The 122,845-nt window shown below is 29.1% G+C and overlaps 11 protein-coding genes and 4 pseudogenes across 25 annotated transcripts; 10 read left to right on the top strand and 5 right to left on the bottom strand.

Annotated features, from left to right (window-relative positions):
• The first annotated feature begins 24,407 nt into the window (after nucleotides 1-24,407).
• LOC149890050 (uncharacterized) lies at nucleotides 24,408-31,385 on the top strand. 8 transcript variants are annotated; one of them, XM_090086072.1, is made up of 4 exons: nucleotides 24,410-24,827; nucleotides 25,952-26,248; nucleotides 27,954-28,466; nucleotides 30,894-31,385. In XM_090086072.1, the coding sequence occupies exons 1-3, from the start codon at nucleotides 24,492-24,494 to the stop codon at nucleotides 28,458-28,460; spliced, it is 1,140 nt and encodes a 379-aa protein (XP_089942198.1). In that variant the 5' UTR covers nucleotides 24,410-24,491; the 3' UTR covers nucleotides 28,461-28,466; nucleotides 30,894-31,385. The 8 variants fall into 8 exon arrangements, 7 of the variants coding, with proteins under 7 accessions (XP_089942202.1, XP_089942198.1, XP_089942200.1 ...); XM_090086074.1 differs by having other exon boundaries at nucleotides 27,954-28,427; XM_090086073.1 differs by lacking the exon at nucleotides 30,894-31,385 and adding an exon at nucleotides 28,827-28,948 and having other exon boundaries at nucleotides 27,954-28,427.
• On the top strand, nucleotides 28,827-31,385 carry LOC145184945 (uncharacterized). The gene is made up of 3 exons (XM_090086078.1): nucleotides 28,827-29,042; nucleotides 29,128-29,456; nucleotides 29,631-31,385. The coding sequence occupies exons 2-3, from the start codon at nucleotides 29,225-29,227 to the stop codon at nucleotides 30,110-30,112; spliced, it is 714 nt and encodes a 237-aa protein (XP_089942204.1). The 5' UTR covers nucleotides 28,827-29,042; nucleotides 29,128-29,224; the 3' UTR covers nucleotides 30,113-31,385.
• A 1,479-nt stretch (nucleotides 31,386-32,864) lies between these two features.
• Nucleotides 32,865-33,230, top strand: LOC149890051 (uncharacterized). Its single transcript, XM_090085219.1, has one exon. The coding sequence runs from the start codon at nucleotides 32,880-32,882 to the stop codon at nucleotides 33,228-33,230; it is 351 nt and encodes a 116-aa protein (XP_089941345.1). The 5' UTR covers nucleotides 32,865-32,879.
• Nucleotides 33,231-36,423: 3,193 nt separating this feature from the next.
• On the bottom strand, nucleotides 36,424-38,907 carry LOC149890052 (uncharacterized; annotated as a pseudogene). The gene is made up of 4 exons (XR_016451807.1): nucleotides 38,883-38,907; nucleotides 38,338-38,493; nucleotides 37,288-38,052; nucleotides 36,424-37,145 (listed from the first exon to the last, which is right to left on the bottom strand). The product of XR_016451807.1 is annotated as an uncharacterized LOC149890052 (transcript).
• Nucleotides 38,908-39,760: 853 nt separating this feature from the next.
• LOC149890053 (uncharacterized) lies at nucleotides 39,761-42,860 on the top strand (annotated as a pseudogene).
• Nucleotides 42,861-45,415: 2,555 nt separating this feature from the next.
• Nucleotides 45,416-49,690, top strand: LOC149890054 (uncharacterized). Its single transcript, XM_090085784.1, has 3 exons — nucleotides 45,416-45,816; nucleotides 46,687-46,983; nucleotides 49,028-49,690. Exons 1-3 carry the CDS (start codon nucleotides 45,448-45,450, stop codon nucleotides 49,517-49,519), a joined length of 1,158 nt encoding a protein of 385 aa, XP_089941910.1. The 5' UTR covers nucleotides 45,416-45,447; the 3' UTR covers nucleotides 49,520-49,690.
• A 9,608-nt stretch (nucleotides 49,691-59,298) lies between these two features.
• Nucleotides 59,299-62,181, top strand: LOC145183574 (retinol dehydrogenase 14-like). The gene is made up of 2 exons (XM_080058966.2): nucleotides 59,299-60,308; nucleotides 60,628-62,181. Exons 1-2 carry the CDS (start codon nucleotides 59,606-59,608, stop codon nucleotides 60,942-60,944), a joined length of 1,020 nt encoding a protein of 339 aa, XP_079915092.2. The 5' UTR covers nucleotides 59,299-59,605; the 3' UTR covers nucleotides 60,945-62,181.
• On the top strand, nucleotides 61,372-62,181 carry LOC145183448 (peptide deformylase, mitochondrial pseudogene; annotated as a pseudogene).
• Nucleotides 62,046-66,564, top strand: LOC145183447 (uncharacterized). The gene is made up of 10 exons (XM_090084081.1): nucleotides 62,046-62,228; nucleotides 62,419-62,568; nucleotides 62,763-62,864; nucleotides 63,752-63,781; nucleotides 63,868-63,963; nucleotides 65,034-65,054; nucleotides 65,251-65,354; nucleotides 65,459-65,489; nucleotides 65,884-65,957; nucleotides 66,248-66,564. Exons 1-10 carry the CDS (start codon nucleotides 62,105-62,107, stop codon nucleotides 66,329-66,331), a joined length of 816 nt encoding a protein of 271 aa, XP_089940207.1. The 5' UTR covers nucleotides 62,046-62,104; the 3' UTR covers nucleotides 66,332-66,564.
• Nucleotides 66,565-66,844: 280 nt separating this feature from the next.
• LOC145183113 (vacuolar protein sorting-associated protein 54-like) lies at nucleotides 66,845-86,279 on the bottom strand. Of its 2 annotated transcripts, XM_090084080.1 has the most exons (26): nucleotides 86,111-86,279; nucleotides 85,572-85,838; nucleotides 85,121-85,425; nucleotides 84,790-84,868; nucleotides 84,514-84,545; nucleotides 84,293-84,421; nucleotides 83,878-84,020; nucleotides 77,439-77,538; nucleotides 77,045-77,187; nucleotides 76,826-76,949; nucleotides 76,579-76,686; nucleotides 76,455-76,504; nucleotides 75,966-76,068; nucleotides 75,735-75,811; nucleotides 75,367-75,493; nucleotides 75,076-75,257; nucleotides 71,646-71,725; nucleotides 71,512-71,547; nucleotides 71,285-71,336; nucleotides 71,091-71,196; nucleotides 70,780-70,989; nucleotides 70,576-70,656; nucleotides 69,267-69,374; nucleotides 69,071-69,165; nucleotides 67,304-67,487; nucleotides 66,845-67,213 (listed from the first exon to the last, which is right to left on the bottom strand). In XM_090084080.1, the coding sequence occupies exons 2-25, from the start codon at nucleotides 85,825-85,827 to the stop codon at nucleotides 67,304-67,306; spliced, it is 2,910 nt and encodes a 969-aa protein (XP_089940206.1). In that variant the 5' UTR covers nucleotides 85,828-85,838; nucleotides 86,111-86,279; the 3' UTR covers nucleotides 66,845-67,213. The 2 variants fall into 2 exon arrangements, with proteins under 2 accessions (XP_089940206.1, XP_089940205.1); XM_090084079.1 differs by having other exon boundaries at nucleotides 66,845-67,487; nucleotides 86,000-86,275.
• Nucleotides 86,280-86,294: 15 nt separating this feature from the next.
• On the top strand, nucleotides 86,295-93,253 carry LOC145183336 (uncharacterized). Of its 3 annotated transcripts, XR_016451517.1 has the most exons (5): nucleotides 86,295-86,398; nucleotides 86,684-86,800; nucleotides 88,391-88,474; nucleotides 89,264-90,127; nucleotides 93,154-93,253. XR_016451517.1 is itself a non-coding variant. In XM_090084082.1 (4 exons), exons 1-4 carry the CDS (start codon nucleotides 86,384-86,386, stop codon nucleotides 90,059-90,061), a joined length of 1,014 nt encoding a protein of 337 aa, XP_089940208.1. In that variant the 5' UTR covers nucleotides 86,295-86,383; the 3' UTR covers nucleotides 90,062-90,282. The 3 variants fall into 3 exon arrangements, 2 of the variants coding, with proteins under 2 accessions (XP_089940208.1, XP_089940209.1); XM_090084082.1 differs by lacking the exon at nucleotides 93,154-93,253 and having other exon boundaries at nucleotides 89,264-90,282; XM_090084083.1 differs by lacking the exons at nucleotides 86,295-86,398; nucleotides 93,154-93,253 and adding an exon at nucleotides 87,373-87,479 and having other exon boundaries at nucleotides 86,682-86,800; nucleotides 89,264-90,287.
• Nucleotides 93,254-93,931: 678 nt separating this feature from the next.
• Nucleotides 93,932-95,235, bottom strand: LOC149890055 (uncharacterized; annotated as a pseudogene).
• A 2,732-nt stretch (nucleotides 95,236-97,967) lies between these two features.
• LOC145183517 (exosome complex component RRP46-like) lies at nucleotides 97,968-104,242 on the top strand. The gene is made up of 7 exons (XM_090085826.1): nucleotides 97,968-98,399; nucleotides 99,542-99,655; nucleotides 100,173-100,294; nucleotides 102,713-102,853; nucleotides 103,471-103,560; nucleotides 103,829-103,918; nucleotides 104,007-104,242. The coding sequence occupies exons 1-7, from the start codon at nucleotides 98,333-98,335 to the stop codon at nucleotides 104,046-104,048; spliced, it is 666 nt and encodes a 221-aa protein (XP_089941952.1). The 5' UTR covers nucleotides 97,968-98,332; the 3' UTR covers nucleotides 104,049-104,242.
• Nucleotides 104,243-105,149: 907 nt separating this feature from the next.
• Nucleotides 105,150-105,969, bottom strand: LOC145183691 (uncharacterized; the record flags this gene model as incomplete). Its single annotated transcript, XM_090085220.1, has 3 exons — nucleotides 105,150-105,491; nucleotides 105,660-105,716; nucleotides 105,804-105,969. Coding segments are annotated over 3 exons (390 nt in total), but the record flags the coding sequence as incomplete, so codon positions are not given.
• A 5,286-nt stretch (nucleotides 105,970-111,255) lies between these two features.
• On the bottom strand, nucleotides 111,256-120,817 carry LOC145183692 (protein NDRG3-like). 4 transcript variants are annotated; one of them, XR_016451872.1, is made up of 5 exons: nucleotides 120,617-120,817; nucleotides 119,542-119,741; nucleotides 116,276-116,599; nucleotides 111,651-114,557; nucleotides 111,256-111,566 (listed from the first exon to the last, which is right to left on the bottom strand). XR_016451872.1 is itself a non-coding variant. In XM_090085487.1 (5 exons), the coding sequence occupies exons 1-5, from the start codon at nucleotides 120,651-120,653 to the stop codon at nucleotides 111,439-111,441; spliced, it is 1,011 nt and encodes a 336-aa protein (XP_089941613.1). In that variant the 5' UTR covers nucleotides 120,654-120,816; the 3' UTR covers nucleotides 111,256-111,438. The 4 variants fall into 4 exon arrangements, 3 of the variants coding, with proteins under 3 accessions (XP_089941613.1, XP_089941614.1, XP_089941616.1); XM_090085487.1 differs by having other exon boundaries at nucleotides 111,651-112,083; nucleotides 116,387-116,599; nucleotides 120,617-120,816; XM_090085488.1 differs by lacking the exon at nucleotides 120,617-120,817 and adding an exon at nucleotides 120,479-120,596 and having other exon boundaries at nucleotides 111,651-112,083; nucleotides 116,387-116,599.
• Nucleotides 120,818-122,845: the final 2,028 nt, after the last annotated feature.

The raw sequence follows: 122,845 nt of genomic DNA on the forward strand, positions 1-122,845 counted from the left end.
TAATTTTGAATGGTTGAAAATAATTGTTAAACTACAATTAGATGGTAATTTTAGATGGTTTTTTTCTTCATGTTTATCATTCCCATATGGATATAGGTGCTAAATGAACACAAATTTATAATTAAACTCATGTTTTATTGGTGTTTTTCATTAAAATCTTAAAAATATGTTAACTTTCTCGAATGAAATTAAAAGATTTTGAGGTTTCGCATAGTTGTTCTACCATATGTGAGTATTCATACCTCCAAAAGGTTTTCTTAGGAATTGCTGTAAACATTAAACCTTTTACATTCATATAAATTATCTTGGAACAAAAGCTTTTAAAGTCTACAATAAAAATTGAAATAAAAATAAATTGTAAAAAGGAATTGCATTACTATACTATTATATTCCATTATCATATATTATTATGTTGTATTATATCATCTTAGAAACACAGAAACAATTTTTCTTTTAACATTCAAAATAAACATATTATAAAAGTATACTACTGCCATTTGCTATCCATATTGTGATTAGGGAAAACGAAAGAAATTTTAAACATCACCTTCAAGTTTTACTTTATTTAAACATATAGCATACTAAACAGGAAGAAAAGTGCGAGACAATCGAAACACCAAGTGGGCACATACATGTACAATTGTATGAAAAACAAATCAGTCACACCATTAAAGTTTAAAACTGTTTTTGCAATAACGACCAGAAATTCATTGTAACTGCACTGATAAATAATAATAGTTTAATTAGTAAAGCACGTGACAATTCTGTAATTATTTTTTGATTTTTACAAACAAGTCGAGACCAGAGACAAATGCTAATCAAAAGAAAATCACAATAGAACCTGTTTCAGAGAGCCATGACTAAGAGATTGAAACAAAAACAAGTTTGAAAATAAAATTCATTGTTTATTCTAGGATTTTTACACTTGATTTAAGAAACACCTGCGAATATAAAAAGACCGATTGAGAAAACCTAACAAACGTTTTGAGATTTTTTAAAGATTTTTTTAGAAAGAGTTTTTATGGGGGAGATCTTTTGAGAAAATCAAACATTATTTTTTTGGAGAAGATTTTATGAGAATATCAAAAGGAGAACTATTTTATGAAGGAGAATTTTTGGAAGATTTTTAACAAGAGATTTTTGGGAAAAAGAGAAAAGAAGTTTTTGAACGAAGTAATCAAGTAAAGGGATATTTTTTAAAGAAAAAGTGAAGATTATAATGTGAGAATAGTTTCAATCTAGAAAGGCAATTTGTATATGAGTCCAAAGGTAGTAAGAGAATGCTTTTGTGTGGCTTTTGATTGCATATTATTTTACATACGAGTTAAATATTTGAGACTGTTTATTAAGAGAAACGAGAAGCACCATTAACAAGTATCATTATCATTTCATTTATATTTCGATTGATGTAGTTTATTATATTGTTAACAAAACTTAAAACTTTTGAATCACACTAAAAATCACTAAAAAAGTTTTAAAACACATTTTCCCTAACAAACTAGATTTTTCTTTGGACAAAACAAGGTGGACATTCAAAAAATCAACTGAAAATTCAAAAACATTCAAAAATTAACTTAATATTTGGTAGGACCTCCTTTACTTTTAATTACTGCTTTCATTCTTTGAGGCATAGACTCAATTAGTGAGTCTACAATTCTCATATCAATCTCTCGCCAGGCCTTCTTGATTTGTTCAAGTGGTCTTCACATTTACACGCTCAACCTTATTGTCAATTATTTCCCACAAATTTTCTATGGGTTTCAAGTCAGGGTTTTGTGCAGGCCACTCCCTTATGGTGATATTCTTGTCCTCGAACCATTTTTTTACAATTTTTGACGTATGTTTGGGATCATTGTCCTGATGAAAAATCCATTTTAGGGGCATCTCCCATTCAGCACACAGTGAAGCGAAATGATCAAAAAGCGGCCAAAACTCAAAATTTTTTAAAGTAATAAACGCTTTTGTAAAATTATTGTTCCAATTCTTTGACTAGGATAGTAGACATGAGAGAACCAAAATATATATTTTTCTTATCATTTAATATTTTTTCTAATAAGTTGTAAAAAAAAAAATTAATGAAAATGGTGTATTAAAAAAATTCCACTTATGGCCACTTTTTGAGCTTTACGCTTCATAGTGCAGCATGTGTTAACATAACATCTTCCATTATATCTTTGTAAACAAAGCGGTCCATTAATTTTGTGAATAGGACCAGTTCCTAGTGCTGAGAAACATCCCCAAACCATAGCAGACGTTCCATGCTTAACACTCTTCTTGGTATATTTAGTATTGAATCTGGTGTTCTTTGGTCTCCAGACTCGCTTCTTGCCGTCGCTTCCAAAAAGGTTATATTTTGATTCATCACTAAAAAGTATGTTTTTCTACTGGTCTACAGTACAACTTTGGTGTGCTTTGGCAAACGCAAGTCTTAGCTTTCTATCTTTAAAAGAAGTTAGTGGTTTCTTGAAAACAATTTTGCTTCGTTAGCTCTTCGTCGCACAGTGTGATTAGAGATTTGTAGTTCAAGCTTTTCGGTTAATTTTGTGGATGACAAAAAATGGATCTTTTTTAAGCTCTTTAACAATTATTCCATCTAGTCTTTGTGATGTTTTTCTTGGACGTCCGCCCTGTTTTATAGCAGTCACGAGATCCAAATGATTTGACATTTTTGCTTACAGTCAATTTAGCTATAATATATTTTCTAAAAATTTCAGCTTGACGTTTTCCGCTTTTAAATTCTTTAATAATATTTTGCGGAATGAATCTTAATACATGGTTTCTTTTTTAGTTCTTTTTTAACAAATGATCATATATCTCATTCGTGATTTCATTTATATTATGTCACAATGACCCAATTATTATAATCTGTGGTAGGATTAATCTTAATACAATTTTTGTGTGCTTAATCCCTAAGGAATATGGATTTATTTCAAATTCAGTGTTGTGTGATTATAAAATTCATGAATATGCGAAACATCAAACATAAATTTTTGTCAAAGGTAACTTAATCTGCGTCCAAAATTGTAAGAATTATGTGTTTTTGACAGTGCTTAAACTTCTTTTCTCAAAAAATCCAAACTCTGTTTTCTGCAATGCAAGGTTGTTATGATGTTTGGGAATGCACTTATCATCAGGCATCCATTTTGGTAGGGAACGAAATAAATATCCATAATAAATCTAAAGCAATCAGAAGTGGAGCGTAGCCTCTAAAGTAAACTTTATTAGTGAAAGGTTTACGTGTCAACACATAAACCTTTAACGAATAAAGCTATACTTCATCACTTCATAATTTTCTTTTTTATTACACAAAATCAACAGTTATAGTAATCAGATGTGGAATCTCTACACAGTGCGATATACTTGTTTACTCGTTTACTGGTTTGTTGGCGAGTTGATTGCTTTTTTCAATCCTTTTCGTGTGCCCAACTGAAACCAATCTTCATCAAAGTTTTCTCACTACGTAATACACTCATTTTTGTTTTCAGTTGTTTCAAACAAACGGCATATTTGTCTGTTTTTTCAATTTAGTTAATAGAAAACGATTAAGTTAATCACAATCGACTCACATTTTCAAGAATAAGTTGCTCAGCATACGGAAAGGATGTGATTTTCTTGATCTAATATTAATTTCATTTTGAAAAAAATTTGGAATAAGAGATAAAACATGCAAAACATCGGTTGCGGATTTGGTATCAGAATTGGAAGTTAGAGATATTTTAGATGAGGTTGCTATGGTAGAAGATGTTGTAATAGTAACCTTAGTGTTGAAGGTAACAGTTGTAGCGGTTATTAGGCGTTGGTTTAGAGGTTTTTTGATGACTCATTAATTGCAGGTGGCTCAAATTCCATTAAAATATCTGTTAACATAGATGGTAAATAATCAAGGATAGAAAATAGGCTTCGATTTCTTGGAAATGTGCTAGTGCATTTAAATTTACTTTGGGCTATTTTCAATTGTGCAACTTCTGCAAATGCACAGGACACTTAAACCAAATAATTTTGATTCTAGGGTTCATCCGTATCTATTTAGCCGATGCTTCACTAAAAGCAACCTTGAAGGCATCCATATAAGATCTATCTAGTTGTTGTGATTTTTAGTTTTTATTGGGAGGACAGCTTAGCGTATGAATGTAATTGTTTCTAGCGCACCTAATAACTGGTAACTCTTTCAAAGTTCTAAAGACTCTCGGAATATGGGATTTAGAAAAGTTAATGGGGATTTTCATTATGCCTACAATCTTGAGTTCTTTCCCCAAATAGCCATATACTGAGTTTTTAGGCTTCCCATCCTTGCTAATAATTTACAAGAAGAGGAGGATTTGAGTTGCGCCGCAAAAAGTTATTGTTGCGTAATATCGTGCAATATACTCGTTTGTTGGCTTTTTTTACTCGTAAGTTGCTTTTTTTAAAATCCCTGGAGCGTCTGTTACAACAATTAGGTGTTTATTGATATCAACTAGTTCAGACAGACGCTCCAGCTCAATATTGCAGCCTTTTTAATAGTGACCTTTGCTTTTAGCAAATCCCATACACGACAGCGACAACACCAGCTCTCTTTTTTTAGTGTCTCAGACATCCTTGAAACGTTTTTTGTGTTTTAGCCTCAATACTGCCAAAATTTCTATAAAAACTGCGCATCTTTGGTAGTCCTTTGGTTGATTAGAGAGATTTGCGTCGCTGCGGATGATGATGCTTGCTAGGCCTTGCTTGTTGGTCTCTTCCTGGATATGTTAATAGTATGACGTCACAGGTGTAGTGTTATAGAGGGCAAAGCTCAACACAGTGAGAATTTCTACTCTAAAGATGGTCGGGTAATTATTATCAGCAGGTACTCTCACATTGTTTTTAATTGGCTTACAAAAAACGTGAGAAACTTTGAGCGAGTATTGAAAAAAAAGACTTGGGGTTAGTCATATCTCAATAATCACCCACAGGTGTATTCACAGCGACCACTTGATGTTAGCGCTGAATAGGCTTATGCACTTACTTCATATCAATAGTGATATGCTTTCCAAGGACCCACAAGTCAACAATATGTTTGTATTTATCACATATCCAACACCTACGCGTCACCAAATCATAGGTAGTCAGCTCAATATTAATGCTCGCTGAATAATGTTGTCAGCATTTACTCGCATTCTGCTAGCCATTCATGGCTTCTTCTTAATGAACTCGTTAGCTCAAAGTGTAAACGTCAGAGAATTTTCTAACACTAATATCTCATTCTCAACTTTTTTAAAATCTTTTTACCTTTTGCACATGGTTGACGGTAACCTTTGGTAATCCTTGGTTTCTCTAAAGAAAAATGATTTATTATTTCATCCAATATCACACTTCGGTGCAATTTTTCTACTTCTATTCAAATAGTCAAGAGTGGCGCAGAACTAATCAACATACCTCAGTCGACAAATTGTTTTGCACAAGCTTTTGACAATTTATTTTCTGTTTCTATGTTCTAACGAGTAACTGAAAGCTCGTCTTATAATTTATATTTATTAAATAACTATTTTAAACTGTAAAAAGTAAATTTCAAATGAGCGTCTGCACGCCGATATCAGCGCTTTCTTGAGCATTTTTCGCTAGCTTGATACCAACGCCCGCTCGGAATTAACGAGAAAAAGTTTATTTGCTCCTGAATTTATATGAAAAAGTAAAAAATAATAATAATAATAATAAAAAGCATACCACTTAAACCATAACCGTAACTAAGAGACGGATAGTTGGTTAAGCCTTTCAAGTACCGTTACTAAGAGCGGATAATTGGTTAAGCCTTTCAAGTAGAATGTGTTAGAGCATGTTTTTTTGCTTGTGAACAGAACTTTTATTTTCTGTTGCTGTCACTTATTGATATATTATGTACTAAACTTATTTTCTTTTTTTATTTTATCTTAAGAAGAACCTTTTGACATTTTATAATTTTATTTTTGGAAGAATATTAATTTATTATTCCTTCATTAAATATAGATAACTAAAAAGTAAAACTTTTTTACTTAAGATACAATACTTGTTATTTACTGTTTTCCTACACGTATTATTACTTCTACCAAACAAATTTTATTGGCACGTGTTTTGAACTCCCACAGGAAATCCAAAATCACGTTCATAAATATCACTAATCAAGACGTTTAGACGTTCCAATCAACTGTCTAAAATCTTTATAATTTGAAAATAACAAAGCTTGAAATATTTCATTTTTCATTTACTTTTTATATTTAAAAGAAATATACTTAAAAAAACATTTACCTGGCTTATTTTAAAATTTATTTAAAGGAATTTTCACAAGCACATTACTTTAAAACTCATTTATGTAGCTTATTTTCCATGGTTAAAGTTTTCTTGCTTATCTTAACAGTTAGCTGAAAAAATGAATGGATTTAGAAAAGGACATTTTTTTCAAACATTTTGCAATAATAAAGAAGCATATTATGCAATCACTATCGCAACAAGACTTTTTAAACTGTTTAATGTTTGGAGTATGAACTGGCACTAGCCAATTCATAGTTTTCCCGGCTTTTTTTTTTTTTTTTCATTCATTAATTAAGCACCTTTAGGGAATAAAAAAAATAAAACTTCCTTCAATGAGATTTCCATTGAGAATTAATACTAGATATTAACGAGCTTGAACGTTTATCGACGCTAATAATTCAAATCATAATAATGGATTCCTGGATAATAGCAGCATTGGTTATTGATATTCTTATAATAATTGGAAATATCATCGAAATTGGTATCTTGCTTAATAAATGGAATAGTCTAGACCGCATTGAGCATTTATTGTTTAGTCTTTCAGTTTCTGATTTATTATCAGGCGCAACAATGGTTTGTCAAGATCTTTTATTTTTAAAGCAGGTTTTAATTGGTGAATATCCGACTGAAGTAGTGGTAACGATCTTAGAATGTTTATTTCTTTTCTCTGTGCTTGCATCAAATCTCCATGTGCTTGCAATAGCTGTTGAAAGATTTTTTGCTGTTGTTTTTCCCATGAAACACCAAATATTTACTACAATCAAATGCAAAATGTTTACCATTTCTTTTGTATGGGTAACAGCTACAACATTGTCACCTAGCATTTGGTTTCTAATAAAAAGTTTTGGCTATTACGTATATGCTGGTGTTTTATTGTTCGCTTGCGTTTCTGTGTTTACCATTTATTTAGCATTAGCAGGCGCTTTAGTTATTCGAAAATGGCTGATATCTGGAATGTTACCTACCCAAAAAAACCGAGATCGCAAAACTACTTGGTTTTGCTTGCTTATAGGTTTTTCATTCGTTATTTGCTTTCTTCCAATGTCACTCGGACAATTATTTGAAGAGTTAGCACACCCGATTGCCTCATTGCTTTTAGGCCTAAATCATTTTTTAAATCCTTTTATATACTTCGCAAAATACTTCCACATGCGTAGAAGAAGACACCGTCTAGAAAACAGAAACAGGTACATCTCGAGAGTGAGATTATTGTCACGTGGCGACTCTGTCCTAAAAGAAGAAAAAAGAATTAATAGAACTCTAACGAACTGACGGAACATTTCTTTTATAAAAATATAGCTATGTAAAATGTTTACGTGTAGCAACGATTCATTTTAAATAGCAGGAGTTTTAAAATTTTTAAAAATATTTTAAAATAATTTTTGTAAAAGTATTCAGAAAATTGTTAAAAGAAGTTTTTCCCTTTAAAATTTGATATTTTTTTAAGAAAAACGTTTTATGCTACCTGAAAAAAAGTTGTATTTAGTTTTTGTTCATTATTGCGAGTTGATTTTACGGATGATAATTTGGGTTTTCGATACTAAAACCAATGTTAACATTAATCACTTATACTTCAATTTATTTATGATGAGAAATAAATGCAAAACGAAAATGCGATTTGGGCACATCGCTAAGGAAAAGTGCTTGTAAAGCTTTTGAAAATGAAAATTAAATCAAATGTCGCTATTAGAAACTTGCAATTAATGTGAAGCCATCCCGATTGGTTAAAAATACTGTTTTGTTGCTATGTTTACGATGATATCTCGGAAAAAAGAGTGCGATAGCTCAATTCTCTACGAAAGAGATTTCCAAGTTAACTCGGAAATACTAGTTTTTTTCTTATAAAATGAAAGCGCCAAATTATTTTGTAAAACTTTTTTCTGAACTTATCGAGTCATTGAGTAGCTACAAATCATAAAACATCTTATTTGAAATTGCTACCATTTCCTTTCCAGATTGAGCGAAGTCGGATAGGACAGCCATCGATAGCAGCACGCACCTCATGCATGGGAAAATTGTCCACTGCTCGGACAATATGCGCATAGCAGCCGAGAGAAATTTCGGGCCCCGGGGAAGTTTTCTTAAGAGGCCCACATTATGATCAATTATATACCCAGGACCAAAAGAAGCTTGTTCTGGTCATTGAAAATTAAAAATAAAAGTTAATCAAACCTTTTAAAAGTCAAAACTATCTTTTAAAAATTACTTTAAAAAATTATTTGTAGACACACGAGGCCCCGGGAATCTTCCCCGTCCAAACCCCCTTCTCGGCGGCCATGAATATGCGCTAAGGTTTTAGCCATTGAAAATCATTCACAGCTTACTCAAGTTATATAGCTCAATTTTCTCTCCTGCTTCTCTAAGTTGTAAAAAAAAATTTTTTTTAAGATACGGTAGCGAGCCAAAGTTTGTCAACAACTAAATCTTTCAAGTTTTTTTGTCATGACTTTTTGCATTTTCACTAAAAATGAACGAAACTTTTAACAGTTGTTATGTGTACATGGTATAATTTACTCAAAAAAAAAAAAAAAAAAAGATAACTTGTGACGGAGGAAGAAATTCAAATTTGATTGAAAACACAATTGTACCAAAGTTTTGAAAAAAGTTAAAAAAATTCAAAAAAGAGGTATTATTTCCTTCACATATTTTCATCAAAGCACATAAACAAGAAAAAGTAAAGTTATCGAGATCAGTTTGATCATTATTTTGCCTGTCTTTAAAATTGTAGGGACCAAAATTGCTGCTTTTCTGCTAGGTATCCCAGTTTTGTTTAGCATAGCTGTGCTATTAGGGTCACCTATGAAGTTCTTAGAGAACTCCAGCACTAAAGTTTCAAATTTTGGTGGTTTCTTTGTTCTTTCCAGGTAATTCATATCATTCTCAACTTCGTTTTTTTTGAAAGCTAACGAACTTTATTAGATAACAGCCTGGCTTGATAGCATCTTGAATTCTTAAAATTTGGGAAAAGTATTATTTTAAGTAATTAACACTTGATCTTTATTATGCAACATTAAAGGGGCTGAAAAAGGCAGTTCTTCACGGACTTTAGTGCCCATCTCATATTGAATCTACTGTGTAAATTCTTGCTTTAAAATTGAATAAATTGATCCAATAATTGGTGTAATATTATCTTACTTTGTTGTTGTAGACTTTTTAAAGAGCTTTCCACATTTTTTTATTTATTTGTTTTTTTTTTTTCAAGTAAAATAAGAGCAAGTGTACCCAATAAGAACTTATTATCATTTAGTGTTCACTTTACACAAGAAAAAACACAAAATTTATCAAGTTTATAAATTATTTAGAGCCGATTTTCTAATTTCGAACTTTTAGACAGGTAGTAGAGGGGTATCACGTAGTTGTGTGTAGTGGCGTCAATGATGTAAGGGCCTTTGAGTTGCGTACGAAAGAGTGTGAAGTAACAATAATAGTAATGTTAAAGCGAAATATACACAAAATAATAATACTTCACACTGGTTTTTCTTTTCGTACTTATATTGCTCAATAAAGCGAAATATACACAAAATAATAATACTTGTACGAAATATACACAAAATAATAATACTAAATAATAATAATATTCTCAACTATTAATATTAACAAATAAAGTTGTAAACTAATACTTTTTTTTTTTATATAGAAATATTTTAATTTAAAAAAATTACTTTTAATTTATACAAATAACTTTTTAATACCGATAATAAAACGTAATCAGTCTTTCAAATATTTTTCTCTTACCATTTTTTTGGAGTCGTGGCCAAAATTTCTTTCTACACTTGAACAATTCTCACTTTAAAATCTTCTTTTTCTCTTTTTCCAAACATCTCTTTTTAAAATCTTGCTTAAAAATTCTCTTTTTGATTTTCTCATAAAAGCTTCTCATAAAACTCTCTTATAAATCTCCAAAAAATTCTTCTCATAAAATTCTCCCGATTGGGAAAATTCTTTAAAATCTCCTTAAACTCCTTCCTAAAAAAAAAATCAAACAAAAAAATGATTTAAAACTTCTCTTAATAAACTTCGTAATGTTTTCTCAGCCGTTCATTTTCAGGCTGCAGACGTTTCTTGAATTCTAGTATAGACAATTGACTTTGTTTTCAAGTTCATTTAGTACCTTTATTTCAACTTCTGAGTCATGGTTCTCTAAAACATATTTTTCTAGTTTTCTTTTGATTAGTGTTTATTTCAAAATGGCTACAGAATTTTCATGAACTTTACTACTCAAACTGATATCCTTTTATTAGTGAAGTTACAGTTGTATTTCTGGTCGTACTTGAGAAAAAAGTATTAAAGATTAATAGATTGATTGATTTTCCTTCATCTAATTGCACATGTGTCCACCTGGTGTTTTGGTTGACTCCACCTGGTGACTTGGTTGACTCTTTTCTTCGATCGAATGTTATATTTTTGAGTCGGGTAAAGCTTAAAGATAATGTTTATAATTTTTTTCATTTTCCATCCTCACATAAAAACGATTGTAAAAAGATATTAGGAATTAAAGTTGGTTCAACAAAAGAAATCTACACGTGCTTGCTATTCGTCGTAAAATTAACCTGTCAAGTGCTTCTATTTCGGCATCCAAACCAGATAAAGAATTAACAAAAAAAAAAGAAAAATTTTTTCTATTTTCCGATGACAGGGGGGCGAGACGATAAATCATATCTTGCTCCTGCTACACCTACCCTATTGACAGCTTTTGATAAAATTTTGTTCAACGTTTTGTGCTGTTCAATTGATTTACCAGCTGGTCTGACAGCTGCAGGATTGAAATGTTTACCCACAACAGTCAACGCAATGCGTAAAATGGTTGCAGTTTATAGCCAAAAAATAACAAATTTTTTAATCACTGTAAAGAGCTAACGAAAAAAAATCTGAATTTGGTATAAGAGATAGATTTTCTTTATTTTTTGATTAACGGACATCATACTTGATCTGGAACCAGATCAATGTTTGCAGATATGTATATCGAGTTATAAGAACAAAAGCTTGCAGAATATAGACTTAACTTGCAAAAAGATACTTCGGTGTTATGACTGATGGAGCAAGTGTTAAAAAGTAAAAGGGAGACTAATACCTGCAAATCAACAGTTATGTTTTTCCCATCGTCTCCAACTGGCTGTCATTGAAGTAATACATCAAAAGCATAATGTAGAAAAACAAATGGATCAGCAACTTTATGAAGATGAATAATAATAAGAAGAACACTACTTTCACAGAGTAACTCTTGCAAGGATGGGGATTTTTATGAAAACAAAGAGTAGCTTGATCTTGAAGCTAGACATCGAGGAATCCAATGTGACGTTTTAAAGGTTAACGAACTACTATCCAGTTATTAAGAAGCTATGGAAATTGATAATAATGTTCAAACAATCGCCAAAAAAAAAATGATGTTTTACAGAAGTATGTTGTGGCTCAGTTGGAAAAGCAGATATCTCAAACAAAAGAGTTCAAGACTAGATGGTACAGCCTTTTTGTAAAGCTTGAACGTGTCTGTTTGATAAAATTTTTTACAAATTTTGTACAAACTTTGTACCTAAGTTGGTAGAGGTTTACCTGATGAATTGTTTTCTTTTTCTATAAATGAAATTAAAATATCAGCCATTATAAAAGCTCTTGTCGCAATAAAAGCAGCTGTTTAGGCCCTTTGTCTTTGTTATGCATGTTTGTTTACCGTCAACGTTATCTAAGCTTTTTTTAAAAAAAGCTGGTAGATTTAATCACTTTATCAGTCATAAACAACATTTAGTTCTCAGTCTTCAAATGCAACAAAGGAAAACAAATATGAGTGGGGTCATTTCAGTATCTGGATAATGGCAGAACCAAATTTGAGCCAGAAGAAAAAATCGATTCCAAAATGCAGCAGAAATTTATGAAATTTTCTTATTAATTTACTTTTCAGAAAACTTTCTTAAGAATTTTTTTTGACAGTGTTGAAGCTTGAAACAAACGGAACGCAGTTGTTTTGCCCCTTACAAATGCACTTTTTTAACTCTAAGTATATCTTTGGCGCAAGCAATCTTTAGAGTTGAAAAAAAACCTTCAACTTTACACAAGTTAAACTTTGTCGCGAACGACTTAAACGGTCTCCCAGAATTTCGAAATCGGATTGTAACAATCAATGAGATTATATATTTTTTTGCAAATCTGTTTAACGACGTTAAGTTATTAATTACATCTCTAAACTGAATGAAGTGTCAGAAAAGTAAAAAGTGAGTGTGTTTTTTAGGATCATTTTTTTAAATAATTAAGATGCATAAGAGACATTAAGCTTTGACAGAAATGCAATACCGAGAAAAGGCGAAATTTAAATGCATGGAGTGGCAAACTGTGCTATGCTTTAATAATAAAAAAGAAAAGAGACAAATAACCAGAAAACTGTTCAACATTTTAAAGTGATTTTTTCACTAGATGTCAGTTATGAGGTTGTTTACCCGGTTTTAAAAATACCGTTTTCATTCTTTTTTTTTTTTTTTTTTTTTTTTTTTTGCTATTTCATCTAAACTAGTTATTAATAAAAAACTGAACAATTTCCTATTTTAGTAATATAAAATTGTAGCGGAGACCGAGGCAAGTTGGCTACAGTCTTAGTTGAGCTTTGTGCAATTCTGGGTGAACTTTTATGAAGATATTAAACCGTAGTTCAAAAGAATATGAATTTAGCAAGCATGACTAAGAGTCAAACATTATAGAAAAAGAAAAAATTGGTAGCCCAAAAAAGGCCTCCAAAAATTATGTGCCAACTTACTTCAACCCAGGGTAAGTTGCCGATACTCTCAGGGTAAGTTGGCTCACAATATAAAAAGAAACAAGTTTAGCAACGTTAAGCATCTATTTAAAGTGCATCTTTTTTATGAAAACTCTTCAAAATTTTTATTTTAATGTTCTTCGTTATTTTGCATTTCAATGTTGTTTTAATGTGGAGTAACAAAACTCAAAGTTGTTGAAAAAATAACGAACCAAAGTTAATTTTTTATAAGCTTTTTTTACTTTTCGTCAAACTAAAGTTAGAGCAGTTTGCGTAGGTATGGTTTTTAGTTGAACTTGCATCAAACCATCAAATGAAATCTATAAATTTCATTTTTAAAAACTTTTTAGCATGACCTAGCCTACTGCTTACTTGCATCAACAACTTTACTGAAGAAATTGAGAAATAAAACTTGAATTGGAACGAATCACAACGATCATTTTACATTACGAGTTTCGTAAATTGCGGATTGTCTTAACGAACGTCGGCATGTTCTTTAAATTAAAACAAAATCCAAATAACGAAACTTTGATTAGTAAATGTTTTAATTCCTAAATTTTTGCAATTTAAAGAATTTTTCCTTTGACAAAGTGCCTTTTTCTTGCATAAACACTTACAAAACGAGAGAAAAAATACGTGATGATTATCTGTCAATACTTCACTTTTCCTTGAATGCCTCTACTATCAACGAAAGTTTTTCAATTAGTCACCAATAATAATACGTATCAGTATAACATCGAGTAGGAAACAGAGCTTTATGATAAAAGTTGAAGAAATTAATGTGGTGTTGCAATTAAGTGTGTGCCGATTCATAAGTTTTTTGGCTAAAAGTGCAAAAGAATTTTTATATATTTTTACATTGGAAATCGCTATTCATTCGTTATTTTGTTATTTTGTATCATTCACAGGTTATTTCTTATCTAGATATCCAAAATATTTACATTTACTCGTTTTGTTTGGTCATAATTAATGTTGCATTATTTTTTCTCATAGCCGTTTCTAATAAACGTTTTGAACTACCTTTGATTTTCCTTTTGCTATAAAGGTGCAGATTCACTGCTTAACAAATAAGACACAAGATTTATAAATTATACTTTAAATAAAAACAGCTTGCTTTAACCTCGGTAATGAGTGCACGGGGCAAGTGAGACTGATGACGGGTGATGGAGACTCCAATAATTTCGTATGACAAGGTGATATGAATCAGATTTGTCGAAAACCATTTGAATTTTGTGAAAACAGTGTCATTCATAACTCTGCCACCAACGTTTACATTCCAACTAAATCCTCGTCAGGTTTGGTCATAAATAAATGGTGTCTAAAAGTTTGTGTTTCAGAATGAAAGTATTTTGATCCTTTTTTTCAGCAAAAAAAAATTTTAGAGATTGATATTTTTAAAATTTTCATCTTTTTTTCTTTTTACTTTGCAGCTTAACTTTTTTAATTTGTTGCATTTGATAACTGTCCTGACTTATCACTCCACTGCAAATCAATCGAGGAGTATTGGCAAACATTTGCAGACATTTTCATTGTAACAAAACTTGCAACTTATGAATTGCTGGTATTGCATTAACAGTTAGTAGCTTTACGCAAAAAAAAGAGCAAAAACATTAAATTAACAACAAGCAACTGAACTTAGGTTGTCATTATGTAAGTCATCCAATTATATTTGATATTCCAAATCTACTTTTAAGATAAAAATATGATTCTCCCATAAATTCATCTTCTGCCATCCACTCAAAACCATCTGTAGGTAAAGGATTACGCTTTACACTTGAGTAGAGACCATTAGCATCCAGGTTGGTGACAATTTTGCGAATCCAGCAAAATAAATCTAGGTATCACACTGTCTCGTTCTGTAAGCAATAGGTTATTTTGGACTCTATTGTTTTTAAAAGTTTATACTTCTCTTCCAACGAGGGTGTTATTTACTCAGAGTTTTATATAATGTTTATGTAAGTTTTTACTTTTCTTAGGTGATATATATGTGTGGTGTAAGTGTACGGCGCAGTTATGACAAAGCGCGGTAGGAACATCAGACTTTTTAATAACAATTGTTAACGCATAAAGCAATAATAAAAATACTAATAATGATATTGCCTTACTCAAAATGCAAACAAAAATAAAAATACTTACGACAGGTTTTTCTTCTCTTACTTATTTTCTTAATAAATATCCTCAATCATTTCTCATCAATATATATTCTCTTAATATTAACTTATACATATAACAATACATTGATACATATAATAACGCATATTGAAAGTTACTCAAATGTTTCCTTACCAACTCTTCTCATAAGGTTCTTTTTAAATTCTCCATAAATTCTTTTTGTTAAAATCTCTTTAAAATCTTCAGAAATCCTTTTCTCATAAAATCCTTTTTTAGGATCTCTTAAAATTCTTTTCTCTTAAAATCCTCTCTCAAAATCTCTTAAAATTCTTTTAAATTCCTTTCTCATATAATCTCTTAAAATCTCTTAAAACTTTTCTTTCTCTTAAAATATTTTTAAAAATCTTTCATAACTCTTTCTTAATAAATCTTCAAGCTCTCTTTAAAATAAAAAACACTTCATCAAAATCTTTCCGAAAACATCTCTCCAAAGAGAGGGCCCGAAAAAAAAATCTAAAAGATTTTCTCAACCGTTCCTCTTCTATCTGTCCGCAGGTGTTATTTTGAATTCTCGGCCAGACAAAAGATTTCTTTTTCTTCAAGTTCGTTCTTTTGTTTTAATTTCTGAGTCATGGTATTCTTTAAAACAAGTTTTACTAGTTTTCTTTTTATTAGTCTTTATACCAGGGTGGCTACAGAACTTTCTAGAGCTTTACAAATTAAAATCATATTATTGTGTTTCAAGTCGTGTTTGCGAAAACAGTTTTAGTCATTAATGGTGTGATTTTTTCTTTTTTCATGTCATTAGACATGTATGTCCACCTGGTGTTTTTTGTTGACTCGCTCTTTTCTTCGTTCAAATGTAGTGTGCTTGAGTCGGGTAAAGCTTAAAGATAATGTTCACAATTTTCTCATCTTTCCTCCACACAGTATGCATATCTTGTAACTCAATCTTTTTACGTATACCACCAGGGCTATTTTGGTTTGTAATGTTTACTAGTACATACGATATATATTCAGAAGAGTCAATATTTTCAGTGAAATTTAAAACGCCCACTTTATAATGGAAAATATTTTTTTATTTCTAAATATTTGGAAAAAAAACTTTTTTATTTCAGACTAGCGCTACTCTAGTCAAATCTTTGAAAACGAAGTTTAATAATTCTATATGGCTTCTGTGTTTTAGTCTTTGCATACAGATATACACTATACAATATAGTTGCCTCTTTTAACCCTTGTGATTTGAGATTAAGACTTACCTTTTTCTTTAATCCATTCCTTTTTCTGTTCTAGTACCTTTACAGCTGAAACTAATACCCAGTATCTGTAATTTCTAATTCATAAAATCCTTTAGAACTAATTTTAGCATTTTTTAAAAGTGTTGTTACGACTTGGAAATTATTCGACAGTCGACTAAGTCGAATATTTTATGTACTTTTAAAAGTCTACTAAAATCGACTAAGTCGACTAAAAGTCGATTTAGTTGAAATTAGAGGAATGACTTACAAAGTTTTTGCCAAGATATCGATTGAAGATTAAAATTACGTGCTTTCGTAAAATTAACCGAACGTAACGATTAACGATATCATTTAAATTGTGATATTGAATTTCCGACTAGTAACTGATTCAATTCGTAACTTCGAGTAATTTGCTCGAAAGGTTTGTTATAGCTTTCTAAATCAATTAATTTACTCGAAATTTCCTTTTAAAGTTACGAGAACCATCAATTAATTTATTACGATCCTTTCCCGTTTAATTGTCATAAAATTTCGAAACTAAATATTCTTACGATAACTACTATCGAAGGTTTTTCTACAAACCCATTCGTTAAAATTTTAAACTTGTTTGTACATGTATCTTCTAACAATCACAACTTGTCATTTGACTGCCTTGGGTAATTCATATTTTCTCAGTTGTTTTGTGGCTAGTGTTCTGACATGCTCCTCTATTGCTGAGTACTGAGACTGAACAGTATTTTAAGTAGCAATTGCTCCTTTACTGCTTTCATCATCTATATCTTCTTCTGAATCCAAGATTTCAGTGTTTCTTTTCTCTTACGAGTCATCAATTGGAATCTGAACACCCTCGTTGACTTTACCAAATCATCGCCATTTGGGGGAACTTGACATGTTGATGACACCAGGACTGTAGAAATTTAGTCGAAAAATTTGTAGCCAAATTTCGTCACTGACGAATATTTACGTTTACGAATCGCAAATAACGATTAAAGTAAATAACAAAAAATAAATTTCATTTCACTTTAAAAACTCTTTTTTTTAAATGAGAACTGATCTAATTATGTGGAGCACAATTTTGTAAACCATTAAATTATATAAAAAAAAACACTATTTTTAAAATGACCCATATTGTAATTTACGAACTTTAACCGAGTTATTAACGGAAATTTCGTAACTGACGTAAGATATATTATTATAATTGAGTCTTACAGTTAATTCCGTTAGTTAGAATATGAACGGAAATAACGAATCAAATAATGACGTTTTTTACGAAAAATGCAATTAATTTAATCGATTTTCGGAAGATCATTGGTAAAAATAAATTATAAGTAGATAGGTGGGGGCAGATGGGGCGGCTAAACATTTTTTGGGGCGGCAGATTTAAAACCTTTTCGCATTCTTAACTGAGTGCCATAATACAGTACTTTACATTTTGTTTTAAAGAAGCATCAACTGGTTGCTATGATGAGAAAAAGGAAACATATTAATGAAGTGGTGCTACATATATTAACTAAGAGTTAAGCTTATGTGATACAACAAAAAATCAGGTTCAATGTTCAGATATTTTGGTTGAATTAAAAAAACCGCTATAAATGATCTTCTTACGCATGGCTCAATCTTTATAAATAATTTACTATCTCATCGCTCTACATCATAACTTTCATTCCAGATACGTTTGATCTTTTCGGTCTGTTCAACTTACGTACTAACTTTTCTATATCAATTACTTTCTTCATACCACTTCTGTCCATCAATTAATTAACATCTGTGAAACCAATCTTTGGGTCTACATCTCTTTGCAAAATATAATTTGCTTTTTGTGTCACTCCAGTATATTTTTCAAATAGGGATTGTGACTGTGGTATCAGGATTTTTGCTGCAGTTTTATTACCAAATCTACTACCAGCGATGAGGTGGAACAGTGAGTTGGCGGACTTTATACAGAACTATAGTTTTTTATTGTAAACTTTTATTGTATTTCAGTGTTGCTAAATAAATTTCAACAGCTTGAATCTAACTGTTTCTTTACTTGTGTAATTTTTTAAAGACTTTTTAAACTTAACTCTGTTGACAAAAAGATATCTAAGATGCATTTATTACACATCTAAAAACTGTTGTAAAGGAAGTCTGAATTCACGTCATGAATAAACGCTAAAAAGACGTCTATCTTATTGATGTCTTTAAGATGCATTTTTTTCCATAAAAGGTGCATCAATTTGTATGCATAAAAGATGTGCAATAACATCTATTTTATTAAACTTTAATCGTCTGTAAGATAGATGTCTATTTAGCATTCATTCAGACGTGAATTCAAACATCTTTTAGACCAGTTTTCAGATGTATAGTAGATGAATTTTAGATATCTTTTTTCCTGCTAGGAATGTTCCAGCAGACACTCAAAAGTTTTTTAACTATGCTTACTTGAATCAGAAGAGTATTATCCACCATGAGAAACTAATATAAAGGGTAGACACAAATTACACTTTCTATCTAGATATATAAAATATAATAAATGAAATATCAAGATAAATGAAATATCGAGATAAATGAAATATCGAGATAAATGAAATATCAAGATAAATGAAATATCGAGATAAATGAAATATCGAGATAAATGAAATATCGAGATAAATGAAATATCGAGATAAATGAAATATCGAGATAAATGAAATATCGAGATAAATGAAATATCAAGATAAATGAAATATCAAGATAAATGAAATATCGAGATAAATGAAATATCAAGATAAATGAAATATCAAGATAAATGAAATATCGAGATAAATGAAATATCAAGATAAATGAAATATCAAGATAAATGAAATATCAAGATAAATGAAATATCGAGATAAATGAAATATCGAGATAAATGAAATATCAAGATAAATGAAATATCGAGATAAATGAAATATCGAGATAAATGAAATATCGAGATAAATGAAATATCGAGATAAATGAAATATCGAGATAAATGAAATATCGAGATAAATGAAATATCAAGATAAATGAAATATCAAGATAAATGAAATATCAAGATAAATGAAATATCGACATAAATGAAATATCAAGATAAATGAAATATCGAGATAAATGAAATATCGAGATAAATGAAATATCGAGATAAATGAAATATCGAGATAAATGAAATATCGAGATAAATGAAATATCGAGATAAATGAAATATCGAGATAAATGAAATATCGAGATAAATGAAATATCGAGATAAATGAAATATCGAGATAAATGTGATTACTATGAAACCAACTTATTAAAATGTTATAAAATAATCAAGCTACATAAATCCATTGGAAAATAATTCAAATGCAAAAAATTTAATAACTTGAAGTGATATTTGACTTTTTATGAAATAAAAATTAAGTATTTCTTATAAGAAATATGCTAAAAGAACATTTATTAACTACAATGTAACTCTATCCTAAAATTAGCTGCCTTAAAATGATTAGTTTTTTTAGTATAATTTATTAGTCACACTTTTACAACTTGTTTATATAAGAAAACTCTAGTATTTTGTTTTAGTAAATAACAAACTAAAAGGCGATAGAAGCTTATGTCGAAAATGGTCCAGTCCACTCAGTAAAATAAAAAATTTATCCCCAGAAGTATTTTTTTGAGTGGTTAAAAACTCGACCAACGAATTTTTACACGCAAGTAACAAAAGAAATAATAAAAAATCATTTTTAAGAATGTAAAGGTGCAGGTGTTATGTGAGCATAACAAGTTAAAGATGAACATGTGTAGGATCTGGTGGAGCAAGTCTATGTGAACATGGTGAAGTAAGATGGAGCTGTTGTGAGCGAGTTCCGACCTATATCATTAGTGCTTTGCACAATGACGGTTACAGTGCTAAATCTAAACTAAACTGATATATTGTAATATATTGATAAAACTGTGATAGAAACTGTGATAAAACTTTGATAAAACTGCGATGTATTTTTTACATTGAATAATTTATAATTACTACTTTGAGGTTTGAATAATATCCTCATAATTTCTGAAAATCCATTGCAAAAATCCAAAAGAGAATTACTATTATGAAAGAATACTACGGTCACATAATCTTTAAAAGAGTTTTTGTAAGAAGCATTTAAGATTATTTTAAAACAAGATATCACTAATAAACTTTAATACTAAATCCGGTTCTTTTACCTTCAGTCTTCAAATACATCTAAAGAATAGTCATTAAATTTGTATGCAACAACTTTATTTAGCGGATCTGATATTAATGTATCAACAGGGTTTTCCCATAAAAGAAATACTGAATCAATGCATTCAAGTATGATAAAGATTTGTTTTTCAATGACTTTGTCATTTAGACAGATATTTATTTCTCACAGACACTTTTTTATTTTATATAGAAATTAGATGACAATCAATAAAATATCTTGCACAAAATGTTTTATGATGTACTTGTAATGTGTCCATTGGAATAACCTTTACAAATTGCAAATAGTTATACATCATCATCTAATGGTACAACACCTGTTGGATTTAAGTCACTAAATGTTATGTTCTACAAGTAGATGATTGTGCCGTAAAACTCCAAAACTGTTTTCCATTACACTATACTGAGCCAACTAGAGATTCATCAGAAATATTCCAATGAATAGATAGACATATCCATTGATTTAGAACTCCAGCATTTGCTTTAGTCTGATATCCAACTATTGACACTCCATTACATCCAGGAACACTTCCTATAGATATTGAATATCCAGTAGTTCCTGAAACAACTTCATCTCTTTGTGGACTAAAGCAAACAAATTTATGATATCCAACATCATCACGACCAAATAAAGCTTGCATTCTCACGCATTGTTTGTTTTGTAAAGTTATAGTTTTTTTTGAAAAGTAGCTACAATCCACATTACAATGTCTTCCACGAGTGTAATAAACTTCACACCTATTCTGTTTCTCTAAAAACATATCGTCAAAAACGACAAGAAATTGATTTTCTGATGATAAATCTCAGCCTGACTCAAAAAAATAAATTCAATGTCCCATATTTGCTTATCTTCTTTTGCTCTTACCTCTATAGGTGAAGAAACGGAGTCATCAAGTTGAATTATTGTATCATTGTTTTCGAAAAATCTTGGTAGCGTTTCATTTGGTTACTTTTTTTCAAAGGCTTTTTTTTTACAATTCGATACTCTGGCTGAAAAAGGCTTTTTCCAAAAACCGTAATTCTATTATAATCAAGCCAAGCTTAATTAATGAGTAGATTAAGTGATAATGTTTTCTTGCCACATCCAGATTTACAAACAATTAGACCTCTAATACTTCTGGGTAATATCAGGTTTTTTTGCATTTTATCTGAAGATGTTTCAGGTAAAGATGCTGCTTAACAGATAGGTAAAAAAGCTTTAGACGTTGGTAAAACTCTGGAGTTGATATCTATATATAATAATAACTCATAATTCTATCTTACAGACGATTAAAATTTAATATAATAGATGTTATTGCACATCTTTTATGCATCCAAAATAATGCACCTTTTATGGAAAAAACTTTTGAGTGTCTGCTGGAACATTCCTAGCAGACAAAAAGATATCTAAAATTCATCTACTATACATCTGAAAACTGGTCTAAAAGATGTTTGAATTCACGTCTGAATGAATGCTAAATAGACATCTATCTTACAGACGATTAAAGTTTAATAAAATAGATGTTATTGCACATCTTTTATGCATACAAATTGATGCACCTTTTATGGAAAAAAATGCATCTTAAAGACATCAATAAGATAGACGTCTTTTTAGCGTTTATTCATGACGTGAATTCAGACTTCCTTTACAACAGTTTTTAGATGTGTAATAAATGCATCTTAGATATCTTTTTGTCAACAGAGTTAAGTTTAAAAAGTCTTTAAAAAATTACACAAGTAAAGAAACAGTTAGATTCAAGCTGTTGAAATTTATTTAGCAACACTGAAATACAATAAAAGTTTACAATAAAAAACTATAGTTCTGTATAAAGTCCGCCAACTCACTGTTCCACCTCATCGGTATCTTAAATATGATATAACGTAATAGCATGTAAATAAATACACTAATCCTTTAAAAGGCATGCAGAAATATTAAAAAATTTGTTTATACAAAATATAAAGAAACTTTCACTCGGCTTGTTGCTAAATTGCATAAAAACATCAAAGAAATAAGAAATGCCGAGATTTTCTGCTACAAATTAACGTTATTAACGCTGCTGTTTCCTGCAGCTGCTGTTTCCTATTAACTTCTTCATCTTTAATTATCTAAAGATATATATTGAAAATAAAACTAACTACATTAATAATGAAAATCGTAATAATAATAGTAATAATAGTAATAATAATAGTAATAATAGTAATAATAATAGTAATAATAGTAATAATAGTAATAATAATAGTAATAATAATAGTAATAATAATAGTAATAATAATAGTAATAACAATAGTAATAATAATAGTAATAATAGTAATAGTAATAGTAATAATAATAGTAATAATAATAGTAATAATAATAGTAATAATAATAGTAATAATAATAGTAATAATAATAGTAATAATAATAGTAATAATAATAGTAATAATAATAGTAATAATAATAGTAATAATAATAGTAATAATAATAGTAATAATAATAGTAATAATAATAGTAATAATAATAGTAATAATAATAGTAATAATAATAGTAATAATAATAGTAAAAATAATAATATTAATAGTAATAATAAAAACGACAACAACAACAACAATAATAGCAATGATATTAACAATAATAATGATAACAATAATAATAATAATGATATTAATAATAACGATAGTAATTATAATAAAAGTAATAATAATAATAATAATAATAATAATAATAATAATAATAATAATGAAACAATAATAATAATAATAATAATAATAATAATAATAATAATAATAATAATAATAATAATAATAATAATAATAATAATAATAATAATAATAATAATAATAATAATAATAATAACAGTAATAATAATAATAATAATACTGATGATGATAATAGTAATAATAATAATAATAAAAATAATAATAACAGTAATAATATTAGTAATAATAAAAAAAAGAAGAAGAAGAAAAGCAATAATAGTTAATTTAAAAATATAATCTTGTTGTTTTTTAATAAATGTGACTTAACAAAACTGTATCATCAATGTATCTGTATTTACCTTCCTCTCGCTGTCGTCTTTATTATTTTTCTCAATTGAAAAGTTATGTGCACAGCCAATCACTAAAGCAATTTCTAGTGTTATTATAAAACACCATGCATTATTATAAAAGCACAAGCTTATATTATAATTACATTTTAATCTAAAAATCAAAATATCAATTTAAGAATAATGTTCTTATCTTTCAGATCATGAAGTAATTTTAGTACAATATTATGCACGAAGACCATGAAAATATTTCGTCGTTATAATAGAAAGTAATTTACAATAGCATACAATTTTATTACTTAAAACTCATTAAAAATTGTTATTATTATTATGACTTAATTTATTCAAAGGTCTGTATAAATTTAGCTACGTATAAATTTTTATTCCTTTCTAGAAACAAGTTTCTGCCGTTCTAGACGCACGTTTCTTTAATGGCGGTCATTTATAAAATGGTGGTTTTATAAAAACAATTTTTTTATTATTTTCTTTCAGTTAATATTAATCTATAAAAGACATCTTAAATGCATCTATACTTAACCAAAAAGAAGATCAATGTCTTAATCAGTGATGAAGATCAATGATTTAACATTTATACATCTTATATGCTTCTACAATTCGACATAAATAGAATCTCTGTAGTTAGACGTTGTTTTTTTTATGTCTAACATTCGTATAAATTATACGCGTCTACAAATTAGAATAGTCTTAGATGGTCTAAAAGACGTCATTTCCCTGCTGGGTAAATCATGTCTGAAATAAAAAATTAACCATAGTTATTCAAAATATAAATATTAATCATATTTATAAAAAAAAAAGTCTAAATTTATGGTCCATTCAGTACAACTCTCCCCAACTGTATAGCTTTTTTTGAATAATTAATGAGAGCTTCCAATTTTTACAACTTCTTTTGTCATTGTCATTTGTTAAATTGTAAAATATGAAAAAAAAGTAGATAGAGTTTATAAACTATGTTTTTCAGTATAAAATTTGTTTTTTTCATTGTCATTTTGGTATTATGTTATATTGAACTTTTTTTGGTGATCTTTGATCGGTCAATAATCCTTAATAACGTCTACAAGCGTTGGACTTCCATTAATGAAAGCCACTATGCTTCCAACAGTAACTCACTTGATGAAAACATTCAAAAGCTACTTAACAATCCAATATATTCGTATTTTAATTTGACGGCTCCCATTAAAAGAGAAAAGCTCCAACTTTTAGTTCTGATAACATCTTCTCCCCGGAATTTCGATAGAAGAATGGCAGTTCGTAATTCGTGGATGAAGCGATGCCGATCTTCAAAGGTGAATTTCGTAATTTTATTTTTCATAATGTAACATTTAAAATTTAGGAATTTTTGTGTTATCGGGTTTTTTCCAGTCTCATGCGAGAAAATGTGGCTTCTATGTCTTTGTGGTATATTAAATGCAACAAGCAGTGAAGTATAATAAGTACAATAAACTTGCAATAAAACAAGCATTAAGTAAGCATTCAGTGGCGGTAAAAAGGAACAATGTTTTCATAACAAATTTATTGAATTAAGGTGAGTACTTTTGAAATGGATAAAGACGAAAGTTTTTTAAAGTTTCCTTCCAAAGTGAAACAGGATTTTTTCCCAAAAACTTAACAACTCTTTGCATGGCACAAATTTTTTAGTTACACCAAAAACTAATGGCTTGTCGTAATTCATCAAAAAACCCCCTCCCACGTTCCCATAGATGTGCTAAAAATAAAATAAGCGTCCATTAAGATTAAAGGAAAATCGTTAAAAATTAATCTCAAATTTAAATTTGGGAAAATGGTGTTAATTGTGTTGCAATAGCTCATTCTTGACGTGCATTCCTTTTCACTGATTCAAGTTTCCTTCAAGTAAAAATTATGATGAACAGTTTGGTTTTGCCTTATTTGCAAACTAAACTTTTTATATTTGTGCGATAAATGTTGTTACGGTAAAAAAGCTGCAAATAGCAATACTTTGTAAACCGTGTTCTTCTAAGTTGGTTCCTGTTAACAGATTTTACACAGATGTTTCTGAACGATATTGATGCCGAACCACTTTAATTTTGGAACCTTTAATTTTGGTTAAATTTGTTTTCTTTCTTTTAAATATTTTTAAAAGAAAAGCCATACAAAGTTTTTTGATTATAAATTTATAATAAATAATAATTAGATAATTAAATGATAACTCAGATATATAAAAGTATCACATACAACATGTGAAGAGGTTACACATACTAAAATCTTCTTTCATTAAAACATTTTTCGGTTTCAACTATTTTAAGATTATTTTCAATGTTTAGTTAAACTCAAGCTTTAAGATTAACCCTAGAAGATAAGACTAAATTTATGAAGGTTTTAATTTAGTACGAGTAGCCTCTCTATCTCTTAGTTGTTATTTAGTAAAAAGGTACTACCATTAATTCTTTAGATTTCAATCAAGTGTATGTTTGCCACAGATAAATTAGATCCAGGCCATGCTCTATTTTCTAATCTTCAGGCTGAACAGAAGATGTGCGGTGACTTAGTATTCCATTTATCTATGAGCCCAATGGATTTTGGTGGGAGGCTGCTTTATCAACTTGTATGGAGCTACATAACTTATGATTACAACTTTCTATTGCACTTAGACGATGATTATTATTTATCCTTGGATCGTCTAGTAACAAATCTACCACTTTATCCGAAAATGATCCAATACGGCTATTGTCATTGCTTGGAAAATATTGTAAGACCCACAATAAATTGTAGATATATTTTATAAGATGCTGCAGTAACTAACATAGCTCTTATGAATTTAAAGTCAATTTAAAAGGCTATAACTAGAAATAGGATGGAAATAAATCTTTTTATCTCACTTTATTAGAAAGTTAACCTTTAAAGTTACTCAGCAAGTCTTTAAAGTTTCCCAGCAAGTTCTACTGATGTTGTAAAGTCAGTGAATTTTCGACTGATAATTCTTCTAATTTTCAAGTGAGAATATCAAAACGAATTATGCTTATAATTTAGCTAAAGATAACCAATACCACTCAATAAATAGATGATTTGCACTCTGAAAAAAACAAGCTTCGAACCATAAACTCTGGACTGAGATACTTATCAATGGGCATTAGATATCACAGAAATTTCATATTGAGTTTTATTTCTCTAAATCTGATTGATGTTCGTGGTGTTCGCACAGATAACTACGTTGCCAACGTTGGAATTTTCAAGTTTCATTTAGAGGAATGTAACTTTGTAATGTACATTATAGCAGTACAAATAGATTAATGAGCCGTCATTCGTAACTTTTTTTATTATAAAGGAATGAATTAACCTGGTAATTTTATTTTCAACTACATTTGCAAAAACCTTTAGAAGTTTTGTAGCAATAAATTTATAGGAACTGAAAGAGGAAATAGAATAGTTCCAACTTTTATTCAAATAGTGGACGAACCATTCTTTCTTATTTCCTTGCTGAGTTTACCCAAAATACTTATTGCTCATGACAAGGCTGCAGCTAATAGCAAATTAAAGTAAGTATGTGTCCTTTTTTTAGTAAGAACCAGTTATTCATGAAGTCCTCAAAATTGATGGTGTTCAGAAAGTCCTTTTTCGAAGCTAAAAACTTAGAGCGTTAAAAATTTTCACACATACATCTGATGCAGAATTTCTTTCGCAGAACTCTAAAGATATTGTTTAGAACCAAGAACATAGAGACTGCGGTTTTAGGTTCCATAAAAAAGTACTTTTTACCATTACACGAAAAATTGATACAAACTCTTTAGGAATAGATGAATTGGTTGTATAAAAAGTTATTAGTTTAGAACGTAATTTGGTTCTTTTTGGTATTTACTTCTAATCGAAATTAATTTTTATTGTTATACATGGCTTCATAAATAATTTACACCACAGGCTAAAAAACTATAAATAAATACACCACAGGCTAAAATACTATCTATTCTTGAAACGCTGCATAGTGTAATTTAAGTTTTTCTTAATATTGTCTAAAAAAAACCGGTCTGTAATTTAGAATCCGACATTTACACTATTTAAATGTCTAAACACGAAAAGTTATAAACTTCGATGTAAAAATATGCAATACCAGTTTACCTTGTGTAACCTTGCTTAACCCTGGATTATACTGCACAAAAAGGTTATTCAATTAAACCCGCAATATTTATTCAAAGCAGCAATTTTTTTCAAAATTTTAAGGTTCATAAAGTTTCAGTTTAATTTGAAAAAAATGTTGGTAGGAAGATAAAGTTTATGTTCTATAGGTTAATTCTTTTGACTGCAGCATCATTACATGTTTTTATTCCTTATAAACTATGAGTTCGGTTCATTTTTTTGTCACTGCATTTCAAATGCTCTATATTAGGTTATTTTGAGTTTTGTAAATATTTTATTCAGCTAATATCTATGAGGGAAGTATTAGTTCATTTCAATTTTAGCTCCGTGTTGATGAGGGTTTCGTTTTATTTTCAAAAGATGTCATATTGAAAATGTTAAATCAATCTGAAGACCAAATGGTTTGTCACCAATACGGAGATCAACAAACAAGCCTTTGGAATAATGCTATTCCAATTGCAGAAGAATATAGTTGTTCTACAGTGATTCATCATGATCCTCCGGCACAATTCATCCCAGAGTTTACAAATTTTAAAAACGCAAGTTCTTATTTCATTGCAATTCATGGCTGCTCACCAAATTTAATGATAAATCTTTGGTTTAATGATCTTTCTGCTTTTTCAAAAAATAGCGAACCATTTAAAAACGATGAAAAATACAACATGAAAAACCTGCTCAATGATACATACTCATGTCCGCAAAGTCATTTGATTACAGAGTATTTCAAGGTCCCTGGTTTGCAGAGCCTCATTTGTGCAAAGAACATTTTGTTTGGGGATCTAATCAAAGCTATAAAGGTCGGTTGGGATAAATATTACATTTACAAATAACATGTGGTTTGTCTCATTTTTTTTTTATAAATAAAATAGATCAAGTTAAAATATGGAATTTCATTTTTACAGATTGTTTTTTTTTTTTAACGAAATACTTTAATTCTTTTTTATTTATTTCTTTAGTTTATTTTATTAAAGGCTTATGTCTTATCCCTTAAGAAGCAACCTGTTTAAAACTTATGATTATATATAATTTGTTAGTTAAAACTTGTATTAGTGGGTGTTTCCTCAAAAATGAAGCTATAATAAATTATTAAAAAACGAATATAGATATGTTGTTTTTTTTAATTAAGCATTAGTTTATTTTGCCGGACCAACTTACATTTAACATTTTAAATCATTTCTCTTTTGGTAATCCTTTAGGACGAACTGTAATCGATCTTCTATTAGCCAAGATTTATAACACTGGTCTGCGTCAAAAATGTTCCTAGGGTTCTCTTAGGTGATTCTCAATGAAATTTGCCTTCTAAATCCGAATCTAGGATTCAAATTTGTTAATAAGGTCTAGTTTTTAAGAAACAGACTTAGGGCTCTTTACCGCATATAACAGCTGAGTGTCCAATTTATTGCAATTCCCAGGTGACAGTTGTGTATTAATATATCTAAAAACAGTATCTTAAGTATATTTATAAAGTTTTATTTATCATTGTCAATTTTTTTACAGGCTAATATATGAGATAAATAAAATTTATTTCATAAAAATGAATTGAAAATGTAAAAATAGTCCCGACAGATTCTGCAATGTACCATAACTACCAGCAATGCACTATAACTACGTTAGTAAAGTCCCTTTACAATACATAGTTCGGAATAAGGCTTGGCAATCAAGACAAAAGCTTTCCCTCACATATATATGCTGCAAAGCCTGTGTCGTAGCCTTAAGGCGCTGGATTGAGGGCACAGCAAACTGTATGTCATTTGGTGTACCGATGGTATGGAGAGAAGGCAAGGACCATACTACAGACTGCTATTTTTGTATGACCAATCTTCAAGGTAAGATAATTTTTTAAAAGAACAACATTTAACTAATCCAAACATAGTTTTTTTTTACAGTCTAATGAAGTTTGAATTGTTTATAAAAATTGTGTTAAAATTCAACGAAAAAATTCTTTAAATTGTATAAAAAAGTGGATAAAAGTCTGAAAATAAATATGTAAATTATTTCAGGTGTCAATAAGAAAAACAAACACATGGTGGTCTATCCTGATATTCCTTCTGCCGTTAAGCCAGTACTATATGGTCCAGGAGTTCCAGTTCCTTCTCCACCTGAGAAAGGCGAACTTGAAGAGGATATGGAGGGTGTAAAAGTGGAAGACACTGAAATATCTGTGACATATGAGCCAACGTCTAGCATGACTTTGCCAAGACCACTCACTCAAAGTCAATTAAATAACTTGACCAGAGATCTTGGTCTTTCTAAAGAAAATGCACAACTTCTTGGTTCACGTCTTAGTGAGAGCAATCTCCTCTTCAAAGAATCTACCTTCTATTGGTATAGAAACAGAGAAGAAAAGTTTCAAAGGTTCTTTGAAGTTGATTCTTCTAGCTCGTTGGTATATTGCAATAATGTAAAAGGCTTAATAGAGGCACTTGGCATTCCTTACCAACCAAGAGAAGGGGGGCTCTTAATGGGAAATAAATTTTCTTAGTGGGAAATAGATTTTTTGTTTACAGAATTTGATTACTTCACAAGTTGTTTCTAAGTTTAAAGTTTATAAAGGAGTGAAGTTGAGCCTTTTTTCAGTTCACAATTAATTATTGCAATGTATTACATTACTAGGATGAAAAATGAGAGATTTCTTGAAAATTACGTTTTTCTTAAAAAATCAGGTCTGCAGTGTTTCAATAGCCTGATCTGATTGAGCAAAATGAATATCATATTCGGGTTTAGGAGGCCAATTTCATTAGGAATTACCTAAAAAACCCCCAGGAACAGAAAATTTTTTTTCAAACGCAGCCCTGTGTAATAGATCAAAAACATAAACAAAATAAAGATTAAAAAAAATTTTTTTGTTGAATGAAACTGTAATTATATTTTTTCAATTAACGCACTTGTATAAATGTTTTTTTCTTTTTTTGACACCAATCAACACTATTTTCCATTCATTAATGACTTTTTTTTTCTTTTCCTTTATTAATGAGTAATATTTTAATGTTGCGTGAGTTTGATCTCTTTTTTTCATTTTTCTATACTTTGATAATTCACCTCGAACAATGATACTGATAATGATGCTGTTTTAACCGCACTCAATGATAATTTTGTATCACAAGAACATCAAGCTCTTCTCGAGATACAAAATTATCATTAAGTGCCATTAAAGCAGAATCATTAATAGTAATTAGCTTTGCCTCTGCAATCTTTTTTATCTTTTCATGTTTTTCAACCTTTTTAATCGTATTTTTGTTTATAAACTCACCTAATATGTTTAGAAATCCTAAACCAAAAGCTGCTCTTCAATTGCTATTACAATTGCTGCTGAAACAACAGTGGATAATAGTTAAGTACCAACAACAACTAATCCAATAGATACAGCTGTTAGAGCTGTATCTGTATTGCTAATCCCATTTAAAATTGTAACATATTTTTTACTCAATTTTTCTTTTATTACTTGCTCTGATTCTAACGAATGTTGAACTTCGTTAATCATTTTGTAATCTTGGATCTTTAGATCCATAAACACAATCACTTACCACATCCTGCTTCGGAGCACTTGGCAGTGTTGTATGCAATTTTCATTTTGTCTCCGTCTCTTATAGCACATCTCATCTTCATTGCAAATTTATTCATCTTTAACTTATTCCTTTTTTTGATAAGTCTATATGCGAAAACTTTTAAATTCATTTTTATGTTAGTACTGACGTAGTGCTTCACATATTTTGTATATATTTATGTAAAAAATATTTTTATTGTCTCAAGCTAAACACACTTCTCTTCTCATTGAATCAATAAGAAATAGTTTATCAAGAAGTCTTCCTTCTAAAAAGAGGTTGTGTGCTAAAATTTTTTACCTATAATAAAAACAACTTCTTATCATCTTTTACCCCCTTTTTCTAGTCTTTAACATGATAATCGCAGTTTATCTGTTATTTCTTTATCCTAACCATTACGGTAAAGTTCTGTTCAATTAGAGCCAATTTCGGGCTAGCCCGAATTTAGCCCTAACCCACCCCTTATTAGGATCTGCCCTAAACACACCCTAATTTTAAAAAACCATCAAAAATATACTAATTTTGTGCTGAAAAGAAATGTAAGCTACTATTTTTAAGTTTTGATAAAAAATTGTTTGAGAAAATTCGCTCTTAGAATACCCTGAACCACTAAGGGACCCTTAAGGGGCCTTTAAGTCATTTTAAGGCGGGAAAGAATAAAGTATAATATAAAAAAATTTATATCTTTTATTTAATATTCTTATCAAATAATATATATCCATTAATTACATTCATGTATTAAATAATCCTAGAAGGAACCCATGAGTTGTGTGTACTTAAAGCACTCAGCTAATAGTTCATGCAGGATGTACTTATCGGGTATCTTGCTAAAAAAATTGAAAATATAAAGTTTATCAAAATTGTAAGTAGACACCACTGCCGCTTAACATGCAGTTGTGTAATCAACCTTCTAGTACACTGCATAAATATTAATTTAATCGTAAATTCCACTTAAAAATTAAATTGAATATTTAGAAGTTTGATATTTAAACAATTTCTTTCGTTGTCTAATCATTTTATTTCTTTGAAAATTTTTAAAAATTTATTTCATAGTCTTGTTTTTCTAGCATAAATAGCTCTAATCATTTTTTTTTTTTTTTTTTTTTGTATTTCTGTAAAACTTTGTAAAATGTACATTGATCACCGCTAAGAGCTCTGATCTCCGCCATCTTGAGAGGCCATTTTTAGGGGCAAAAATTTATAAACAGCTAAGTTATGATGTTTTTAAATCAATGTTATGTTTCTTAACAGATCCAAAGAAAAGTTCGATTTCAGTAAAGCTTTTATTTTGGATTCAGTAATACCAATACAATACAATAATATCACAAACTTAATATTTATAGTAAAATAGAAAGTTCCTAGAAAGATACAGAACATTCTGGAACGTTATTATATATCTAGAGGGTTCTATGGAAGATTCTCGAATGTTCTGTTGTATCTAGAAAGTTCTAGAATGGACCGTAACATCTCCTCGCCAGCTTGGTTTTACGGAGAGCAAGCGTTTTGATTATTCTTTGATAGGCATCTACTAGATCGTCTTGTTTTGACTTGTTTTTTTTTTTTTTTTTTTTTATCTTGACCAGTCGGCTCACACGACAACAAATCGGGCTGTACTATTATTGACTCCTCCACCTCCCGGAGTTGTAGCGATGCCTGAGTTGTTCAATATGACGATGCCAGACTAGACCATCAGGCTCTGTCTTCACTATGACATATCGAGGACCGCATACTCAATCAGTGAAATCGACGAAATCCATTGAGGGGAAAACATCAAGTTCTATAAGACCATCAAAATCTGAATCAAATCCTGCTCAATCAATAAAACCTACAAAATCCAGTGCATGGAAAACATCTAGTTCTATTAGACCATCGAAATCTGAATCAAGTCCTGCTCAATCAATTAAACCTTCAAAATCCATTGAGGGGAAACCGTCTAGTTCAGTTAAACCATTGAAATCTGAATCAAATCCCATCTTCGTCGCCAAAAATCTGTTATGTTTCTTAACAGATCCAAAGAAAAGTTCGATTTCAGTAAAGCTTTTATTTTTGATTCAGTAATACCAATACAATACAATAATATCACAAACTTAATATTTATAGTAAAATAGAAAGTTCCTAGAAAGATACAGAACATTCTGGAACGTTATTATATATCTAGAGGGTTCTATGGAAGATTCTCGAATGTTCTGTTGTATCTAGAAAGTTCTAGAATGGACCGTAACATCTCCTCGCCAGCTTGGTTTTACGGAGAGCAAGCGTTTTGATTATTCTTTGATAGGCATCTACTAGATCGTCTTGTTTTGACTTGTTTTTTTTTTTTTTTTTTTTTATCTTGACCAGTCGGCTCACACGACAACAAATCGGGCTGTACTATTATTGACTCCTCCACCTCCCGGAGTTGTAGCGATGCCTGAGTTGTTCAATATGACGATGCCAGACTAGACCATCAGGCTCTGTCTTCACTATGACATATCGAGGACCGCATACTCAATCAGTGAAATCGACGAAATCCATTGAGGGGAAAACATCAAGTTCTATAAGACCATCAAAATCTGAATCAAATCCTGCTCAATCAATAAAACCTACAAAATCCAGTGCATGGAAAACATCTAGTTCTATTAGACCATCGAAATCTGAATCAAGTCCTGCTCAATCAATTAAACCTTCAAAATCCATTGAGGGGAAACCGTCTAGTTCAGTTAAACCATTGAAATCTGAATCAAATCCCATCTTCGTCGCCAAAAATCTGTTATGTTTCTTAACAGATCCAAAGAAAAGTTCGATTTCAGTAAAGCTTTTATTTTTGATTCAGTAATACCAATACAATACAATAATATCACAAACTTAATATTTATAGTAAAATAGAAAGTTCCTAGAAAGATACAGAACATTCTGGAACGTTATTATATATCTAGAGGGTTCTATGGAAGATTCTCGAATGTTCTGTTGTATCTAGAAAGTTCTAGAATGGACCGTAACAATCAAAAACTAGTTTTTAGAATGGATCTAGCATCTTGAAAGGATTTTAAATTAACTATAAAAATTTTGTTTATTTTTTATTTTTTTATTTTCTATTCTTTAATAAAACATCTTCATAATATAAAAATTGCTTGTAAAATGAAAATAGTTTTTATTTTTATTATTATTATTATTATTATTATTATTGTTATTATTGTTATTATTGTTACTATTATTATTATTATCATTATTGTTATTATTATTATTATTATTATTATTATTATTATTATTATTATTATTATTATTATTATTATTATTGTTATTATTATTATTATAATTATTGTTATTATTATTGTTATTATTGTTGTTATTATTATTATTATTATTATTATTATTATTATTATTATTATTATTATTATTATTATTATTATTGTTATTGTTATTATTATTATTATTATTATTATTATTATTATTATTATTATTATTATTATTATTATTATTATTATTATTATTATTATTATTATTATTATTATTATTATTATTATTATTATTATTATTATTATTATTATTATTATTATTGTTATTATTATTATTATTATTATTATTATTATTATTATTATTATTATTATTATTATTATTATTTTTTTCTGCAAAAGCAAAAAGATATCTAAAATGCATCTAATATGCATCTGAGAACTGGTCTAAAAGATGTCTGAAATCATGTTGTGAATGAACGCCAAGTAGACGTCTATCTTATAGACGTCTTTTAGATGAATTTTATTCGTTAAAATGTATCTTCTTAGAAAACCTTTTTTGTAGTGACCAATCATTTTTATACCATCAAACTAAAATAATATGAAAAATTCATGACTTTGACGAAAGGTTCACTTTACCCTAAACCAATCCTCCCATGTTCAGTTTATCAGTGATGTTACTGAAGAGTATTACAAACAAATACAATTAAATGATAATCATGAAATTAGTTAAACAACTTATGCGCTGGATTAAGAAAACCAACTAAATAAAATTATTAGCTTTTAAATTAGAATAAACGGATTGTTGACTTTGATTGACATGGATAGTAATAGAATAAGGTTACGAAGCCATTGTGGCTTTTAAGCACGGTGGAGATTAAAATGAGCTGGCGACACTTTATGTTTATTATAAAATAACACCTAATCAAAATATTTTGACTCAAGTTTAGCACGTAAAGTCATCATAATTTAAAAGCAGTTTCTTTATGGCATGTAATAAAAAATAATCTGTTTCATCGGCCCACATTTATTTAGAGTTGTAATCTTCAGCAAAAAATAAATAACTTTTTTTGAGTTAAATGGATCATTATCAAATTTATTAACTAGACTTAATACGGATCAAATGGTTTAACCCGTTGGGATAAAATTTTATGAGCTTCTTATTACTTTTTTTTTTTTTGAGATTGAGGTTGGTGTTTTTAATCAAAGATTTGGCGAGTTAATTATAGATTTGGCGAGTTACTAAGAATAACAGTTCAACTTTGATTTCTCTTAATACGACATGATAAAAAAATCAAATTCTAAATTGTTTTAGTTATTGATTTAGCTTTTAACAAAAGGTTTTTATTTGCATTTACTTTATATTGATTGGAGAACATAGAGCTTTAAAGTACAAACTGGGCAGGTCTGGGAAAACAAGTTCCTGTTGTTAAAAGTTGAAAAGTATAAAAAAATTTTTTTTTTTTAAATTGTCTCTAAAACTGCTTTTAAGGCATTTTTCTAAAAAAGATTTTGCTTTTTCACAACATGTATAGATATTGGTTAGAAAAATTTTTTTTGGATATATGATAAAAACTTAACACACTTTCGTTAGTGTAACATTATAGAGAACCAAACAGGAATTTTCTTTTTAAAAAATACGTTTTTGTAGTGCTTAGTGTATATACTTGAAATTTTAATATAAAAAATAGTTTTCATTCACAATGGAGATTCTAGCTCCAATGTGCGAGCGCCAATGTCTAGGATATGTAAGTGATGAATGCAGTGACCATTTTAACCAGGATAAATCAGTTGTAAAAAGTGATAGAGATATATATTTTCAAAAAATCTTATATAATTACTACATATATTGCATTAAATAGCAATTAAAAAGTATACATAGGAAAATATATATAATAAAACGCAATAAAAATCTATACATATATTATTCTACTATATATATTTGAATATATTACTATATATATTGAATATTACTATATATATTAATACAGATTGAAATATATATATATTGTGTAATAAATTATGTAAGGTATGCTGGTAGAATAACTATATAAAAACAAACTCTGAAAATAAAATTTCACAGAGTACTGATATGAAAAATAGTTGAAAATGAAAGAAACTTGCTTTTAGTTTTTAATTCGCTAATTACTTTTCATAAGTAAATATTTTATAAAATACAAAACTTATCATTTGTTATATAAGGACTTTCTTATAGCATGAGACTTTGTTACGTCACACCACGGTATTTAGAAAATCAACAACAGGAACAACAACAACAACAACAACAACAACAACAACAACAAAAAAACAACGAAAGAAACATGCACTAAACAACAGATATTTTCTTTACTTGCATCTTTCAAAGTAAAAGTTGAAAGGTGCTTTTTGAATTAATGTTCCACAGGCCGAAATACATTTCTCACTTGACTTAATTTTCATGACTCTCTCTGAAAGAATTTAATAAATCAATATGGTATGCATAATGTATAAAAATTTAATGTTAACATAAATTAATACAAAAAATAAAAAAGTTACAAAATAACTTTCTTTCATGGAGAGAGTTCTCTTTTTTTCATTCATACACAATTCTGGTTCTAAATTGCTGCCAGTTATATTTCGTAAATAGAAAGGAATTTTTTACAAAATCCTCAATTCACTCTTGATTTAACGGTCCACCATTTATAAGATCTTCACAAGTGGAATGCAAGAGTAAGATGTCTTGCTTGTTAAACATTTCTTGTCTTTTTGGTGTAACATTGGTCTAAAGTAAAGTTTAAAAAAATTTCTGTATCTTAAGAAAATTTTAAACATGGAACTTCTCATGACAAGTTAGGGTTATAAAATTTATTTCAGGTGTATTTTTGTTAAAGTTCTGGTTGAACAAATTTAAAAAGTTTACAGACCTTAGCAGGTAAAGATTGTAAGATGGTTCTCAATTTGTCATAAACCTTTTTCGGCGTTGTTTGAATTCCAAGTATTAGCATTTTGTCGACAACATCACTGATTGTGGGATATCATTGACAAACGCATGTCATAAGAGGTCTTCTTCTTACGCAGTCCATTTCTTTCTTTTAGGATTCAAACCACTATCTTCAACTGAATTTGTTTTTGTACTTTTAGTAGGCGTTAAGACTGAAGTAACTTCTCCCCCTTGAAAATAAGATCTAACTGCTTTACAAGCACTTGCAGCTGTATTTATTTTCCGTCGTGTAAAATAATGCTTTTCAGCCGTAGATAGAGAGTGCACCATTAGGTCTGCAATTTTTTGCGAGTCCCGCCAACTTTGACTTGCCGCACACCAATAGAGGCACCTTTACGAAAAAGTGTAGCGCAGATATAACGTTTGCCAGAATCAGCTTTAAAAATTCCAGCTTTCTTCCAGAGCGAGCCTAGTTGCTTACTTATGGCCCCAGAACTCAAGGGCTGTCCTGACCATGATAAAAAAATGTTTTTAAAGTTGCTTGTTATTTGGGATCTTACTTTAGTTATAAAAATATTTAACCATTGAAAAATTTCAGCCTCAAAAGTTACGTGAGCTTGACCATAAGTATTGAAGGTTTTGTGTTTTTCAACAGAAATGATATATAAACTGTCTTCAGTTCTTTTATGGTTTTTAAATTCTTCTACCGTAATATTCGCCGAAACGCCTGAACGATGCGCATTTCCAACTTGAATTTAGACCAATAAATGATCTTTCATAGCTATGTATTCAACTTGAGTTACAGGCCGTTGATTTATTTGAAAAAATTCAAACAATATACGAGCTTCTTTAGCTTTAAGTGAATCAAAGTACATGGAAACCTGAGTTGGGGTTACCAATGAATCATGGTCGCGCTCTTGACGTAGCCAAAAGTTTCGACGGTCAGCTCTGTTTTAGGTTTTTTTCCAGGTATGAAGTTTTAAATTCATATCGGATAAAGCAGCAGTTTGGAAACCAGAAATAGCTCACGCACTTTTGTCGAGAATTAAAAATGTGCAGAAATCAGAAAGAGAAAAAAGATACTTCTTAATGGAACCAGCTTTAAGCTGCTTAACCTGAAGTTTAGCAATATACTTTTCGCGAACATTCTTAATGTTGAAAATCTTAGAAATATCTTCCAAAGATTCAACTAGATGGAAAAATCCTCTAACATCACTTACAGTTCTGTTTGCTGAGTATTCCTCTCAAAGATCGTCTGGACCGACCAAGTATTTTTTTAAATTCTGAAGCAATATTTGTATATTTTTATGGAGAGGTAGAGAAAAACAATCTTCGGGAATAAAGAGATCATTGTTTTCATCGATAGGAAAACAAACAAACAACAGCAACTCAGGTGTACATGTTTTTTTTATTTGTTTACATTAACTTGTTAAGTTTTTCTAACCAATAGCTGAAGTTTAACTTTTGTTATGCTGATATTTTCAACCAGGTTATAACCATGAGCCTATTCATGGTGCTTATTAACTGCTGATACCTTATACAAAAGTTATATTAGCAAATTTTGAATGCCCTGAATACTAATCTGATTAGGAATCAGTGGCATTCAAAATTTTTAAACTTAAAGATAAAAATTTAAAATAAATAATGAAAAATTATAATATAAGTTTTTGTATCATATATAAAAAGCTAGATAAATTTACTAAATGTAAATTAAATAAAAATTACTTAAGTTCCTTATCTCATGATCCAATTACATTACGTAAATTTAATTACTAAAATTAAAATACTTAAGAAAATTATTGTATCTATTTTAACTATAGAATTTTTAAGATTTTTATGAAAATTCTCATCTCTCCTAAAAAAATGAGAGAATTGAGAAATTTTTAAACATTCTTCGGAAAAAATTCTTTAAAGATTTTTCCTAAGTAGAAAATCTTCTTTTACCTGGTTATCAGTAGTTAAGACCTTAAGAAAATCAATTTCATCTTCATCCTAAAGTTAAAAACGATCAATAAATAGTGAATGAACTCAAGAAATTTACATACACACACTCCTATACACAAAAAGATAGAAAGAAAAAAAGGACTGGTAAAAGCAAAATAATTTGGGAAAAGTATAAGATTCAAAATAACCAAAGTGTAATGTTTATAATGAAATAAGTAGAAAACCAATTTCAAGTAACTTAAAAATAAATTTTAATTTTTTGCAAAATTTTGATAAGGAAAGCGCAAACAACTTTGTCAAAAGTCTTTTCCTGATCTGTGGACAAGATGAAACATGGCGTTTGTTTGAGCTCAGTGTATTCTATTAAGTCCCGGACGAGGTGTAGGTTTAAAAAGATATTTCTCCCCGGGATGTTGCACGTTTGGTTTGGCTCTATGATTTTTCCCATTACTCTTGAAAGTCTTAGCGCAAGGGCTTTCGTTATTATTTTGCAGTCTGCGCCTAGGAGGAAAATGGAACGCCAGTTTTTTTGGTCAGAAAGGTCGCCTTGTTTTGGAATCAGAGATATAATGGATTTTCGCATGGACGGAGTAGTCTTTTTTTGTGGTTGGCGAGATCCTCGAATTCGTCTTCAAAATCCTGCCAGTAAAATTTTCCGCTTTCGAGAAGGAACAGTGCAATTTTCAGTTCATCTTTCGTCAGGCGCGCATTGAGTATTGCGTTTTCGTCGCTGCTTAGAGCTTTGTTGATGTGCGACAGTAGTCTTGGCCTACATAGTCTTGGCCGTTTTTTCAAAGTTCTAATTTCGTGAACAGGTTTTGGTAAAAGGTCTTCAGCGAAAGCAAAATATCGCCAGGCTCATTTGTTAACGTTCCATCGTTTTGTCGTATCTCCGTGATGGTTTTGTGTCGTTGCTGAGTTTTTTCGAAGTTAAATAGTATCTTCGACGGTCTTTCGCCTTCTTGTATCAGTTTTTGTTTAGTGCGCACGCATACGCCGGGGAACTGCATTTCCAAAAGCTAATTGCGTATTTCTGAGATTTCTTCGTAGTTCGCCGCTTTGCCTTTTTCGTGATGCCTTAGTTCTCCTTCGAGTTTTTTAATTTTGCGCCTTCTTTTCTCGCCCTCTAGCGCCGCGCTTTTTTGAAAATCCACCGCTACTAGTGTTTTGAAGTCGTCCCACCATTTTAGTAAAGAAGAATATGTGGGTTTCTTAGCGCAGAGGCTGGTGTTTGTTTGACTTCCTCGATTTCGATAAGGGAACAGTTTAGTTTCCAGTATCTCGGTCCTCTCCTTACCGTTTTTAAATGCATAGTCGTCGTTACAAAGTCATGGTCAGAGAGAGTGTTTGTGAAAATGTTTGTCGCTTTTTCGCGTCGTCGCGTGGGTAGTAAATTCTCTCCTGGGGCCAATGCTATAAACAATTTGAAGTTTTATTTAATCTTTATTGCTAGTAGCATTTTAAGTTCTTTACACAGCATTTTATTTTGTTGTGTACTTGTGTATTATTTTGTTGTGTATTTGTGTATTATATGGCATATTTATCGACTATTATACTTTTCTTTTGTCAAACACTATGAAAAATTTGTTTAACCAAAATTACTATCGAAAACCTTCATAAATAAGTATGGAATTTTAAATTCATGCATGCATTGTTAACGAAGCACAACAAGGAACTGAATAATCGATTAAATGCAGATTTTAAGTAATTAGTTTATTATGAAGTTACCAAAATCCTTTTCAGTTTTATCTATAAAATATCTACATAAAAACACAAACAAAGAATGTTCAATGATTTTGAAGCGCTAACGTTGTTCCAACAGTGGCCGCTAAAAATCATGAAGAAAATATCTACAATTGAGATCAAAAATCTATCTGAAGTTTTTTTTCGAAAAAACGCATTTTTTATCTGAAAAGGCGATTCCCTGGTTCGTTTATAGCATTGGATTTAATAGCGAAGTTTTTATCTTAAAAACGGAATTTTTTGAATGTTTATAGCAATGGACTTTTTTTTCCTTCGCTTTTTACGGTAAAAGCTTCGTGTTTTACGGAAAAAACTTCGTTTTTTATATTTATAGCATTGGCCACTGTCTGCATTTAACGTTATTGTTTTTCCAGGTAAAAGCGCGTTCGTCTTTGTGCTTCGTGCGCCACGCGTTTGTTAGATTAAACATTTTTTTGAAGGTTTTAAATTGCGCGATATCATATCGGTACCCAGCTAACAAGAAGTAATTGGCCCAATGTATGAAATAACATTGGCTAAATTTTTGGATTGGGCCAATGCTTCTCCAATGCATAAACTTACGTTTTTTTTACAAATAACTTAGCCGTCGCAACTGTACGAATAGCACAAACAATTTTTGTAATACGCTTTAGTTGACAAAAACAATTTTGTAATAAAGTTTTCACTGTAAGATAGTAGTATCAAAGTTTTTAATGAGATTCTAATCTTTAAATATAAATATTCATTAAACTTATTGTATTTTATTTAACTAAAATCTATCAAAAAATTATGTAAATATTTTTTTACAAAGTGCAGTATAAAAAAAAAAATTATTTTTCATGCACTGAAAAATTTTAAAAATATTTTTGTTATAAAAAGAAAATAAATAAATAAAAGTAAAGTAAATAAAAAAGTATATGCTGATTTTTTTTGTAGTTAATTATTATCTAGAAGATGAATAGCTATACAAAAGATTATTCATACTCCACCATTCGTCGAAAAGCTAAAAAAACAAGCTGAACTTGATTTAAACATACTTCGCGATTAGTCTCTGCGATATGAAATAACCCATGTGACACTTGCATCACTTCTATGCATTCTTAAACCATATTTGCCAGCTTTATCACAACATCCAAGGACATTATTAAAAACACCTACAATGTTTGAAGTTGAAAAACTAAAAAGTGGAGGAGATTATTGTCACATTGGACTTGAGAATGGTTTGAAAAACTGCATTAATAATTTGTTTATACTCGAGAATACAAACATCCTCTTGCAATTTAATGTAGATGGGTTGCCTCTTTTCAAAAGCTCTTGTGTCTCAGTATGACCAATACTTTGTATTGTAAAGAACTTCAGTATGAAAGAACCATTTATCGTAGGAATATAATAGCGGAAAAGTATTCTGTTCAAATTCATTCATTTATCTGTGATGCACCTGCTAGAGCATTTCTCAAAGGTATAAAAAGGTCATTCTGGTTAAAAATCATGTGAAAAATGCACAACAAATGGTGAATATGATGGCAAATTAGTTTATCCTGAAACCAATGCACAACTACAAACAGATTTATCTTTTTTTGATATGATTGACAAAAAACATCATCTCAAGGAGTGTCCTCTAAAACCATTGAATGTTGGTTTTGTAAGTCAGTTTGGTCTAGATTATATGCATCTAGTTTATTTAGGAGTCATGAAGCGATTGATTCTTTATTGGAAAGGCGCAAAAGGTCCTTCGCACATTTAAATTGGTACACGTGCAATGACTTAGTCGTCTAATAATCTAAACTCCTTATCACAAAATATCCGTTCTGAATTTGCAAGAAAGTTTTGTTCTGCTCATGAAGTTTTACATTGGAAAGCTACTGAATTTCATTTTTTTTTTTTACTTTAAGCCCATTAGTGCTCTCAAATGTTTTATCATTGCCTTTATACAATCATTTTATGTTACTAAATGTAGCTATAACTATTTTGATAGATCTAGTGTTTTCTAAGAATTACTCTGAATATGCTCACAAATTACTTGTTTTATTTGTAAATGAAGGTATAAGTCTCTATGGTAAAGGATTTCTTGTTTACAATGTTCACTGCTTTATTCATTTGTCAAAAGATTTTCAACATCAAATAGAGATAACTGTTTTATTACAAATGATGGTGTACCGTATCTCATTCATAATATACTACTTATAAATATTAATACTACATTTGTTTGTGAAAAATTCTTAACTGTTTATGAAAGTTTTATATTTCCAATTTCATCAACAAAATTAGGAATTTGTAAAGTGTCTAGAAACAGTTTATCTAAATTGCAACTTTTATCTGTTTCAATGGTTTTCAAAAAATGTCTTTGTCTCCCTACTAAAATTGATTCATCAGATAATTTTACTGTGCCCCTGTTGCATTAAAATTTTATTTTTTGATTAATAATTATTTTTTTAAATACATTTTTAAAAAATGTTATATTTGCATTTATACTTTTATTTTATACTTTTTATTTTTAATACTTAATTATAGTTATTTTTTTATAATTTATGTCTTAATAAGTCGGACTATTATTAACTCGGACGGAATTTCAATTCCCCTTGAACATTCTCTATCAAATTACTGTAAAATCATCCGCTTAAGTCGTACCCTGGTTAAGTCGGACCATTCGCTAACTCGTACTGTTTTTTGGGGTTCCTTCGGCAAAAAACTTCGCTTAACTAGGAATTTTATTTTGAATTTGCATATAAGTGCGTTAATAACAAAACTTCCAATATTTCAATCAAAATTCCAAACTCTAAACGCTCGAAAATAAAATACTTTTGCGTCAAATATAATTAAACGTAGCTAAACATTTTCACGGAGAGCTTTCGATTTAGTTAAGCTTCGATGAAATTCTATTTGTTAATAACTAATACATTAAAAATTTAAAAATATCAATTAAAATTCAAAACTTAGAATTCATCCTATAAAAATTCTGAAAATGGCTGCATCTATTATCAAAATATGCAAAAATTTTGTCAAATTTTGTATTCAATTTTCTCTGGCATCTCCGAATGCCTGATTGTGGGAGTTACATTTTTGAAGTCAAAGGGTATATCCTATCGGCGTACCAAAGGGTTTTCTCGGATCTGCTAGATTAGGTGTACTCCAATAATAAGGAACAGTGTTCACATTTTTTTGTCATGACATTTTGCATTTTCACTGAAAACGAATGAAACTTGTAACAATTTTTCCTCTAATATGTACATAATATAGTTTACTCAAAAAAATTATAACTTGTAATGGAAAGAAGAAATTCAAGCTTGATTGAGAACACAATCGTGCAAAAGTTTATAAAGAAATTCAAAAAAGAGATATTATTTCTAATTCTTTCACATTTTTTTATTGAGATCAGTTTTATCATTATTTTGCCTGCCTTTCAAACTGTAGTGGCTAAAATTACTGTTTTTCTGATTAGTTTCCCAGTTTTGTCTAGCATAGCTGTAATATTAGGGTCATTCATGAAGTTCTTAGAGAACTCCGAAACTACAGATTCAAATTTTGGTGGTTTCTTTGTTCTCTCCACGTAATTCATATCATTCTCATCTTCTTTCTTCATAATACTTCATTATCGCCATTTGTGTTGTTCAATTCATCCTAAATCTAGTTCAATAATACTTTCGTCTATAATGTTTCTATTTTACGTGGACTTCATAACCCTTTTTTCGAACTTTGTGCCTTTTTTCGAACTTTGTGCCTCTTTTTCCTATAATTAGATTTCTCTCTCCTCTTTCGTCAATTAAAAAATCTAAATCTTGAGTTATTGCATCACTCCCTTATATTATCTACTTCATTATGCACAAATTTGGTTCTATACTTAGCCATACTCCAGTCCTTAAAAAAAAAAAAAATTGAAACCTAACGAACTTTATTACATAACAGTCTGGCTTGATGGCATCTTGAGTTCTTAAAATTTTGAAAAATTATCATTTTAAGTAATTAACACTTGATCTTTATTATGTAATATTAGGAGGGCTGAAAAAGGCAGTTCTTTACAGACTTTAGAGCCCCTGTCATATTGAATCTATTGTATAAATTCCTGCTTTAAAACTGTATAAACTGATCCAATAACTGGTATGATATAATCTTACTTTGTTGTTAGAGGCTTTTTATAGAGCTTTCTACATTGTTATGTTTATTTGTTTTGTTTTGAAATGAAATAAGAGCATGTGTACGCAATAAGAACTTAGTATCATTTAGTTTTCATTTTACACTTAGAAAAATCACAAAGTTGATCAGTTTTATAAATTTTCTAAATTCAGTATTTTGAAATAAAAGATTAGCCATAGTTATTCACAATATAAATACTAATTATATTTATAAAAAAAAGTCTGTATCTATGTTCCATTCAGTACAACTCTCCCCCACAGCTTGAATTTGTGTGAATAATGAATGAGCTTCCTAAAAGTTACAAGTTTTGCAATCTCTTTTGTTATTGTATTTGTTAAATTATAAAATGTTAAAAATATATATATATAGTTTATATGGTATGTTTATCAGTGTAAAATTTGCTTTTTTCATTATCATTTTGGTATTATGTAATATTGAACTTTTTTTGGTGATCTTTGATCGGTCAATAATCCTTAATAACGTCTACAAGCGTTGGACTTCCATTAATGAAAGCCACTATGCTTCCAACAGTAACTTACTCGATGAAAACATTCAAAAGCTGCTTAACAATCCAATATATTCGTATTTTAATTTGACGGCTCCCATTAAAAGAGAAAAGCTCCAACTTTTAATTCTGATAACATCGTCTCCCGGTAATTTTGATAGAAGAATGGCAGTTCGTAATTCGTGGATGAAGCGATGCCGATCTTCAAAGGTGAATTTTGTAATTTTTTTTTTCATAATGTAACATTTAACATTTTCGTTGTTTTATTGAGATTTTCCTGTCTTATGCGAAAAAAAGGGGCACCTATGTCTGGTAAGATATAAAAGTCTTTGATCGTTATAATCATTCTCTTCGTAATTAATTTTCTAAGAATTCGCTATTAGATCGTTTCCATTTCTCATGAAAAAGTTCAATTTAACTCAGTCAGCTAAAGAGGATGTTATGAACATGAAGCGACAAAAGACGGAAGTTTTTTAAAATTTCCTTCCAAATCGAAATAGGATTTATTTCCAAAAAGTAAATAACTCTACGCAGGGCACAAACATTTATGTTGAACTCTTTGGTTTTGCCTTATTTGCAAACTAAACTCTTTTCATATTTGTGCGATAAATGTTGTTACGAAAAAAAAGCCGAAATTAACAAGACTTTGTCAATCATGTTCTTCTAAGATAGTTCCAGCTAATAGATTTTAAACAGCTGTTTCTGAACGATGTGGAAGCCAAACACTTTAATTCTAGAAACTTAACTTTGGTTAAACTTGCTTTCTTGCTTCTATATATTTATAAAAAAAAAAGCCCTACAAAACTTTTGATTTTAAATCCAAAATAGATAACATAACTCAGATATATAAAAGTATCACATACAAAATGTGAAGAGGTCACACATACTAAAATCTTTTTTTATTGAAACATTTTTCGGTTTCGACTATTTTAAGATTATTTTTAATGTTTAGTTAAACTCATGCTTTAAGAGTAACCCTAGAAGATAAGACTAAATTTATGAAGGTTTTAATTTAGTACGAGTAGCTTCTCTATCTCTTAATTGTTATTTAGTAAAAAGGTGCTACCATTATTTCTTTAGATTTCAATCAAGTGTATGTTTGCCACAGATAAATTAGATCCAGGCCATGCTCTATTTTCTAATCTTCAGGCTGAACAGAAGATGTGCGGTGACTTAGTATTCCATTTATCTATGAGCCCAATGGATTTTGGTGGGAGGCTGCTTTATCAACTTGTATGGAGCTACATAACTTATGATTACAACTTTCTATTGCACTTAGACGATGACTATTATTTATCCTTGGATCGTCTAGTAACAAATCTACCCCTTTATCCCAAAATGATCCAATACGGCTATTGTCATTGCTTGGAAAATATTGTAAGACCCACAATAAATTGTTTATATAATTTGTTTAGAAACTTACAGTTATTAATGTTTAATTTAAAGTCAATTTAAAAGAGTGCAACTAGAAATAGATTGAAAATAAATCTTTTTATTGAACTTTAGTAGCATATAAACCTTTAAAGTTATTATCTTCCAGCAAGTGAAAAATTAAAATAATGTATTAACACTAAATAATGCAAGCATGGTAAATCATTTTAAATTATTCACAACCTAAAATGAACTCACAATCTTTTAATTTTTGACAAGAACGCTGATTTGAAAAGACACGTGTTAAACACATCATAAAAAAGAGAGAGCTTAAAAGAGCCGAACTTCTCGTTACAAACTGAAATGGTAAACGCCTGAGGGAGCAGTTTTTAACAAGAAGGTTTATTTGAAAACACTAACTTCACCACAATTGATGTGGTAAAGTTAGTGAATTTTCTGCTTTAAGTAAGGCACTATCAAAAGAAATTATACTTTTGATTTAAGTAAAGATAACCAATATCACTGAGAAGAGAAAATATATGATTTGCACTGTGAAAAAATTTCTTTCGAACCATAAATTCTGCACTGAGATACTTATCAATGGGCATTAGTCATCACAATAAATTTCATATTGCGTTTCATTTCTCTAAATGTAATTGATGCTCGTGGTATTGGCATAGATAGCTATCGTTGCCAACATGGGAATTTTCAAGTTTCACTTAGAGGAATGTAACTTTGTAACGTTTTTTCTAACAGATAATCTAATATCTAACCGATAAAGATTATCTGACAGATAATCAATCTTATAACTAAAACGTTATCTACCTTGACGTCACATAAAGGTGCAATTGATAAAAAAAAAAAAAATACAATTAAAAAATCTAAATATTTATAAACCAATAAACGTTTTTTGTGACATTTAAAGCAGTACATATAGATTTATGCGCCGTCATTCATAACGTTTTTATAATAAAGGAAAGAATTAACCTGTTAATTTTATTTTCAACTACATTAGCAAAAACAATATATTTATGGGAACTGAAAGAGGAAACAGAACAATTCCAACTTTTATTCAAATAGCGGACGAACCATTCATTTTAATTTCCTTGCTGAATGCATTGGTTTTGTTATTCTTCTATCCAAAAAAGTTCACTCAAAATACTTTATGCTCATATACAAAAATATCTCCTGCAGAATTTCTTTTGCAGAACTCTAAAGATGTTGTTTAGTTCCGAGAACATAGAGACTGCGGTTTCAGGTTCCAGAAAAAAAATTATTCTTTACCATTAAACGAAGATTTAACTCAAACTGTTTGGAAATAAATGAAGTAGTTGTTTAAATCTTAGTTTAGAACGAAAACTGGTTCTTTTTGGTTTTTACTTTTAAATGAAATTCATTTATATTGTTATAAATAATTTCATAAACAATTTACATCCCAGGTTTAAAAGTTGTATAGTGTAATTTAAGTGTTTCTCAATATTGTGTCTAAAAAAACTGGTCTGTAGTTTAGAATCCGAATTTTACAATATTTAAATGCTTAAACATGCATAGATATAAATTTCGATACAAAATATCCAATAACCGGTTTACCATGTGTAACCTTGCATAACCCTGAATTATATTGTAAAAAAGAATTATTCAATTAAATTTGCAATATTTAATTATTTCAATACTTATTTATTCATTAAAAGCAGCAATTTTTTTCAGACTGACTTCTCACTCCAAAAAAGATGAAAAAATTGAATTAACCAAAGTACTTTTCGGAAAAAAATTTTCAAAAAAAAAAAAACAACAAAACTTTAAGATTCTTAAAGTTTAAGTTTAATTTTAAACAGATGTTGATTGGAAGATAAAGTTTATGTTCTACAGGTTACTTCTTTTGACTGCATCACCATTATATTTTTTTATTCCTTATAAACTATACTACAAGTTCGGCTTGTTTTTTTTGCGTTATTGCATTTCAAATCCTCTGTATTAGGTTATTTTGAGTTTTGTAAACATCTATTTATTTAATATCTGTGAGGGAAGTATTAGTTCATTTCAATTTTAGCTCCGTGTTGATGAGGGTTTCGTTTTATTTTCAAAAGATGTCATATTGAAAATGTTAAATCAATCTGAAGACCAAATGGTTTGTCACCAATACGGAGATCAACAAACAAGCCTTTGGAATAATGCTATTCCAATTGCAGAAGAATATAGTTGTTCTACAGTGATTCATCATGATCCTCCGGCACAATTCATCCCAGAGTTTACAAATTTTAAAAACGCAAGTTCTTATTTCATTGCAATTCATGGCTGCTCACCAAATTTAATGATAAATCTTTGGTTTAATGATCTTTCTGCTTTTTCAAAAAATAGCGAACCATTTAAAAACGATGAAAAGTACAACATGAAAAACCTGCTCAATGATACATACTCATGTCCGCAAAGTAAGTCATTTGATTACAGAGTATTTCAAGGTCCCTGGTTTGCAGAGCCTCATTTGTGCAAAGAACATTTTGTTTGGGGATCTAATCAAAGCTATAAAGGTCGATTGGGATAAATATTACATTTACAAATAACATGTGATTTGTCTCTATTTTTTTGTATAAATAAAGTTGATCAAATTAAAATATGCAATTTCATTTTTACAGATTGTTTTTTTTTTAAGTAAATACTTTATTTCTTTTTTATTTTTCTGTTATTTATTTCTTTAGTCTATTTTGTTAAGGGCTTCTGTCTTCCCTTAAGGAGTAGCCTGTTTAAAACTTTTGATTTATCTAATGAATAAAAATAATTTGTTATTTAAAAATTGAATTAGTGGGTGTTCCCTTAAAAATAGAGCTACAATAAATTAAAAAAATAATAAATATATTGTCAAATATGTTGTTGTTTTTTCAATCAAACACTAGTTTATTTTGCAGAACTAATGTACATTTTATATTTTTAACTAGTTTTTTTTTAGTAATCCTTTAAGACGAACTGTAATCGATCTTCTTTTAGCCAAGATTTATAATAGATCAAAAAATTATAATATTAAAATATGTAATGTTAAAATTTGCAATATTAAAATTTATAATATAAAAACTTGTAATATTAAAATTCATAATATTAAAATTTATAATATAAAAATTTGTAATATTAAAATTCATAATATTAAAATTTATAATATAAAAATTTGTAATATTAAAATTCATAATATTAAAGTTTATAATATAAAAATTTATAATATTAAAATTTATAATATAAAAATTTATAATATAAGAATTTGTGATATTAAAATTCATGATATTAAAATTTATAATATAAAAATTTGTAATATTAAAATTCATAATATTAAAATTTATAATATAAAAATTTATAATATAAAAATTTATAATATAAAAATTTATAATATTATAAATTTATAATAGATCAAAAACATTTTTTTGTTAAATAAAACAGTAATTAAGTTTTTTCAATTAACACACTTGTATCATTTTTTTATTTTTTTACTTTTTTTTGACACCGACCAACACTCCTTTTCATTTATCAATGGTTTCTCCTGGTCCTTTATTAATAAATGATATTTTTTTATGTTGCGTGTGACCTTATCTCTTTTTTAATTTGTCTATACTTTGATAATTCACTTAAAACAATAGCAAGTTCTTCTTATGATACAAAATTATCATTGAGTGCCATTAAAACAGTGTCATTAATTAGCTTTGCTTCTGCAATCTCCTTTAATCTTTTCATGTTTTTCAACCTTTTTTAATCATCTTTTTTTAAATAAACTCACCTACTGTACATAGAAATCCTAAGCTAAAAGTTGTTCGTCAATAGCTATTACAACTGCTGCTGCAACAATAGTGGATGATAGTAAAATACCAACACCTAGATATAGCTGTTAAAGCTATATCTGTATTGCTAATCCTATTTGAAATTCAAACATATTTTTTACTCAAATTTGTAATATTAAAATTTATAATATTGAAATTTATAATAGATCAAATATGAATACAAATTATATATTTATGAATACAAGTTATATATTCATGAATACAAACTACAATATTGGGGTTTATGTTTCAGCCTTGTTTATTGGTAATACAGCACAAGGATTCAACGTTTTTAATACCCCCTCTCTTCTTCAAGTTTGTAATGTGAAAACTTTGGTTTTTTAAACTCTTTTTTTTGTTAGGGTAAAATATCGATAAATTAAATGGCCGTATTTATTGTTTTCATAAAAATGAACTATATATTCTCTGTGAAAAGTCTATGTGCAGATGAAGTTTAAAACGGCGAAGTTTATTTATTCTCCTTTTTATCCTTTTCATAATCATTTTGACATGAATATATTTCTAAATGGACTGAAGTATATGTTTTTATAAGTCTCACATTTTTACTTGTTTTTTTACTTGTTTTTTGTTATTGGAAAGCACTAAAATTAATACGGTTAAAAAAGGTTTTTTTTAGCATAATCTACGTTTTGTAATCGTGTATTTGAAGAAAATATCAAGATTAGAAGACGTATAAAGTCCAACGTTTTTTAAAATGTAACGGCTGTAATTCAAAAGATTAATTTTATATGTTTACAACCAAAAAATGTATTTATACGGCTAAAAAATAAAGCAGGCAGTAATTAAAATGTTATGAAAACTTTTCTGATTGAAAAAGTGACCATAGCGATTTAATTCATTCTTTACCCTATATTTAAGACGTATTTTCAAATCCTCATTCTTTTCAAAAACAGTTTCCTCAGATATAAAGCATTCAGGTAAATGAAAAAATGACATACTTTTTTTGCTCTTTTAGAATGAAGTTTTGGTGTACTTTCAAATAAACATTCTTGTTGAAAACTGCTCCCTCAGGCGTTTACCATTTCACTTTGTAACGAGAAGTTCGGCTTTTTGAAGCTCTTTTTTTTTTTTTTGATGTGTTTAACACATGCTTTTTCAAATCAGCGTTCTTGTCAAAAACTAAAAGATTGTGAGTTCATTTTAGGCTTTGAATTATATAAATGATTTACCATGCTTGCATTATTTGGTGTTAATATATTTTTTTAGTTTTTTCAAACGTGATTTCTATAAATCTAATTGTAGGTGTGTCGATTTGCACTTATATCAGCAAATGAATTTTATTTAGGTGTCTAATTGCGAAATAGAAATGAAAGATATTTGGGTGTTGTAAAAAGCAATTTCGCTGTTGGGGTTAATGTCTAGGAATTATTATGTTGATTAGATTATTCCAGTTCTTAAAGTGAATCATGATTAAAAATACTTAAATATAAAAATACAAATACATAGTTAAAAATATTGAAATATATATATTGAAAAAACATTAACTAAGAATACACTAAAGATTTAAAAAGAAACTGTTTTTAGTCTTCAATTAATGTAACATTAGGATTATTAATTTATTTAGGTCACTTTTTTTGCTTTTTTGTTAAATCAAAAAATGTTCTTTAAAATTTTACAAATCCTCTCCTCCCCAATATTATGTGAAATAATTTTCATTTAATATACCGTTGTATTAACGCTTTCAAACGTATCCTTTCAAATCCTTCATCAGTAGATGATGCTCTTCGTTGACAGCGTAAACAAATATTTTTGTTAGATAAAGACATTCCAACCAATTCCGTTTTATACTCGGTTTGTAATTCCGTTTTATACCATACTCGGTTTGTAATTCCGTTTTATACTGTATTTACACTATATTGCTCGGTATGTAAAAAGCCATGTGTTCCTCTCTGAAGAAAGTTTGCTCCAAGTTTGTGCTGACAGCAGCATAGTTTAGATATCCCGATATAATGCTGTGTTAGTTTCTGTTGTGTTAACTTCATTTTTCTTGACAGATTTTTTAACTAATTTTTGAATTTCATTCAAGTAGGGGAAAGGTGCCTATGATGGCACAGCGCCTATGATGGCATACTGGTCATATTTCCAAAAATATTGGTTTTGGTGTATAAGTGATTAGACCAACACGTGTATATTAGTAATTCATTACTTCTGGTGAAAATTCGTCCCTCAGACATAAATAATGCTTTTGTAATCAACAAACATAAATTTTCGCATGTTGTAGTTTTAATGCTCTCATATATTTAGGATTACGATTTTATTATACATCATACAGAAGTGAAATTTTCATGCATTTCATCTGCAGGCTTTGTACATTTATTAGAATACTTCTTTTAATGCTATGTGTAGAATAAGGTAGACACAGCTTGTTTGAATAAATATGGTGACTCTTTCCTATGATGCTATACCGAAGAGTTGCCATCATAGGAAAGTCTCCAAAATGAGTTGAAAAAAATGCCTGAAATAAATTTTAATGCGCATAAAAAGGTGATCAGGCTAAGAAAAAAGATGAAATACAAAAGTTTTAGAAACCAACACATTAGGAAATGAGATCTCCCCCATCAGAAGCTTTGGATCTTCTGTTGCTATGCATTGGATCTTCTGTTTCAACAAAAGGATAAGATCTTGTATACAAAAGTTGTGTCCAGTGCCCTTAGCAACCCCTAAAATTGAATTGAAAAGGGCATGAAAACTTGGAAAAACTGGACCTCTGAATACCACACCGGATATCCAAGAATTAAAAGATAAGGCAAAAGAAAAAGATAACAAAGAAAAGGAAAAGTTTGCTGGAAAAACAAAAAGAAAGACGACTGTTGAAGAAAAATACTGCAGTGAGGAGATTAAAGGAAGTGATAATATAATGGATTTCGAATCTGATACAGCATTTTTGCATTGTTATGAACGTTATTTGCTGTCTTGCTCTAAAGAACTATGGATTTGTCGTCAAAAATGCAGATCTTGGTGTCATTGTTTATGTGTAGGCATAAAGAGAAGTAGAAAAAAATTTTTTTGAAAACTATGCTTAGACCAAATATTTATTTTTAATTTTGTTTTTTTGATAAGTTGTGTTTCCATTAATAAAAAACAAAAAAAATTCTTGTTTGTCTAATTTCTTTAAAGTGTGCCATTATAGGAGCAGTTAGTTCCCTATGATGGCATACTTGTATTTTTTTTTTAATGGTATAAACTTATAAAAAAGCAAAATAGCAAAAGTTCTGAAGTTCATTATCATTCTGCATGCTAGAGGGAATACACCCATGTCAAAAATTATTTTTTAAGTTTTCAGGTAATGACTCAGAGAAACGTTAAAGTTAAGTATGCCATCATAGGCATCTTTCCCCTATGATTAATCTGATTTTTAAGTTTCACGTAGAAGTTGTGAAACGCTATACATTTTGGCAAGACTTTATTTTTACTCTCTTTACTCTTTTCAACAAGTGTACCTACTTAAGTGACATCTTGAAGGGGCCTTTTATCTAGTTCTGCAGGAAATTTATCATATAAAGTTTCCTTTTAAAAAGGATCATTATATAATTTGGAAACAGTAACTATCGTAAAAGAGGTTTCTGGATAGTTATCTTCTTTAAGACTGTTTTCAATCACATCCTTTGCAGTCCATTGTTTTTCATAAAAGTCTTCCTAAGCAGCTATTTTCAGTTCTTTTATATCATAACTTTTACGTTATTTGAGACTTTGTTTAAAGACTTTATCTAAACTTATGTGTTATCCAATAAGTTTAACAATACCTTTCTGAAGGTTAATGTCTTGGTTTTCTTTTTTCCTGAAAGTTTTAAGGTTTGATGCAGGTCAATGTAGGTTTCTATACACTTAAATTTCTTTTATTATTATTTTGGCTTCATCAGCATCTCACTAGCAAAAACTACAAGTTAAACTCACATGAAGTTCTGTACTTGTCAAAACTTTATGAAGGACCAAACTGATCTAAAAGTTTTGTAAATAAAAATTGATTTTTTGTTTGTCTAAAGAGGGAAAAAGCTTTAAAATAGTTTCCTTATTGTTTACAACACAGCATAGTATAAAACATTATATAAGTTCTTTATTTAATACAGAAAATACAGTATTTTCAAATCAATTACAGTCACATAGTTGTAAAATATATAAAGTAATGGTGTAATCTTTGTTTTTTCTTAATCATAATTAAAAAAAAAATAATGATTCAAATTACTTAATGATAAATCAGAGAGTGCAATTCCTGTTTCCCTTACTCTAAGGTAGGACTAAATAAATCTGAGATGAGAGCCGCTGCAATAGAAGAGTTGCACAGACAAAAAATGAAAAACAAAAAAACAGAGTTAAAAATAGCTTATTTAAACGTATGCGGCTCATTAAACATGGTTTTACCTTTGTATGGCAGAAAGAGATAGTACTATGTTAAATGCCCAGTGCTAGCGTGTGACCCAATTTAAAAGTCACCCAATATAAAACAGCTCCTCGCGACACAAAAAGAAGGTGATCTTAGATAGAAGCTTCTTTTTTTGGCTTAGCCTTGGTTCGAAAATTCCAACATGCTCAACTTGATAACAAGTCAGGTTATCCTAAGCTGTATCCTTGTTTGGAATGCTTTGCTTATTTTGACCTGCTAGAAATTCACCTGAAGAAAAGCCACAATTTTAATTGCAAAGCGTTAGCTGAAAACTTGATGTATGATTTTAAAAAAAGGGTTAGTTGTGGCCGATACTTAAAGTCAACCCAAAAGCTTTAAAAACTCTGTCCTTGACATTCTTAAATGCTGTGGCCCTACACTAACCTTACACTCAAATGTACTTGTAACTTCCTATGTCTGAAAGGACAACTTTTTCATTTCACACGTGCCAAATATTAAGTTGAACTCAAAGCTAGAAGAACCTGATAAAAAAAGTTATTTTTTAACATTGCTTTTTCCAATCAACTGACCAATATCTGTCTGATACTTCGCTTCAGTGAAGCTCGCAATTTTCACTTTGGATTCTCACGAGAAGCAATTCTTAAAATGAAGTTTACAAACCAATTTCTTCCCAATCCCTCTTAGTGAAAAATAGTCTGTTTCGCTCAGAATACCTTGTTCTACACGTTTTACGCTTTTATAGTGTAACTTAACCCTTTTATTATATTCTAGACTTTTTCATCGATTGCAATTGTGATATAAAATAAAAGAATTTTGTACTAGTAAAAAAACAAATAACAACTGAGTTTAAACTCAATGCAATAGAATTTATTTATTTGAAATATTTTAAAGTGAAAACTCAATAACTTAATTGCGATCACACCAATATCAGTTTGGTTCATCGCAAATTTTGTTTGCTAATTTTGCATTCTTCGAAATCAATTCAAGTTTTTTTATTGGTATGGGTTTATGTTTAGTTTCTTCTTGTGTTTTATGTTTGATGTTGCATCTTTCAGTTATTTTTTTTTTAGTTTTTTTTATTTAGCGCCGAGTTTAAAGTTTCAACTTTAAAGTTCAAGAAAAACTGTGAAGCACTGGGTTTTGTCGATCAACTTGCTGTTTACATAAAGCAGAAAAGAATATTTTAAGTAAGGAAAATGGAGACAATAAAACACGAAATTAACAGGTACGTCATTGCACGTACGTCATCTAGTTTTGTTCTACTTGTGTTACTTGTCACCTAATTCTTCAATAATTTTACTTTCATAAAGAGAAAAGGAGAGAAAAGAATGATTTTGTTGAAATGAATAAATAAGGGAGAATGAAGCGAGAATTCACAAATAATAACAAACTTTGCTGGATATTAGAAATTAAATATAAGAAAATTGATAAATTAAATATTATACTAGATTAAATATAAATACTAGAAACTTATTTATTTTACACAACATTAACAATACACATCAAATTATTTTTGTTGACATCGCTAAAATAAATCTTTAAAAACTTTTGTCATTTTTTAAAAGTTTCTTCAGCCAGGGAATAAAAAGGAAGCATAAGACATCCAGAAAAAAACAGAAGAAACACCATTAAAAAAGCTCCTGTTAAAGGAATAATATCGTTCCTGGAATTTTCTTTGGTTTGTATAATATGTTCAAGTCCAAATTTCCAGAAGTTATTGTTTCCTATAGCTGTAAAAGAAAAATTTTTAAAGAGATTTTACTCGTTCGTGCGGTTAACCTCAGGTTTATTCTTGCTGCATTCGTGAGGAGTCTTGTTGAGGGTCTTTCAACAAGTACATTTTGACTCAAAAACAATTCGACTAAGCCAACTAGGCTTTCAAATATATATTAGACTTTAAAGCTGTTGTTTGACATATTGGTTCATTAATCATTATTTTAAAATAATAATGCAAGTCCTAATTTGAAAAGATCTCAATTATGCAGGCATTGGCGCCCTATCCCTAACCTTAACATTATTCGGAATTGCTAAAGTTTCTTTTAAAATTGTTACTTTAGTAAAGATGAATTACTGGAATTTTTTTTATTCTTAAAATGCAGAAACATCATAAGTCAAGCCGCTTACAAGAAAAAATGTAATTAATTGTAGAGGCCGCTGACCGTTACTGTTTATCAGATTACCGGATTGTGCACCGATCTATCTTTGCAAACCGGTTCAAATTAGTTACGGATTGATTTGATCCGGAAATAATGTATCGGAAATTCATTCGTTTAAATTTTTCCGAAAAATAACTTGGTCTGGTACTTTCGGATAGGAATCCGAACCGATATTGTTTTTGCGGATATATGCCGATTAAGGAATGAATAAGGAATGCTTTTGAAATAAGATTTTTTATATATTTCTAGTATTTAAATATACAATGAAATGAAATAAATTGCATGTTAAGAAATAAAAAAGATGTCAAAATTACACTGAAAGTTTATTTATTTCTAAATTCATTTCCTAGCCACACAATGTCTTAAAATTTTCTGAGTTTTTTAGTTCCTTTCATACATAACAGCATTTTAACTTTTGAGATTGAAAGATTGGTTCTTTTAGAGTTGTATATGTTTGCTACTGTTGAGAAAACCTTTTCAGATGTTGATGATGCAGTAGGTATACAGAGGTTTTTTCTGGCCTGCCTTGATATTATTGGGTAAATATACTGGTTTTGTTTTCAAAATTCCAGTACATTTGTATTTGCTGGAATTGGTTTTGCATTCAAGTACCCTCAATTTCAGCTGAAATGGCTTTCTTGGTGCTTGTTTCACCTCCAGGATTAATATAACCTGCACCAAACACTTTCTTCCTCAGCTGTTCAGTGAAACCAAAGTTGTCATCATCCCCATCATCAAACATTGAAGGGAAGGAGTGCTTTGGCTTCCAAAATTTCTGACAGTTCTTTATAGCTTTCTTTACTGCAGTTTTGACTACTTCAAATTTAGCCCCCAAAATCAAGTTTAAGTGTGTTGATAGATTCATTGAGCTTCTTAGCAATATTTTCCCCAGCATTTTGTTCGGGGAGAAGCAGGACATTTCCACCAAGAAGTGCTTTAATTAGAACTTTGAATCTACATAGTGGAGTGTAAGGGAAAAACAAATTGGGGTGATCGGTGGTACACACGTCGGATGTGAAGGCCACTCCATCAAGATTTGACTTATCTGTATTGAAAATGCTTTTACTTGTTCCTGGATGAATTTAAAAAGGGAGAGGAATGTATTTTGTAGACATGCTCTTTGCTGTAATGGCTTTGAGTTGACCGTTGGTTGCAGTTTTCATCATCCGAATGAATGCCTCAGTTTCTACAATAGAAAAAGGTTGACTGTTCTCAATCACCCATCAAGTAATGTTAACAACAGTTCTTATTTTATTGATGTCAGTGACTTCCAAAAATCTCAGTCCTCAGAAGCAAGCTTATCAAAATATCTGGAATTGTTGATTTTTCTTTGTCTTTCCTCTCTAATTGTTTATGTAAATTCAAATGGACTCTTTTCAAATAAAGAAATTGTGGTGCTTTCATTGAATAAGTATACTTTGCCACAGGCCTTACATTTCGTCTTTTTTTTCCTCGATCTTGTTAAAGAATTCCCAAATATTAGATAGCTTAAGCACCTAAAAAGAAAAAAAAAAAAATTATAAAAATCAAACGAATCAGATTGTTTTTCGAATTTAGTTTGCAAGATCTGATCGGACTAATATTTCGGATTATTTATCGAATTTAAAATCCGCAAAAAAAGGGTTGGATTATTAAAGCGTAAACTCGTAATATTGTGGCATTTCCGATGTATTTATCTATAATTACGAAGGTTTCGCAAAATTACAGCAAAATTTTGCAAGCCACTACAAACCACCGGAAAATATCGGAAAATAAAAAGATTAAAACACATCGGAGTCACCTTTATAAACTATTTCTCAGATCGGAATTTACGCATTTACGCATTTTCCGATGGCGGGATGCTCTACTAAAATGGAATAGCGATCCGGAATTTTGGGCCATCTGAAAAAGAACTTCATAAATTCCCGTGATTATGCTTTAACGATATTTATTATGTTATGATTTTAAAAATCATTAATTCAGGCTTACCAAATAATGACATTTTTATGAGAACCGCCATTTTACTAATATCTTGTTTACTATCAAAAATAATGGTGATTGATTCCTGGGCATCATAGAATATCCCAGATAATTAGACCCCGTTAGCGGTTATGTTTGACTTAGTAACTTTTGTTATTTTTAAATTATAATTTGTTAAATATTAAACTTATAACTATTTTGTTAAACCTGATACTTTTTAAGTTAACATTTATTAACCATAATACACGTTAGTTAAAATAACTATTTTCAAAGCAAATTTATTTCCCGTAAATGCAAGTATATTTCTCTGGTTTAGGAAAATAACATCTTGCATATAAGTTTCACTTTGTGTCATGCATGCATTTCTTGCTGAGTTAGATGATAAACTTCTTCCAAAAATTGGATGGCTCAGGAATTGTCTTATTACTCTTGGTGTTGGTACAGGTGTGTTATTCTGCTGTCGATTCTATCTTGATTTTAGACGTGTCAGATGCAATAACAATGTGTTATTAACAGGAAAGACTTGCATCATTACTGGTGCTAATACTGGCATAGGAAAAGCTGTTGCACTTGAATTTGCTAGACGAAAAGCAAGAGTTATTTTAGCTTGTCGTGATGTTCAAAAAGGTAACAATGCCGCTGTTGAGATTCGTAGATCTGTTAAGGATGCAAATGTTAATGTTTATCAACTTGATCTTGCATCATTTATTTCTATTAGAAAGTTTGTACAACAAGTTAAAGAAAATGAAAACAGTTTAGACATATTGGTTAACAATGCTGGTCTAATGTATGCACCATTTTTGAAAACTGCAGATGGATTTGAATTACATTTTGCTGTAAATCATCTAGGACATTTTTTATTGACAAATCTATTACTAGATCATATGAATAAGAATTCAAGAATAATTGTTGTTTCATCTTCCCTCTACAAGAAAGCTCAGCTTGATCTTATAAATTTCAATGAAAAAGAGATTTATGATGCTTACCAGGCATATGGCAAAAGTAAACTTGCAAATATCTTGTTTGTTAATGAACTCCAACATTATCTGCCCCCTGGTAAGTTTATTTTGATTTATCTGTAAAACTTAAAGATTGAGACAATTTTTTTAACCAGTTTAACTTTTCTTTTTGAGGACACATTCTCATTTAGGATAAGTTTTCTAAAACATAAGATTTACCACTAAGTTGTTTTCTCAAAATCTCAAATCATTAGTGGTTTTGATAGCAAGAGAAAAGAATTTGAGAATATTTTAAGTATCAATAAAAAAGCTATTATGAATAATTTAAAATGCTAAAAAACATTCTTTGATAAAATGACTAGAAATATAATTAAACAATAGGTGCATTTTTTAAAATCTTGTTTTTTTTTTTCTAGAGTTGCATATTACTGCTAATTCCATGCATCCAGGAGTTGTTTGGACAGAACTAGCTCGTTATAAGTTATCGAATTTCTTAACAAAGTTTCTATACAACTTGTTTGGATTCTTTTTTTTGAGAACACCTGATCAGGGAGCACAAACAATCATTTATATGGCAACTGATCATTCTCTACAAGGTGTAACTAATAAGTACTTTGGTGATTGTCAAATTGAAGAACTTTTACCACATGCCAGATGCGAAAAAATAAGTAAAAAATTGTGGGAGGTGTCAGAAGGTTTAACCGCTACAAATTTTAAAAGATTTTCAAAATGATTTAAAGTATTAATATGCATTTTTTAATTTCCACTAGACTATAGTTTATTATAACAAAAACTTAGTTTAGTCTTTATTTTTTCAGATCAATATCTAAAATATTCACCTTTAAAAAAACTTTGATATTTCTTTTAAAAGAGGTTCGCAACATAAAATAAATTAAAATTGTAAAGCATTTAGTATTTTTTGTAAAATTTAAATTTCCCAAAATTTTAAGGTCTTTAAAGATGTTAAACTTTTGCATTTTTTCAAGTTCTATTTTCTATTTTGTTAAGAGATCTTAGTAATAATAAATATATAAATAATCCTGTTCAGAACAAGTTATGAGGAGGATAAATAAAAAAAATAAATAAATACTGTTTTACTGTGTCTTTCTAATGTTCTTTTTTTAGCTATATATTTAAAGAAATGTTTTCCTTATAGGTCAATGTCTTCCTTATTTTATAAAATAAAAAACGACATAAGTAATTTACTTTCAAGTGATATAATAAAGCTTAGACAAATTGGAGATCCTCTTTTAAGAAATGTATCACATGAAGTGCCTGTTGACTATATCAATACACAAGAATTTAAAGACCTTGTCAATAAAATGATTTCAATTATGCGTACCAATAAGGGCCAGGGTATTGCTGCCCCACAAGTTGGTGTTGATTTACAAGTAATAGCTATTGAATTTACTGAGCATGACATTGAAATGGCAACAAAAATATTTGGCAAGAGTGAAATAGAAAAAAGACAAATGAGGTTGTTTCCTTTGCATGTTTTTATAAATCCCAAAATGAAAATTCTTAACTATGAAAATACATATTTTGAAGAAGGATGTTTAAGCATTATAGGAAGAATTGGGATTGTTCCACGTTATCGTGAAGTGCAACTTGATTATATGAATGAGAAAGGTGAAAATTATTCAATGAAATTTGAGGGTTGGCTAGCTCGCTTAGTTCAGCATGAAATGCATCATCTTAAGGGGTTATTAATTGTTGATTTTTTTGTTACCAAAAAAAGTTTATGGAAAAAATAGAGTTTGCAGGAGAAATTGTAATATTGCTGTATTTTTACTATTCTCATAAATCTTTTTTGTAATATTTATCAACCAAAACAAAAATATGTATGGCCATGAATGCTGTAGAAAGTTTTTATAGCTATATAAAGTAATTTTAATGCATCAATGTATTTTTGTGTGTGCTTTTATGTTAACGGTTAAGATTTTGTCAAAAGAAAAATATTTAAAAATGTCTAATGAAAGTGTATTTGGTTCCTCAAGTTGGTCAACCACAAATGCTGGTATGTTGACTAACACTTTTTTAGAATAATATTTCATTTAAACAGTTGGTGTTTACTAATGTTCATATATTTATTTAATTAGATTTGTTAATTATTTATTTCAGTATCTTAATTGTTATATTTGTATCGGCAGCAATCTTAACATATTTAAAAAAAGAATCAATAGCAATATTTTCTGTCTTAAAACCAGGTGACCCTTGGAGTAATTTGTATGGCTCAAAATATTTGAATTTGTCTTTGGAAGAAAAACGCAAACTTTATAAATGTGGCAACAAGTATAAAACTACCGATGATTTACCTTTATGGAGTGTTTATCTTAAATTAAATTTTACTTGCAAAGGTGCGTACATAGATTTGCGGTCAAAAGTTGATTAACGAAAAAGAACAAAAATGTTAAATATATTTTTAAAACATAACTTTAAACTAAAGATTTGTGCTAAAATTCAATAAATTCAATTAAGAAAAAAAGTATAACAAGTGATAATATTTAATATCTTCTTAGTTTTTCTTAGTAATTATTTTTTTATGCTTCAGAGGAATGTGCTCAATATCCAGCACAAAACGATGTTAATTCTAAAGTTTCACTTTGGCAAGGAGACATTACTACACTTGAAATAGATGCAATTGTTAATGCAGGTATAGCAATATTTTAAGTTGTTTTAGCATGCAGTAATGACATCTATTTATTACATCCAGTATTAAAATATATTTGTTACAAGCAATATTAAAATATTTTTATTACAAGCAATATTAAAATATATTTATTACAAGCAATATTAAAATATATTCATTACTAGCAATATTAAAATATATTTGTTACTAGCAATATTAAAATATATTTGTTACTAGCAATATTAACATATTTTTTATAAACAATATTAAAATATCTCAATGTCTTCTTTGTTCACACCAAAACACTATCTATCAAATGCAGTTAAATGAAAAGCAATATCTGGTAAACACAAAGTTATACAAAGTTATACATAAACACAAAGTCTGAAACAATTGACACAACTTTGTATTAGATTCAATGCACCTTATAACTTATTTTTAATGCATGATTCAATACACCTTATATTTTACAACTAACAGTCTTTCCAAAATTCATTCCAAAATAGTTTGGCCTGTTAAAAAAAAATAACTGTTGGGTTCCATTCAAATTCTGTATTCAATTGAAGTATCTTTTACAGAAAATGAAGTAAAGTTTAAGTGCAAATACCTAAAAAAGCACATCAAAACCACTGGGGAAAAAAAGCAGTTACACTTTTGTTTTAAGATAATCAATATTTAAAGATAGACCACAATTGTTTTGGTCTTTTTTCATGACCTGGCTTTTTCCTCATTTAAAGCATGTTTCAGAAGAAAAGTTAATAGATCTATTAAGCAATCAATATCTGAAGTGAATGACAGCTTTACTATCATTATTTTAATTTTTTTCAGTTATCAAATCATCTCTAAGTGTCATTTTGTTTTTTGTCAAATGCCTGCAAAAATCTTATCTAATTGATTATTGGACTTTTTAGCAAACCCAAGACTGCTGGCTGGAGGGGGTGGTAAGCTGTTTATTATTTAGTAATGGAAATTGGACCACAGCATTTTATACTTTAGTTTCCATTTTTTGTCAAATGTCAACTTTTAGTTGATGGGAGCATACACCGAAGTGCTGGACCTACACTCCAGAAGGAGTGTTCTAGTCTTAATGGTTGTCCAACCGGTGAAGCAAAAATAACATCAGGTAATTTTCTTTTTTATTACTGTAATTTTTTTTTTTCTAAGTGTTGGTTCTTTTATACTAAAGATTTTATATAATAATAACTATTTAAAATGTACTAACTCTATACAATATAGCAAATATATCTAATAACTGTTTATAATATACTTTATATTTAAACTATATATAATATACAAACCATGCAGGGTGCAGCAGTGATTAGTGGATATTAGTTTACAACTAGACTTACAAAATTTTAGAGACAAAAGTAATCATTTCTGAGTAATACTTGTTAAAGAAAAGTTTGCCTCACCTACCTTAAAGTTTGATTAGATCTTTTTTTTTTCAACCCTCTAAATGTGGATGAAAAGCCTGGCAATTTTTGATGAGATATTCCCTTGACATAACGTTCTAAGCTCTTGTAATGGATAACTCAAGAGAACTGAGACTTGAGGGGACTTTTTGCATGCCTTACTCTCCTCCACTTACTCAGAATTAAAGTTTGCAAAAACTTTCATCCATAGACATTACAAAAGTTTGTTATATAACGGTTTTTATTAAATTTACGTCATTGAATCAAAATTAATTATAATTAAAGTCAATTTTCAAAAATTAATTGGAGACATTATACCTCCTGATATAATAATTCTTGATATTATAATTCTTGGGAAAAGAAACTAATCAGTCGGAGTGGGGAGCTTTACATTCAAACCTATAAATTGAGGGAGAGGAAATTAATAAATCGATCAAAGAAGATTTCTCTCATAAGCACTTAGGGGCATCTGTTTGGTTAAACTCACAAATTAGGTTGAATTAATAAAAAAAAAAAGAACCACCAGAAGAAGCATAGACTTTAGATCTGCCCCTGATGAACTTCAGTCTTTAACTTTGCATCATGTTAAACCCACTAAAATTTGTTATTCAAATGAAATGCATAATGATAAATTTTTATTTGATGATGGGCTCTTAATTTGCTATGAGCTTAAACAAAAAATGTCGAATATATTTTTATTTCAAAAAATGTAAACTGTTATGATGTCAAACAAAACTGTAATATACAGTAACAATTGACATGCTTTTACAATTTTTTTTAGGTCACTGTCTACCTGCAAAATGTAAGTGATTTTATTTAAATTGTCTCAGAGGCCATTATGCAAATAAATGCTGCAGCAAAAAAAAGAATATTTATTTTCTCTTAAAAGTCATAAAAATATTTTTGCTATGAATATCGTGTTATAAAAACTTACTGAATTAAAATACACAAAATACGTAATTTCTAAATTTTATTTATTTACTTTACACTACATACAGATGTAATTCACACTGTTGGACCTGTGGAGAAAAAACCTGATCTACTTGAAAATTGCTACAGAAACTGCCTCCAACTTGCGTTAGATTTTGAAATAAAAACCATTGTAAGCGTTTATAATAAAAATCTTTACAGTGCACCATGTTTTTGTATATTTCCTTATCAAGTGTGAAAACACATCGAAAGATTTATATATTCCTTAACACTTAGGCATTTTGCTGCATATCAACAGGAGCTTATGGTAAACATTTTTTGGTTTTTTCTTCATTTCCTATATAACATCATAGTTAGCAGAATTCTGCGAAATAAAAACGCAGATTTATTACAAAAATTATTTTAAAAATATTGTCCAATATTTGACCTATATCAATAGCTAACATTTGTAATGCTGTACTGAAATTTAAAAAATACTTTGTTCATCCATTATTATTATTATTATTGAAGTGTATTTATGTTACATTTTACGTAATGATTCAAAAGGTTGGAGAAAGTGGGAAAATCCATTTTTTGTCGTTTTAGACATTTTTGCAAAAACCTGAACGTAAAGTATGTTTTACAGTTATAGTTTTGTAAAATGTTGAATGTTTAAAAAGGTATGCTTCTTTATGTTTCTCTGAGTGTCACTTGTTTCTTAGGTTACCCAAATAAAGATGCTGCACATGTCGCCTTGAATTTCACACGCCAGTGGTTACAAGATAACCTTAATAAGGTCAGATATAAACTTTTATAATATCATTTTTGATATTCATATCTGTTTTATTATTTAGCTCCTAAATGTAAACTACAGCTTGACTTAATGATATATAATTTGTTCTAGTCGCCGTTTTTATCACAGTGTATAAGAGTGTTAGTATTTATGAAAGTTGAAGCTTACAAAATAATTTAAGTAAATGCGTCTGTTGTTATTCTTGTGACACGAATATCACATAATCATTATAGTTCAGGTAATGCCAGTGGTGTATGAGCTTGTGCGTTATAGCAAATAAAATTTACTTTTAGATAGAGCGGATTATCTTTTGCACGTACATATCTAAAGACTTTGAAATATATCAAGATCTTATGGCCAACATATACTTCCCATAATCCGAATAGATGTTTCAACGCAACGACACTTTGTAGATGTTTATTAGAAAGTTATTCACGCATTGTTACTGGAATATTATCTACGATAGACTTTTCTGCGAAAACTACAAACGAAAATTTATCCTTGACTTACGAGTATTAACTTAATCACTGTGATCTTTTTTCAACATTCGTCTCCCAAAATTTATCTGTAAAGGTTGATAATTACAATTACAATTAGTCGTTATATTAAATCATCCAGAGTCTGACAAACGTAAGAAGCACCCATGACCAAATTTTTTCATGCTCGTTTTTAAGTGTAATAAACAAAAATAACGAAACTTAGAAACGAACTTAAATTTGTTCTGTTACGTCGAGATTTTGTTAGGCTTAATAGTTACACGAAAGACATGCACGAAAAAGTTACACGAGAGTTTCACGAAAGAGTTACACGAGGGGGCAGTTGTTTTGATAAATGTTAATAAAATCGAGTTAAACAGATAAAATGTAAAAATACAAAACACAAAACTAATAACAAATTATTAACTTAATTTATTTGTAATAAAATAATTCTTTTAAAAAAATTTGTGTTGATATATTGGAAAAAATATAGCCTAATATTACAATGTGTCGTTTTAAAGTTGACAAACTTTGAACAATGCTATTTTGAACTATTAAATATCAAATTTACAAAAATTTAACGTTCGGGAAAAGACATTGTGGCGTGATTTCATAAAATACACCAACAATTTTTTCTTATGCGGGGATTTCCCCTGGGTAATAAGTTAACAAACGATGTAATTTTTTTTTCAGGTACCCAAAAATGTCGAATGTTTTAGGTCACACTCCAAGCAGAAAACTCGGCCGATCATTCGAAATCTTTGATGAATAGATATTCGTCATCTATATTCGTCAATTTCAGTATCACAAGCTTTTTAGTACTTGATGTCAAATAAGAATTCTTATTTTTTTAAAAATAAAATCACTTATTACCTATTTATATGGCACCTTTATCTGACCGTTAGTTTGACTCGCTAAATGTTTGTTATTTTTAAGTTTTTCTTGCCTTATCTCTTTTATTGTTGTCCATAAATCGTCAAACTTGTAGTTGAGGTCAGTAAAACCCGAGTACTGTTTTAAACTTGATAAGTAGAAAGTGAGATCCGATGTCACCAACCTGAAGCCGTTCAAAATCATACAAAGTAATTTAATAGTTTTATACATAAAATATGCAAACAGGAAAAACTATTTTGGTTCACTCTTTAGGTTCTAATTTAATCATTATTTTATTGGTGTCAGAAAATTTCTAAACATTTAAAATATGAATTAGATGCTAAGCATAATTTTTTCTAGCTGATTCTTAATTGGTAGCAGAGGCTTGCATAGAAACTAGTTCAGCTGAGAAGATTCTCTCATCTCGATTTCAAAAACTTTACATTAAAACGAATTTTCCTACAACTAATGATCGGACAGTTTTTACGACTAATAATTTGACTTTAAAAAATTCAACCAATCACTAGTTGTAGAAAATAAAAAAGCGGCTGGAACTGAAAGTTTATTTTCTGGTTCATCCAGTTTATCCAGATTTGTCAATTGTTACCATCAATAACTTATTTTTTGTTCAAATGCTACTGAATATTCAAAGTTTATCAGAGCAAGTAATGTTTCTTTTGTAATCCAAAATATATTAAACTCAAGTTGAAACTAAACACATTTTTACATTAGAGTAGTTTGTGAAGTTTTATGCTTGTCAAATTATTAAAAGTACTTTTTAAATCCTGCATCTGAAATCCTGACTGCATCTACTGAAATATTAGCTATACTTTAATATCCACCTTTTTTTCTTTTACATAAAGAACATGATATTTTATCGTGTAAAGGAGCATTCCTTACAAACATCATAAACTGCATTTTCCACTCATTTTCTAACATCAATCTTTCAGTTCAGACATCATGAATTCCTTTCGATAATATGTGGTCAACCTGCTATCTAACTGCTGATGTTAGCCTATTTTTCTGCCTAAAAAGTGACCCAAATTGCTTTGTAACAGCAAAGCAGGTTTATTTTACCTTTTGATTTTAAAGTTTGAAACAACAGTCCTGAAAGTTAATTTTTTTTTTAACTGTAATCTGTTCAGACGTTGCACGATAGTGATTCATCTTGAATTTGTTAACGATGTAACCGGTAACCGGTAAATTTGTTTTTGATGAATTTATTATCAGTTACTTTGTCCAACCTTTATCTTTATAATCTTTCCTCAAATCAAATTAATTTTACAAGAAGTACAGATGGTTTTAAAACTCTTCGTTCATATTTTTATGTTTTTATCAAATAAGGTTTTGAACATGATTTTGTATTCCAGCAGTTGTAACTTAAGCTTTACCTCCAAAAATATTTTTCATTTAAATAAATATTTATTATTTTAAGCTTTACCTCCAAAATATTTATATCAGAATGGCTTCAGCCATCTTACTGACGTTTCCATAGATTTTTTTTACGAACGTATGGCGTTATAGTTTTGAAATATTTTCAAAAAATAAACTATATAAAAAATCATGTTGGCTGTTTGTTTAGATTTTGAAAACTGTTTTGAAATTTCATTTCTGACACCAATAATAATGCAAATAATTTATGAGTAAACCAAAAATTAGGGATATAAGTTAAGAGTTAAAAGTAAAAAGATATAAAACTATAAAACATGAGATTAAAATAAGAATATAAAAAAAGATTAAAATATAAAAGATTAGACTGTTTATTACCCGTGCTGAGGTCCTCCGTCACACTCAACAGAGAGTTGTGAGAGTCGCTCAGCAAAACAAGTTTTGAAACAACGACGAATATCACGAAACAAAGTCTAAATAGAAAGCATAGTTATATTTTGCAAGGTGACTCAAAAAGAAATTCTTTCAAGAAGCTTCGTTGCCTAAAAACTAAAAACCGTTTAGATAAAATCACCTCTAACTGTTGCTCATTAAACACTGTTTCCAATGCTTCGAACAATTTTATAATATGTTTAACAATAGCTCTCATTTCCTTTGACGGCATCGGTGCTCGGACTTCATACTGTAACAAAAACGAAGTTGCGCTTGATACTCAAAGAAAAAAAACTTAAACATAATAAAACTCATCAAGGTGTAAAATCACCCATACCAAACAAGATGATTTCATTTTGATTAAGTTTGTTCTTTACAAGCACTTTTATTATTATTTTTGTTATCATCATCATCATCATCATCATCATCATCATCATCATCATCATCATCATCATCATCATCATCATCATCATCATCATCATCATCATCATCATCATCATCATCATCATCATCATCATCATCATCATCATCATCATCATCATCATCATCATCATCATCATCATCATCATCATCATCATCATCATCATCATCATCATCATCATCATCATCATCATCATCATCATCATCATCATCATCATCATCATCATCATCATCATCATCATCATCATCATCATCATCATCATCATCATCATCATCATCATCATCATCATCATCATCATCATCATCATCATCATCATCATCATCATCATCATCATCATCATCATCATCATCATCATCATCATCATCATCATCATCATCATCATCATCATCATCATCATCATCATCATCATCATCATCATCATCATCATCATCATCATCATCATCATCATCATCATCATCATCATCATCATCATCATCATCATCATCATCATCATCATCATCATCATCATCATCATCATCATCATCATCATCATCATCATCATCATCATCATCATCATCATCATCATCATCATCATCATCATCATCATCATCATCATCATCATCATCATCATCATCATCATCATCATCATCATCATCATCATCATCATCATCATCATCATCATCATCATCATCATCATCATCATCATCATCATCATCATCATCATCATCATCATCATCATCATCATCATCATCATCATCATCATCATCATCATCATCATCATCATCATCATCATCATCATCATCATCATCATCATCATCATCATCATCATCATCATCATCATCATCATCATCATCATCATCATCATCATCATCATCATCATCATCATCATCATCATCATCATCATCATCATCATCATCATCATCATCATCATCATCATCATCATTATTATCAAATCTAAAAATATCTTAAATAAATGACTAAAATAAGTATAAGAAATACAACTGAGAAAATAAATGTAATTAAGTAATGTAACTGAAAGTTTTCAACTTACTGTTGTAAGGTTTGCATTAAATATACCTTCCATGAGACTGACTATTTTACATAATACCTCATGTCTATGGTTACTATAGTCCTACATAAAATAATTTCAAGTTTGAAAACAAAAAAAAACAAACAAAAAAAAAAAATATTTAATACTTTTAGAAGTTACAAAATTAAAATGTCAACAATGTTTAAAAGAAAAACTTCACAATACCTTCAATATTTGGTCAAACTGTGATAGCAATACAAACTGCTTCTGTGATATTCGCGACTCGAAGTGATTTTTAACAATGTGAATATGAAGTATAACCACTTCCAAACATTGTGCAACTAATGCTAAATGTTTTGCAGTTATAGTTTTTAGTCCTATTGTTTGAAGGGCGCCAGCACCCAATACAATTTGACAAGTTCTTGAATTAAATAACTAAAAAAATAGCAAAACATAAATTTATAAATTCAGAAATTTATAAAAATTTCTAAAAATACTGACACTGTTGATATAAAAAGTGCAGTGTAAGTTATTACCTTAAGTACTTCACAGAGTTTGGTGAGCAAATCTAAAGCTAACATTGGCACATCACCAACACATTGACAATACTCAGACACTATTTTTAAAAGCATCAGCAACGTACTAAATTACAAGAATAAAATCACAACAGAAGTGACAAAAGAAACACACTTTATCAAAAAAACATCAAAAGAAAAAACTATATACTCACCCAACAACAACAAAACGCTGACCTTGAACAAGTAGATGAGATGAAACCGAAACTAAAAATTGAACACATTTAGTTTAAGAAAACCACAACAGTTATGGCAATATTGAAATATATTTTCTCAAGACAACATTATACGATTTAAATAAAATCATTTCAACTACAATTTCAACTGATTTCAGTTAGTTCAAAAAATAAGTTATTTGGCAATCTTATTAGAGAAATTTCACCTTTTGAATTAGACTTAAGGTTGGAGTTTTCTTTTCCTGTAAAAAACAGAAAAAAAAAAAAATTTGTTTATTAAGAACGAAAAGTGTTAAAACGAAAAAAAAGCCGAAAAATTTTTAAAAGCCCAAAAACATACCTTCTGGGAAGAAATCAACTAAATTTTGAATCTCGCCAGGGACTTCTACTTGCTTCCACCTTTCAATGTCCAGTATATTACTAAAAACATGTACATACAAATATTCTAAAAATGGAAGAATATACTAACAGAACGAAAATTTTTTTCATATTATTTAGTTTATGTTTTAAATGTTTTAAATTATTCTGGAAATCCTAAACCTTTAAAAGAGTTTTTTGTCTGCGCTAGTGATTGCCGGTTACCTTAAACAGTGTACTAATTTTCCGGTTTACTTTACCGTATGTTTGGTATGCTATAAGTTAGTATACAATTATACCTGTCTACTTTTATCTATGAAGCATTTTTGGACTGAGTTGATAACTTAATAATTATATGATCTTAATGAATTAAATTACTATACCGTATTTATTATGAATTAAGTATGATTAAAGTTGTTTTTTTTAATTCAGTTTTTTAATGTTTTTTAGATTTATTTAGTAAAAGCTTTAACTTGTTAAGTTGTTACATTTTTAAGCCGCCAATAAGTTTTTATACCACGATATTTGTGCTCTTAACAGTTTTTAGTATTTTGGGTTTAAGTTGTGCTTCATAAATAAAAAAGGAGAGAAGTTCAGAGTGTTCTAATTGAAACAAAAGGAAATGATAATATGACCTCACAAACCTCTGAACATTCAGTTTTTAAAGAATCTTTTCAACCTGCTAAAAGAACTATGCTAAATTCATACTTTGACACTATAAACAAAGATGATATCAAAAAGATAGATAAATAATAAGCAAGGATATTTTTCCATACAGAAGTACCTTTTGCATTAGGTGATTCTTCTGCTTGGAAGCATTATCATGCTAATCTTAGACCTACATATAAGCCTCAATGTAGTAAATGCATTACTGGGCGCCTTTATAAAGATGCATTAAACAATGAAAAATGAGCAATAAAAAATATATAAGTATAGTGACTGATGAATTTCCAAACATTAATTTGAATTATCTTACTAATTATTCAATTCATGTTGAAAATAGGACCATGAAACCAATTGCTTACAAAATTGAGCCTACTGGTCAAGAGCAACAAACTGGCATTAATATCGTAAAATGTAATTCTTGAGGTTGGTGTTGAAAAAAGTTTCAAGCATTTTAACTGATAATGCATTAAACATGAGTTGCATGGGATATTATTGAAAAAAATATTCAAAAATATTTTGTAATGCCTGTGCTGCCCATACAATCAATCTTTTAGTAAAAGATATTTGCCTTCTTTCCGAATTTCTGGATATTTTAGAAAAGTCTGAAAAACTAAAAGCTAAGTAAAAAATGAACATCTCTTGTTGATCAATCTCTTATAATTCAAAATTGTGTTAAACAAGAAAATAAGGAATGTTTGGGAAGACTGTCAATGTTTTATTAATGCTATGAAACTGCTATCAAAACTAGTAGGTAAACTGGATTTAGATAGTGAGATTTGCATACTTTCTTGATCCACAATATCATGCTGGTAGAAATATGTATACTTAGCCTCCTCCATCGAGTAAAAGTGATCTTGTTATGAGTTACTTCTAAAGTACATTGTTGAAACAAGAGGACTATGCAATTATCAAACTTCAAAAAGAGAAATAAAATCTTTTCAGAGGCTATGTACAAATCTAAATCTAAATTTTGTAGCTCAAATTGAATTAATGGATCCTGATATCTGGTGGGGATTTGAAAGTAAAAGTTATTTTCCCAATTTAGCAGAGGTTGCACAAATAGTCTTTACTATTCCAGCATCTCAAGCTGCAAGTGAACAAATATGGAGTTACAAATATCAAAGCATAGATATTGACTTGCAAAAGGTAAAGCAACTGGCTAAGTTCTCATCTTCAAATGCCACACTCCATGAAAAAGAAGCAAATATAGCTGATATAATGCTTGGTAATACTAGTGATCATGATAAGAATTATGAGAATGTTTCTATTGATTTCACTCTAGAGACTTATGTTGATACAAGTGATATGTTGTCTTAATTGATTAATTAAACACTTTATTTAATTACTAATGATATGTTTGAAAAATCTTTAAATTACATCATAGAAAAAGATTATTGGAACTTTGTGCAAAAGATTAACGTAAATATTTCTGTTTACTTTAGTATTTGTTTTATTTCTGTTTCTATTTGAGTATGTTTATTTTTCTGTTTATACTAAAAATCATTTGAAAACACAAGAATTTATTTTAAAAAGCTAAGTTCAACAAAAAAAACAAAAAAAAAACATCTTTGAAGTGAAAAAAAATGAAGTAGTATGAAAACAATACAATAAAGTGGTGGCTAATTTTGATCAACACCTTCATTTTATTTATCATTTCACATTTAAGCAGTTAAATATGAAATCCAACAACAACAACAACAACAACAACAACAACAACAACAAAAAACATTTTAACCCTGTGCCAATTAGACTTTTTAGCTAGGGACTGGGTTCAGAAATAAAGCAAAATATGTCTGGTTTCCTTGTTGGCTACTATAATCCTTGGATAAAAGACTTGTGTGAATTTAGAGTAATGTGGATATTTCCTATTATGCAATACCTTTTTCGTACCACAGTGACCTAGCCATCAAATGAGCAATAATATTTTACAACAAATTTTTATCAAATTCAAACATACAGCCAGTTTCAGAAACCACTGTTGAGTTGTTTTTGGCCTAACAAGAAGCTATAATACAAATTGTGAGAAGACGGACTTAAAGGAAAAACATGCCACCCTTGTAATATTAATCCAAACGATCAAAATTGTATTCAATCTTCAGAAACTATAAATAAGCAAAATTAATTTAAAACAATAGAGAAAAATTATTGTTGCATTATTATGCAGAGGTTTGTTATATTTTCTGCTTGTGTCCACTCCCACTGCCAATAAAAGATTTAAATTTATGTTAAAAGCAAAAAAAAAAAAACAATAGCATGTAGGAGAAATAAACCAGGGTCACTGGCCAATAGATGCTGATGACTTGCTGAACACAGCATGACTTACTGAGCACAACTGTACCAATGGTTAATAAAACGGTCATTTTTTTTATAATAAAGTGCACATTGGTAATATAATAAAACATACAAAAATATTGAGTAAAAAATAGACAAATGTTTTAAATGTTGTAACAATGCAATTCATTAAAACCTCTTTACAAACTTGTATTACGGTTTTGCCAAAAAATCTATAAGTAAAAAGTTTAGTTTACAGTATACTTTTCAGTACACTTTATGGTATACTACATGGTATTACTATTTATAGTATACAGTAAACTATCTACTAAATTTTTAGTATACCGTATACTAGCAATACTTTGTCTCCACTATTCTTTTAAAGTTTTTCAAAAATACAATTATTAATATAATCAATTTTTATTAATAAGTACTATTAAATTAATTCTTCCATGTTAAGCAAATAAAATTGTAACCTTAAATTATGCTTCCTTTGCTCATGAAACTTCTCCACAAATATTTTTGCTTGTGTCAAAAGAGTGCTACGAAAATTCTGTGATTGACGACTAGATATTAAGTCACATTCAGTAGAGAAACTTTCAACCATTCGTGCAAGAACAACAAAGTCTTTTGACGATAATTGGTCTAGAGCACCTTCCTGAGTAAAGTTTTTATCACAAATTTGTGTAAGTTTCTTGTCAATGTATTCATACAAAAAAAAAAAAAAAAACAATAAGAGACTTGGGGAAAAAGAAAAAAACAAATACCTTTGCTCTCATCATAATTACTTTTGAACAGCGTGTTTGTGCCAGCTCACAGGCAGACCAAAGTATGTCTTTACTCTCCTTGGTTAAGCTAACCATATCATTGCTACTGATAAACCCACTGTGTTCACTAAAATTAAAAACTCTCAAAATAAAAACACTTTCATAAAATAAAATTCATTTGTACACTGAATTGTTTTATACCAAAAAAAATTTTTAAGGTAAAAAATAGGTCATAAATCCACATAAAAAAAAAGAGTAAAAATTATATTATTCTAATATCACTTTTTACCAAAATGAAGCAAAAAAAAAAGATTGAAAATCATAAAAAATCCTCTGCAATTAATGAATTTTAAGGATAGGTGACTTACGAAAGTGTAATTTTATCATTATCTTGAACCATGCCAGAAGCAAGACAAAAAATGTTAAGAAGAACTTCATGAATAACCTAAAATAAAAAGCAAGACGAAAAATTATTAGAAAGAGATTCAGTATTATCCTATTGTTCAATTAACAAACACAAAGTGATGAAAAATAAGAGACTGATCTAAATATTTCTATTAAAAATATTTTTTCTTATATTTCTTATTCAAATGTCTTACCTTCATATTTTTCAAAACATGCAGAATAACACAAAAAACTGCTTCCAGTACCATTAGCCATTCATCATGTGAAAGTGACCGAATGTAAGACCCAAATTTAATACTAAAAAATTACATTTTTTCAAAGTTTTTTAAACGTGGTGGAAAATTTGAAAAAAAACAACAACAAAACAAAACAAAACAAAAAAACAACATAAATGATAAAATCAGCATTAAAGTCTTTCAGGTTTAAAAGTTCAGATTCTATCTAAAGTTAATTAATTCAAGCATATTCTTCTTGATTTGCAAACATAGCATCTAGTACAAAATTCATTTAAAATCTAAACAAATTCTATGATCAGCTTACAGTAGCAGATGCGCACATTTAAAAAGTGCCATTGTCAGAAATCATTTTAAAATATTTTAAAAACTTTTAACAATACATTTATAAGTAAAGAATTATAAAATTAGAATAAAAGATTATCACATTTAACTTAAAATTTTTTTTACCTTTGATCATCAGAAGACTCTAGTCCCTCTGGTATCTGATCATGTGCAGCCTAAAGGAATAACGCCATGAAAAACAGGGTAAACTTAAGCAGTTCAACAATGAAAAAAATTTAAAAAAACAAACCTTCTTGACTGTTGATTTTATAACAGCAAATGCTTCCACTTTGTAGGACTGGAAAAAATCAAACTTTCTTTGACGCAGGAGGCCAAGCACTATTGACAAAAGATGCTCCTAAAATTGTTTGACAGTTCATTTGATAATTCAAAAATATTCAAAAAGTCATTACAGTAAAACATTTTAACATTTTTATGTTAAGAAACAATATAAAAAGATAAGACATCTAAATTAAATAATAAAATCATTAACAAACCTCTTCATCAAATTTTTTTGATTCATGAGGTTGATTCAAAAAATTCACTGTGAACTCAAGGAACTCTGCAATCATCATTTGCTCAATTACTCTTCGTATTTCAATTAATTGAGAGCTAAGATGTCTGTAAAAATAAATAGTAGCAGTAGCAATGATTTTAATACCTATATTAAAATTTTTATTACTAAGAATTATCCACACACAACATACAAGACTCACCTAAAGCACTGAATACCAACAAGCTCTTGCTGCAGCACTTCTAAAGATGTTTCAATTAAATCAAGAGCGCTTACAAAATCTGCATTTGAGAGAAGAAGTTGAATGGTAGGTTGAGTTTGGTGAATAGTTGCCATCAGTTTTAACTAAAAACAAACAACTTATAAAAGAATGTTTTACTTTTAACTGACAAAAAAAACCTAAAATTTAAGTAAATGTTATGCACAGAAAGTCTAATTATTAAAGCTAATTTAATAAAGCTAAGGATTACTAATTTAATAATTGAAAAATGTACGTGCTTTACAATACTCATAATTTTATTTTTAACAACAAGAAGAAGAATTGGTCAATAAGAATGTTTTAGGTAGGGCTAAAGTACAAACAACCTATATCTTACCTTATCTTCAACAACTTCATACCTCTCACGCAGACGCATCAATCTCATCACATTAAGTGGTACTTTAACTAACCGATCACGTATTTCATTCAACCGTATCCTAAAAAAAGAGCTTCTATTAAATGAAATAGTTTAAGATTATATATGTGTATGGCTCAAAATCTTTTAAGCAACTAGTTTCTGACTTCTCTTTTTCTGATGTACAATCAACACGAGTAACACTATTTACACTTAATGTTAAAAATTTTTTAGCTTAAACTATTTGAAACTTTGTTCTTTAACTTCTTTAAACTTTTTATCAGATCTTTATTTTTAACTTTGACTTAAGTAACTTAACTTTACTGAAAAAAAACCTCCTTGTCTTTAAAGTTTAAACTTTCAAAGTTTCCAATCTTAAAAGTTGAAATTTGAAATTGATATTAAATATTATACCATTACCAATAGAAAATTTTTTATGCATTGGGAATAAAAAAAGTTATCAAAGTTATTTTAGCAGACATTACTGTTGGTAGTTCCTCTGTTTATATTCAGTATATTTTTATGAGTGCTACCACGATATCAAGTTGATAACTTCTGAACTTTAATACTTTTTGAAGATCACAAAGAGCTACTAACTAATATGATCTGTAAAGTTGATTATTGAGACTATATGCAATCAAGTTGTGGTGATTGTCGAGAGAGATTATAACATGCCTTCTAAGCCTTTTAGAGCAAGTTGAAATAGAAGTTAAGCTTGCATTAGTGTTGCAAATAACGGTAGAAAAATGAACAACAAAACTGTTTAGTTTATCTTCAAATGCCTGATAGTAATTATTTAGACTGAATTATTTAGATGGTAATTATTTTGCAATCAGTTTGATAAACTTAGAGAGCATCAATTTTGTCTCTCATTTGAAATTTTTCAAATAACATTTAACACCTAATGATGGAATGTTAATTTAACCCAATAGTAATATTATTTTTGACATTGTAGAACACTGAAATTCAATTGTATGGGGCAACTCCAAGGGTATAACTAGTAGTGTTGTTATCAACTTCGACTAAATCGACTAAAAGTCGACTAGTTGAAATTAGTCGACTTTGAAAAATCGACTGGTCAATTTAATCAACTTTGGGTTTCCTAATAATCGACTAAAAGTCAGTTTAGTTGGAAAATCATCATAATATCTTTATTTTTATTTTTTCACTTGATTTAATTTTATAAATCTTTAACCAATTAGTATCTTGATTTAATTTTATAAATCTTTAACCAATTAGTATCATGGCTCAATCTTTACAAATAATTTATCTTGTAAAGATAAATTATTTGTAAAGATTGAACCATGCGTTAGAATATCATTGAAAGCGGTTTTTTAAATTCAACCAAAATATTTGAACATTGAACCTAATTTGCTGTATCACATAAATTTAACTTTTAACTCACTGTATGTAGCACCGCTTCATTAATGTTTCTTTTTTCTCATTATAGTAATTAGTTGATGCTTTTTAAAACAAAATGTTAAGAAATGTGTTATGGTACTCAGTTAAGAATGGGAAAAAGTTTTATAAATCTGCCTTCACAAAAAATCTTTAGCCACCCCATCTGCCCCCACCTATCTACGCCACTGTTTTTTGTTAATCAAATTTTTCGTTAATTTTTTGCTTTAATTGTAATGAAAAATGATATGAAATGCCCATCCGCGCTTTTTCTTTTCTTTTCTTTGTGATAGTATTTTCTGTTTTATTTTGTTTGTTTATTCAAATAAATAAACTGTCAAGCAACATTAAAGAATATGGTTACAATTAAATTTTTTATTCAAATATTTCGACTTAATTGATTTTTAGTCGACTTAGTTGATTTTAAAAATTTATTAGTCAATTTTAGTTGACTTTGAAAAATACATTAATCAATTTAGTCGACAGTCGAATAATTTCTAAGTCATAACAACACTAATAACTAGAATATCATAGAGACTAAACCACAGAGAAACTGATAATAACACCCTAAGATGTAAAGGTTTCTATATTACATCTGCCAGTTTTAAAGAAATGAAGAAAACTAAATCAGGTGATTATTTATCAAAGAGGGTGGCTGGCTGCCTTTTTTTTAACATTTAAATGCTAATTCAGGATAAACACCAAACACGTAAGTGCACAACAATAGTAGACTTTCTAACATTCACATCCTTACCTTAAAATAACTTTCTTAACCGACCGAACCTTAGCATAGGTTTGGCCATTAATACAAATTAGGAAATCATCATACATTTACTTAAATATAAATAAAATTTATTTCGTTCGTACTAGTGTTGTTACGACTTTGAAATTATTCGACTGTCGACTAAATCGATTAATGTATTTTCCAAAGTCGACTAAAATCGACTTATACATTTTTAAAATCGACTAAGTCGACTAAAAGTCGATTTAGTCGAAATATTTGAATAAAAAATTTTATTATAGTCATATACTTAAATGTTGCTTGACAGTTTGTTTATTTGAATAAACAAAATAAATAAAACGGAAATTACAATCACAAAGAAAAGAAAAAAAAACACGGATGTGCTTTTTTATAACAATTAAAGTAAAAAGCTAACAAAAAATTTAATTAGTAAAAAACAGTGGTGTAGATAGGTGGGGGCAGATGGGCGGCTAACCTTTTTTGTGGTGGCAGATTTATAAAACATTTTCGCATCCTTAACTGAGTAGGGTAGGGTGGCGCTAGTTGAGCATAGGAGCAAGTTGGGCAACTAAATTACATCTAATGGATTAAAGATAGGTATATATAATGGTAATACAATGCGCACCAAATGGTTGTTGGACCGCGGTCAAGTGAGCACTTTCTCGATTTTGGACCAAAAAAAATTTTTTTTGCTATTTTTCTCTTAGGTTCTTAAAAAAAACATTTATCTGGCACCACTTAAGTGTTGATATTTTACCCATTTATTTGACTTTCGATTATACTTAGCCATTTTTCCCAAAGTATTATAGCTCTTTTTATAACCTCACTTTTGTGTCACCTAGTCTAGTCGGGGTATGTTGAGCAGGTTTGAAAAAAATTAATTAATAATAATATCGGATACGGAGAAACAAATTTTGCTTGGTAAACATTTTAAGGTCCATAACACTTTTAAATTAATCATTATTAAATACTCTTAGCAATTTAAAATAATATCTGAAACCCTTTTTCTTGAAAAATATGTTAATGAGATTTAAAACTATAAAATGTTTGCTTCTTTTAAATTTTTTATTACTTAAATATTACTTAGTAAATGATATGTATAAATCAAAAGTTCAGAAAAAAAATTATAACTTTCTAACTTTACTTTTATTTTCCTCTACACAACTGCTCAACTTACCCCGGTGGGGTAGGATGAGCAGCTCAGTCAACTTTAGGGAATATTTTCTCAAACAAATCTAAAAACGCTTTTTTTTCTTAAGCAATTTTTAGCAAATAAAATTATCTTTCTAATAGTGAAAAAATTATGTAAATCCGACGCACCGTTCAAGAGATCTATTAGGTTTAGTAAAAATTCCTCAACTAGCCCCGCCCTACCCTACCATACGTTTTGTTTTGAAAAGCATCAACTGGTTAGTATAATGAGAAAAAGGAAACATTAATGAAGTGTTGGTACATACAGTAGTTAAGAGTTAAGTTTATGTGATACAGCAAATTAGGTTCAATGTTCAGATATTTTGGTTAAATTAAAAAAACCGCTTTGAATGATATTGAAACACATGGCTCAATCTTTACAAATAAATTATCTTTACAAGATAAACTATTTATAAAGATACCTCTTTACTAATTGGTCAGCATCATAACAATATTAAAGATTGATAAAATTAAATCAAGTGAAAAAATAGAAATAAGGATATTAGGATATTATCCCGACTAAATCGACTTTTAGTCGATTAGTAGGAAACCCAAAGTCGATTAAATCGACTATTCGGTTTTTCAAAGTCGACTAATTTCGACTTTCGACTAGTCGACTTTTAGTCGATTTAGTCGAAGTCGATAACAACACTAGTTCGTACCATAGCTACAGTTTAAATGGATAAATTTTTTATTAAAAAAAGCGTACCAATGGAACATAGAAGGACTTAAGATTTTATATTTTATAATGTATTTCAATAAAATTTTAGTTTAAACTTTATTATGTATTTTCAATACAAAATAAATTGGACCAAATGGAATAACAGATTTACCAAAACTATTACTTGACTAAAATAATTGTAAAATACTCCTGCATCAATTGAGTATAATTTTAGTTCATCAAAAAAATCTAATAATATAAAATCACCATTTGTTAATCTTAAAATAACAAATAGGAACTTAAATGAAAAAGATACTTTATTGAACTTAGGTCTGTTAAAAGTGGTGCCTTTTGCTGTGATAAATAGATAAATTTCTCTACAGAGAAAATTTCTTACAATCTTGCTACTCAACTGGTTTAACTAATAAAAATATTTGAAAAAAACAAACTTAGGGAAAAACATTATTATGGAGTTCCATAATAACGCTCCAATTATTTTATTTTGTTATTATTGTATAATTGTACTATGTAATAGTAATAACAATCACAAACAAATAATTTTAGAAAAATAAAATGTCAAAAACATGAAAATCAATTATCACTTGTTACCCTCAAGTTACAATGTATAAACATTAATTTTCCACCACTTTCTGGTAATAATGTGTTTCTACTTGGTTCATAAATGTTGCCACCTGTATAAAAAGTCTTTCACTTTCAACAGGAGGTGGTGCTGAAAGAAACCTTTGAGCTATTTTCTTTAAATTTTTTAAAGAGCTTCCACAATTTTTCCACCATAAAAGAGGGGTTTCTTTTTCCATAACTAGCGGGAATTTTAAACACTCTTCGATCTCTATGTTGATCATTTGCTGGAAGCAGATATATTACTCTTGATTGAATTAAACAGATTACCCTAAATTAGTTGAACAATATTTTCACTAAAGTAGAATTACTAGGTATTTGGTAATTAGGGCACATCTCTTCAATTAATTTTCTAAGACCAAGATCCTCTTCAATTAATTTTCTAAGACCAAGATCTTCTTGTGTATGGTTGAATATCCAAGGCCATCATTTCTTCAATGCAATTGTGAATCTTGATTGCTCTATGGTCATTAATATCCCACAACCTTTTTTTATTGATACTCTCTACTAATGTTAATTGTTTTTTTTTTCCGAATCACTCGATGTAGAAACAGTCGATGTTTCAATAATTTTTTCTTTATAAGACTCTTTTTCAGCCTATATATACTCTACAAGGTGCTTTTTTTGTAAATGGTGCCTAATTGCACTAGTGGTAAATGTTTTTGGACAATTCCCACCTCTGGAGAGTATTGCTTTGCATAGTAGGCAAATACAAAAACAAATGTCTTTTTAGAAGCTTCAAAATATTTCAACACAGTACTTTTATAAGACTTTTTTTCAGAAGTATAAAACAATGACTTCTGAAAAAAAGTCTTATAAAAGTACTGCGTTGAAATATTTTGAAGCTTCTAAAAAGACATTTGTTTTTGTATTTGCCTACTATGCAAAGCAATACTCTCCAGAGGTGGGAATTGTCCAAAAACATTTAACACTAGTGCAATTAGGCACCATTTACAAAAAAAGCACCTTGTAGAGTATATATAGGCTGAAAAAGAGTCTTATAAAGAAAAAATTATTGAAACATCGACTGCTTCTACATCGAATGATTATAAATAAATGTATAACATTATATGTTATACATTTGTTTATATTACCTAACTTTAAAAATTGTATTATTTTTTTCAATAAAAAATCGTTAAAATTTTTATTTACACTACTAATAAAAATGTTTGCATTTATTAATACATCGATATGCATGTGGCATACAATATTTGCTGCATCACATAACCTTTTTTTTCTTAATTTAGCATTAGGAAACCATTTGAATACATTTGACTAATAATAATTTTGTTTCTTCCAATTTGCACTTAAGATATTTTGAATCAATAAGGATAAACTTGCTCAACACAACTTTTCTAATGTGCCAATTTGAAATTAAGGGTACTCACTACATTGTACATTAACTGGAGCTTAATATCAAGAATGATTTTGTAAGGAGTCTTTATTAGCTGATTGGTAAAACATTGATTGACACTTTATCATAGCAAAAATACTTAACATACTAAACATCTTTTCAAAAGTAAAGCAAACAATTTTTTTGCTGCTTGTTATTACAGGATGAGAGACATAATGTACACACCTTAAATCCACAATTATAAGTCTATAATTGGACATTCAACTTAAAAATGTAAAATTTAATTTGAACTTTATTGCAATTTGATCAAACAGTTATTAATAAGTGGTTTTAATTATTTAATAATCATATAAACAAACTAAACTGTTAGTAAGTAAAAAATGACATTTTGTATTGTTAATCTTTTAAATAACATAAAAATAACAACAGGGTTTACCTAAGTTGCTTTACTTCTTGGCAAGACAGCTGAACATCAGCTTGTAGCTTGTCTTGAGAATTCATAGCGAGAAAGAAGTCGGATGACTTAATTGCAATCTGCTGTGAGAGATTGACCTCAATAATATCAAGGTAGTGTGCAAGCTAGGTAAATAATTTAAAAAAAAAAAATAATTAAGTTAAAAAATTATGATGTACAAACACAAACAAAGTTTTTAAATCTTCATGCTTAATTTATGCAAAACTAAACCAGGAGTAGTTTTTTTAGCTCTTAAACTAAAAACCACAATGACACACAATTTTTAAATTATTCCTTTTCTGTTTGATTGTTATAATCTTTAAACAACCACTTACTTAGAATTTATAACTTAGTGACAGCAAAACAATGCAAACACAAAAAATTCTAAACCCTGCACCTTTTCTTGAAGGAGTTTGCCAGTTCCAGACGATGATTGAAGAGGTGTTTTTTTTGTAATTTGACTCCACGGAAGTACTGTGTTGAAAGTGTTTAGTTCTTCAAGATTAAAAACAGGTTTCAGGAACACCTTTTCATGAATTTATTTAATTAGAAGAATTTAAAAAAAAAAAAAGAATTCCATTGGAAATTACTTATTTTAATAAATACAGTAAAAAATACCTCTGGTATTTCTGTGTCTTCATCATTCATTTCTAATTTAAATTTTAAATATGAACCATCAAAATCAATTTATAAAATATAATTGCATTACAATATTACAAGCATTTAATATCTCTATAACGCATAGCTCATTTATACATTTATTGTTAAAAATTTATGATATTAAGGAAATTAGTATTAAATATAGTTTTACAAAATTTGTAAAAGTTATAGGATATTAAATGCAGATATAAAGCAAAGTACTTTACATATTTTTCCACTTTAATAACAACCTACCTTTATGCTTTAGAGTATTTTTTTTGCCAGAATGTGGTGCAAGAACAGCACGTTTCAGTCGAACATGATGTAGATATTTCTATACAAAAACAAAAAGCATAGAAAAAATAAATTTAACTTTTGAAAAAGTCATTATTTTTGAGAACTGTATTTACTAAAAATTGATTTTTTGTAAATACATAGCTGTATTATAAATACAAATTAACAATTTAAGCAAAAGTTAAATCTTATGAATTATAACTTGTAGAATAAAAATTTAAAAATTAAACTCCCAGTCAAAGTTCTTTTAGATTGTCTTGTAAAATTTACTAAAGTACTAAGTTACACTCACCATTTCATACTTTTTCCAGTAATCAACAAAAAAACCTCTAGGTGAACTTGGCAGGAGAGTTAATGGTACAACAACTTGTGGAACAAAATCTTCTCCCCAAATTCGAGTAAAGAAATCAGTTTCACGACTTTTTCTTTGAGGGTCATTTAATACTGCTGATAAATTCTGGCAAGGAAACTGTGTCCAACCAGTTTTATTATCTCCAGGCAAGAGAATATCATCCTTATATTTAACATAAGATAAAGAATTTCTTTTTGGAAAAGTCTCTTGTATATTACCCTCTTTTGAGAGGCAATCTGGATGTCCTATAATGGAGGTCTAACTTTATTTAGGAAACTTTTTAATAAACCCAGTAAGTGTTTAATTAATATCAAAGTAGAATAATAGCAAGCATTTACTTAAATTTTCAAAAACACAATAATAACTTTATTAAGGTTTAGTTATAACTTACCATTTAAACCTAAATGTATTTTCTCAACATGAGTTAAGTAATCTTTTTCATTAAATCCTTCCAATGGCAAGTTAGAACAAACATTATTTCGCCCATACTGGCAGATGAATGAGCCTCCTTCTTTACTGCAATGAAGATTTCTAAGATGCTGACGAAAATCATTGGCATAAGAAAATATTTGTTGCTGTTTACAATATAGGCAACTCCTCCAGGGATTTGTTACCACTGTATCAGTTGTTTGGGGTACTGCACTCATCTTGTTCACATCTTTTAAAATTAAAAAAATAAACAAATAAATTTAAAAAAAAAGAAAAATGCTTTTAATTATGGACCTTTGATAAACAAAATTAACTATGAATAATCTAAAAAAGTAACACACACAAAATTTAACAAAAAAAAAATTTTCACACCCATGTATGATCTTTTACCTATCTAATTTCATATATTTTTATGATATCTAACATACGTAAATTAAACGGAATGACAATCAAGTAATGTGCTTTCATTCTTAATGTGATATAATGTATAAATTTAATTACCAAACAAGTAGGTAGCTTAAAATTCTTTTAAAAATTCTGATTTTAGTAAATGCTGTGGCCACAACAAAAAGTCTAAAAGTATAAACACTGCGACTAGACCACATTTTTATTCTTATTAAATTCCAGGAGATCTTCCGTCATTTGGAATAAAGCCATCTTTGTTTTGAATACTGCTTGCGCGCATGCTCTTTAAACTCTCCGTGAAAACCGCGCGAATAATTTAAATTTAAATTTTTTGTTGAAATGCTTATTTCCAGCTGAAAAAAATTTATCATGAACAAGAAAAAAGTAAGAAATCGCCTTTATAGTTTATATTAAATCACTATATATATATAGTGATTTAATATAAACTATAAATAAATTTTTGTGTGTGTATATATATATACATATATATATATATATATATATATATATATATATATATATATATATATATATATATATATATATATATATATATATATATCCGCACAAGAAGTTAGCTGGACACAATTAGCTTAATCACTTTGCTTACTCTTATTGCTTTAATTTTTAAGTAATACTATAAATCATTCCTATTTATTAATTTATTAGGTAAAAAAGGAATTTACTGTTAAAGATGCTGTTACTAATATTATGCAAAGTGTCCATGAAGTAATAGAACTCTCAAACAGCATTGAATTCAAAAAAAGTTGTTTAGATATTTTTGGTGTAAGTAATTTTCTAATCTGTTATTATCATTACTTTTTTGTTTTAAAGATAAATTTCTAACAAAAATCATAATTAAACATTTTTTTTCTCTCTTTTGAGATAAAATTGTTTCAGATTGTGAAGTTAAATTGTTAAAAGTTTTGGTTAGAACTCTTTTAAAGATGGCTGTTAGTTCTTATTTTAGATTATTTATTTAATTAAAATCTGGATTCTATTTCAGCTTATTCAATTTGCATGAATATTTTTTAGAATATAAATATAAAGTTAACTGATAAGTATTAATATGAATTGATTTGAAAAAAGAGTTGAATAGAAATATGATTAGAAACTTTTTGCCTATTTTTTAAATTATGTTTTTTGTTGTTGTTGTTGTTGTTTTGTTTTACATGTAACTCTTTTTTTAACTTACATGTAACAAAAACTTTTTTTAACTTACATGTAACAAAAAATTGTTAGTGAATTTCTAAGTGAACTGGCAGTATTTTCCTTGTTATAGATATAAAAAAAAAAGTTCATGTCTATATCATGTATGATGCTTTGAAAGGAAAATAAAATTTTTTTTTTTTTTTTAGCTACTATAGGTCAATCCATTCCAAATCAACCAAAAAGTATTCAACAAACAACTTTCAGACTTGGCTAATTTCTAGACTAAAAGCTACATCCCTGGAATTATTCAAGTGTAATGAAATTTAGTCTCCAATTCATTATGATTCCTGAGATGTAGACACCTGGTTTATTGTTGTTTTTTTTCCAATACCAAACAGTCCTTGGTTGAAAAAGTGTTAGCTAAATTAGTTTGAAACTTTCTCCTTGTGTGTTAAACTATTTATTTTCTGTAAGATAAAGTTGAATGGAAATTGACACTAAATTTGTCAACAAAAGTTTAAATTCACAAAATTTTAAGAGATCTGTGATTTGTAATGTGTTTAGTTAAATTAGTTGCTGCTTTCTTTACAGCTTTTAACCTGGTAAAGCATTGATACTATTTTCTTTAAGAGAGTTTGCCTCTGCCACCTAAAATAAAATTTAGCATTATCTGGAAAAGAATAAACCTTAAGCATATTATTTAAGCAAACATTCAAAGATATAAATGTCAAAGATGTGTGAATAGAAATCATAAGTGTTTTTTAACAAACTAAAAAATAAATAGTATTAACAATATATATATATATATATATATATATATATATATATATATATATATATATATATATATATATATATATATATATATATATATATATATATATATATATATATATATATATATATATATATATATATATATATATATGTATATATATATATATAATATACTGAATGTGTAGTTTTTTTTTTTTTCAAAAGTAAATCAAACATGGCATTCTGTTAAAGGTTACCTTTTTTTTTGTCATGAATTTAGCATGATGGAATATATACACTACTCAGATTATACATTTCAAGGGAAATGTAGCTTTCACTCCAAAAGTTAACCATGTCTGAGATTGTAGCTAAGAAAATTATTGGCATGGATAAACTCTGTATATTTATTAGAGGGTGAAAGATTAAAAGCATTTTACACACAAATTTTTTAATTTTTTTAAAATGAAGGTTCATGATTTTGAAGATTTAAAGGTTGAATGCTCAAAGAAACTAACCAAACTATTGATAAAGCGCCATTCTCGACACGACAAGGTATATTAAGAGTTTCTAAATTAATAGACATTTAATTTAATGTAGTTGTTATATCTTGTTACAAGAATCACAATTGTCATAAAATCTTCACTTTAAATTGATGTATTGTTGTTTGGGTAATAAGCAATTTGATTTTCAAGCATGTTTTTTTCCTTTCTTTAACCTAAATATTGAAAGTTCTTCATTTTTACCATTATTGACCTTTCTTATTTGAATGTTAAGAAAGAAATTAAATTTTGAGTTAACTCAAAATTTAATTTCTTATTTAACCTTCAAATGTTTTAAACATAGAAAAATAAGTTTGGTTTAATAAATCTAAAAGATAATTTTAAAATTTCTGGTGGGTGGCACTATTTGATTATTCTTGCCACTTTCTTAGGAAAAATTTTTTTATAATGCATTTCATTAAAAAAATGTCTTTCAAATAAAATTACTATATAATATAATTCTTCACAGATACTCTATCAACACCCCAAAGGTTTTCTGAGAAACTACCATAAGCATTATAATTGATTTTTTACAGACTTACTAGTTGTAGTGCTCTAAATAAAGATTACCTCAATTATTTGTTTTGGTGTGATGTCATGATTTTTTTTTTGATTTTTTTTTTACATAAGACCTTTTCCAATTTCAGAAAGAGACTTTAAATTTTAAAATAACCACTTTTTCATTAAAAAGAGCACTTTTTGCATTTTTTAAAACTATAAATATATCTATATTTACATTACATATTGTATTGAAATATTACTGCTATGTCAGTCATAGAAATTATGCAAACCATTTTTTCAGTTAGTTTCGAGCTCAAAAAGAAGTACCAATATTGTTGCAACAGAAGAGAAAGACTTATTTAGTCAAAAATATTCTCCGATTCGTAAACGTCATCGTTTAGAACCACTTACTAGTTTCCCAAAAAATGAACAGTCTATGTTCTTTAACAAATCCTCTTCCACCAATGCAGAAAAATTACAAGATACTTCTACTTCAATAAACAATGATAATGCTCTTGATGTGTCAATTATTTCAGATTTCATGAGCAGTGAACAGGATAATCAATCATTTGAAGACAGGTCAAATAAGAAGTGTTATAAATTTAAAAGAGAAGAACAAACTTCCTCTTTAAATACTGAACCAAGCATTTCTCTTCTAAATAATGAAATATTTGATGACATTTTTGCTCAAAAAAGTTCCCCAACACCTGAACTTATATCAGCTAATAGAAATCAAATCTCTTATTTGAGTTCTCCAGGACAAGTTTTTTCCTGTTTACTTAAAGAAAGCCAAACTGCAAACTCTTTTATTTACAATTCTTCGGATAACAGCTTTGAGGACTTAAATGATCTTTCGCTTTTTCATCAATGCCAAGTTAATGTAAATTCTCAAGAAAAAACTGAGGCAGATTCTTTAACAAAAACATACCTATCGTCAGAAGAATACCTATCATGTGAAGATCTAAAATTGAACAAACAAAATATTGATGTTACAGTCAAAACTTGTCATTTTAATTCAGATGACTGGATAGATAAACTAAATGACGAATTTTGGAGTTCAACTTTTGTACATCCTTCAGTGTCACAAACAAATAATTAAGAATAATGAAAGAAGCTATTTGTTTTGTAAAAGCTGTGTATGTTTAGAGCTCGACTTTTAAACACGGTAGGTTACAAAATTAACTACGATTTTAAAAATGTTTAATGTATTGATGGAAAAAAACTTATTTTTTGTTTATTATTTTTGTTTGTTTTCGAACAATTACTTTGCGGCAGTCTTTGCATAAAGTGGAATTTCAGTAAATTGCGGTGGCCAAAAATCGAAAACTTTTTTAAGTAAAAAGTCTATGGTATTTTTTTAGTTACATTATGATAACTTAGCCTCTGTGAAATCTTCATCCAACCAGCTTAAATAGTTTGTGAGAAATTTTGGGGAAATTTTGAGAAACTCGAAAAGAACACCAAAATTAATTTTGTTATAAAACTTTATTATTACAGTTTATATTATTAAAATAACATCATCTTATTGTTTAATCTAGTCTTAGTCAGAATTTTCACCCAGGTTTTCGTCATTTTCAAGTCAATTTTTTCTGAATCGTCGAAAATTATAGTCTTTTACTACTCTAGGAAGTCCAATGGCAGGCCTAAGTTGTTTTTTAATCCGGCTTTTTTAGTTGATAGAGCTGATGAGAGGGTCAGATGATACTATAATTCATACAAAAATGTTTTTTTTAAATTCGCTTCCTTACTTATTTTATGAGCGTGGAGTTTACGATATTTCCTGTAAAATTTATTTCTTAGCTTAGTAGCTTCTTCACCTATTACTTCTAGTGGAACACGCGAATTCAGCAGAATTTCAACAACATCTGCTAATGCTTCATGTCCAGGAGCTGGAATCATAAACCAAGAACCATACAAATCGAGAAATAATAAGTTTCTTTGCAATATCAATTCACTTTCTCTGCATAGATTTCTTACTTGCAGTTAATCGCGATCAATATATTTTTGTATCGAATAATCAGGTTTTCAGGTATATCTAAAACTTCACCTAATTTCTTTGGATTAGAGAAAGCTCTTCGACAAACATTTTTGTACCTGAAAAACAATAGAAGAGAGGGAGGCTTTTCTATCTGCGCTTGAGATCATACGATCTCTTTTGGTATACGCATCACATGACATGTTTGTACCTGATACTAATAATATTTGCCTTTAATCAGTAAGCTTAGGTTTACTCATTTTTAGTTTTTTTAAAGTATAATTGCCCCATAACTTTAAATAAAACGAATGGAGCCGGGTAACTTTTATCTGTAAACATGCAAAATAACTAGTATAGTAGCTGCTGTTTCATTTTCCTCGATTCCACAATAGTTTCTTTAAACAGTGATTTGTGGACACTCATCTCATTAAGGTATACTGCTAGAGGTATGATATTTCGCGGCTCGTTTTTCGCCGAATCAGAATTTTAGTTTCCACCATCAAGTTGGCACTCTTTTTTTTTACTAAAAAACATGTCATTAATAAGAAAAAGGTTGTTATTGATTAGTAGAAAAATAGTTAATTTAAAGATATTGCAAATGAAACGAGAAAAATTAAAGAAACGATTTTGGGTAAGAAAAATTTATGCCGAACGCCTACAGAAAGGAGAGTTTCATTTATTAGTTCAAGATTTACCTTTGCACGACCAGGAATACTTTTTTTCGTATGTCTCCAACAACTTAGGAAGAGTTGCTTGCGTTTGTAGCGCCTATGATTGTGAAACAAAGAACTATAATGAGAGATCCTGTCAGTTCAAGTGAGAGGTTGGCCGTAACACTTAGATTCCTTGTAACAGGATATGCTCAGTGTACTATTGCTGCAAGTTACAGAATCAGTGCTTCCACTATCAGAAGAATTATTAGTGAAACGTGTGCAGCCATTTGGAATTCATTGAAAGAGAGAAATTTTCTACAAGTCCCATCAGAAATGTTTTTCTGATGGGACGTGTGGAAGTCAATTGCAAAAGAATTTGAAAATATTTATGATTTTCCGCATGCTATAGGTGCAATAGATGGCAAGCACATTATTATGCAAGCTCCCCATAATGGAGGGTCAGAATATTTTAACTTTTAAAAAAACGCATAGCATTGTCCTTCTAGTAGTTTGTAATGCTAAATACGAATTCACTATGGGAGACATTGGTGACTCGGGAAGACAGAGTGATGGTGGTGTTTTTAATAACTGCAGTCTTGGTTATAATTGAAAATAATAAATTAAATTTTCCTGATCCCAAAAATATTGGTAATTCTGAAAAAATATTACCATATGTTTTAGTTGCTGATGATGCTTTTGGTTTAAAAAAAATCTCTAACAACTTTAAAGCAAAATATTATGACACTTTAAAGTTAATACTATTTAAAGACAAATTTTATACAGTTAATTAATAAGTAACAATTGAAATGGTGTAATTCATTTGCAAGGTTAACTTTTAACAGTTGGCACATATGCTTTTAATCATATATTAACTACTGTATCACACTTCAACAACAACTTTAAATTTTGAATTTAAAAATAATAATTTTCATGTCAATCTAAAAAGATCAGTTCATACAAAGAAGTATTTCATGGAGCATATAAACATAAAAGTTTTAATATATATTCATATATATATTTGAATTTTAAAGAAAAGTTTAAACTAATACAAAAAGTTAAACTGTAATAAGTTGCACGTCCACTCTTATACGACCATGCTTTAATTCTTTCCTTAATTGCCTTTTTAATTACGTCTTTATATACATTTACGGAAGAATGACAAGAATTGTGTGGTTTAAAGTTATTCGGTCTGACAATAAAATCAGTTGAACACACTGTTAAAGTTAGAACTTTTCTCTGTGATGCTCCAGCAAGATCATTTTTAAAATGAACTGTTGTTTATACTGGATATTATTCTTGTGAAAGGGTGCATTATCAAAGGCTCTTTGGAAGGAAGAGTAGTAATGATGTTTAAAATAGTTTAATGAAAAACAAGAATTTCGCAAGCGAACAGATTACGATTTTAGTTGCCAGTCGTATAAGTAACATCAAAAATATAGTCTCCTCTTATAGCTACTGGTATTATATATGTTTCCGGATTTCTGCTTTGACTATATGCAAAAGACCAACTAATAATTCAAAGGAATTTTTACTATTACTGCTTCATTAATTTTCTCTTTTTAGCGGCTGTCCGAAAGACATATCCAAAGGATTCGGAGAAGACAGTCCGTTAATTTATTCAGGGTGTGTTAAAAAACGCACCAGCATCAGGAAAATATTAATAAAATTTTATAATCATGTACCTTTTTTTGTGGATACTGTGAAGTATTTTCTATAGTAAATCATGTCTCTTTTTTCAGTTATTGCATTTGGATAGTTTATATATTCACACCTTTCTACTTTCTGTCACCACCTTCCAGTCTCCTTCTAATACAATATAAATATATATATTTATGTTGGCAGGAGACTGAAATGTAATATATACATATACACACACGACTTTTTAAGCCGTCATTATTACGTGTTAAGTAAGATAATATTAAGACGTTTTAGTTAAGACGACTTACTGTGTTTCATTTGAGACCAGTTTAAGCCGTCATTAATACGTGTTAAATAAGACAACTTTAAGACGTTTTAGTTAAGACGACTTACAGTGTTTCATTTGAGACCAGTTTAAGACAACTTTAAGACGACTTAATTAAGGCAACTTTAAGTCGTTTTAAATAAGACGACTTACTGTGTTTCATTTGAGACCAGTTTAAGCCGTCTTTAATACGTGTTAAATAAGACAACTTTAAGACGTTTTAAATAAGACGACTTACTGTGTTTCATTTGAGACCAGTTTAAGACAACTTTAAGACGACTTAAGTAAGGCAACTTTTAGACGTTTTAAATAAGACGACTTACAGTGTTTCATTTGAGACCAGTTTAAGACATCTTTAAGACCAATTTCAAGACGTCTTCAATTTGTCTTTAAGACGACTTGTTGTTGGGTGGACCGTCTGTGTTCTTTCAATGGGAGTTCTTTTATAATCGGAATAAGGCTTCGACAAAATAGAGTAGTTTCATTCTTCACCATCTTCCATCGTCTTTTTTAACTTCTTGTCACACTCTACTAATGATTGAGACAATTGTGAGAATGACTCCTCGTTCTGATTTGTGACCCGTGTTTTCTTTTTTATGGTTTGTTTGGAATGGATTAATATTTTATAAGTTTCAGTTAGATTTAAGTCACTGCTACAACAACTTGTACTTGGAATTAATGGTGAAAAACTACACGGTGAGTGAAATGATGATGGCGAAGTAAAATATCTAGATTAGATTCAGTTGGTTTGTTTGCACTTTTTTCATGCAAAAATGTCATTCGATCAAAAAACTTACATTTTGGTAAATTCGAGGCTGCTGCTCCTGATCTTGTCATACGATTACGTATGTCTAAACATTTCTTTAACGTATCTTTCAAATTTTTTAATTGTTTTTGAAGAAAGTCCTCTTATTAAATAACAATGCAAGTTTTTCCAAGCATTTGTTTTCACCGTCCTGTCTTTGTATGTAACATGATTCACATCCCACAAGTTTGGTAACTTAAGAACAGCTTCAAGAAAATCTTTATCAAATAACATACTTGTCAACCAGCTGAATTATCGTTATCGAAAGCTTTAAGAAAAGTATCTTTATCAAATGACATACTTGTCAACCAGCTGAATTATCGTTATCGAAAGTCTCTTCACTTTCGACTACTTCGTCAACAACTTCATCCGTGATTGCAACATGATTCTGAGTATATTGCGAAGCATTTAATAAAACCATTAAATCTACATTATTTAGTAGTTGAGAGACAGAGATGTCTTTCAACCATTCTATTAACAGGTTGTTGTCGGCATTTTTAAATTTATTTTATTTTCAACAATTTCGATGTGTTTGTTTTTCAACACGATTGCTGAGTTTGCATATTTTAAAGGATCTGATTGGTTCTTTATTTACGCGAATAAATTCGCCACATATAAAGTTGAAATATATCCAACTTTTTTACGAAACGAAAAAAATCGCCAGGCGATAAAAAATATCTTTGTGCGCATGCTCAGAAACATTCGCGGCAAAAAAAATCGCGTCGCGCGAATTAATTCGCTCCGTGGAAATCCGCCTTTGGTAATTTAAGATAACGTGATTTAATAAAAGAGAACTTTTAACAAGTTGTTTTTAACCTGTGAAAGGGTCAACATTTCAGTTTTTACCTAATCGCAAGTAATCGCAATTGTTTAGCATTGCGTTTCTTAAACGTTAACATGACAGTTATTTCTAGGTATTCTGGCTTTTATAGAAGTTTTCTCTTAAATTATTTATGAAGGTTAACAACTAGATTTTTCAAGGGCGTATCTAGAGATACTCTAGATATGTTCGAGTTTAATCTCCTTCTTTAAATGTTTTTCAAACTTATTTTGGGCCGTCGAAACCAACTTTAAAGTGGAAGGGGTATAATACAACTGTTAATGGAAGATGCATGAAATGCAAAACTAAAGACAACTAAAAATAGACTTTTTTGGGCCGTCGAAACCAATTTTAAAGTGAAAGGGCTATAATACAAATGTTAATGGAAGATGCATGAAATGCAAAAACTAAAGACAACTAAAAATAGACTTTTTAATTGAACTTCAAGTTTCATATATTTGGGCAATCATCAGCGCTGATTTACAGATTAAGATTCAAAATGCAGTTGAAAAATAGAAATTGTCGGTGTAATCGCATAAAACAAAACATAATAATACTTTTTTATATAACTTTTTACCAGATTTATGTTAATTAAAAAAATGTTGGCCGCCAATAAAATTTTAGGTTGCAACATGCTACGATGAGTGCATTAGTAAATACCATGAATTAGTGGTAATTAGTGGTGGACCAGGGAACGTTAGAATAAATAACCAATATCTTTTTTAGACAATTTCATCATAAATCTACTTTTAATGAAAAAAACCGCATTAATTGGTCAATCATTGAAGTATTCAACCGAAGTAAAGAAATTTCCGTAACGCGTTTATACAATTTTTTTGTAAATAATACAAAACCATCATAGCCCCTAACGTAGCAATAGGCAACCATAAGATACATGCATAATAGGGTGGGTCGTTATAGTATAGGAAGAAATAAAAACTGTTTGATCATATTCTAATAGTGATATTATGTTGTCTAAAAAATTGTCTATAAAATGTTAAATTAAGTCATATCTTCAGCCCGCACATGTGATTCGAAGTTTGACGAATTTTCGAAAAAACAACATTTGGTTAAATATATATATTTTATTAAGAAACTATATGATAATAGAAAATGAAGAGATATAATATAGAATGCATAAACAATAAATATACTACTAAAGTTTGGTATTAATATACTGTTAAAAAAAAATCTAACTGATTATGCTTTGATCACAAAATCTTGTTTACTGTCAAATAAGTTTTCTGGATGCAAGTTTCGCTCGAATTAAACCTTCTCTTGATATTTTATCGCATAAGGATATTGATGCTTCCGTCACTAATTTCACAGAGCGTTCGACTGTCTGCGTTTTACAAGGTAGCTTTATGTAAATTAAGTTAAAGCCGCCCTAAGACTCAATAACCTCGTTTATTTCTTGATTAGTGATGTGTCGAAGAATTGGTGGATTGAAATAATTTTGTTGCCAATTAATGAGCTTAAAATAACAATTTTGGCATCAAAATTGATTTGCAGCACTTCAAACACACGAGGTATCTTTCCTGTATGAGGTGAATTTCGTGCTTTAAGTATCCTCCTGGCAGCGAATTCCCTTTACTATTTTGTGTACATCACACAACATCGACAGAAGCAAATTTTCAGGGTGGGGAAAAAAGTCATTATGTTGAATTACGGGATCTAACATTAGTTTAAGCTGTGCTGGCAGATATCGAGAGCATTTCATTTCCAAAAGTTCTTAGACCCATCTTTGCAAGTTGGATTTGTTTTTATTTGAAACCATACTGGAACATATACTTTAACACAATATTCAGCTAATAGTTTTAATTCATTTGATGGATTTGATGTAGAAATATATTATCATAATATTCTATTTGCTTTTGTTAATCATCGGGCATGAGACATCTTACCCGGGGATCTGTTACTCAAACCATCAGAGCAGAGTTGAATTTGTTTTTATTTACATTAACAAATGTCGAATAGAACTCTGCTATGCTGTATAAAATCTTTTTTTTTTTTGATCAGCAGATAATCTTTTTAAAAATTTGATGAGGTTTTTGCACTCTAAATGATAAGTCTTTAATAGCTGAATTACTCTTGTGTGTGAAACCGTAAGAAGGGGCTATTTTCTCCAAACATCTTCTACTTTTTGAGACACAAGCTCGGCAATATCTAAAAATGTTGGTTCTTTTATAGTATTTCTGCTAATTTTAAGTTGTAATCTATTCCATTCTTAATATTTCATGACATCTTCGTAGGTAGGCAATATATTGTCCTTAATATCTTGTACACTCCCGAATAAAGGGCACTGATAACTTTGTCTTCTAGTTATCCATAATGATTTATTAGTAAGTGTAGAGAAAATTATGTAACGAGTGTAAACGCACGACAACTGTATTCTTATAATCTTTTTATCGCACTAAAACCAAACTAAACATTTACGCTATAAGATGACGCAATACGCACGCAACCACTTTTAAGTACCCACCACTGATCTCTATAATAACTGGATAGCGCATGTCTAATATCAAAATTGACGCTAAAATCGCCATATTGGAAAGCCCCAGAACGCTGAAAACTGATACTGTATATTTAAACCGATTAGTCGAAAAACAGAACTTAAAGCTCACGGGGATTTAAATTTTTGGGGCTTTCCAATATGGCGATTTTGGCGTCAAAAAATTTGAAATTTCGCTCGGAGTTGCGTTATCCAGTCATTATATAGATCAGTGGTACCCACCCTATTGGCTATCTTTTAATTGTTAGCAAAATTTTACCGTGTGCCGATTTTTTTGAAAACATGCGGTAAAAGTAAACGTGAAATAACTTTTGTTCACTTAAGCTTTAAAATACTGTATTTAAAATACCTAACGTTACCATTAATTTATTCTCTATAGTAGTCTATTTTTATACATTCAGATTCAATCATCTTAACAACCTAATAGCGTCAGTCAGGCTTCAGTTTTCTACTTTATGATATGGTATAAAATGAAGGATCATGGTATTTAATTGCATAAATAAGATTGTTAAGTGTAAGAAATGCTGTCTCTTTACTCGAATTTAACGATAACGAGTTTAGTAAGTGCAACTTATTTTAGTAACAGCCAAGATTCTTTTTAACTTTTCTACTATTCACATTATATAGCATAGATTGTGAAAAATGAGAGAAATGGAGTGTAATCTAGCATACTTAGAGAAGCCTGATGGTTCAGTTGCATTGTCTCATGGTAAGAATCTAGTTAAATTTCCTAAAATTTCCATTTAGTTTCCAAATAAAATCTGCCAATTGTGGATTGATAGTGTGTTTAGTGTCATGATATTTTTAAAATAAATAAGAAACTTATATATATATATATATATATATATATATATATATATATATATATATATATAAAGTTTATTTCAATTTTTATTTAATTTCAAAGTTTTACTGTACTATTACTGTGAGTGTGATTTATCATTTATTTATTACCAAAGGCTATTGCTAGTGCCAAAATCATTAAAATTTATAGGTAACTAGTAGCTATTATTGCTAGGTTGCTAGTAGCTACTTTTGCTACGTTCTATCTTTAGCCTACAGGTTAGAGTATTAAATTAATTTTTTAAAGTTTTTATGAAAAAAAGAAAGTTCAAGAAATATCCTTTTAACTTATACTTCTGCTGCAAATAGCAATCTATGGTTTTTAAAATCTATGGTTTTTAAAATTTGTTATGAAGTACCCATTATTATAAAATGTCTCATAAGGAGTCAGATGTGCAGAAAAGGGTGCAGTCATTGCCAAAGTCTGAACTTTTGCTAGCCAACTCTGCAGCCCTTGTTAGAACTAATTGTAGAAAAATATCATTATAATTACTTCAAATGTAAATCTAAGTTTAAGGTAAATCGCACACTATCACATATGATAGTATGTACCTTAACTCATATCCTGGTCACTACAGGTATGAGAGAAATTAATGAAAAATTTTGTGTTTTATTCTTGAAACATCAATAATTAGTATAAAATTTAGTTTTCAAATGTTTATTAGAACAAAAATATTAAATACTTTTTTATAGTTTAGAGCAATACAGTATTTTAACTATTTTAGTTACTCTATAATTGTTCTAAAATTATTCTATAATTATTTTACACTTTTAAGTAGAAATGATTTAACCCTGGGACATTTTGATTTGATCAAATTTAGAATAAATATGGTACAAACAATTAGTTAAAAATGTTTACTTTTTTTCATTCTTTAAACAGTTTCATAAACAATTCTAAAAATCATGATAGAAGATTACAGGAGAATCATTTATATAAAAGATACAGAAGATAGAAGATTACAGGAGAATTATTTATGTAACTTTAACATTGATCATTGTTTTTAAAAGGTGAAACTAAAGTTGTAAGTGCTATTTATGGTCCAGTTGAGGTGAAGGTAAATAAAGAAATTACCGATCGTGCAACTATTACGTGTATATTAAAGCCAAAAGTTGGAACAGCAGGTATTTATGCATTTGTTTAAAATTCTTTTTACTAAGTTAAGAAAACTAAACCAATTGAAAATGTTTTTTTGTTGAACCTTTGAGACCAAAAAACAAAACAAACATTAAAATAAACTTTTGTAAAGAATTCCAAGTCAACTTTAGGAGAATTTATAAATGATGTTTTATTTATCAATTGTAATATCATAAATTAGTTTAGAATACCACAACAACAAAAAAGACCCTTTAGAAATAAAGTATTTGTTTTAGTTATTCTTAAAATTGAAGAACAAATTGGACACTACATTGGAATCAGTAAAAACTGACTACATTTTTAGATAAACAAGAACTATAATCATACTGTAAAAATTGCAACTCAATTAGGACAAATTGCTACTTTTTTTTAAAGTAGCAATTTGATCTAATTGGGTTGACCTTAGAATTCTACAAAGTCATATTCTCATTATGTTTGTAATTTCCATGTTTGATGTAATGGCATTAAATTTAAATAATTATCATTGTGATTGTCTTAACATAGCTGTTAAAGAAAAAGTTATGGAGAAGATAATTACAAAAACATGTGAACAAGCTATTCTTACAAATTTACACCCACGTTCTGCAATTCAAGTTGTTCTTCAGATTGTGCATGATTCTGGTTCAGTATCTTCTTATCGTATCTTCTTCTTTTTACTTTTTTTTTCCACAGAGAAATGAAATTTCAAATTCTTTAAGTTAATAGGAGAGACCTGGTATAAGTCAATTGAGACAAGTATTTTTGTTATGTCTATTTTTGAACATTGTACTAATTGGCATCATTATGTGTTATCTATTTTTTTAACCTAGCCAATGTGCCTATCAGCAAAGTGCACTTGAAGACATTTTTTGCAAATTTCATGATTTATCATAAACAACCAATTGTTTAGCTACTTGTTCAATCAAGACTGGATTGATCAAATAGTAGATATGGCAATCACCATTTTTGGCTTTTGCAAGGACATGTTATTAGTAAATTTCCCATGATTAAATGACCCATGCATCTATGTATATGATTTGCAGGACATTGCAAAACTATTGGACAAAATTTAATATTTTCTCAATTTTACTTGGTCTCCCCTACAATTGAAGAAATAAATAAGTTGGCAAGTTTCTCTAAGCTGCTGTTAAGTGCAGTAGTGAGAAGTATTAGAGAATGAAATTTGTTCCCCCTTTTTTTTTCTTATTGAATATTTCAATTTGTGAGGTATTTTTTAAAGTAATAAATAATATTTATTGATTTTAAAAGCATCTTATGCATTGAATTATGTTTATGCAGTAAATTATGCATTGCAATATATTCCATCAATATAAAACTTTCACTTGTTGAATGACAAAGCCTACTTTGAAATACTGTTACTTTGAAAACTAAATATAATTAGTAATAATGCTTTAGCAATATGGTTAAAATAGCAACCATACATAATATATAATCAGTTTCAAAGATTTTTTTTCTTTTAACTGAAGTAAGTTAAAAGGTTGATAAAAGATATATAATGAGCAATTCTGCATCAATTCAACCAGTCCATTAAACCTGATCAAGTCCCTTAGTTTTGCTTATTATATTTTTAGAAGTAAATAAATTTCAGAATATAAAATTGCTCATGAGATATTGGAGTTTAGATATTTAAGTTTTCAATTAAATTTAAGAGGAAAAAAAAAAAAAAAGAAATGATCAAACATCAATAAACTTGCTCATTTGGAAAGTTTTTTACGTTTTTGCATTTTTGCAAATGTGAAAGAAATTGCCTAAAAATAAATGAACTTAAAAATTTTAGTTTTGCAAAGCTATGACCTGATACCTCATTACGCTTTTAAAAACTTTGAAACTGTTTCTAGTAATCGTGCATGTCATATAAAATATATGTGGACACAATTTTTACTTTCAAGGTTATATGTTTTTTTTAAAAGGATCAATTACATGTTAGCTTTTAAAAACTTGAAAAGCTTGTGACAATCAAAATCTTGACAATCTTTGAAATTTTAGCAATCAGACTTTTCTGAGTTTCTGGCTCAATTTCATTCCATCAAATATCCCAAAAATTTCTGTTTATGCAAATAAGTTTTCTTTAAATAAAAAATGTTATTTTAAGCTATTACTAATTGTATATTTTAGTTAATGAAATGAAAAGTTATGTAATCACAGTTCAATTATCTCAAAATATAACTGTATAGCTTGTCTTATTGTTTTAATTTTGTTTTTTTTTTTCAAAAAGTTGGAGGTGATCAAAGCTCTTAGTGGTGACTGATGTACATTTATATAGAGCTTTACAGAAATGTAAAAGAAAGTCATTAAACAGTTATTTATGAAAGAAAAACTAGACTATGAAATAAATCTATAAATAATTGAGAGAAATGAAATGATTATAAAAAAAATTTGACACATGAAGAAATTACTTAAATATTATTCAAGTTTTTGCATAATTACATAATTTGATGTAAAACAAACAAAAAGTTGATACTCATCTTATTTTGTCAGTCCAGGTGTGAACTGTGATTGCATAACTTTTTATTTTATTAACTAATTATTCATTTCTTACTTTAAATATAAAATTAGTAATAGTTTAAAATAACATTTTTTATTTAAGGAAAACTTGTTTGCATAAACAGAACTTTTTTGGTTTTTTGATAAGTGGAATAAAATCAAGCCATAAACTGAAAAGTCTGATTGCTAAAATTCCACAAAAATGGTAGCTTTTTAAAAGTTGGAAAAAATTTCTCACACCTGATTTTGATACCGTTTTTAATTTTATTTTTTAATAAAAGCTCTTAAAAACACTTGTTCAAAGTTCAATATCTCATGAATCGTAGAATGTTCTCAGCTGATATTTTCTGTACTTATTTCTAAGAACAGAAGTTAATCCATAAATTATTAAGCAAATTAAAGGGTTTACTTCATTCTTTCAGAAAAATTGGTTGCTTTGATATGCAACTAAATTAGATGAGATATGTAGTTTCTGAAAACGACTTCTTGACAATTTCAAGATTGTGTTTGTTTACCCAATTATACCTTGTTAACCCAGTTGTTAACCTTGATAGAAGTAGCTTTTATCTTGCTTAATCAACGCTGCTTGTTTATCATTGATACATGCTGGATTGCCTATGCGAAACATGATTGCTTCTGTTTGTTGTGCTGTCACTAACAATGGGGAATATCTTGTCGATCCATCTTTTGCTGAGATACAGGTAAAAATGTTTCATGAATAAAAGTTGTTTTTTTATAGACTCTAACATGTCAGTTTAGCATAACTTTTCCACTAAACACATTTTAGGCGGGTAGTCAAACAGACCAAACTAAGATATGCATAGCGGGTAAAATTCACGAAAAATTGCGCGTTTGAAATCTTATATATTGACATATTTCAATAAAATTTCATAAAATCACGAAAATTTTTAACTTACAATGCATTATAATAAAATAATATCTTTTTTAACCTATTTCCACAAGCAATTTAAGTTTATTATATTTATTATGTGTAAATTGTTGTATTGCTTTTTAAGAATACTTACTATAATATTTTTGTAATGTGTGGTAAAAAGCATTTTCCTTTATAAAAGGGGCACATTGCGGAACTGGCACATAAAACAGATTAAGCTTTTTTTCTTTAAGTAGTTACAAACACGGAATTGTTCTTGGGGTTCTTTTTTTTTTTTTTGCTACCCGTAAGTATTTTTAAAACTTTATGGTTTGTATTTTTACAATTTTATGTACCCGCTAATAGATAACAGTTCTCGAAACGGGTATTTTTACCCGCCCCGCTTATCGTGTGTTAATAATGAAAGAAAAAAATCGTGTTCTGTAGAATTGCAAGTGTGTGCTGACATTTGCTTTGGAATCAAAAGGCTTGGATATTGTCTCAGTATTTACATCAGGATCGTTCACAGTTGATCAGGTATTTGATGTGGTTCTTATTTGAATTATCTCTCTTTTTTCTTGTTAACCGTTTTTTAAAATAAGGAACAACAATGTTGGGTTGAATGGAACAGAATAACGTTGGGTTGAATGATAATTTTTTTCTAAACGCGGTATTTGATTACTTAAACACAGTTAAGAAGAAAAAAAGTCTCTACATTAGAAAAAGCAATCAGTAAATATTAATCCTATGATCTTTTTCTTTCTTTTTTTTTCTTAATTTGACACAATTCTAAAATTTCTTTCAGTACTTCCAATGTCTTCAACTAGCAAGATCCAGTGCTCATGATGTGCTAAACTTTCAAAGACAATCAATTACGAAATTTTTATCAAAGCAGGTAACTTTCTAAAAAAATTTCTAATTTTAGTGATATGGTTGAGTACCATTTTAAAAGAGTTTTTGTCTATGAAATTTTTATCTTGCAGACAAATGAAGGCGATGTTGATTATCAAAATGTTTCTGAGTAACTGTTCGTTCCCTTGAAGCGCTTGAGATCAAGATATTCGACTATCTTATATAAGATCAATAATCTTTGATGAGAATTCAATTAGCAACGGTTACTAAAAAGAATCTCCTATAATAAATAATCAGAAAATTATTTTTATAGTGACGAAAGTAATGCGTGTCTAAATATAGTTGGCATATATTGAAAATGACTAAACTAGTTTGTCATTATTTTTTTCATTCTCTTTTTTTTTTAAAGTTATTAATACCATGATATTGCTTTTCATAAGATCTGCATTTTACACTTAAAAAAATCCAGATGATAGCTTACACATTGATTATTCTAAAGATCAAAAGGTTGTTACAAAAGTTAAATTCCTTCAGACTTTTAAATTACAAATTCTAATATCAAGTTCTCAATTATTTACGCTTTCTCAAGATTGCACCCATCACTCAGAACCTCTAAGTTATTTTGAAATTTCAAATGCGTTTTTCACGAAATGAAGAAATGCGCGTGACGTTTTGTGCAACGCCACCCATTTAGATAAAGTATGGTATGCCTTGAAATAGTTTTTAGTCAGACCAAATATCACTTTGAAATAAAAAAAAACTAAGTTTCTTATTCCTTGCTCACTGATCTCAAAATATAACTGTAAAGTGAGTTTTATTGTTTCTTCAAATAGATGGCGATGATCAAAGTTCTTAGCAGTGACCGATAAACATTTTTATAGGGCTTAACAGAAATACGAAATATTTATGAAAGAAAAACTAGGCTATGAAATAAATTTATAAATAATTGAGAAAAATGAAATGATTTAAAAAGGAAATTAGACACATGAAGAACCTATTTAAATATTTAAATATTCAATACACTTTCTAAGTGCATTTTACGATTAAAAGTAATACTTATGTACCTTTTATTTCTTAGTTACCCAATGCAGTGTGCTAGAAGGTTGATAACATAACTGCATGGTGAGCGGCCAAGGAATTTAATTTAAGCCTGCAAATTTTAGTTGATGGTCATTTATCGGATCAAATTTCTAGCCGACCTCAGGAGTTCTGGAATTTTTCTAAAGTATTTGGGATCTCTAGCTTACACTATTATGATAGTAAAGCTATCGAATCAAGATAAGAAAATAAACGCATTTGTGATTTCTATTCAAGGTTTACAAATAAAATCGTTTTGTACAAATGTAGTTTATACATAACAGATTCCTCCTTTAACCAAATAATTTTAAAAAGTTGACTAGTAAAGTAAAAATAAAACTTAAAGTAAATAGAACAATTTTTTTGTAACTTTTAACTCTTTGCTAAACAAGCGTCGCATGTTGCATTATAGTATAGTGAATTGCTTCCGCACCACATATGATAAGTAATTTTTGCTACGCATGCGTAATAATAACTTGGATGTACTGGGTCTTCGTAATTTTGGTTTTTTGATTTCGATGCACAGAAATCAGTTTGATCTAAATTTTAGTAAAATTGATTTTTATTATTTAAGTTAGAGATTTGATTAACATAATTTTAGCAATAATTTTTTTTATTTTTACGAATAATAGTAAAAGTTATTGCTAAAATAATATTTATTTAATAACGAATACTAGAAACAAAACTTTAACTAAAGTGTAACATACAGTCTGTTGTAGGAACAACATCGGGTCGTTTTGTTGTTGTGCAGACATTTAGATCATCTAAAAGTCAACAAAAAGATTTCAAACTTTTTTTTCCTTTTTTTTTGGTATTTAACAAATTAAAGATCAATAAGTTTAAACATTCACCGTCTTCATTCCATTCGCATGAGCTGCATTTTTCTGAGTAGAAGAGTGGTGGATGGCAAACTCCACACACGAATGTACCGCCGTCTTCATTATCAGCCGGCAGGCAAGTTATAAAAGCATGTGAATCATATGGGTGCGAGTAGGTTCCGTTTAGCCAACCAGTAAATGTGCGGCAAGTGTCGAACCCAATGCCTAAAATTTGAGGATTCAAGAAGGTTAATTTTCTCGAACTTTTTTTATTTATAAACAAATAAAAAATCAAAAAAAAAAAATAATAAAATGAAACGCGGTTTATGTTATAGAGAAAAATAGGATGTATTACTCGTTAAAAATCAGGTTGTTTTTTTATTTTAATGAAATAAAGAATTTTTTTTTTTTACTTACAAACTGGCGTCGGGATTGGTGTTCCTGTAGGTTGTACTTTTATTTCACCTGAGAAAAAAAAAATTTTTAAACTTTATCTTTTTCTTTTCTTTTTAAATAATAAAATTTATATGAATCCTTACACTTTTTTTTTTTTCTTTTTAAATAATAAAATTCATATGGATCCTTACACTTGGGGGTGGTTGTTAACTCCTCTGTCTGGTTTTCACCTAAAAAAAGGTCGTAAAAAGAAGATTGTAAAAAGGAAAGAAGTCATATTTATACATTTCCAAATGAGTCTTGAAAACAAAATATAGCTGTAAAAAAGATATTAAAAACAAAAAGTTTTACCTGCAACGCTCAACGCAAAACTTGCAACGATTAAAATGAAAAATTGTGTCATTTTTAAAAAAACTATTTGTAGTCTTCAAAGGTTTCATCAAATGTTTATCTTCAAATACTGCAAGAGAATATTTCCGAAGTGGTAGCCTCTTGATGTTTCTTTTTTATAGGCTTTCGAAAATCTTCAGTAAATGAGGTTTAATTTCGTGTTACGCAAGTTGTCTTCCCTTTTTTAATTGCAGATGATGCCAAACCAAACATTAAAGGAACCATGTTTTAATTGGAAGCTTAAGTCAGGCTCCAGTTTACAACTTATAGACTTTATTTTCATTTATTTTCATACCGGAATTGCGCAACAGTCTCCAGTCACAGTTATTTTTAAAAAATATGTAAAAGGTTTTTGTAAATTCAAATTGAAAGAGCTTTAAAAAAAAACAGAATTATAAAAAAATGCCAAAACGCGACTAGAAATGAAACCTTTCAATCATACAATTCAGGGGGTTGTTTTAAATAAATAGTTTGTATGCACTGTATGTCTCAGAGACAAACAGTCACAGAGTAAGAAAAAGAGGCATATTTGGGCTGTTGGAATATGTACTAAGCTATCGGAGTATTTAACTTTCAAGCCATTTTTATTTTTGTTAACATTCTTGATCTTTTACCAGGACATTTTTTTTTATTCTATTGATGTTTTTTGGAATTGATTTGCATTAATTAAATTTCCTTTAAAAAAGTTTTCAAACACTTGGATTATTTATATTTAAGATGCTTCATCTGTGCTTTGGAGCAAAACTATTCTTCATCTTAATCATAAAATTTTTTTTTAAATCTTATTTTTTTAAAATATTTTAGGAACAACATTGAAAAATGTAAATTAAATATGTTTTTGCTTTTCAAGTAATGCTTTCATTTTCATTTGATCGCTACCATCCTCTTGGTCAATATTCTCTATAATACAGTAAACCTCATGTAAACAGGCATAAATAGAAAATCTCTTCCAGTCAGAAGATGTTCGCGTAAAAATCATTAAAAGCAATAAAACTTCATTGCAGTTTCAGTATTTTCTAAATCTATTTTAACTTGGCGTCAAAAGTTAATAAATTTGGTCCTCCGCCCACAAAGTCCGTATCCTTAAGTTTCGATAAAATTTAGTATTGAGATTTTAAATTTTTGTTGATTGTTTTTTTTGATAATTATACTTATTATGCTAATTTATATTGTAGTAAATTCGAATAAAGAAAGTCATAGACATGACCGAACAGCCTAATTCAGACAATGGCAATTTGCTTTCTGGGCCAATTTGTCTTTTTTTTTTTTTTTTTTTTTATTTTTTCTATTTCACAAACAATTTGAAAAAATATTTTCAAATTATCTTTTTAAACTAGTTAAACCATCATAATTGCTTTTTAAAGGATAATTGTAATGATTGCTTTGATTGCTTAGTTTGAGATGCAACAAAAAATGAAATATTTAAACATATACCTTTAAATCACGAACGATGAGTCACCGTATACAACAAATGCTTTAATTAGTTTAAAATATTGTTTGGGGTGTGGCGTCCTACTGTGGGTGGCGTCCTGACAACTCACTAGTTTAATATAATTCAAAAACGTTATGAATTAACTATGACGTCTTTCGTTGGGAGGGTGATGTCGTTTATAGATTTTCGTTGTTTTGAATTTGTTTTGATACTTTTTATGACTTTTATATACGAAAATTGCTTCATCTAAATTATTCTTGTTGTGTAAAGTTATAAATTTTTGATATAAAAGTGGATTTAGAACATAAAAGTTTTGAATGCACGTTCAGATAAATACAAAAATATTAAGTACACTTAGTCGAGAAATAGGTGATGAAACCATAACAACACTAGTGATGAGAACTAAGGGTCTGCGTCTCGGAATCGTTTTCTCGAAATGAACCGGAACAAGCATAACGAGACGAAGAATTGTCCCGGAAAAAATTGACGAATAAACTTTCTAGGAAAAAAGTTATAAACTGGGACAACAAATTTTCTTACGGATTTTAAAAATTGTCCAAAATTTATCATCGTCTCGTCTCGAATAAAAAAAAGGCCGTTGCTACTTCAAAATCACTATCACATCCTTTACCAAAATCACTATCACATCCTTTATCACTGATTTTTAAAATGTCATTTTATAGTGGTGTTATACCATACAAATGGTTAAATGCAAACATAACTCCACTATTCAAGAAAGGAGATAAGTTAGATCCTTCAAATTATCGACCAATATCAATGACATCAATATTATGCAAGGTTATGGAGAAAATTATTCACAATGCTATGATGAACCATTTAACTTTAAATAAGTTAATAGCAAGTGAACAGCATGGATTTGTTAATGGTAAAAATTGTTGTTCCAATTTATTAGAGACTTTTGATTTTATAACAAGCAAAATTGAAACTGGTAACAATATTGATATAACATTTTTGGACTTTGCAAAAGCCTTTGATTCATTTTCTTTATCGAAATTATGCTGCAAGCTATATAATTATTGTTTTCAATCCTATATCCTACAATGGTGTAAATCATTTCTTAGTAATAGAAAACAACGAGTAGTTTTGGGTGAGTTTGTTTCAGATTGGTAGGAAGTCACAAGTGGAGTTCCCCAAGGTTCTGTTCTCGGTCCACTTCTGTTTATCATATTCATAAATAACTTAAAAGTAAACATACTAAATAAATTAGAATTATTTGCCGATGATACAAAAATAATGTCAGTAGTTAATAATGATAGTAACGCCAACGCTCTTCAAGAAGACTTAAATAAGTTATTAGATTGGTCGAATAAGTGGTCTATTAAATTCAACAGAGAAAAGTGTAAAACAATGCACATTGGCAATTTGAATCCTCGATTTAGTTACAAATTAAGGAGATCACATTTTGCAAAAAACAGAAGTTAAAAGAGATTTTGGTGTGATAATATCAAATGGACCTTAAATGGGAAAATCATGTTATCAGTGTAGCAAATAAGGCAAATCAAACATTGGGTTTTTTAAAACACGGATTCAAATACCTTGATGTTTCCATATAAAAATTGTTATATAAGTCAACTATTAGGCCACAGCTTGAATATGCAGCATCTGTATGGAGCCCATATTGTACTAAAGATATTAAGAGACTCGAAAATGTACAGCGTAGATCTACAAGGATTGAGTCACTGAATGGTATTTGTTATGAAGAAAGGAGAAAAATATTGGGTTTACCAACCTTACAAGAAAGGAGAAGAGGCGACTTAATAGAGATGTTTAAAATATTAAATTCAGTTGATTATATTAGATTTGAAGGCTCTTTGAGTTTTTATAACAGCATGTCCAGATATCGTCATAATAAAAGACTTCATCGACAATATACTAAGAAATTATGCAGGTATTATTATTTAACAAACAGAGTGGTCGACGATTGGAATTTACTGTCACAGGATGCTATCGATTCTGCAAACAAAAACACGTTCAAAAATAAAATAGACAAAACTTTGAACTTTTGATACCAAACTCTATCTACGAACTTTTATTTTATTTACGAAATTTTACATTTAACGGCTGTAACAGTCAAAAGTCTACGTAGTTTTGACTCACCAAACTTAAATAGTTTGTACAGCAAATTTTATATTATTATTATATTACTTGAAGCGCAATGCGCTCTATGCAGCCATATGCTTCTCAGAGTGCAATACTTTGTACGCATGCGCTAAATTTTTTTTTTTTTTTTAAATTTTGTTGATGTTAACCCTATCCCCATCCCAATCCACATCCCGATCCCTATCCTTATCCCAAACCCTTACCCTAACCGCCTATCTAACCAGCTTTATTGTGAAATATAAATCGCACTGTTATAATAAAATTATTGCGCTCTGAGCAGCTTATGGCTATGTAGAGCGCATTGCGCTCTGCGAAGACACTTCGTAAAAAAATAACGAGACGCAGATGCTTAATGAGAACTAGACGATAGTTCGTCTGACTATTTTTTCCCGCGAACATTGGGAAGTCAGACGAGAAAACTTTGGTTATTTAAAAAAATGAATAATGGCGAAATATAATTACGTTTTGCAGGTTTAATGACGGGGGTAATATGCCATTGTTAAGAGCTTTTAAAGCTTCTTTTTCGTAATCCTTCAAAAATTAAAAAATAAATAAATCACAAACTATTTTAAAAGCATACTTTAAATTATCTTTTTCTTTTGTTATACTGCTTCTGAATAGCACTGATAATTTAATTAACTAAATTTTGGCGCAACTAATGATTAACCCCCCGAAACTTTACGTATTTCATTAAGATCAAAGAAAAGCCGCAGGAACATATTTGTTCCGGTAGATGAGAAATTGCATTAGCGCAAAAACCAAAGTTTTCTTGTCTGACTTCCCAAAGTTCACGGGAAAAAAATGTCAGACGAAGTATCTTCTAAATGAGAACCAACATCGAAGGAATTTTATATAAAATTTTCTGACATCAAGTGAACATTTCAGGTAAACAATTTTGATCAAAATGACAGCAATAAATGTTATCAATAGTAGTTATAATAATAATAATAATAGTAATAGTAATAATAATAATAATAGTAATAATAATAATAATAATAATAATAATAATAATAATAATAATAATAATAATAATAATAATAATAATAATAATAATAATAATAATAATAATAATAATAATAATAATATGGGTTTCTACCTTTGTGATACAAAAAAATGTTACAATTTTCACAGTAAATATATATATCAAAGCTAATATATATATTATACAATATAGTTTTGTTTAACAATTCTAACAAAAGAAAAAAAAAAATCAAATAAAGTGAAAGTTTTATATACATTTTAATATTCGCATTCCTTTAAAACGAACAAAAAAAGTTCGAGTTTTTTTTTACTGATGAAAATTTTACTTAATGCTCCAAACACACCTACTTATAGAGCATCTTCTTGTTGTTCAGTATGAGAGTTGCTATATATAACAGCATTATCACTTGCATGTTTATCTTGGGAAACTTTGTTCAAACTTTGATTTGGTAGAGCAGGTGGAACAACTTTTGATACTATGAAGTAAACAGAAAAATTTTTTAAAAAAATGCAAAAAGTTTTAACAGAAAAAAGCTTTTTTATAAAAAAAGAAGTCTTACAATGTCCGTAGCCTTGTAGGAAAAAAATAATTGCATTAACAACCCGCGTTGGGTGCTCTTCTAAAACCATACTAGAAGCTGCTTCAATTTTCATCCAGGTGGAAATTTTGGGATCAAGGTTTGAACTCAATTCCACTGTATCATCAACTGCAGGAGAGAACTTACCAGTTATTAGAAGGACACCACATTTTAAGGAACCTGAAGAGCGCTCTCCAATTACAGGTCTGTTAATCACAATTGGTGAACGCTTTGCATATGATTCCATGAAAAATCCAAGGTTCCTTGGATACTTGATAAGTTTCAATTGCTCCGTTACCATAGCTACAAGGTCATTGTTTATGCAATCATTTTTTTTACCGCCAAAGCACCGATAAAGAAGGTAGTCAATGCTAAATTGCGTCATCCCTTTGGATTTTAAGTAGTAGCTTGAAAGCTATAAGAAAAGGCTGGAAAGGAAGTTGCAATAAATGGATTTCATAGTTAGTGAAAAACGAAGTTAAAAGCATTTTTTATGTTGCAAACAAAAAAAAAAATCAAATTTTATAAATTATCAAATTTTAAACAATTACTATGCACTACTTATATTTGTTGCATCAAAAAACTATTTCATCAATGTGCTTAACTATCATCATTTTTATGATGAGCAATCATTGTTTCAATGCTGAGCATCATTTTAGAGTGAAATAATTCAATCAGCTGATGATTTATTTTATTTGACAAATATCAAAACCACTGTTCAAGGTTATGAATTAATGAGTTGATTTTTTTTAGTTGGCTAATAAGCCTTACTTTCTTTTAGTCGGCTTGTAAACCTTACTTTCTTTACAGTAAGTTAGACCGACAAAACCATTCTTTTCATATTTGTATTTTCTTTATAAACGTTTCGAACTGCATAATCACTTGCAGCTTGTTCCCAAAATTAAAATAAGAGCGTTTTTAAAATACTGTCGCCACCGTAAACTCTAAAAAAAAATTTAGTATTATGTTGTGGCTTGTGGGCCAAACCATATTTTTTAATTTTGATATGCTTCGACTCCATTGCTAGTTACCCCTGTACTGGATTTATCAAAGTTGAAATTATAGTTTACTATACCGATTTAGAAACCTTGTACAGCTGAGCTTCTCCATGCTCCTCATATATCACTTTAAATTTCGTTTCCAGGGCGAATACATAGCGTCATTATGGAGAATAAGGTCGCTGCATCACGGTGTACAATAGGATTTAGGAGTCATTCTTTAGTTGCTGGCTCTTAAGAACAAAAGATTTATTATTCTTCCTCGTTTATACTTTCATCTAGAAAAAAATTACTCGTCTTTTTCTGCTATTGAACCTCCTAATTAAAGGCAATGTCTCTGCATCTCTGGTTCCAGTCCACATTTGTATTACAGGCCCATTTTCTAAACCTTTTACCAACAACTCTTCAACCTTTATATTCATTCGGCATACAGATCTATGAAGGCCTTAGATATTGCACGTAGTAGCAGGCGAACCTCTCAATCATACTCAGCATCGAGTTTCAATGAGTTTTTCACTCTCTTAAAAGTGCCAGCTCTCTTTTTTTGTGTTCTAGAACTTCCGTAACCTAACAAAGTCCTATGCTTTAAGAATGTTTTAATGCAAGAAATTACAGATTTTTTATATATAAAATAAGCATTTGAGGAAAATTATTTAGTTATTTTAATTCACAAAATACCTTGTTAAAATAACTAAACTGTTCTCCTCAAACCTTTGTTTTATATACACAAAATTTCTCATTTCTTAAATTAGGACTCTTTTAAAACATAGGACTTTGTTTGGTCGGTACATATCGCTGCAAGATCTCATACTTCTGTGGACTCCTGTTAAATATATTGACTACTACACGAATTTTCTCAATTACGGAATCAATTTTCAGGACTAGAACTGGTTTCTCTTCATCAGGTAAATTTTTAAGGCGAATTTATCCTCCAAAATTCTCTTCAAAATCCTCTTCAAAATTCATATTGCTACTTTCATTGGTTTCGATCTGGAGGCCTTTATTTTTGATGATATCTTCAGTATCTAGGTCTTCATCACTAATATCTACACCTTCACGTTTGTAAATTAGATATAAGCAGCTTAATGGAGGATGTGAGCATAGCAAAGTTGATGCTCAGTATTCAAGAATTTACTATCTTCTTTATTACAGCTTCTATGTGTGATAAGATCTTGATGGTGATAGAGCTGTGCAAATAATAGACAATTTAATTTTTTTCTCCAAATGGTTCCTTTTTAAAGAATGTGGCAATTGATGACTGCTTACTAAACATTTTTTTGGGTTCCTCTGCTTCATCTTCTTTGGGGACCTGGAAACCAGCTACAGCTTAGTGTTTTTGCTGCTGATGGCGAATTATACCACTTGTTGAGCATCCTTTGCAGATCAAAACTGTTGGACAGGAATTGCACTTCGCCGAATCTGAGTTTGCCAGCTTTTGAAAATGGTTCCAAACATAGTCATTACCATTGCGGACAGTTTTTCAAATCACATCAAAAGAAAATTAATCGCTTACACATGTCGAATAATCATGTTTTAAAAAAGCATGATCAATGATCAGTGTTTGTGGCCTCATACATGTTATTTGCCTGGTTCATTAAAAGCGGGAAAAATATAGATTATTACCCGGGAGATCGGTATTTAAACTCCATTGTTATTTAAACTTTTTTGTATTGTTTGTAATTTGCGACCAATTTCAATAACTTTTATCAAACTTTGTAGGTCTTCGAGCAATTTTAAGTTTAATCACGAAAAAATTCTCCTCAAAGGTCAAACAAAAAACAACTCTTTCCGTCACTTCAATTTTTTTTCTTATACATTTTCTTAATTTTCATAAGTAATAAAAAGAGGGGTTGGGGAGAAAAGGGGAGTGCGAAAAGTCAAATAGCTCAGACTACAGTATCGGACAAAACATGGTGGACAAACTCAAATTTAGAACAAAAGTTAATCAAAAACTAAAAAGAACTAGTAAAACAATTGTACATATTAATTTTTAAATAGTTTATTATGTTCTTAACAAAATTTAAAACGTTTGAATCATACTAAGAATCACAAAAAAAATTTATAACACATTTTTCTCAACAAACTACATTTTTCCTTGGACAAAACAAGGTGGACAAATCAAAACGAAGCTTTTTTTATAAGATTTCATTGTCTTTATTCAATTTACCGCATTCTTTTGTTTTCACTTTTATCCTAACATTACTCTAAAATAATAAATAGATTTTGGAACGTCTGGCCAATTATTTTTTCAATTAAACTAAAAATAGATTTAACTCGTGATATATGGGGTAAATTTTGCAAAAATTGCAACTTAAAATGGCTTACGACAAATTAGGAAGTGTTTTACGTGAAAATATTATTAAAGATTTTAAAAGCGGAAAACGTCAAGCTGAAATTTGTAGAAAATATAATATAGCTAAATCGACTGTAAGCAAAACTGTCAAATCATTTGGATCTCGTGACTGCTATAAAACAGGGCGGACGTCCAAGAAAAACAACACAAAGACTAGATGGAATAATTGTTAAAGAGCTTAAAAAAGATCCATTTTTGTCATCCACAAAATTAACCGAAAAACTTGAACTACAAATCTCTAATCGCACTGTGCGACGAAGAGCTAACGAAGCAAAATTGTTTTCTCGAATGCCTGCCAAGAAACCGCTAACTTCCTTTAAAAATAGAAAGCTAAGACTTGCGTTTGCCAAAGCACACCAAAATTGGACTGTAGACCAGTGGAAAAACATACTTTTTAGTGATGAATCAAAATATAACCTTTTTGAAAGCGACGGCAAGAAGCGAGTCTGGAGACCAAAGAACACCAGATTCAATACTAAATATACCAAGAAGAGTGTTAAGCATGGAACGTCTGCTATGGTTTGGGGATGTTTCTCAGCACTAGGAACTGGTCCTATTCACAAAATTAATGGAGTTATGGACCGCTTTGTTTACAAAGATATAATGGAAGATGTTATGTTACCACATGCTGAATGGGAGATGCCCCTAAAATGGATTTTTCAACAGGATAATGATCCCAAACATACGTCAAAAATTGTAAAACAATGGTTCAAGGACAAGAATATCACCATAATGGAGTGGCCTGCACAAAGCCCTGACTTGAATCCCATAGAAAATTTGTGGGAAATAATTGACAATAAGATTGAGCGTGCAAATGTGAAGACCAGTGAGGAATTATTTGAACAAATCGAGAAGGCCTGGCGAGAGATTGATATGAGAATTGTTGACTCATTAATTGCGTCTATGCCCCGAAGAATGAAAGAAGTAATTAAAAGTAAAGGAGGTCCTACCAAATATTAAGTCAACTTTTGAAGTTTTTTGAAAAATAATAAGTTAATTTTTGAATTTTTTTGAATTTTCAGTCGATTTTTTGAATGTCCACCTTGTTTTGTCCAAAGAAAAATGTAGTTTGTTAGGGAAAATGTGTTTTAAAACTTTTTTAGTGATTTTTAGTATGATTCAAAAGTTTTAAGTTTTGTTAACAACATAATAAACTACATAAAAAATAATATGTTCAATTGTTTTACTAGTTTTTTTTAGTTTTTGATCAACTTTTGTTCTAAATTTGAGTTTGTCCACCATGTTTTGTCCGATACTGTAATTTCAGTATAATACTCAAGTTTTTGATACCAAGTTTATCTTATTTGTAGCAAAATGTATTTTTTTTATTTATAGAAAAATGAAAATAGAATAAAACATGTACTAACTTTTTCATAAGCCCAATCGTACCATGAGCACGCGTTAGCGACTCCATTTATAGCGATTAAACACTCCACATACTTTGGATATTTTAAAGCAAGACGAATAAAAACGTTTGCGCCAGCACCTATTCCAAAACAGACGCAATTTTTTATATCGTAAAAGTCTAACACCTCTTTCACCATGTCAGTTACTTCATCCATGGTAGGATACACGTAATCCTAAATTTTATTAAAAAGATTAAACTTTATATTTCTTTTAAACTTCGTTGTCTTACTTAGAATAAAAATAACACAAGATTTTTTTTAGATGATTTGAATTGTTCTTCACCCAGGAAAGAGATCTCTATTTATTTAATCTCTGTTAATTTCAATAAAACTTTTAGCATCGAAAACAAAAAAACCTTTAATTTACTAAAAAAAGAAATTTTTCATTTATTAACATTAAAATAAACTTAATAAGCATCAGCGTTACCGCACCGGTGGTAATTTTGCTTAAAATGAATAAATTGCGTAAAGTGCGTAATTATCGCGGTTATTTTGCGTAAAAATGCGTAACACGCAACACCGCTTTTATCACTTTTTAGCGCTTATTTTGCTGATTTCCGAAATATTAAACAAGGATTTTCTTAACTATTTGTATTTCTATTACTAATTTTTTTATTTACAGTTTTAAAGAAAAATGTCATTGATAAAAAATTATCAGATAATTCATCATCTGTCTCTAATAAAAGATTTGAAAACTCAGATGCTGTACTTCTTTTTCTCATTCCCCTTCCGCTTCCTGTTTGACTCCATAAATCTTACTTAATTTTTTTTTTTTTGCTAATACTACTAATTTATTTTTGTTGTAGTGTCATTAGAATTTGATTTTGGTCTTCACTTAAAATCCCTTCATTGTCTTCTTGTTGAGCTCAGAGCACCTTGACTCTCTTGAGTGTCTAGCTGTAGCTGTTGTTGCTCTTTAGGTTCAGGACCAGTTTGAGTTTCTGATATTTGACTCGGAAAAGCCTTTTCAGGTTTTTTTTTCTTCTCTGTATATATGTCAAGTTGTTCACATTTCTTGATTATAACATTGAGTCCTGATTTTTCTACAACTTTTGTTAAGCAAGTGTTGAGAAGAATATCAGCACAGGTTAGTTGATCACTGATCTCTTGGCTTTTTTCGTAATTACAGCATCAGTAACACCCAGTATGTAAAGGTCTTCCCTCTGAAGACCAGAAAATTGAGAAATCATGTGGTCTAATCGTTGAGCAAGTAAAACCCCTGTCCCCCAATGAAGTTTTGATATCCAAAGACAACTTTTTGAGTTCAAAGTCTTTTGTAACATAATGGAATATAAGAGATCACCATTTCGTGCAGTCCATCCATTTCTTGTGAAAGCTGCCATTTTGCAATGCGGGATGTCTCTCTCAATTTTCTTTTTTACATCACGTTTTAGATTGCGATAAATTATTGGCAACTTGTATTTGGATAAGGTGGTTAGACTTTTTAGGTTGGCTTTTGGACAAAGATAATTCTTCAGTATTTTGAAGTCAGCAGTTTCAATAATGTGAAACGGGAGGTTAGAGAGGTAATTCCAACTGTTGTTCACTTAGTGAAGACTACTACTTCATGGTTTCAGTAAAGTTATCAATTTTTGTTTGTCTACTTGATGATGCGCCATGGGGGAGGCCGTCAAGTCTTTTGCTTTTATTAATAGGCCCAAGATATCCTCTTATAGCATTGGACTTAACAGCCTCTGCTTGAGTATTCCTCTTTTTTTGAAGTTTCTTCTCTTTATTTTAATTACCAACTTTTTCCATCTCGTAAAAAGATTGCGGGTGAAAGGATCTGAAAAAAATAAAAAGTGGAATTATAAATACTAAATAGGTTGCAAATTACAATGTTTCAATAGTAGATAGTTCATAAATAGTAAATAGATGAACTACAAGACACATTGATGTGTTTTGACTAATTCAAAAAAATTTTTGATAAAATAATTTTATCAAAAAAAGTCGCATTTTCTTCAGAAATGCCGGTTTTTGAGCTTTTTAGATTTACGCAAAATTTTTGCGATGTAAAATATACAACTTTTATCACAAATTGCTGGAATTACCGTTATTTATCGTTTTTACACAACTTTATCGTCTTTCTACTGTAAAAAAATGTAAAGGGGAGGAAAAGGGAGGACACTTCCTTCAAGTTAATTTTCAATTATTTCTTTCTCCGATGTTGATGCTGTTATTCCTATTTACACTTATATTACTGGTATTAAAACAACTCTAAGAATCTTGTTTTGATGGAACCATGATCCCTCTCCACTCCTCCACAAAAAGATCGAGAAAAAGATCGAGAAAAAGATCTACAGGAGGATTTTATTGGATAAAAAACCAATCTGGAAAATTTCCTGTGGATGCCCGTCCATTGTTATCATCGTTAATCGTTATCATCATCCATCGTTATCATCATCCATCGTTATCATCATCCATCGTTATCATCATCCATCGTTATCATCATCCATCGTTATCATCATCCTTCGTTATCATCATCCATCGTTATCATCATCCATCGTTATCATTTCCATTATAATGTGAAACAATAAGACATTCTAGACAAGACTGATCAATATCTTAGCCCTGAATTTTGATACAAAATATTCCTACAAACTTGGGCTAAAATGGACTGAATGATTTTTAGTATATAGAATTTAAGAATAAATTTATTTGTATCAGCTTATTTAATAGCAGTATCATTAAATATTTATATAAATATTTCTGAAATTTGACCAATGCCAAACTACCAAATGACCTGCAAACAAAACCTGCAAATATGAAGTGTTACGGAAGACTAAAAATAAATTTGGTTTAAAAAAACAAAAATAATAAGGAGTTTCATAAAGAAGTAGGAATTTGTTAGATATACAAAGAATAAACAAAATTATATAATTCATAACAAAACTTCAACGTCGCATAATATATATCGCTAATTTGCCAGAGTGATCAAGATGTCATAAGTTCGGAATAAATTATTGTACACTCCTCTCCTTTTCATTAATTTGGAAAAATCTAAAGTTAACCTTAAAAATGCCCATAAAGCAAAACAAACAAAAAAAGCCAAACAAGTGGACATTTTTTTGTCATGGTGTTATTTTATACTTTAACTTTTTTTTATCAAGTCTTACCTCCGGCAGGAGTTCAGCGTCTTCGTTTTGCCCAGGAAAATTCAAATGATAAACTGTGAAGCTGTCGAGAACAGGTTTAAACTGATGAAAACAGAAAAAAGAACGAAAACCATTCACATGATTTTGAGCGATATCATGTAAAGTTACAAGTGCGACTTCTTTCTTACTTTCTTCCCCCTCAGTTGCTACATGAATACTTCCTTTAAAATAAACGCAAATGATCACTAAGCAATCAAATATAGAAAAAAAAAAAAAAAAAAACTAATTCAGCAGAGAAAACGGTTCATTTTATTTTAAGCAAAATAATTCGATCGTGGGTGAGTTCCAAGGACTAAAAAGAAACCTGTAAAACGTCAATAACTTTTGCAAATTCTGTAAATCATAGTTTGATTAAAAGTTATGAAACAAACGTAAACGGTAAATCTACAGTTAAGCGGCCTAAAATAATTTTAAATTTTTGCTTTTAAAAAATACGGCGGAGAGTGAAGAAATGGGTTTAAATAGATTAATAGTATGCACGCGTGAGTGATTTTAAAAACGAAATCAACTTTTGAAGTTGATAAAATAAAAATAGTGCAGCGCGCTTGATTTTAAATTACTTTATTATATTTATCATATATTAACCGATAATAACCTATATTCTTTAACTATAATTTATAACTAATCAAAAACAATTTTGCACATAGCATATAGAGTAACAAGATAATAACAATATCATAAAAATAACATAATCACAATAAAAAAGGTTATATAAAGAGTACACAGTTCCAAAATTAGAAAAAAAAAAAAGAAAGTAAAAAAACTACTTTGAAATTTATCTAATTTGCTTTTAATAAATACTCTATGACGTTTTCACTCTCCGCCGTATTTTTTAAAAGCTTAAATTTAAAATTATTTTAGGCCGCTTAACTGTAGATTTACCAACGTAAACATATACCGCTATATTTGACATATATCAATATGTATTTGCACATTAGAATGTAACTTAGTTTGAAATAGGTCAACCAAGGTGTAAATCTACACAGCAAATCAAAATATTATATTCACAACATTCAAGCAAGAATATATTAAAAACCTTTTGGAGTTTTGATTACGAACGTTTCAGATTCCATGATTCCCAAACCCTGGAGGTTTTAAAAAAAAAACGCAGCAACCTCAAAAGCTAAAGTTAAAAAAATCAAATACTATTATTTTCAACTCCAATATTTTTAAGTGCAAATTTTTTTTATACAAGAGTATAAGATAACTATAGTTGTATAGTTGTATAAATAATGACGTATTCATTTGATCAATCTAACAAAGCTTTTATTTTTAATTAAGTTTTTTTTTTTAATACGATTGTCACATTTTATTGTTTTTATCTGTAATCTGAAATTAAATGGCGATTAAATTCACGTGTCAAATGGCGATTAAATTCACGTGTCTAATGACGTTACATGAGATATTTTAGTTTAACCCTTAAATGCATGATTTTTTTAAAAAACATTAGAAAAAAATTATGCATGTATTTTGATGTCTATTCGTTTAAAAAAAATTTGAAAATAATATTTCAATTTCGATATCTTATTTTATTTTATTTGATTTTAATATTTTGATATTTTAAACTAATCTTAAAAACGCTTTATTGTGTTAAATAAATGTCGCATTTCCGCAACACTATGCATTTAAGGGTTAAATTAAAACGCAACAAAAGACTATATTTGTATGCTAAATTTTTTTATTTTTTTTATTTTAACATTTTATAATTTTCTCAAGAGAACAATATCTTAACTTTCCTTTAGCTCGAGCATCTTTACGTACGAATATAAAAAACATGTGCCAGAGAAAGAGTACGTGCGGATGAAAAAAATTCACATTAAAAGTGGAGTTTTATTCTAAAACACTTTTATGTAAACTACAAGACTCGAGAAAATATTTCAAAATCGTAACAAAGAGAATAGGTTAAGATAATGTTGCGTTTCTCTTTCTTGTGAAACGCCAAAAAAACTAGCAATCTACATAAAAAAAATTGCAAAATATTTTTTTAAATACGTAGGAGGTAAAACTAGAAGCGTTTTTAAAGAAAGAATAGCATCGTCCTCAAAATGACGTTTTGTTTTTAACAATCAATTTGTACGCGTTTCTTCTAAGTATTCCTTAACAACGTTTAATTTGTTAAATAAGTTGAACGCTCTTTAATTTAACACTTTTGACTGACAAAAACGCAAAAAAAGTACTGGGACAAGTTTTTTGAGATTATGGTTTCAGTTCAGACGACTGCTGTGCTACAATGCACTTTGACATCTTAACACATCAATTTTCTATTTCATTTCATCACTAACTAAAACTAAAAGATATACAAACTATGTATGTTCATTTGTAAAAGTTTTCATTTAATTTACCAACAATATCGACTCAAGAACAGTTATGACAGTAAGCTAAGCGCAATTTACACTTATGCAAGCATTTTAATTTATACGACAGTATGGATACATGTTAGGCCGGGTGAATAAAAAAGAGTAATTGCTCACAAGCAATTGCTCTGAGTAAAAGTAAAAGCTAAAAGCAAATGCTCGCTGCAATAGCAATTGCTCAAAAATGTGTGAATAAAGTTTTGCTTGTGCTCACAAGCAATTGAAGGGCTCAGTGGAAAAAGTACTCAAGTCACAAAATTAATGTTTTGAGAAAATTTAGTTTGATCAGAGATATAACAGTTCAAAACAAGGATTTAAAATGGCTGATCAAAGTGAAGGGCTTAGTGAAAAAAGTACTTAAGGCACAAAGTAAATGTTTTGAGAAAATCTACTTTGATCAGCCATTTTAAATCCTTGTTTTGAACTGTTATATCTCTGATCAAACTAAATTTTCTCAAAACATTAATTTTGTGACTTGAGTACTTTTTCCACTGAGCCCTTCAATTGCTTTTGTGTCGGAGTAAAAGCAATATGCCGTTGCCAATATAAATAGCTTTTTTACCTTTTAGAGCTTAAAAATGGCTACTTCAAACCAGATTTCAATTGAATCAAGTGAAAATAATATAGCTAGCCAAAGTTTAAACAAATGTAAAGATGAAATTTTTATAAACATACAATGCGAATTGCCGATCCTTCTAAAAAAAAAGTCAAGTTCCAAGCATTAAGTTAAAGAAAAACGAAACATTTTTAAGAATGCAATACCAAATGTTCCAAGCAACAGGAACAAAGATTGATATAAAAACATCGGCGAAAAAGATTGCCAACATGAAAACAAGGTTGAAAAAAAAGTCTGATATCCATCGAACTGGAAACAAGCCTATAAAGCTTTCAATAAGAGAAGTAAAATTAGC

The sequence above is a fragment of the Hydra viridissima genome, unplaced genomic scaffold (genome assembly GCF_058129835.1).
Source record: "Hydra viridissima isolate aposymbiotic clone 2 unplaced genomic scaffold, HvirCarnegie_v1 scaffold_4, whole genome shotgun sequence".
Taxonomy (NCBI): Eukaryota; Metazoa; Cnidaria; class Hydrozoa; order Anthoathecata; family Hydridae; genus Hydra; species Hydra viridissima.

Bases quoted from the DNA above. Each gene is read 5' to 3' on its own strand.
- LOC149890050 (XM_090086072.1), top strand. From the start codon at position 24,492: ATGTTTTTCAGTATAAAATTTGTTTTTTTCATTGTCATTTTGGTATTA. The intron at 24,828-25,951 runs GTGAATTTCGTA...TTAATTCTTTAG, and splicing joins AGCGATGCCGATCTTCAAAG to ATTTCAATCAAGTGTATGTT. The intron at 26,249-27,953 runs GTAAGACCCACA...TTTCAATTTTAG, and splicing joins GTCATTGCTTGGAAAATATT to CTCCGTGTTGATGAGGGTTT.
- LOC145184945 (XM_090086078.1), top strand. From the start codon at position 29,225: ATGCACTATAACTACGTTAGTAAAGTCCCTTTACAATACATAGTTCGG. The intron at 29,457-29,630 runs GTAAGATAATTT...AAATTATTTCAG, and splicing joins TTGTATGACCAATCTTCAAG to GTGTCAATAAGAAAAACAAA.
- LOC149890051 (XM_090085219.1), top strand. From the start codon at position 32,880: ATGACATATCGAGGACCGCATACTCAATCAGTGAAATCGACGAAATCC.
- LOC149890054 (XM_090085784.1), top strand. From the start codon at position 45,448: ATGTTAAAAATATATATATATAGTTTATATGGTATGTTTATCAGTGTA. The intron at 45,817-46,686 runs GTGAATTTTGTA...TTATTTCTTTAG, and splicing joins AGCGATGCCGATCTTCAAAG to ATTTCAATCAAGTGTATGTT. The intron at 46,984-49,027 runs GTAAGACCCACA...TTTCAATTTTAG, and splicing joins GTCATTGCTTGGAAAATATT to CTCCGTGTTGATGAGGGTTT.
- LOC145183574 (XM_080058966.2), top strand. From the start codon at position 59,606: ATGCATGCATTTCTTGCTGAGTTAGATGATAAACTTCTTCCAAAAATT. The intron at 60,309-60,627 runs GTAAGTTTATTT...TTTTTTTTCTAG, and splicing joins CCAACATTATCTGCCCCCTG to AGTTGCATATTACTGCTAAT.
- LOC145183447 (XM_090084081.1), top strand. From the start codon at position 62,105: ATGCATCAATGTATTTTTGTGTGTGCTTTTATGTTAACGGTTAAGATT. The intron at 63,782-63,867 runs GTAAGCTGTTTA...GTCAACTTTTAG, and splicing joins ACTGCTGGCTGGAGGGGGTG to TTGATGGGAGCATACACCGA. The intron at 65,355-65,458 runs GTAAGCGTTTAT...CTTAACACTTAG, and splicing joins ATTTTGAAATAAAAACCATT to GCATTTTGCTGCATATCAAC.
- LOC145183113 (XM_090084080.1), bottom strand. From the start codon at position 85,827: ATGAGTGCAGTACCCCAAACAACTGATACAGTGGTAACAAATCCCTGG. The intron at 84,422-84,513 runs GTATTTTTTACT...ATTCATGAAAAG, and splicing joins AAGACACAGAAATACCAGAG to GTGTTCCTGAAACCTGTTTT. The intron at 67,488-69,070 runs GTAATAAACAGT...GAACGGCTTCAG, and splicing joins GACGGAGGACCTCAGCACGG to GTTGGTGACATCGGATCTCA.
- LOC145183336 (XM_090084082.1), top strand. The intron at 86,801-88,390 runs GTAAGTAATTTT...TTTAAAATGAAG, and splicing joins GTTGTTTAGATATTTTTGGT to GTTCATGATTTTGAAGATTT. The intron at 88,475-89,263 runs GTATATTAAGAG...CCATTTTTTCAG, and splicing joins GCCATTCTCGACACGACAAG to TTAGTTTCGAGCTCAAAAAG.
- LOC145183517 (XM_090085826.1), top strand. From the start codon at position 98,333: ATGAGAGAAATGGAGTGTAATCTAGCATACTTAGAGAAGCCTGATGGT. The intron at 100,295-102,712 runs GTATCTTCTTAT...TGATAGAAGTAG, and splicing joins TTGTGCATGATTCTGGTTCA to CTTTTATCTTGCTTAATCAA. The intron at 103,919-104,006 runs GTAACTTTCTAA...TTTATCTTGCAG, and splicing joins CGAAATTTTTATCAAAGCAG to ACAAATGAAGGCGATGTTGA.
- LOC145183692 (XM_090085487.1), bottom strand. From the start codon at position 120,653: ATGGAATCTGAAACGTTCGTAATCAAAACTCCAAAAG. The intron at 116,600-119,541 runs GTAAGACTTGAT...AATAAAATTTAG, and splicing joins ACGCTGAACTCCTGCCGGAG to GATTACGTGTATCCTACCAT. The intron at 112,084-116,386 runs GTTAGTACATGT...CTTTTCTTATAG, and splicing joins ACGATTGGGCTTATGAAAAA to CTTTCAAGCTACTACTTAAA.